The sequence below is a fragment of the Gobio gobio genome (assembly GCF_949357685.1).
Source record: "Gobio gobio genome assembly, chromosome: 15".
NCBI classification, from domain to species: Eukaryota; Metazoa; Chordata; class Actinopteri; order Cypriniformes; family Gobionidae; genus Gobio; species Gobio gobio.
This window is the reverse complement of record NC_137108.1, coordinates 9,676,184-9,798,079: the sequence shown is the minus strand read 5'-3', so window position 1 is coordinate 9,798,079 and position 121,896 is coordinate 9,676,184. Positions and strand designations below refer to the sequence as shown.

Genomic DNA, 121,896 nt, shown 5'->3' with positions numbered 1-121,896 from the left:
AGTTTTCTCAAATAAGGAAATGTATTCTTACTGAAAACGTAAAAACTGTTAATGACAGTTAAACTGTAAGCAGACCTACTGTAACTATCTGAGGTTGTTAATCGATAGTCTAAGTCTAAATCTAGTTGTTTGTTAAAGTCATCAATTTGCATTATTTCAGCATATTTTTTAAAGAAAATTTATATTTTTATTATACTTACATTTATTCTAATTACATTTTACTTATATTTTATTTATAATAGAATACTAATATTGATTATGTTATACTTATTTTTAACTCTTAATAATAATTTAAAAAAAAACTTTGGTCGCCTCTGATTTAGTTGTGTCCTCAGGTGATGCACCATACAGTTTAAAGGTGCTTGTGAAGGCATCAACAGGTAAATGTAGGCTACTTTCAATAAAAGGTCAAACATTTTAGGAAAACTTTAGCTGTGTTGCCATGTGTCATGAGAATAAGCAACTAAGCAGCTAACACTGTATAAAGCAAACGCAAAACCCATCAAATTTTTGACATAACGCACACCCAGCATACCCTGTTAAAAAGGTCACCGCTCACCACTAATATATCATTCTTATTCTTAATTCTTGACAGGATCCCTGAAAAAAAAAAAAAATTGTGGAATACTGAAATGTAATTATTTTATGTCTGATTATAATTGTTTTTCATTTACAGAAACTGGGAAAATCATATACCACATAGCAGCATGCTGAACACACTTTAACAACAGGATGGCAACACCCTGTTGTGGCAGGTTTTGTATGCACAATCATGCTCACAGTTTTTTTTTTGTGAATTTAAAATGTTGTTCTTTTTTATTATTATCACAAAGAAGAAAATAACACATCAAAACAAATGTCAATGTTGGTGTCTATTTTTGGTACAGTACTAATCTGACCATCATTAATTTGTGGCAGTAATTAAAGAGGTATCTTATAATTTACAAGTTCAGTATGGAGTACCGCAAGGCTCAGTCCTAGAACCATTGCGTTTCTTCTGTACATGCTACTCTTTGAAGATCATTAGGAGACATGGTGTTAGTTTTCACTGTTATGCTGATGATACTCAGCTCTATATTCCTTTGCGGCCTGATGAAACATACCAGTTTACAAAACTAACGGAATGCATAGTTGATATAAAACAAAATTATGACTAGTAATTTCCTACTACTAAATTCTGACGAAAACTCTGCATGTAATAACCCAGAAGACTATCTAACACTTGATGGCTGCTCTTTCAAGTCTTCGTCGTCAGTTAGGAGGGTGTGATCTTTGATACCAATCTTTCATTTGAAATACACATTTCTAACATTAGTAAAATCGCATTTTTCTGTATTACAAATATATCTAAATTACGACAAATGCTCTCAATGTAAAATGCAGAAAAGTTAATTCATGAATTTATTACCTCATGGCTAGATTGTATTGTAATGCCTTACTGGGTGGTTGCCCTGCATGTTTAATAAACAAACTCTAGCTGGTCCAAAATGCCGCTTACCAGAACCATGCAGGGAGTATGACCATATTAGCCCGGTTCTGTCAACATTGCATTGGCTTCCTATTAAACATCATACATTTAACATTTTACATGCATGCATTTTAAAATCTTGCTGGTTACATTAGTAAAAGCCCTGAATGGTTTAGCTCCTCAGTACTTGAGTGAGCTCCTAACACATTATAGTCCTTCACGTCCACTATGATCGCAATATTCTGGCCAGGTGATAACACTCACAATATCAAAATCGACTGTGGGCAGAAGATCCTTTTACTATTTAGTGCCCAAACTCTGGAACATTCTTCCTAGCATTGTACGGGAGGAAGTCACACTCTGTCAGTTTAAATCCAGATTAAAGACCCATCTCTTTAATCTGTCATACACATAACACACTTTCACATTTCAATAATTTCTAATCCTTTAAAGAATTGTAAGGCTGCATAAATTAGGTCAGTCAGAACCATGAACATTTCCTATAACATTAAATGTACTTATTACATTATAAGACTAGTCATAGTCTGTCTGTATCATTCTTATCCTGAGGTTACCGCAGACAGCCGGATCCGGTCTGTATCCAGACCAGATGGTGGACGTGCACCCAGAGACAACCACAAAAGCTCTGACTGTCTACTGATTTGAAATGAATGATAAATGTTTAGTATTGTCTTTTTAGAACTGCTTTACAGCAGAATTGAATTCTATGCATCAATGTTCATTATCATTATTTTTCTGTTCATCACTATAAAGTTGCTTTGACACAATCTGTATTGTATAAAGCGTTATAGAAAGGGGACTTGACTAGAGCTGTAAACAAAATCTCTCAGGAACCTCCTTTTGTGTGATATCAACTGAAGATCATAACTTGTTTAAACATATGGCTTTGATTTTCTAGCAATTTTAGAGTCCAAATTATTTTGTAAAATATACACTGATTATCTCTTCATCATTGGCACCTGTTAGTGGGTGGGATATATTAGGCAGCAAGTGAACATTTTGTCCTCGAAGTTGATGTGTTAGAAGCAGGAAAAATGGGCAAGTGTAAGGATTTGAGCAAGTTTGACAAGGGCCAAATTGTGATGGCTAGACGACTGGGTCAGAGCATCTCCAAAACTGCAGTTCTTGTGGGGTGTTCCCGGTCTGCAGTGGTCAGTATCTATCAAAAGTGGTCCAAGGAAGGAACAGTGGAGAACCGGCGACAGGGTCATGGGCGGCTAAGGCTCATTGATGCACGTGGGGAGCAAAGGCTGGCCCGTGTGGTCCGATCAAACACATGAGCTACTGTAGCTCTAATTGCTCAAGAAGTTAAAGGTGTCAGAATACACAGTGCATCGCAGTTCCCTTTCGAGGGAACTCGCACTGCATCGAGACGACACTTTGGGGATGCTCCCTTAGCATCAGCGAATCTGAAACCAGAATGCCAACTAGGCCAATCCGATTGGCGTGCGTGATGATGTAACCGTGACGGCATACCCGGAAGTATAAAAGGGGAGCTGGAACGTAATGTCGGCAGTTATCGCTCTTCAGCATAGCGCTCTGTGTCAAAACTGTCTGTCTATTTATTGTTGTACGTCAGTGAAAAAGTGTGTGAATGATGGAGTGTGAGAAAACTAGAGAGTTTAAGGAGTGTGTGCATCCTTGCCCTCGTTACATGTCGGCTCGGATACACACCTGCTGTGTGTGCACTGTCTGGGCGTTCAGCATGCTCGAGCGGCTCTCGAGGGAGCCGCTTGTGAGCATTGCGAGAAGCTGACGCTCAGGGTGCTCCGCTCTTGGCTGGCCGTGTTTGATGAGGCCGGCCAGCCTCGTGAGCCCCATGGTTCTGGACCCGCGGTCGCTGAGGCGGCTCGGCGTCGCAGATCATGGGGTTCACAGCGGGACTTGTCAGAGGGTTTCGGGACTGCTGCGGCACTTTCCCGATCCTCCTCTGACAGTTCCGAGGATCTTCCTCCCCATGTGGAAGCCCGCTCTGCGGCTTCTTCCCCCGGGGTGGGAGGTCCGGTGCTCGTTCTCTCCGGTTCTGAGGAGCCGGAGGAAATAGGCACCGAGGCGGGGGATGAAGCAGAAATTGTTTCAGCGCTTCATCCACCCGCCCAAGAGGAGTTGGTAGAGGTGTTGACCCGGGCTGTGGCCAAATTAAACATAAATTGGCCACAAGAGGCTCTGGAAATTCAGCCACCCAGCAGGCTGGATGACCGGTTCCTCTCGCACCGGGTTCAAACACCTGAGGTCTGAGGTGTGCAGATCTTGGAAAAAGCCCTATTCCTTGCGTGTTTCAAATCCTCCGGTGTTGGATTATTCCAATGTTCTGGGGGCACGCGAGGCGGGCTATGGGGCGATGCCTCGGGTGGAGGAGGCTCTCGCGAGCTACCTTTCACCCGACTCTGCATCGTCCCTTAAGGCTCCGGTTTTGCCCACTAAACCCTGTCGGGACACCTCATCATTGGTGGGCAAGGCTTATATGGCGGCTGGTCGGGCTGGTAGTTCCCTGCACACACTCTCCATTCTGCAGGCCTACCAGGCCGATCTCCTTAAAGAGTTAGACGAGGGAGATGGTCCCTCTCCGGAGGATATTCTGGCCCTAGCGGACAGCCTCAGCCGTCATCCAGCTCCTCGCACCGAAAGGTGCAAAAAGAGAGCGTCGCATCTAGAGCCCCTCCCCCGGGAGCCTGGCAACAGAGGCGACGCTCTCAGCAGCAGTCTTCCGCTCCTAAGGGCGATCTACGGAACGTCCTTCAGGCACGAAGGCTGCTGGGAAGAAGTCCTAGCTGCGGCAGGGCTTCTAAGAGCGGTCCCTCCCGCAGAGGAACAACCGAGGTTGTTTCCTCTGTGACGCTCTGGGGAAATGGATGTGGTAATCCCGCCGTCTATGACGCTTCGGGCCACATCGATTTCCCGCGAACACATGCTGCACCAGCCGCCTCTGGAAAGACCTGCGGCTGGGCAGCTCGCGCGTCCGCACACGGAGAACCGTTCCCAACTACTTCCTGCCGGTCAGCCGCTTCAGGGGGTTGGGGACGGGAACCATGTAACACCCGACGCCAGCCTCGAGAGGCTGGTTCCCTTAGTAGATTATCTCGGCGCATGGAAATGCCTTCCGAATATTTCTACATGGGTCCTGCTTACTGTAGAAAAGGGTTACAGACTGCAGTTCGGTCATCCTCCTCCAAAGTTCAGGGGTTTGTACTGGACTACAGTGGTGCCCGAGCGGGTTCGGGTAATGGAACTAGAAGTAAAAACCTTGTTAGCAAAGGAAGCCATAGAGCATGTTCCTCCGCTGGAAAGGGAGTCCGGGTTCTACAGCCGGTACTTTATAGTTCCCAAAAAGGATGGAGGGTTGCGTCCGATAATAGATCTGAGGTTTTTGAATCTGTCTCTGAGGAGCTTCAGATTCAAAATGCTCACCATTCCCATGATCGTGAGTCAGATCCAGTCCGAGGAAAGATCTGAAGGACGCATACTTCCACATCTCCATCCTCCAATGTCAGAGGAAGTATCTGAGGTTCGCTTTCGGGGGCGAAGCGCACCAATATCGAGTGCTTCCCTTCGGCCTAGCCCTCTCCCCACGCACCTTCACGAAGTGCATGGATGCAGCTCTGGCTCCAATGAGACTTCAGGGCATCCGTGTGCTGAATTATATCGACGACTGGCTCATACTGGCCCAGTCGTACGATATGGCGGTCCGGCATCGAGATGTCGTTCTGGCCCACATAAGGTGCTTGGGGCTGAGACTCAACACGAAAAAGAGCGTGTTGACGCCGTCCCAGAGGACAACGTTCCTCGGGGTCGTATGTGATTCGACGACGATGCGGGCACAATTGTCTCCCGCGCGAGTCGAGACCATACTGGTGATGGTCTCAGGAATAAGGCTAGGCCACAACATCACTGTGAGGCACTTTCAGAGGGTGCTGGGGCACATGGCAGCAGTGTCCAGCGTTGACATGAGACCCCTCCAGTGGTGGCTGAAAACCAAGGGGTTTTCCCCCAGAGGGAATCCCTTCCGTATGATCAGGGTAACGCGCAAATGCCTTCGTTCCCTAGTCATATGGAAGAAACCTTGGTTCCTGTACCAGGGGCCAGTGTTGGGAGCGTCTTGTTGCCGGAAATCCGTTTCAACAGACGCCTCCCTCACTGGTTGGGGCGCGGTAATTGGAAGGCCGCTTTGCGAGGGGCCCGTGGGAGGGCCGTCATTCCTCCTGGCACATAAATTGCCTGGAGATGATGGCGGTCTACAAAGCTCTCAGGAGCTTTTTCCCGGACCTCCGCGGCCAACATGTCCTGGTACGGACAGACAATATGTCTGTCGTAGCGTACATCAACCGCCAGGGGGGTTTGAGGTCGCGCCAGTCTGTAAAGTCAAAACCTCCTGTGGTCCCAAGGGAAACTGTTGTCCATCAGGGCAATGTATGTCCCGGGGGTCCAAAATTAGGGAGCAGACATCCTGTCGAGGCAGGGGCTGAGGCCCGGGGAGTGGCGACTCCACCCAGAGGTGGTGGAGGCCATATGCAAGAGGTTCGGCCCAGTGGAAGTGGATTTGTTTGCATCTCGAGAGACGTCCCACTGTCCACTGTGGTTTTCCCTCACGCGTCACACGATGCCATGGTTCAGACGTGGCCGAGGCTGCGTCTGTACGCATTTCCCCCGATTGCTCTGCTACCGGGAGTCCTGGAGAGGGTCCGGCGACAGGGGGTCAGTCTACTTCTGGTAGCACCCCGTTGGCCGACTTGAGTTTGGTTCTCGGATATCATAGCTCTGCTAGCAGGTCAGCCGTGGGAGATTCCTCTCAGGAGGGATCTCCTATCTCAGGCGGCGGGTACAATATTTTACCCCCGCCCGGAGATTTGGAACCTGTGGGTCTGGCCCCTGAGGGGGCCAGGTACCTAGAGGCTGGCCTAACGGCAGAGGTGATAGAGACCTTACTCAGTTCCAGGGCTCCGTCTACGAGGAGACTGTACAGCCTCAAGTGGAATGTATTTTCCACTTGGTGCAGGGAGCGTGAGGTGGACCCAGTTAACTGCCCAGTGGCTTCAGTGCTGGAGTTCCTCCAAGATCGCTTCGCTGCAGGGCTTACCCCGTCCACACTCAAGGTGTACGTGGCTGCCATTGCGGCTTTCCACACTCCTATGGGTGATGGGCCTCTGGGTAGGCACCATCTGGTTGTACAATTCCTCCGTGGGGCTCGGAGGATGAGGCCTGCGGCTCATTCCAGAGTTCCAACCTGGGACCTGGCAGTGGTTCTCGAAGGCTTGGCTGAGGCCCCCTTCGAGCCATTGGAGTCAGCCGAACCTAAGAACCTGACCCTTAAAGTGGCTTTTCTCTTCACCATTACCTCTCTTAGGAGAGTGGGAGATCTCCAGGCCTTGGCGGTATCGCCAACCTGCCTGGAGTTTGCCCCGGGAGGAGTAAAAGCCATCTTACACCCTAGGCCGGGCTACGTGCCTAAGGTGCCATCAAGGGTGGTCAGGTCTTTGGTTCTGCAGGCATTTCATCCTCCGCCTCACGTGACGGCGGAAGAGGGGAGACTTCACCTACTCTGCCCTGTTAGGGCGCTCAGAGTTTATTTGGCGAAGTCTGCACAGTGGAGGAGATCACAACAACTGTTGGTGTGTTTTGGCTCACCTAAGAAGGGATTGCCTGCGTCTACTCAGACAATCAGTAATTGGATTGTCCAGGCGATTACCATGGCCTACCAGGTGCGCAGTTTGCCTTCACCTGTGGCCGTGAGGGCTCATTCCACCAGAGGCATGGCCTCTTCGGTGGCCCTTCTTTCTGGGGTCCCCTTGCAGGATATCTGCGAGGCGGCCGGGTGGGCTACCCCACACACATTTATCAGGTTCTATAGCCTGGATCTCCCTACAACGCCTGGTGCTAGGGTGCTCCAGTCCTAGCTGTGCCCGGTCTCCGGCTTCACACTAGGGCAGGCGCTACCCTTCGGTGTGGCCTAGTTGGGATTCGTTCCCCAAAGTGTCGTCTCGATGCAGTGCGAGTTCCCTCGAAAGGGAACTGCTCGGGTTATGTATATAACCCTTGTTCCCTGAGAAGGGGAACGAGCACTGCATCCCGACGCCACACCTCGGCGCGCCTGGAGCGCATGCTTCAGAGCAATTACTGCCGACATTACGTTCCAGCTCCCCTTTTATACTTCCGGGTATGCCGTCACGGTTATGTCATCACGCACGCCATCGGATTGGCCTAGTTGGCATTCTGGTTTCAGATTCGCTGATGCTAAGGGAGCATCCCCAAAGTGTCGTCTCGATGCAGTGCTCGTTCCCCTTCTCAGGGAACAAGGGTTATATACATAACCCGAGCAGTTTGTTGCGTATGAGGCTGCATAATGCGCCCTGCCACAAAGCAAAAATGGTTCAGGAATGGTTTGAGGAGCACAATAACGAGTTTGAGGTGTTGACTTGGCCTCCAAATCAGATCTTAATCCAATCAAGAATCTGTTGGATGTGCTGAACAAACTAGTCCGATCCATGGAGGCCCCACCTCGCAACTTACAGGACTTAAAGGATATGCTGATAACATCTTGGTGCCAGATACCACAGCACACCTTCAGGGGTCTAGAGGAGTCCATGCCTTGACGTGTCAGGGCTGTTTTGGCAGCAAAAGGGGGACCAAAACATATTAGGTCATAATGTTATGCCTGATTTTGTATATATTTGGTTTTAAAATAAAAATGTTTAGCACATTACTTTTACAATAAATAACTTTTTTACACTCTCATTTTTTAAAGTGCTTCAGCAATAATTTACTGAGAGTCTTCTTTAAAAATATTTAAGTTCAGATGCTCTAAAATGGGTGACAGTGAACAGGTCAAGTTTATTAAAAGTGCACATTCTGATACACTTATTTCTATCCTGATTTGCATGTAACTTCCACCCCAGGAACTAGGGACTTTGGGGTGGTACTCGTGTGTTTCGTCTGCAGAGACCAGGGTCTAAATGAAGTTCTAGGTAAAAGTTTCCCACACAAAACGTCCCTGCTCGCAAGGTAGTACTTTTTCAAAGTTCAGGAACTTTTGGGGGTGGGACTTGGGCACTGAACATGCCAATTGATTGACTCCACGCAGCATTTTATTTCAACCCAAAAGTCTGTTGAGGTGCATACAGTAAGAGTTGTTTTTGTGCTTTTGTCACAGTTAAAATCCTCTAATTTCATTTAATTTCCTATACCGCTTCAGAAAGAAATGTAGTAGGCCTAGAACGTTGATCTGCAAGTCATGGGTATTTCATGCGGAGAACTCTCATGTTTGCAATTTGCATAATGATGCATTTAAAAGTTAATGACCAAACGTATCTTTACAAAAGTTCACAATGCTGTTGGAGATTAAATAAAAGGTGGATAACATTAAAAATATATATTTTCATCAGGTTAGATACAGGTTATTAATCACTCAAACCCCTTTATCTAAACCTTCTTAGCCTTACATGTCCGTGCATGTAGTTTTATAACACTTATTTTGTGTGTTCGCAGTTTTCAATCAAATCCTCGTCCAACCCGCAATGGGTTTTGGACAATATTAGACGTTAGAGCGTGCACTGATCTGCACTTTGGATCCAGAAAAAGTAGACCATTCGGGTATCTTTGGAATACTCATTTTAACATATTACGATTTGGGACACTAATTCTAGTATTAAATACTATTTAGGATAGATATGCGAATTGGGACTCACAAACTGTCATTGAATCATTCATTCAAATGGCTGATATATTCAGAAATTAATAAAGTAACTGTCTTTATGTATCAGTCATTGAATCACTGATTCACCCAATTCGTTAAAAATACACAACGGTTCTACTGTGACTCTGTTTAGAACTATTTTTGTTGGCAGAATAGAGCAAAAACATTCAATATTCACAATAATGTGTAAAATGTATTTTTTTTCCCATTATATTCCACTGGATAATGTATAAAATTGTGATGATCTTAAAAAGAGGACAAATGAGCTCAAGGCTGCACCAGTAGGCAGAATCGCACTGTTTGACCCAGGGGCGTCGGACTGGGGGTAAACCCAACACTGATTACCAGGGCCCCAAGGGGAGAGAGGGCCCTTGAAAAGTCTGGAATATATTTTAACATGGAACATGGGGGCCCATCAGGACTGCCTATGCATATTGACCTAAAATGCAAACCACATATACGCTTACTTAGAGAGAAAGTAGATCTCAGAGAACAGTTCATCCATGAGAATCAGATCCAAAAGTAGAAATGAACACACTTGCATGACAATCTCACAAACAACACAGCAGTACAGAGAGAGTGACATAGGAGGAAGTGAATGAGAAACAGAGAGCTGATTTACGGCTGGTCAGCTGTGGCAGTGTGATGTGCTCATATGGTTCTGCATGTGTTCTTGGTCCTGGTGAAGATGATCTCACCAACCTTTTTGAATCCATCATCAGACACGGACGATGCCATATTAGTTCAATCCTGTGGACGTGTTTCCAATGTGCATTCATTAGCATGGAACTAAACAACAACATATGGATTTAGAAGAGCATTCAAACAGTTCTGATATTTGAGTTTTTGCCATGCAGGGAAATATTCGGATCAGAAATTGGATCAGTATCCTTTGTCGGTAGAACAACATTTAATTTGTAACCTGAAGTTAAGGGTAAGGTCGACGGCTGAATAATGTTCTTATCAACCTGTCATTTCCCTGTGATTTTAGGGTTAGTTAGTGGTTAGGGTCAGGGTTAGTTCACCCAGACTCTCTGCTTCCCACCGTCCACTGCCATTCAGACACATATTGACACGCAAATGGACATCTTGGCAAGGACATTAAAGTTAACCCTAATGAAAACTCTCTCATCATTTGCTTTCTGGTTGGGAACCGAGAACCACAGCTTATTAAGAAAATAACACATCCATAATAAATTCCCTCGATGCACTACTATTCAGTAATCACTGTATTAATGAGCCGTTGTTCTCTACTAACTAGTATTATACTCTTTAAAAAAAAGTTAAGGTTACACTTTACAATAAGTTCTCATTTATTCACATTCGTTTATATGCATTAACTAACATGAACTAATAATGAGCAATGTATTTTACAGCGTTTATAAACCTTTAAAAAAGAAAAAAAAAAACCTTCATGGTCATGGTAGTTCACAGTGCATTAATGCTATACAATATTTTGATCTTAAAAATGTATTAGTAAATGCTGAGATAAAGTACAGGGTCCGGAATGACATCATCAAGTATATACTTTAAATGTTAAATGTCTGTGGAGGAGCTCTGACCTCTATGTGGTACCATTTGAAAGCTTAGAATGTCTACTTTCTGGAGATTTGTTTTACACAAAGTAACTGATTTACACTAAATTACTCTGGTACCATTTCTGCCTGGATTTGGTCAACCCAAATTGCAAAGCTTCCCATACCTACAGACAGTGGTCTCTAAATACAACATTTTGGTGTAATTTTACAGGAAACCCTTTGAAGTAACGTAAACCACTGCTAAAAGTGTTAAACATGTAAGTATATGTTGTCTAAACTGTAATAACCTTTTTTTTTTTTGTTATAAATTCATTTTTGAAAGTGTATATCTCAGGCCCTGTGTGTTCTAGCACCCTGTAGACAGTTTTGGTTGTTTCCAGCATGTCAGCAAACACTGGGAAAAAATATTTTGTGACACTAGGATATTGCATTTATACCACTGTATATGGGTATTGGGGGGGGGGGGGCACAGAAAGTCAGGACCTCGATTTAACATCTCATCCGAAGAACGGTACAATACAACATGATACAGAAAATATTCTGTCATTTCTGTAATCGTACAAAATTCTGTAAATTCTGTCATTGTATTATTACAGGGGCTATTACAGCTCAGACAACATATACTTACATGTTTATCACTTTTAGCAGTGGTTTATGTAACTTCAAATGGGCTTCCTGTACAATGACACCCAAATTGTGTATTTAGACCACTGTATGTGGGTATGGGAAGCTTTTCAATTTGGGTAGGCCAAATCCAGACTGAAATCCCCCAAAAGTGGTTAACTAATGTAGTTAACTAATGTTAACAAATAAAACCTTATTGTATAGTCAGTGTTATCCATTTTAGATAAAGGCAAGGCTTTCTAAAGCTCACATCAAAGTTTTTCTTGATAAAATGTCCTTCTTTTATGTTTTGCAATTCTGTTTGGTGGAAAAGCTAAAAAACAACTGGCACAAATCTTCTTCCTTTGTACATCTGTGATGGAGAGACGATCCATCATCGTATTTTACTATGTTTACAGTTCCATGTTTTTACTGTCCAATTAGTGAGCGATGTTGAACAAGGTTATTGTTAGCGCTGCTTGAGCATGGATAGACTCCAGCGTCAAATGCTTAAAGAGGGGACAGGGGAGTTAATTGGTACTTTTTTAGTAGACTGTTTTTCATTTTATTTTTATGAATAGCCTTGTTTTATGCATGCACTTTTAATTAACATCTTAGATCCCATACCCGGTTTTCCATTCCGGTTTTGGTTGTGGTGTCACAATCACAATGATTATGGTGACTATAATTCTGTCCTAAATGCTCCTCTTAGCATTACATCATCAGAGGCTTGCAGGAGCACCACATGGGCTGATAATATCCCAAAAAGGACTAGGATTTTTGGATATTTCCATCTTTGTGGCGGCATTTTGTCCACATAATGTAGAGTTTACATGAGCCACAGACACACACTTTTACACACAGAAAAACTGGACCCACTTTATATTAGGTGGCCTTAACTACTATGTAATAACATTTTAATTAATAATTTTATACATTGCACTTAATGTGTACATACATGTTTTTACATATACTTACATTAAAAAACATACCTGCATGTAATTACATCTGTAATTCATTTCTGTAGTTACATTTGTAATTACACTGTTGACACTTCCCTTACACCTAACCCTACCCTTAAACTTACCCATACCACCACACCTGTCCCTAACCCTACCCGTATCCCACCTCAATATCAGCAAAATTGTTTTGCAATACAATTTGAACACAGTAAGTACAAATTGTTTCACTGATAACTCAAGACATCTGCTGCCCTCATGTGACTGTCAGAGGAAACGCAGCATTGAAACTGGTCAGGTCAATCTCTAAAAGAACGAATTGAGTGTAAATACTAAAATATACCCTAAATACTGTTAAATATATAATCCCAATATAATAGCATTTAAAGCATTTGAATTCTTGAAGAAAACCTCAAAAAGATCCATTACTGCTCAATAGTTTTCCATCCATTCTAGTTTTCAATATCCAACTATAGTTTTTTTTTTTGTTCTTTGTTTTGTTGCCAAAAACAACATTTGTATTGACTGTATGTTATGCTATGTTTTTAACTGCATTTACATGCAGTACAAATTGTGTTAAACTCAAACTTAGGGGAAGGGGAGGACTGTTGTTGCATTAGGCTATAATTAATACCTAAGAAATTAAGAAATAATTGATATACAATTTTATTCACTTTTCCACAAAATCAAATGGTCAGATTATTTTCAGATGGCTCATTTTACACACTTATCATGGCCATTTACACCGACCCCGGAGCAAGATGAGCCAAACAAAATTACAATGAGCCAATAATTTTTTTTAAATATTAATAATAATCCTTAGGAAAACTGTGCACTTTTAGTGCTTGGGTCCTAATAAAAAAAATGGTAAAATTTGCTTAATTGCCACCCATTCTCCTCCAATACTGCCTACACTCTAAAAAATGCTGGGTTAAAAATAACCCAAGTTGGGTTGAAAATGGACTAACCCAGCAATTGCAAAACAACCCAATTGCTGGGTTAGTCTATTTTCAACCCAACTTGGGTTATTTTTAACCCATCATATTTTATTGTGTAGATCCCTGGTTTGAGTCCACGAGTCGCGATGCATCGATTTATTGTCCCAGCCCTATGACTCTAATAAGGAAAAAACCCTTTGGATAATGGACGGATGGATTATTCGACAATGAACATTTAATTCATAACCATTTTCTTTTCTTTTAATTTGTGCTTAATTTGTGCAGATGTTGTGGGCCATGACCTTCCAGATAAATGCATACACTAAATTTGCATCTACAGATATGATGATATGTGAAGATCTGTTGATCAAGACTCTCCGCGCAAGGTTTGCTGCAGTGTTCGGCAACCCAGTCTCAATTGAGAAGCTCTCTCGATCAGCTGACACTGGCCCAGCTCCAGTGTGCTTTTCGTCCACCACAGCCCTCAATTTCATATTCGGTGGAAAGCTTTCGCCTTTCCTCTAAAGTGTGGGACCTGGTCTACTTTGGATCCGGGGAGGAAGATGCGATGCGATGCTTGGTCAGAGGCCACCTTGGACGAGAACTCTCCCCCCGTGACCCCCCTGGATGAGGAACTCATGAATATCCTCCCTGAAGCGGTGGCTGAGATGGGCCTGGAATGGTCAGCCCCAGAACAGCCACTTGTGGATGGGTGGCTCCTATCTGCATGCAGGCTGCCAATCGGCTGCCCTACAGAGACTGCCGCCTGAGCTTAGCCAACCATTGCGCTCCCCTCATTCAATCTGAGCCCATGCCCGGGGAACCCACCTCCTCTCCGTGGTCGATGGGGCGGAAGAACGAGGGTATGCCTGGTTGCCTCCTGTCGAAAAGGACAACCTGTGTCCATCACATGGATGGAAATCCAATCCGTCCCTCCCCTCTAAGCCATGTCGCACTACAGCCCACATGGCGGAGAAAGCCATCATGGTGGCAGAAGATACTGCATCGGCCCTGCTCACCCTTACTGTCATGTTCAGTCCCTGAACTAGGAGGGCCCTGTCCTGGAGTCCTTTTGTAAGCTGTGTATGGTTGCGGACCTCGCCCTTCGTGCTGCTAAAAAGGTTGCCCAAGGAGTTGGGCGGAGCATGGTCAGTCTGGTGGTACAACCACTTCATCTTTGGCTCACCTTGACACTGACAAGTCGCTGCTGCTCGAAGCCCCCTTAAGATTCTGTTGGGGCCTTTTCGGAGTAGTTTGCAGAGGCCCAGCAGTCCAAGATGATGACGCACTTCTTGCCAAAGGATGCTGATGGCCCCCCTCAGGCATTATCCAGGTCATCCTCTGCGCAGCGGTCAGCCAGATACCCCAGCTGTCCCCCTGTTCAAAGCGTGGTGGCGTGTCACGAAAACATAGTTTCCCCGTGAAGCATGGTCCCCAACTGTCCGGGCGCCCAGCGGAATCTAAGCCGAGTTCCTAACGGCCAGAAGATGAAGAGGACAGTGTCGTTTGTTCTGCTGAACTGCCTCTAAAAGAGTTCAAGTTCTTTCACCAGCTCCCCTTCCGGTTGCGGTGGGAGAGTAAAAATGTTTGTGTGCTGTGTTGCCACATGTGAATGTTGTATACATAACTCAATATCAGAGCTCTTTTTCTCCTCAATTTCTATTGCACGGCATAAAGCAAAAAACGGTGTTTTGCAGAGCAGGAGCTCCATGCAGTTCAGTTTGAATGACAAGAAAGTTCCCGTGCTCCAAGCCATGAACCAGTCTCCCGCCCAGTGTATGTTGAACAGCACGTTGCTGTAAGCTGCCAACAGCCCCTCCCACGACAACAGTCTTCGCTCAACCCCTGTCAGACTACCTGAGTGCATGGGTGGCGCTACCAGAAATGTCAGACTGTTCTCAATACAATAGGGAATGGCTACACACTTAGCACGCAGACCGCCCTGTTTCAACAGTGTGATCACGTCAGAGGTGTCAGAGCAAAGCATTCCTTTGCTTCGAGCAGAAATTCAAACTCTTCTTGCCAAAAAGGCAGTAGAGGTGATATCACAGATGCAACAAGAGTGCGGTCTGTACAGCCATAATTTCCTCATTCCCAAAAAGAAGGGCGGCCTAAGTCCAATTTTGGATCTAAGTCCGCTAAATTGAGTGTTGGCAAAGCGGTCTTTCAAAGGGATCACTTTAAAATGACACAAGAGAGCATATCCAACCCAGGGCCTGGATTTGAAAGACGCATACTTTCACATTAAGATAGCCCCCCTGCTAGCATGTGGAAAGCATGTAGCAGATAGGCAAGCTCTCTCTGTTAATAGTGCTTGTATGGAGTTCGGGACGAATTATGGTGAGGTTCTAGTCGCAGTTATACACCCAAAATGCTCTCAACTCCTCAGCACAGGTTATAACACTTCAGGTATTTGATTCTCCCGACCCAGCCCTGGAGGGAGAATTGCGTGAACGCCTGTTGCTTATGTGGATAGAACTAGCTCCTTACGCTTGTCGGAGCAGTTTCGTCTGACAAAGAAAGTCCATCTGGTGTCAACGCAAAGGCTTTTTTCATTGGATAATGAAAGCCAACTGCTTAGCTTATGCTTCTCAGGAGGCAGACTGCCCTATAAGTGTTTGCGCCCACTCAATTAGGAGTTTGGCTTCATCATGGGCTTGATCAAAGAGTATGTCTATTTAGGACGGTTTAGGATGAAATACTATTCTATAACCTCGAAATCCCTTCTTTTGCGCTACATGTTTTGTCTGAGCTGCCATTGGATGGCGGAGAGACTTGTCACCACACCCCTCTTCAGCGAGTAGTTTTTGACTTACAGCGAGTATGTTTTTGTAAGTGTCTCCACCTGCGTTTCATGTGAGGGTCGAGTGAGCTCTTTTGCTGCATTTCTCTTTATGTGCTTAAGAAAAAAGCATTCACCTCGTGGCTCACTTGATGTATAATAACAGGGGTCCAGCCAATGTTCCCTCTAATTTCTTTTCTCGCTGAGCAAAACTTTTCTCTATTGGGCGGATATTTTGGTCACCTGAGCAAAAACATTCTTTACCTGTACAGTAAAGCGTACGTAAAAAAAGTGGTTTCATCATGCAGTTATAACTTTTACCATTAATGTGCCATTTCTATTTTATTTAACCACTGATGTAACTTAGTGATATATTCTAATAAATAAACAGTTGTTTCATAAGTCACTAAATTAAGCACATTTTACAGTACTGTTAACTGTAGTCTTCTTTACCTAGAAATACTATTAAAATCTCCCCCAGGACAGTTCAATTATTTATAATAATATAATATAATATGAAAAAAATTAAGCACTTACACTGAGATGGTTCTTAATTTGTTTTTGACAGGCAGCATTAAACCATCTATATTAAATGTTTGTTTATTGCTTATGAATTTCCAAGATTTTCTATATCTGGGGTTTTCAAACGTTTTAATGGCAATGATCCCTAAACAATCCCCTTGTGAGATCAATTATTTTTTAGGCTTAAAATATAATATAATTATAATCCTATAATATAATATAAAAACTAATGGAAGTATTAAACTGATATATCAGTTTAAATTAAAAAAAAAACTAAATGAAGTATTGAAATAGATCTAATAGCTAAATATGTTCAAGAGAACATGTGAACTCTTTTATAGTTATCTAAACATCCCTGAAACCCAAACCACACACACATCTATTTAAACTGATGTGTGTTACTTTGGTGTTTAGAGTTGTGGTGGGTGTGTCCGCCATCTGTTATTTCCACCTCTTAATCAAGCCACTCTTCTTTAAAACATGATGAGGTTTTATTTCACATGTCTTTGCGTTTCACGTTGCCTCTCATATTGAGCTATTTGGACGCAAACACAACTCACTGCTGCTCACACGTGACATCATTGTCTTTCTATTAAAAGAACACGCTGACTTTTTGGGACTTTAGCTCATTCACCGTATCCCCCAGAGTTAGAAAAGTCCATACATACCATTCTCATCTCCGTGCGTGCCATAACTCTGTCCGACGCACCCACCGCTAGCCTAGCTTAGCACAAAGACTGGAGGTAAACGGCTCCAGCTAGCCTACTGCTCAATAAGTGATAAAATAACGGTAACATTTTCCTATTTACATATTGTGATGTGTATAGTTACATCATGTACTAATGCTGCGTTCCAGGCAGGTTTTTGAGCCCGTAAGTTACAACTTCAAACCACCATTCACGACTTTATAGCATTCCAGGCAAAGTCACGCCAAACTGCCTGAGCCCAAGGAATTGTGTGGTAGCTAGATGTAAACAAAGAATGGCGGACCCTTTGGGGTGTATGCTCATTTACAATAATTTCCATCGCCAAAGGTGCTTACCTTGCTTATTTGAGGGAAACTGAGGAAAAAATGGCGCATATGGCAAGAAAAGCTGTTATACCTTTTATTTTACGTTATTTGTATATTTGTTTCATAAACACTGCATCCGTAGGGGGCTGCCATTGTTGTTTCGTGGGCTATGTGACGTCATATCTCGTAACTGGGAGTACATCAATCTAGTACGAGTTCACGGGTGGGAAGTCACGGGTTTGACTGCCGTTCCAGTGCACTTTCACGGGTAGAAGGTTGGAAAAACACAGGTTACGGGTTGCCTGGAACGTGGCATAAGACCGACCGAATAATCAAGGAACTTTGCTGCCGTCCCATGGGTGCAGCGGCGCAATGATATTACACAGCGCCTGAAAATAGTCCACAGCATGCTTTCTGTGTAAGCAGGTTGTCATGTTGGTTATGTTGATGGAAGTTAGCCTATTTTCAGGCGATGTGTAATATCATTGCGCCGCTGCACCCATGGTACGGCAGCAAAGTTCCTTGATTATTACGCAGGAATGAGAGAATAGTTCATATCGGTCTATAAAATTGCAACTTTTCATTTTCCGTTGGTCTTAGTACACGATGTAACTATACACATCACAACATGTAAATAGGAAAATGTTGGCGTTATTTTGTCACTTTATTGAGCAGTAGGCTAGCTGGAGCCGTTTACCTCCAGTCTTTGTGCTAAGCTAGGCTAGCGGTGGGTGCGTTAGACAGAGCTATGGCACGCACAGAGATGAGAATGGTATGTATGGACTTATCTAACTCTGGGGGATACGGTGAATGAGGTAATGTCCCAAAAAGTCAGCGTGTTCCTTTAAACCTGTAAACCGCATTCACCTGTTCTAACACGATAGCGATACTTTCTCTATAGCGGTTGAACAGAGCACTGCAATTATTTCTCGTTTAAACTACAATCAAATGGATTTCTCCACACATTTTGCGTCTGTGTCTGTCGTCTCCGCGGCATCACAGGTGCGCGGCCGCTCACGCGCGCAGCTTAGACATTGCATAAGCTGCAGTGTAAAAACGTTCAAAGTGTTAGTTGTATGCTATCGCTCAGTCGAAATATCAGGGCCTTCCCATGCTTGAGCGCCATTGGCTATTGCAGGTGCAATAGCGTGATTTAATCAGGCTTCAGCATTTTGGAGAAAGGAGTTTCTCCAACGCGTTAGCTATCAACGCAATGTTTCATACCCTCCTTTTGGGGAACCATAGTTACGCGAGTAAACCAAGACGTTTTTCGGAACACTGTCAATAGCTGGATTCTGCAATACCAGAGAATGCCGCAGTTCATGTGCTATCGTGAATTTCATAATTCCCACTTTAGAAGTCGTGTTTACGAGCTTGTTGAATTCATGTGCTTTGTCGTCGGAATGAACAGGAATCACGGTGGACACCAGGTTATTCTTGCCTATTTATTGGGAAAATCTTATTAAAACCAACATCATATGTAGTGTCCCATGCACTAAATAAACATTCCAGATTTCTGCCGATTCTGTAATTTCAGTCAAATGCAGGCTATTTTCGCTGTGTACCAAACATACGCTTCAAATGATTACTCGTACATGTAAATATGCACTACATTAATGACAAGACAAGACAACCTAGCTGTTTTGGGCGGGAAACAACTAATAAAACCACACCTGCCACAGCAGTAGTTCTCCCCACCATCTCGGGAATTGGGGTATCAAAATTATTTACAAACTTCCCAGTGGTAAACACATCAGAGGGCGTTCATGTGCCTCCGAAAGCTTCAACTCTCGTCAGTGGAAGTCAATGAAGTCGCGTCGTCCATATTTTTTTACGGTCCATGGTCTAGACTCTAAACCCACATAAATTATTCAATTTATAATTTTCTCCCCACCTTATTTTGAACATAAGAGCATTCACTGCCATTTTAAACTTGAATGTTTCCAGTTATTTCACCGTGCAGAAACAGTTCATTATGCTGCTTGATGTGTAAAACTGGAATTTGTAATAATGTTTTTTTTATAGCAATCATAAACACTAGTTTGCGCAAATAGGTTTACTGTTTAATGCACTTTGTTAAGTTGTATACCAGACGAGAAGCACGCAAAGTGCTAATGAGATGGAAGTAGCGCACATACCTGTACAAAGAAAAAGGCTTACTTCCGTTTTTGAAAAATCCTTTTTGTCTTTCCCAGAAAACAGAATTTAAAACCAGAATATAGGGGCTGATATACTGATGCAAATTAGGTTAAATATTTCAAGAGGGTTACCAGCTGTTGTTTAGGGCTAACCCTAAACAACAGCTGGTAACCCTCTTGAAATATTTAACCTCATTCGGGCCCTAACAGGGAATGTTCTCAGAACTTAGGCGAACGTTCTGGCAGTTATGATGTAACATTAATAGTTCGTTAGCACAAACACGGTTATACGTTGTTCATGGAACATTTAAAAGAATAATTCCCATAATGTTTGCAAAACTATAAAACTGGATGTTTTCAATGGCATCCACTGTAAAAAGCAAAGCAGATCATTTATCATTTTCCACAGCTCGATCATGTTGTCATGTTCAAGTTTTTTGTCTACTGAAATTTCTTGGAAAGGTATGTTTGCATTGTTCCATCAGCAGAATAATCCAAAAACACATTAACCTCCTGGTTGCCACTGTCCACGTACGAGGATATTATATTTTTAGTGTATTTCTCTGACACATGTCACAGTTTCTAACTCTGGATGTCCAGTAAAGAGCACATTCAGGGCTTTTCGGAGAAACCATTTGTTTTGAGATTTCACCAGGACAACAACTTCTCCTTGGTCTTTAAAAATGACCGAATGATCAAATAGAACTCCTATGGAAAATGATAATATTTTGTAATTAGCATTTCAATCTGACTAATTTTCAAATTGTTTGTTTCAAATCATAATAAGTGTTATGGGGTTTCTAATCAAAATATGACTTTCTGTTACAAAAAGGGGCATTGATTTCATACATAGAGGACTTAAATCATGTTAATCAGGCATTTTAGGAGACACAACAAGTGCATATAGGGAAAGAAATTACATATCAATGTTTCTATAACATATTAGATATTATTATGAAAATGTTGCCAACTATTACTCCCATTACACTTCTTTTTATCATTACATGTTGCTTCAAGAACACATTAATATGCAAATTAGAGACAGTAGATACATTGCATTGAATGGGAAAAAACATGTAAGGCTATTTTACCCAAAGTAAAACAGTATATCAATTAATTCCGTTATATCTTTCATAACATAGTTGAAAATCATTTTTCTACAAAGTTTGGTTTAAAAAAAAATCCTGAAACCTAAAAATTTATTGGTGAATGAAAAGAAATTCCATTGTTTTTGCATATACATTTCATGTCATTTTATTTGTTAAACAACCCATCCTGGTGTAGGCTACACTTACGAGGACATAGCATAATATATGAATATAATTTTTCAAAAAAAGAAACAAGAACATTTATGCTCTAAACAATGTAATGACATGAAAGGAAAAAAAAAATCCTGGGTCTTAGGTGAAATAGCCTACAACCCAGTCTGAAGAGATGTGTCTCCCTGAATAAGGTCATCAAAAGCATGATCCTGCTGTCTGCTGGTAGTTTGTCAATGTCTTTTACTGTCTATGGTCAACTTGCAGTGGCGCCCTCTGCTGGTACAGCGTGATTAAATCCTCCATGCGTCACTGCTTGCACTGGCAGTGAAGGGAAGATGGCGGCTGGACCCGGAGCGGCCAGCAGTGGTCACAGCGGTGGCCGCGGTTCGTCTGCCGCTTTAGAGTCATCGCTGGACCGGCGATTTCAAGGAGTCAGCAACACGATGGAGTCCATCCAGGGATTGTCCTCGTGGTGCATCGAGAATAAGAAACACCACAGCCTCGTCGTGCGCTGCTGGATGAAGTGGCTGAAGAAATGTGAGTTGCTAATGTTGCTAATGAACGCACACACGTACACAACTAACGGATCTGAATGCAAACCTCGTCCCGACGACAATGCGTTTTGTGTTTCGATGCACAGCGTTTGAGACATGTCAGAGTTTGACGTGAACGCGCTGGTGTGTCTCGCGTGCACACACTGAGATGATTGTTGATTTCGCACTAAAGCTCAGTGCAGCATCGCTCTGCAGGCCTGGGCATTTAAAACAGAAAGTTTGACACACTTCAGCAGATTATAAGAGAGTTTAAAAGCATTGTGCATGAACAGATGTGCTGCAAACTCAACAGAGTAACAGATGCGTGAGCCCCACATAGATAAACAAGAGCTGGTCAGTGTGTGGACTTCAGATGTGGGTTGGGTTTGAAATTTGAATGTATTGTGAAGGGAGTGTGGAGATGTCTTGTGTTAGTGGTCAATGTCAGGTGCCTTGTCGTATCAACTTCCCTTGCGATTCTTCCCACTGTTATTGCTTGTCATTGACCTAGCTGAAGGTTGCAACCTTTCTCAACTAACAAGAGGTCATTTCTGATATACATTATTATTAGCATACACAAATTACTATCTGCACATTTAAACATTTGCACTATTACACTTAATAGGGTATATTATGACTGAATATCTTTTTCACACATTTTGGTTCATGTTAACTTATAAGTAGGCTACACCTTTGCCCATTGTTAGATCCTTAGTTCTAATGTGTTACACCACTTTATTTCAATATTAAAGAGGGGGTCTAATGCTAATTCATGCATTCTGACTTCTTTTCACTGTTAAAGAGTTGGATTCTCATGCTAAACATTGCAGAAATCAACAATGTCACTAAAGAAGTGTGTTTCTGGTTGTGAGGGAAAGATAACCCAGCGTTAAGGAAACAGTGGATGCAGTTTGTAATGGAGTTCTGAAAGTGTGTTTGTTTGTTCCCGGTCATGAGTCGAAACCGCCGGCGGTGAGTGAAGCTGCATCAAATGTCTGCTTTGTAAACAACACGAACGTATAGTGAATCGAAAGTTATCCAGGGATAATGCCATGATGTTGTGTGTGTGTGTGTGTGTGTGTGTGTGTGTGTGTGTGTGTGTGTGTGTGTTAGAGCTGCAACTAACGATTATTTTTTCTGTCGACTAATCTAACGATTATTTTTTTCGATTAGTCGACTAATCTAACGATTATTTTTCCAGATTAATCTTATTATTCTTTTTTACTGATTATTGTATTTCAAAGAGGGTAGTGAATTTGTATATTATTTTAACATGAAATCAATGAATGATGACAATATTAATTGTATTTCAGGAAGGGTAGTGTACATAGTGTGCCATTTTATAATGAAATATATGAACAAAAGAAGCTTTTTAAACATAATATATAATGATACTATTCATCATAAAATGTATACAGAGTAGGCCTAATTAGGAAAAGTTGTTTACTATAGTAGTTGAGTATGATTTACTTATTGATTTGTGTCAATAGTAAACGAAAATGCACTTGTATTTATCTGCAAAAGGTTCACATACAGGAGCTTTCAGCATAGTGTTAATGTATAACTAGTCGTCTATTTTGAAGATACATGTGCATAAACAACGACTAAAGCTGCCAGAAGTTTTTGCCCAAACTTCAAAGACACATTTAAATTATTAAAGCTAGAGGCATATCTTAACTTTAATGTTACTTTAATCATGTAAACTACCTATATACAACAAGTTATTATGCATATGTGTTTGGGACAGAGCGGAACCAGGTCGCATTTACAGCAGATATATGCAGCCCATAATAAATAAAAGCACGAGACGTACTGGGGTCGGAGAAGAACCCAGGAAAATGTGACCGTCTGTTGCAATACACGCGCCACGGTTCAGCTGCGCGAGAGAACACTGGCAGCAGGGTTGCCAGGTTTACACAACAAAACCCACCCATTCGTTACTCAAAACTAGCCCAAAACAAGCCCAATCGCGTTTCGGGGAGGTTCTCTGGTAAACATCGCGTTCGGGGGGTTAAATATGTGTGTTTTTTTGCTTCAACCCGCGGACATAAGACACAGCCCGCGGCAACAGTGTAGAAGTAGCCCAATTCCGCGGAAAAAAGCGGACTTGGCAACACTGACTGCAGTGTGAAAGCTCCCGCTCTCCACGCACACAGCTTCTGCTCTGCCACTGCGTGCAGTGTGAAACCGGCGTTACAGAGCGAACAAAGCACAGTTTTATTCGGCTTCTGTTTAAAGTACTCCCACACTTTTGAATGTCGCGGTCTGGCTTTATATGATAAATGATCATTTTCACTATGCCCGGGAGCAGAAGCTGCCATTATTCTAGATCTTCTTTTTCATTCTAGAACGTAAATAATGTGCCGCCGACGCGTCGACGCATTTCACGCACGTCGACGTATTTTCGTAGTCGACGTCATCGACGACGTCGACGCGTCGTTGCAGCCCTAGTGTGTGTGTGTATATGTGTGTGTGCGTGCTCGTGTCTCTTTAGCGCCGCCAACTTCACGCCTCCACGAGTTTGGCTGTTTTCAGAAAGAATTGGTACAGCGTATCTGTCTTTTATGAATATGATCAAGCTAAAGGGAGCTTTCACACCTGCCTCATTTAGTTCGGTTGAATTGTACTAGAGTTCGTTTTCCCTTTTGGTGCGGTTCGTTTGGTCTGGTGTGAAAGCAGCAATCGCACTCGGGTGCGGACCAAAAGCGGACCAAACAAGTGTACTGAGACCTCCTTGAAGAGCGAACGATTTTGCATAGCCTTTCAAACGAACTCTGGAGCGGTTTGTTTGTGGTGAGAACGTGATCCGACCTCGAACTGACCCAACTGCAAAAAGTACTGATCATTTTTGGACTAAACCAGTTGCCGTAGTCAGCTGCCCTGTGCATTATGTGATGAGGAAGTGTTTGTTGACAGCTTGCACTTTAGCATGGCAGCTCGTGGACAAACTTGGAGTAGTAAGGAGGTGCGGAGCCTCATAGAAATTTGGTCTGGTGACCATATTAGGTCCCTAATAGATTATGGCCAGGGACAAAACCAGCCCGCGCAGTCGCAGTTTAGGAAATACGCCATGGACAATGAGTGATGTGGATGTTGTCATGTGACTGCATTTTGGTTCGTTTCAACTGGTTCAGACCAAAGCAATCACTGTGGTGTGAAAAGGAACCAAAAAAGCTGAAAAATGCTACAATGTATAATTGTTTGCCCTTGGTTCGGACCAAATGAACCGAACTAGAGATGTGAAAGCACCCAAAGACTCTTCGGAGATATTAAGGATGCAATACTACTCTATAGGTAGGCCTACTCAATATTAACATGAGATTGGCAGAAACTGTGTGTGTTATGTACCCTTTAAAATTAATTGGTATATGTAGAAAATTCACATAACCCAAGATTTAAAGATCTTTAAAATTGTAATGTTAATGTATAGACTTCATGCACCAGAGAAACAAGCATGCAGCTATCTTCTGTTTTTTGCGGTAGCTATTTATTTCTTTGGCATTGTTATCAAACAGTAATCATTGTAGAGTTATTATGAGCATTGTAATGTTTAAAGTGGATGCCATAACAAATGTAAGTAGACCGGGAAGATTTTAAAACAAGCGGTTCATTCATGAATCAGTTCAATCTTCCATTCATGCTGTGGAAATACAAACCTGAAGACAACAAGCACAGTGCTGAAAAGGGGTGGGGCTACATAAGGTCTACACCAAAGTCTATTTAAGGCAAGTCATTTCACTCGGCGGCCATCTTTGAAACGCCTCTCAGGCATCTATTTCATCATTCCAGTAAAGCTCCTATCTTTTAAGTTATGGGTAGGGATGGGTCGCAATTTTCGAATATTCGATTAGTTATTTAATTATAGAATATCGAATAGTATGTGCGATTATCGTCCAAAAAAAAATCCCCATTTGGTGCTGATGTGGTGCTGACGCGTTCATGTAACCAGAGGGAGGCGCTGCCGATAACGCACCTAAAAGCTGCCAGTCAGCTCTCAGGGTGTTTTATACTGGACACGTTTGCTGCGGTCCGAGTCTGATTGTTCCCTCCGCCTCCGCAGTGTTGGTCTGGTTTCACACTCAACTTGAACCCTGGTGCGTTTGCGTTCATCTTACGTCATCACAAACGTGCACGGGCATGATAGAAAACAGAACGCGGGTCAATATATTGGGCTTTTTTCAATTAATTTGGTGCTGTTATGTGCAGCTGAGTAAACAACACTTGGGTTTACCGTATGTGTCGCTTGAAGGCGTCTTTGCTGCTTGCAAACAGACTCTTTTGAGGAGACGTGAATTGCCATTCATTTGCTGCCCTGATTGCACTCTATGCGCGAATACACTGCAGGCTCGCTCTCGGGATCGTATCTCCGGTAAATCATCAACACTATCATCTCTTACGTGTATGTTATTGAACTAATGACATTGTAATCGGCTAAAACACATTGCGCTGGTTACTTTCTTCCAGAACAAGTGCGCACCCGAGTGTTGTTTGCACATTCACGTGAAACGTGGCACAGCTCCGAGAGCAACCGAACTCCGGTTGTGTGTTCTCGGGTTCGGTACCTCAGTGCACACCAAGCTCTGTAGGTAAGCTTTCCCATTAGCAGTTTTTCATGCTAACCGTGCCCCATTCCAAACTAAAATGGCAGAGTAAAAATGCCCTGAGACAACAGAAGAATAACACATCGTCTCACGCGCACGCTGTAGACTTGTGGCATTTATCAGGTAACTTGGGGCGATGTCACATTACAGTCATATATTTCAGCATGTTACAATAAATATATGGCTTGAGTTGATATAGCCTATTCCCTAATGAATTAAACAGTTTGTTATCATACAGATTGAGAGTGTGAATGGTCTCTCTCCCTCTCTCTCTCTCTGTTTATGTGTGTAGCCTTTACACGCGTGCATGCGGGGGAGGAGTTGCGATTTTCGAATAAAAATCGAATAATTCCCAGCGATCTTCGAATATAATTTTTGCTTGAACTGCCCATCCCTAGTTATGGGTAGGGTTAGGTTTAGTGGTAGGGATAGGTTTATGCCTTTGTTTTTGGACCGGTATTTTCAAGGATCAACAAAATTACATTGACTGTCTTTGAATATCTAAAGTCTTTATACCCAATGTTATCATGGGTTAGTGATTGGGTGCTAATATAGTTAAAAATGTATAGTTATTATCGTTCTTGGAATGAATGGACCTTTATGCTGAAATTAACTTTCATGTGCATCTGATCGACAGATAAACTGCACACTTATGTTGTTAATGTTGTGGTTGTTGTTGTGTTTCAATCATTGTTTAACAGCATTAAGTTAAAGATGGCAAACTTGATCATTTAACTGAACTGTGCGCATGCATTTTAGACGCTTACATTGGGTATTTCTTTGCAACTTTCTTGAATAAGTGTCAGTTTTCTAGTTACTGCATCACTGTTCTAGGATGCTGGTAATATGTGGTCACATTAGTGACTTTTTTGGCGAAACTTTATGGGCGAAAAAGGTCCATTGTGTGCATGAAATTCCACTCTTCCACTTTCAAAAAAAGCATTTTTTTGGTTGATCACATGCAAGTTTGCGAGACCAACTTAAACATGGGTGCAATCTGCATGGGGAACTTTGAGTAAAGAGGACATTGAGTGCTTTAAAGGATTAGTTCACTTCAAAATGAAAATTTCCTGATATTTTACTCACCCCCATCTCATCCAAGATGTTCATGTATTTCTTTCTTCAGTCGAAAAAAAAGTTTTTTGAGGAAAACATTCCAGGATTTTTCTCCACATCATAGACTTCCATGGCAACCAAAATGTTGAAGTTCCAAATCAATGCAGTTTCAAAGGAAGGGCTTCAGAGGCTCTGCACGATCCCATACAAGGAATAGGGTCTTATCTAGCAAAACCATCGGCCATTAAAAAAAAGTATATACTTTTTAACCTAAATTGCTCATCTTGCGCTGCTGTGCGATGTGCCAGTTACGTAATCACATTGGAAAGGTCACGCTAGACGTAGGCAGAAGTACCGCCCCCGTGTTTACAAAGTGCACATGCGAAGACTAATACAAACATCCTTTTGCAAAAAAAAGGTAAAACAATTATCCTTGTCTGTGATCGCGCAGAGCCTCTGAAGCCCTTTGAAACTGCATTGATTTGGACCTTCAACATTTTGGTTGCCATGGAAGTCTATGATGTGGAGAAAAATCCTGGAATGTTTTCCTCAAAAAACGTAATTTCTTTTCGACTGAAGAAAGAAATACATGAACATCTTGGATGAGATGGGGGTGAGTAAAATATCAGGAAATTTTCATTTTGACGTGAACTAATCCTTTAAAGGAAATGTTATTTGAGGACATGATTAAATTATGCAGAATGTGTGTATTTCCATTAGTTCCACTGATTATGGTTCTAAAGCTGAACTGACTTTTGAATATGTTGTTTAAGCTTGATTTCAAACTATGCTGCGCTATGTTCAGTTGCCCACTATGTCATATTCATGTCATTTTCACTGCGCTGTATGTGAAATTAGTGTTACCTTGTCTTTATTTTTAAAAATATGATTCCAGTGTGCATAAATTTACCAGACTGACTGAGTGCCTTGTTAGTTAGTTTACTTTCTTTTTATTCATATTTTTATATTAAAAAATTTTATTAGCCCGATATTATTGACTGGTTATTTGAGACGGTTTCTTTATCAAAGACATTTATGCATCATAATCTAGCAGTTCTTTTTTGTAGTCATATGTTCATGTTTTCATAGACATGACATGTTTGTATTTGTCAACATTAATATTCGTAACAGTCTTAGAATAGTTTCATATCTCCTTGACGGTGATGCCCCACCCCCTGCACAAGCCCCATGAGTACTTGTACTTGTTTTTGACACCTATAGAGGATCGAAATGAGAAATTGACAGAAATTCCCATTCCTAGTAACAACTAGTGACGTGAGAAAGCAAACTGTATCTTCATGCAGCCGACAGAAATATAAACAAATCAGAAAAGCATTGATTTCAATACATATTTTGTTATTTTTATTAGATAATCGTCAAGTGTTCTTAAAAGGCAGACTGTTTGGATTTATGTGAAATAGTAACACTTTAAAATAATATTCCATTTGTAACATTAACTAAAGTTAATAAATACTGGGTACAATTGTATTGATCAAATATTAATACATGCTGTAAAATGTATATTGAATAATGTGTATAGTTCATGTAAGCTAGCTAAATAAGCTAATACATACTTGTTAACAAATGGGACTTGCAGTCTGTTACCTATGACATTTACATACATGTTTCTAGGCTATAGCTAAAGAAACATTTATTCATAATTTTTTTTAAATGTTTAAATTACTTTCTATAGAATATGTTCTGTTAGAACTTCTCATTTCATATTTACACATGTAATTTAACCATTTTCGTGGTTCAGTACTGTTTTTTTTATTTTCTTGTAATAAAGTTCAGCACTGTTTTACTTAGTGTTATGTTGTTTTTTAGTTTTTTTTATCCAGTATGCATTTAAAAAAATATTGGTCGATTAATCGTTTATCAGCAAGTGTGGTCCAACCTAGTTATCGGTATCGGTAAAATCCACTATTGGTCAAAATACAAAATATCAGTTTAAATATATAGGGTTTTTCCTGGGTCAAAAATGTTCTTCGGTGGTGGCTGACCGACATGGTCATCCACACATACACAGTAAAAAGTACCCTACCCACGTGATCTGCAAGCGCAATACTGACAATACATTTAAAATAAATTCAAAGAAACAGTTTGTAATTTTTGCTTATCTTATTTCGATACCTTGATTTTTGTTTCTTTTGTTCCTCATTTTTACACTATTTTCAAATAATTGTTTTGGTATATAACCATATCAATATTAAAAAATAGTATTAAAAAAAAATAACAAATAGCCTAATTTTCTGCCATATACAATTTCATAAAATTATCAGCTAGCTAATAACAACTTTGTTCTGGTTTCACCTCACTCCATTCTAAACTGAATGATTTTAGGCTATTTATTTACTACACATTGTCAACAGAAATAAGCTGAAAGACTGTGGATAATTCAAGCTAATTCTTACTATCCACTCTTGCTAAATTGGGTGAGCACACTTGTGTTCTCATTTCAGATGTTCTGAGTAAATGATTAAACTGATTCGTGAGTTCAGTGTTGGACAGTTCAGTTGTTCTAACCAGTCGTTAAAATGATTCGATTCAAAGGAGTCATTAGGTCGCGAATCGGACACTAGCAGACGCGTTGTGTGTGAATCCCGTCTGTTAGAACATCGCGAAAGATTTGTCAACACAGAAAACACTTAATAACTGGATAGGATTTGTTTCCCGTTTATTGAAAGTATGGTTTATGTCAGCTGGTCGGTGAAGAGTTAGCGTTTTTTGAGCGCAATTCACATCCAGCGGTAGTTCAAGGAAAAAAATGTCCGAATCCACCACGTGCAACATGGATTCGGTCTTCCGACCTTTTGATTAACGTGATATGTGAAATATTAGAATGCTAAAACGGTGCTTATTTTGAAGACCGAGAGCGTGTGCGCGGGATAGGGCTCTCCGCTCGTTCTCTCTGTCATCAGTTAACATGCGCCGATCACAAGCACAGTAGATCTACATCACTCATAAATCACAATAACTGATCAAATAAGGCTTTGGCGGGGCAAAAATTTGTTTTGGCGGCCGCCAAAAAATTTTCAATGTAGGAAAAACCCTGTATATATATATATATATATATATATATATATATACACATATATATATATATACACATATATATATATATATATATATATATATATATATATATATATATATATATATATATATATATATATATATATATATATATATATATATATATATATATATATATATATATATATATATATATATATATATATATATATATATATATATACACATATATATATATACACATATATATATATACACATATATATATATACACATATATATATATACACATATACACATATACACATATACATTACACACACATATACACATACATATACAGTCAAAAGTTTGTCAACTATTTTAAATGTTTTTGAAAAAAAGTCTCTAATGCTCATCAAGCCTGCATTCATTTGATCAAAAATACAGAAAAAACTGTAATATTGTGAAATATTACAATTTAAAATAATATTTTTCTCTTTTAATATACTTTAAAATAGAATGTATTTCTGTGATACAAAGCTGAATTTTCATCAGCCATTACTCCAGTCTTCAGTGTCACATGAAGTTTTTTTTTTGGAGCTAAATTCTCCTGGGCTGTGGCCTTCCAGGAACTAAGTTTGAGACCACTGCTTTAAGATCTTGCCATCGGTCATCAAAAAACCAATACCCCAAACCCTAAACCTTCCCCATTTCCATCAAATTAAAGTTTACTTTAGAGTTTCAAAATTGGAATACTTTGAAAACCTAAACAAACAGGATGACTTGCGATAAAATAAATTTAATTAAACCAATGTCAGAATATTCGGGTTGTGTGACGCTCTCAATTCTCAAAAAGACTACAGGCTACATTTGACTAAATCTGGCTGAAAGTGCCCCTATTATGGATTTTTGAAAATTACCTTTCATGTAGTTTGTAACATAGCTCTAGTCTAAGTGAATGAAAACATCCTGCAAAGTTTTAAATCTGAAAGTGCACCGTATATAAAGTTATTGTCTCTCAAAAGTAAGAGTCAACTCTTAGTCAATTAAATGAATAGTTTTTTAAACCAATCCCAAGCCGCTTCGTTGTGATGTAAAGACGAAACATTAGCATATTGTCCGTCCACTTATTGCGTGCGCAGACACCATGGAAAACTTGAACCCCCTCAAACACTTCAGCGGATACTGGATGGCATCATGTCAAGAAGACTCTGAGCTCTACAATGTGTTTATTGTGTTTCATATTGTGTAGGTCTCTGGCTAACCGGCTAACTCACGTTATTACTGTCTTACTGAAATACTACTGTAAATTAGGGCTGCAACTAACGATTATTTTAATAATCGATTAATCTGTCGATTATTTCTTCGATTAATCGGATAAAAAACATTAATTTCCAATCCTTTATTCAAAAACAGAACTGACAAGGGTCCTTGACCGATTAGATTGAAACGCATCTATTCCAAACTGGATGAAGGGTCCTCAATATTTTGGCCCTTACAAGACATATCATAAAATTATATATTTTTAATTATAATTATATTATTAAGGTCTACTGTACTGTAGAGATGTCAGTTAAAGGGTTAAGTTATGTTTTAGGTGGGATATTATGAAAGCAAAAAGCACTAAAGACCAAAAACCTTGATTTATTAACCTGTTAACACAGTATACCCCATTTCCCCATTATATGTACTTACAAGGCATTTGCCCACCGGCAACTATAGTTGCCGCTTGGACTTTTGACTAAGTGTACAAAAAACTATAGATCTGTTGTAAGAATTGTTTTGTTTGGATGATTCTAGAGACCTTTACGATTATGTAGATATATATATATATATATATATATGTCAATAAAAAATACTTATTAGTAACATGAAAATAACCTTTGTTTGGGAGGGTTTGCCTTCATTATGCTTCCTGGAAGTAGAGGTAGGAAGTTGGCAGTCTCATGTGACAGGAAGGAAGTTAATACCTTTTTTTTTCTCTTGAAATCCTTTATTTGGTTGTTTTCTTGCATGTCATTGAGATTAAAAACATGGATACTATCTAGAAAATGACTTACAAAAGGAAAATGACAACTATACACTGCGGCAACTATAGTTGCCGGTGGGCTTAAATGGGTTAACGTTCCCCTGCTGTGGAATTCCCTTCCTCCTCATCAAGGACTCCAAGATGTTTTCGTTTTAGGTGCTGAATCACCACCGTGGTGCTCTCATGCCATGTTGCGTCACTTTTGCTGCAATTAACACACTTTTTCGATTTATTAATGGCGCTTTTCGACTGGTACGCTCGGCTCGGTTTGCTTTTCCGCTGCGTGGTATGACGGGTACAGCACGGCTCGCCCGCTTCCACTCTGCTTTGCGCTCAACCGTGCTTTTTTATACTCAAACATCTCCGCGTCTCATTGACGGGCATAATAGTCGCGCGACACAACGAATCGATAATGAAATTCGTTGCCAACTAATTTAATAATCGATTTTTATCGAATCGTTGTTGCAGCCCTACTGTAAATCAGCTGTGGGCTGCAGTATTACCTAAAACTGTGTTTATTAATGCAGGTTGTCTGTGATTCTTACTGCTTTGAGTAAAGATAAAGGATGGAGCAAGATTTGTTTAGCAAACTTTAATGTTACATCAGTCATTCATGTTAGTTCTCGGCTAACCTATGTGCTGTTATTGATACAGTTCCCGCATATGCACCGCAATAAATTAAAAACACACACGGGTTTGTTGTAGTGATGCGCGGGTCGTCTCATAACCCGCGGGCCCCGCGGGTAACCTGCAGGTCGGGTTGGGGCGGGTTAAGAAATCTTCACTTATTTGCGGGGCGGGTTGGGGCGGGTCATTAAAAACAAAATAAAAAAATCTATGTATGTTGCCTGCAATTCCCTATAGCCTATATAAAATATTTGGGAGTATCTATTTTCATATTTTATTAGGTTTTTTTGATAAGGTTACAATATGAAAGCCGTAGCAACGTAACTTGCATGATGTCCCCAAGCCTTTGGCATCACGCGGCACGTCATGACAGCTGCGCGCCGAGCAGCTCCCACCACCGGCAGCCACGACAACAAAAACGGAGAGATAAAAGTGAAGATGGAAGACGAGGTGCTGGAGTCTAGCCGAAATAGATTAAACCCTGGTACAGTGGACGCCATTCTTTTTTTGCACAGCGAATCTAAACACGCTATGAACATTTCTGTGTGCTAAATAAAACAAAAGTTTAGTGGTTATGTAGCGTAGGCTATAAACTGCCTATACAAATCTGAAATAAAAAATGGTTAAGCCTTCAAGATCCAAACGCTACTTTGGTGAAAATTAAAGGTTGAAAATCTTTATCATTATCTTGTTATTAATATGACCTGATTTATGATTAATGGTCGCGGATGCGGGGCGGGGCGGGGCGGGTTTTAAAATTGATACACTGGTGCGGTGCGGGCTGGGGCGGGCCAAATAATTTCATAAAAGCAGGACCCGCGGGTTTGAAAAAAAGCCGACCCGCGCATCACTAGTTTGTTGATGGACGCGCACTTGTAGGGCTGTAACGATTTGACCAAAAATAAAAACCTTGATTTATTTAACATTTTACCTCGATTGCGATTAATAAACGATTATTTAGCTTTTTTTTTTTTTTTGGCTTTCCATTTTTTGCCCTCATGAGGTTTTTGAGTAAGTTCCTGATAAGGTTTTTACAGTAAATATTTTCTACTATTAAAGGTAGAATTTTTTTTTCAAATGAAAGTGCATTTCTTTGTGATTTTTACAATACTTGAAGGAAACGGATTTCTGCTTGTTGTACATCAGATAAATTAACACAGTAGTAGACCTACATTACATTTATTTGAATGCATTATTGAGTGATTGTGTGTGTGAATAACTCATACCGTCTCTATTCATTATGAAGCTGTGGTTTGTACTTACTTCAAAGGTATTAAAATATATGCCTATTACTTTACTTTAGTCACAGGACAGCGTTGACACTGCGTTTCTGCGCTGCTCTCTGCGTGCGATCTTCACGTGATGTGCGAGCTTCTGTCTGAGTGTTCGTTTGTCACAATATATCAGGCATTAGTTCAACACAATACACATCTGATGGTCTAAAATCGCTTTAATGTTGAAACTGGCAGGACTTAAAACACATACAAATGATAAAGCTTTGTAAGGACGCAGGTGAAAGAGGTCTACCTTCAGGGCACGCGCCATAGACCGTAAAAAAATATGGACGACCCAACTTCATTGACTTCCGCTGACCATAGTTGAAGCTTTCGTAGGCCCGCTCACGGCGCTGACATCTTGGGACTGAGTCTGCGCAGTAGCGATCTCGGGACCGGAGTTGTGCAGTAGAGAGCAGGAAGTAGAGGCACGATTATCAAAAGTCCGCCCACACTCTCACAGATGCAGAACAATTCATTATGTTGGTGTGAAATAAACAGTTATGGAAATGTAGAAATGAAAGCTAAAGCTCCAATCTCCTCCCAAAAATCCCGAAATAGTCTGTTAGTGCCTCAGTGACAACTTCACTCAGAGAAGCTGTCAATCTCAGCTGTCAATCATGAGGTCACACCCCCGTTTTTATAGCATCACATAACTCACTTAAACTAAACTTATTTAAAAAACGAACACTTGAAATGAAATCATCGTAATAAAAACTGCCTAAAATGACAGAAACTATCTTTAGGAAACAATTATTCTAAGTGTAATTGAATTGTTTAGTGTGTCTCGCGTAGGGATGGGCGATATGGACTTAAAAATGTATCCCGATATTTTCTAGCATTTATTGCGATAACGATATCAATGACGATAAATGTAGTATCATTCCCCATGTTTTTGGATACAAGTGAGAGCTGCATGCATTCTTGAGAGTCTCAGAAAATCAAACAATGATCTAAAGTAAAACGTACATGTCATCAAATAGGCTCCTATAATACATAAAATATTTATTTATATTTTATAATTTATATTTATATTTTATTTTTATTTTTATGTAAAATTCCACACCAGTCTTTTCAGAAATGGAAAAGTTGCAGATATAATTTCTTCTGTAAAAGTGCAGGTAATGTTTAAATAGTGCAACTGTGCTGAAAAACATCACACAATATAAACAATAATAATTCAAATCAATGACAAGTTTTACATGTAAACCGATTCTGTATATATTCATACACTCATGGTGCAAACAGTGGTAAAAATAGCAGAAACAGCAAAAGTAATTATCCCAAAAATGTCTTCAGATTACAAAAAAGTTGAAAATAATGATTTAATGATAGAACTTCAGTAATTTGAGTTGATAAGATAATACCACGAATTCTTCTACTAATAAAAATAAACTGCACTAAGGAATAATGAGCTTCTGGGTTCATGAATATTAATCAGGTTGTCAGCGCTCATTCAAACTGATTTGCTGAAATCAAAACAAGCACAGTAATAGGTGCACGCCAGCCAATGAGATTACCCGTTTGTGCATTTGTTTCTTCCTGTTCATGAAAGGCTGAATAATTCCAAATAAACGCCATTATTTTGCAAGAAAATACAACAAAGGATATTGTTTACATGTAGCACATCAATTCTGTGTGGTATAAGACTCTCTCGCTCTCTCTTTGAGTGTGTGTGAAACACTGAGCGCTCTCAGTCGCGAGCCTCACACTAGTGTTTACTGTGCGTCAAATACACTGCACATTCATTGAGTTAAACAGAAATAGTATGTTTTACCGATCGATTTAGACAGAGCAAATCTCTTAAGCGCTCAGTCCAAGTGCTCAGCGAGTGAAAATATTCAGATTGCCCTCAGGTAGCCCCTCGTTTAGCTATGAACTCTTCCGCAGCTTCCGCCATAGTTGTTTTCGCTCTGTACGTGAGATGCGGATTCAGAGCCGCTTAGGGCACCGAGTGCTGCGGGGGGCACCACAAGAAAAATCTCGCTTCAACCCCCGTTCAGCTATACAAAGTGACGAACGCAGCCACCGCGGCCATCATAAAGTAATAACGCTTAGGGCATCAACACGGCCAGCGGCGGCACTGTGCGGATGGGTCGCGCCATCAACTAGGCTTTATCGTTATTATCGCGGGAAGACAAATTCTTATCGTGGGGAGAATTTTTACCGGTATATCGCAAACGATAAGATATCGCCCATCCCTAGTCTCACGTTCATTCTAATCAGTGTTGGGCACGTTACTTTAAAAAAGTAATTAGTTATAGTTACTAGTTACTTCTTACAAATAGTAACTGAGTTAGTAACTGAGTTACGTCATTATAAAAGTAACTAATTACCAAGGAAAGTAACTACTGTGTTACTTTTTTTTTTTCAAATGTTCAAATATGTCAAATAACTTGGATGCCCCCAATTTTAAATATGTTAAATGAATGAATTGGACAATAAATAGAATAAATTGCTATTATAAAACATTGTACATTAAATGTACACTATTGTAATGTTGCTGTGTGGACAATGTAAGACACCTATCAAATTCAATATATTATTGTAAATATTATCAGTAGTATCACTACTATAGTTTAAATATTGTGTAAATAGTATCAGTACTTCTTTACTACTCCTCCGGTAGTGGAGCTCACGTTATCACCTGGGTTTTTAGCCACTAATGTTGTGGCTGTGATGACGTGAGGCTTCATTAGATTAGAAAAATAATTACTTGCCACCGACTTGGATAGACTCTTTCTTCCTGGGCATAATCTGCACGTTACATAAACATTCTTACCTTTCACCTCAACGAGGGAAAAGTAGCGCTAATACTTCCAGTTAGCGAAAACTACCTTTGAAGTCGTTGGACTGCCACCGCTGACTGTGCATATGCGTGTGCGTCATAGGTGTGTGTGTGTGTGTGTGAACTCAACCTATCAACCTCAACCTTGTCTCCCACCCACCAATCATCATCAGTTATGTGTAGCACCCAACCCACCCCCCAACACGCATGGCTGGCGTGCGCGCGCACACACACACACACACACACACACACACACACACACACGCGCATGTTGCAGGTCCAACTGACAGAGAGCCTGTTGGGATGAAAAACGCTTCAGTGAGCTCAATTATAGTAACGCCGCATTTTTTTTTCTCAGTAACGCTAACGGCGTTGTAACGGAAGAAACAGTAATTCGTTTGATTACTCGATACTGAAAAAAGTAATTCCGTTAGTAACGCTGTTTATCTATAACGCCGTTATTCCCAACACTGATTCTAATACATGGAGAGGTGGAGTTTATGAGCTGTACTGGGACCAGCCACGGGGGGGCGATCGAGGCGCGGAAGCTTCAGTTTCTGACAGGAGCGCTGCAGGCTTGGCACGCGCGCGTTGTCAGAGACGCGACGCGACGTGACGTGACGTGACGCGACACGGCTCTGTGTCACAGAAAAAAGCTCATGAGCACTGAATGGATAAGGTTTCCATATTGTTGTTTTTGAATAGTGCACAATCGCTTTAAATGTTCAAACTGGCAAGAATTTAATCGCATTTACTTGACAGACTTTATGAGGACGAAAGTGAAAGCGATCTGGCTTCGGGGCTTGCGTGCGCCGTGTGTGTGTGTGTGTGTGTGTGTGGCAGCGCGTAGGCTATAAGAACGCCAATGAACTGACCTGTATAAACTGTGTAAAACATGCAGTTACTATGGTGATTCTGGGCATCTATAAACAAAGATAACTGCTCCTGCATCTCTCTGTGTGCCTGCAAACTGCACTTGATGTGACTGACGGGGCGGAGTCAGATGACTAACCGAAATAACGGGAAAAATACGTCGCTTAGAGGTTCTGAATTTCAGTTCCGATTATTTTTTCGATTAATTGTACATCCCTATGCACTTGTTAATGGTGATGGTGAGGAATTACAGTTGAAACATCTCATAATGTAGCTCAAACTGAGTAGCATCACTGAGAAACGTCCTGCTTAAGGTCCGGATTGAATAACTAGTTCTTCCGATGTTTCGTCATCGATTTGAGCTCGCGGTGGGACTGGTCTAAAAATCAACGTCATCGTTATTGCTGAGCTTTAGGAAGCTTCCGGACTGAGCTGGAGTTCAGTTATGGTAATGGGCGTTTAGCTTCCGAAATGGGCCATCTGACCAATCAGAGCAGAGGAAAGGAGGGAGTTAGAGCGATTCATCCATCGAGTCGTTTGAGAATCATTGAACACTGTGGTGATGTGTAATGTATATTAGGAGAAAATTAAACCTTTGATCTTTGACGCATGTAAACCTGTTGTTAGAGACTTCCAAAACTAAATTAGGAAACTTTAAAATGGCATAATAGGGGCATTTTAATGTGTTTTGTGCAGTGAATTCTTGATTTAAAAAAAACAAACATTACATTTCAATGTTTGTTTTAAAGAAATGTGTTGACTTTTGTATGTTCATGTTAGCTGATGTAAACAAATAAGTTTATTGTAAAGTTTCCAAATTAACAACTTAATTAAAGGGTTACAAGCAGAAACCTGCCTAAAACTTCTCCGCTGTCTGAACAATTGCCTGATGGTTACTCTTGTATCAACTCTCCTCAGCCGTTTGGTCGACGTGGTTGGGTGTTGGGGGATTACTGTCTATCTACAAAAATAATTTTCAATGTTAGATACTTCTGGTTGAGCCATTTCAAGTTTTGAACTTCAACTTTTTCAAATTGCTGCTGTGTACCCTGTTACAGTCGATTTAATGTATCGGCCCCTGAAACCAAATAGACATTGTCCAGGATTTTTCTGATCTTTTGAGTAAAATGTCTACAAAATATGAAAGCTTTTTACTTTTGGGTGATTGGGTGTTTTTTTTGGGTGATGTGTTCACATTTGCCATGGTAAGGACACACAGTTAAAGGAATTTTTCATCTTGATTGACATGTTTAACCCATTTTATAAAATAATTTTTATGCAATGGTTTAAATGCCTACCCATAAAATGGGACACATGTTAGATTTGGTCTTGCCTCATAATCGGCAAATTGATAATGCAAAAGTTTTTTGGGACAAATTTTTCTGTCCCCATGCTTATTTTTAAGACTGCCATCCAACCTGTACTTTAGCAAAACTGCTAAATGTATTTTTTAAAGAAAGAAAGAACCATTGTATGTAGTTTTGAGAACATTTATTGTGCAAAACTGTAATTATACAACATAATGTTGCAGATAAATAAAATAAAAGTACGCTAGCTGCAGAGACTTTTAACAAAGAAAAAGCAGAAATTTAAAGAAATGTCCGTTACGCGCATATCTATATAATGGCAATGAATGATGACCAGGCTAAAACTTTACAAAAAATATACAAAAGTATCACATAATGATACAGGGAGACTCGCGGCATATATGGAAAGTGTTCAGGAGACATAAGGTTTTGCAAGAAAGAAACCGTATCATTCAGTCAAAATACTGAGCTTGGCTGTTACTTCCTGTGAGTGTGCGTGCAAGCCATCAGAATTTTTTTTTTATTTCTGCTTGAATGTCCTTGGTTCTTAAATGCCACCCAAGATGCAGAGAACAGGAAAAACTGGTGTCTTTTAAGTTAAAGGGTTAGTTCACCCAAAAATGAAAATTCTGTCATTAAAGTCCCTGTAAAGGCAATTCTGAGATTTGTTTCTAAACACATTATAAATGTTAGAAATGTATTGCTGAAACACATTACAAAGACTGTGAACTATGAAGTACTTAATTCAGAAGTTAGACCGTTAAACAGTTTTTCACCGTTGGTGTGTTCAGGATTTTCTGGGCGGGGCTAAAACGGTGGCTCGATGACACACTGGAGCCACCGAGCCTGGCTCCTCCCCTAACATGATCATAACTAGAGCACATTCGCATCAGTTCGATCGCGAGTTACTGTTAGTACTGTTAGTTACTATAATCAACAACTTACATAACAGCTTACAAAACAAAAACGATGAAGAGGTGGATTAATTTTGTGAACAGCAACCTTGATGGAGAGCTGAGGATCATCACCGACACCTGCCTCTTCAGTGACTTTACACCGGATCATTTTACAAACTTTCACCTGAGACAACTGGGATTCACTGATAATCCGCTGCAGAACCGACTATCCCCCGCCCAGGCCTTCATCCTCCCGTCCCGCCGACATCTGGTGCGTCGTGATCATACACGCTCGTGATCAGTGAGTGTTGTCTTGTGTGCTACTGCCGCTTTCCCGCGAGTGGGCGTGGTTTCGGCGCCGACAGCGAACACACCCCCAGCGTTTGAGAGCAGAGAATGCTGCTCATTTTTTCAGGTTTTTCATAAGCTATTTTATGTACTTCCCGGATTTTTTTATGATTCAAATTTGGCTGGGTGGTTAATAACACATTTATCTGTGGTGTGAGGAACTCAGAACACATGTTTAGTTTTGACTTTACAGGGACTTTAATTACTTCCCCTCATGTCGTTTGACACCCGTAAGACCTCCGTTCATCTTCTGAACAGAAATGAAGATATTTTAGTTGAAATCTGATGGCTCTGAAAGGCCTCCATTGGCAAAATGCACGGTTCACTCTCAAGACCCTTAAAAGGTACTAAAGACGTTGTTACAAAGTCCATCTCACTACAGTCCATATTCAACCCAACTTGGGTTATTTTTAACCCAGCATTTTTTAGAGTGTAACCATTAAATTACTAGGTTGTAAATAGTTTTAAAATTAAGTATAGTACAGTCAGTGTGAACTTTATTATGCTGCTTGCTTGTTGATACTGTGTGCAATAGTGTAATTATTTTATTTATGCTTAAATATTTATTTTCAGAATTTATTTTCACCACTGAACTCTTTTTTTTCTTGTTCTAAACACCTGTTTTTACTATTTGTTAAATATAGTTTTTTTTAGTTCAATAAATGTTCCTTTTTTAAAATTTAAATTTTAAATTATCATCATGATCATTGTGTCATTTTTATGATGTAAATTGAGGGAGCAAAAGCAGTATCGGCTCCAAATATCGGCTCAAGAAAATCGGCAGCCCGTATCGGTCATCGGCTAAGGCTGGTGAAAAAAAATAGGTATCGGCATCTGCACTAAAAAATCCATATCGGTCGATCCCTAGTCGGGTGTGTGTGTCTGTGTGTGTGCGTGCGCGCTCGCGCATCTGCGCCCGAATATAGCTTGCTGCTGCTCATCGGACGGCTTAAATCCGAATTATAATGGAAATAATGGATGTTGCACCGGTCTTTTCACCAGCTCCTCCGTTTCTCTTTCAGCTATGTTTACTCAAGATGATGAATACGATGATGCGTTGTAGCCAGTTGCAGCTCATGGCTCTAAATTTCACGGGTAGATCAACATGCATTATCGCGGAAAAAAACATGCAAAATCTCTATCGTAGGCCAATTTTGTATTGTTTGTATTGCATATCATATTATATCGCCCATTACTACATCAGTGTGATTTAAAACCAGCCTAAAATGACAGAAAACACCTTTTATTTGAAGTGTAATTCTTCTGTATTTGAAGATTGTTTAGTTAGTTTATGTCCCATTAGAATACATGGAGAGGGCGGGCTTTATGACCTATACTGCTTTTAGTCACAGTTTTCAGTTTTCAGGACTCATGTTGCAGGTTTGGGTTTCGCACTGACTCAACTTGATTCTTTCAAACCCTGGTGCATTTGCGTTCATCTTACGTCATCACAAACATTAACGCCGCATGATTGAAGACAGAACCGGTCAATATATTGTGTTTTTTTATTTTTATTAATTTGGTGCAGTTATGCGCAGCTGAGTAAACAACACTTGGGTTTACTGTATGTTCATGAAGGCAGCTTTATGCTGCTTGCAAACTGAATCTTTAGAGAAGACATCCTTTCCAACCACACAGTATCATTATTTCTGTTTTACAATGATTCAAATTATACTGGGATAAAAGATTATAGTTCGGATATAAACACTGATTTCTATGGTAGATATTCAAATAGAGCAAATTCCCTTTTGAAAGGAACTTGAGGGATTTGTTCAAAAACGCTGATTCATTCAGTAACTAAACAAGGGAAGTCTTTTGAGTGATTCATTGAATATTTAATTCAAACATTAATTCTAATTAAACAACACAGGAATTAAAATTCTGTAAGGACCTCTAGTTAATTACATGTCATTTTATTTAATTGTCTGTTCAGAATAGTGGGAGATTCGTAACCTCTATTTGAAATAAATCATGATTCTCAATTTATCCAGAATCATGCAGAATCGATTCTGATTGGCTTTTGTTTTTATCATTCATCAACTGTCATTTTAAAATGTATTGCAACAATATTGTTCACGCAGTGTCATTATCATTATAATTGTGGAGTGGACTATGCTATTCTTTTCAATTTAGAACCATTTTTAAAACATTTTTTATTATCGTTCGTTATCGTCCTTGGTGTGAACGAGCCTTTACTCTTGGTATTTTCATTAAATAAGACTGAAGACCTTCCAGTGCATTTGTGGCGCTGCACATAGCTCCGTTTGAGAGTAATGCATTGTGGGATTCTGAATTCATGCAGTGTACCCTGGTTGTATTTTGGGCATGTTTCTGTTGAAACCATTTTCTGTCCACAATTGTTTGAGTCATATCTGTTTATTTGAGTGAAATCCGCTTGTCTTTTAAAGTGTGTTGATTTTAGCACTGGGTAGGTGGTATAGTTTGACAGGGTTGTAGAGGTCGACCGATTCATCGGTTTTGCTGATTAATCGGCACCGATAGTTGATTGGTGGAACAATCGGTTATCTGCAAAAATCCTCACCGATAGTTTTCCCGTGTTGCGTCCGTTGCTGGAGCGGCTGAGACGTGCTGTCATTACACAGTACACGAGCATTGAGAAGGGTCTGTTGGCATGAAATGGCACGAGAGCGACCTCTAGAGGTGAAAAAAAACCTCACGTGTGTTGTTTACATTACCACGTGAGGCTGCGCGCTGAACGGAGAGAGCACGCTGCACAGAGAGCGCTGACACTTCAGATGTTTAAAACACGACAGCGAAACGGTATGAATACAGAGCACTACAGTACTTGTTGCCAAATCATGATAAAGTAATCAATTTCTTGACAAGATGATATAACAGCAGTGTGTATGTTTGTCGACGAGGCTGAGAAGACGCTAACATTAGCAGTACCTCAAGCAGTTAAAACAATGTGATAAAAACACGCGCAAGTCAGACCTAAATGTTGCATATATAAAATTAGTGATGTGAGAAAGCAAACTGTATCATCATGCTGCCGACAGAAACATAAACAAAGCAGATGCGCATTCGTTTTTTATTAGATAATCTCCTTCTAAAAGCAGACTGGATGTGTATGAAATGGTGACACTATAACAATATTTCATTTGTAACATTAAGGTTAATAAATGCTGTGGAAGTATTGTTCATCGTTAGTATGTTAATTTCAACAATTAAATTGTTTGAATTTGTATCTGTTAACCTTGGTTAATGCACAATGAACTAACATGAATGATCATGGTACAGTTGTATTGCTCATATTAATACATGCTGTAAAAATGTATGCATAATGCTTAGTTCATGTAAGCTATACATCCTTGTTGCATAGGGACTTGCATAGTGTTACCTATGAAATTTATGCATGTTTCTAGATTATAGGTAAAGAAACAAATTTGACCTGTAATATTTTAATATTTAAATTATTTTCTGAAGAATTTGTTCTGTTTGAACTTCTCATTTTAATATTCATATTAGGGCTGCAGCTATCAATTATTTTTGTAATCGATTAATCTATCACTTAATCGATCGATTAATCGGATACATTTGTTCCTGTGTTTTTAAACAACCAAAACAAATAATGCATAACGAAAATGAAGAGGAAAAGCAATTTAATTTATTAATATGCACAACAGGAATGCTGTAATCTAGCCCTGACATCAAAGTAAATATCTTTTATGTAGATTTCTACACCTGCAGCATTTACCATTAGGCTACAAACAAATAATATATCATATGTGGTGAGCTTATTTGCTATGGTTACCTAGCAACCTGTGTGTGTGTGTGTGTGTGTGTGTGTGTGTGTGTGTGTGTGTGTGTGTGTGTGTGTGTGTGTGTGTGTGTGTGTGTGTGTGTGTGTGTGTGTGTGTGTGTGTGTGTGTGTGTGTGTGTGTGTGTGTGTGTGTGTGTGTGTGTGTGTGTGTGTGTGTGTGTGTGTGTGTGTGTGTGTGTGTGTGTGTGCGCATACATTCATTTTTAATAGAACGCTGCATTTGGCTTGCATCACTTGCATAGCGGTGTATTTTAGGTGAAGCATCCGTTCGAAAAATCGCGTCACAACATCACGTCCCGGTGTATACAGTGAACGCAAGCTGAAATTATTGTTGCGTGGCTACATAACAGTTTAAGCATATGTGATGCATTGCCACGATTGGTCTGACTGGCGCGAGAGAGAGGAGGGTGCATGCGTGTGTGTGTGTTACTGATTTTCTACTATCAGTTCTGCGCTGCTCTCCGCGCGCGATCTTCACGCGAAAAGAGGTCCGCCTTCAGGGCGCGCGCTCGTTGTCAAAGACGCGACACGGCTCGGCTCTCCATGTCACAGAAAAAAGCTGAGCACTGAACGGATAAGTTTTCCGTATTGTTGTTTTTGAATAGTGCACAACCGCTTCAATGTTCAAACTGGCAAGGCTTTAAAAGCATTTACTTGACAAACTTTATGAGGATGAAAGTGAAAGCGATCTGGCTTCGGGGCTTGCGCGCGCCGCGTGTGTGTGTGTGTGTGGCAGTTATAAGAACGGTAATCAACTTACATAAACTGTGTAAAACATGCAGTTACTATAGTGATTCTGGGCATCTAGAATCTAAACTAAATTCAAAATGTATCACGCGCTATGGTGTGCTTCCTGAACATTGAACAGCGGTCCGTGTGAATCAGATAACCGCGCGTATAGTGCGTGTCATAGGAATTTAACGAGGCTTCGAGGCAGAATTTTTGCCTCAAGGAATTTTTGTAATCGAGTTAATCGAGTAACTCGATGAATCGTTTCAGCCCTAATTCATATTTATATGTTTTTAATTTAGCACATTTTCAAAGTTCAGCTCTGTTTTAATTATGTTTTTTTATCCAGTATCCATTTTAAAAACTATCGGTCGATTAATCGGTTATCGGCAAGTGCGGTCCAACCTAGTTATCGGTATCTACAGTGTTGTGTTGTGCCTGTCTCTCATCTGTATTTTTCCAGGCAGAAACCCATAACCTTCAGCCATAGACAAGGTCCATTTAGGTGTGCCTGAAGCCCAAAGTATACCCTACTTTTTACACATACACTAGAGTCAGTGTACAGTGCACATGATGCGAATTTCATCATCATAGTACTTTTCTCACAGGATGATTTTTCTAACCGCACATACTCTGTAAGGCTGTGCGATTATGTAGCTCAATACAATGATACAGATCCAAAGGCTCATTCATTATGTGGCTCCCTATGTGGTTATTTTGTCCTCTCAGGTGTGAATCACAGCATTATTTATTATTGTTCACGCCTCTTCGCATATGGGCTTTGTAAACAAATAAAAATATTTTGAATCAATATATTGTTTTATGTGAATGAGTAGGCACAATGATCCCCAGATCAGTTTTAAGCAAAAACTCTAGGCAACAACATCCATTAGTCAAAAGTCTTGTGGACACATATTTACTGTGCATATTGTGGCCTTAATTTTGTGTGACTTTTTTGTTTTTTCAATAACCCTGCATAAACGTTATTCTCTCAAAAATACCAGCATGTACATGTTGCTTTATGGTAGCCCAGTTTGTGCTGAATACAGTGTAATTACACTTTTGCCAATTAATATGTTTATAAGTAGTGTTAGACCGATATATAATTTTACAGTCAGTTTTATGACTGTAAGTCATTCTCTTAAAATACTATTGAAGTTAGAAGCGTGTATACCAATGTTTTAACTTTAGAGATGGTCCTTAAATTCGCTAATCTCGAACGTCAAACCAACTCTATGCCAGTCATATCAGATGCGCTGTGGTTCTGCTGTGTTTGTTTGAAACTATTTTCGCTGCTGAAATAGAACTAAATAGTCAACCACTGTATGATGAATGAATCTCCTGCGTACATTGCATGTTTTGAGTGCAGATTTCAGTGAGTGAGAGCGCGCTTTGAACAAAACTCGGGCTAATCTGAACGCCTCTGATTATTAGAAACGTGTAGTTGGTTATAATGAGCAACGCGATTATAACAGATGGCTTTTGAGAAGACTATATTAAGTTCAACCGCCAAAGTGGCTAGTGTGAGTGGTAGTAATACCAGACGTAGTTTTGGTATTGACTCTTGAGGTCAAAGTCCACTTGCCTTGCGTTTGCAGATTTGACGCGTTTCCCCAATTACATACTTTCTTCTGGCATGTTCTGCAGACAGGGTGACCATCTTTGATTAAGTTTACCTCAGGACTTTTGTAAAAGCCAAAATATGACCACACCTCAGATTTGCTCCTTTTAGAAGGCTGAACAATCCCCCGAGTGCTGTCACTGCCTTCTAGGGCTGGGTAAAAAAATATAGATTTCTCGATTTTATCGATTCTCACTTTTACAAAACAATATCGATTCTTAAATCCCAAAAATCGATTAATCTATTTATTTATTTTTTTACGAAATTCAAAAACATAAATACCGTTTTTGCCGCTGTGGCGTGAGATCGCTGTGGCGTGAGATCGTTCTGCCGCGGCTCAGCTCAAGAGAACCAGCAGCGCAGAGCAAACATGAACGGATCTTCTCTTCCGCTTTATTACCAGTAACAGCGCGAAATAAACACGAATGAGCTTCTGAAAGTGTGTTAAAAGATACAGGACAACTTAGCGAAATCTGTATCATGTCACATAGAATCGCTCAATCAGTGTTTCAACCGCAGAAAGATGTACTGTAAGTAAAACGGCTTACAAGTCAATGTCACGTAACATCATTACCTCAGAAAAACCATATCCAGTGTCCATAAACTCGTTAGTCAGCTGGAAATATTAACTCGAGAGGAGCATTTTGTTAATTATATGCACCACATTACATAGGATATTCATTGTCAATGTTCTTCAATATTTAATAAATCTGGCAAGTTTTTATGACAGCCACCCTTTAAATGTTTATATTTCAAAAAAACTAATTGGACTAGAATTATGATTATATAATTGTAAAGTTAATATTATAACTTTATTATTATATAAAAAAAACATAATTTAGTGTCATTTAAGTGTTTGTATACAAATCAGTTAATTTTTACCTTCAATATTAGTAGGCTAATGTAGTATCAACTGACTGCCATAGTTTACAACATTAGTTCAGAAATTAGTTTTCCTTGAGAAAATTTTCCATGTATTATACCTGATACATATCCAAAATAATCGATATTGAATTGAATCGAAAATCTAATCTAATCAAAAGCTTGTGAATTGAAATCGAATCGAATTGTGAAATTTGTGTCAATACCCAGCCCTACTGCCTTCTGCCATTTTTTCTCATTCAGAAAACAACGTTGCGCGCTGCGCCTGCATCAGACTGACTGGACAGGATTTAACGCGAGTTTTCAAAATCGTGATAATCGCGTGCGATTTTAATGATAATAAATTTTTAAATTATATTACTAACCGTCAGTGCATTTTAGGGCTGCAACAACGAATCGATAAAAATCGATTATTAAAAGAGTTGGCAACGAATTTCATTATCGATTCGTTGTGTCGCGTGACTATTATGCCCGTCAATAAGACGCAGAGATGGTTGAGTATAAAAAAAAGTACGGTTGAGCGCAAAGCAGAGTGGAAGCGGGCGAGCCGTGCTATACCCGTCGTACCACGCAGCGGAAAAGCAAACCGAGCCGAGCGTACCAGTCAAAAAGCGCCATTATTAAATCGAAAAGGTATGTTAATTGCAGCAAAAGCGACGCGACATGGCATGGGAGCACCACGGTGGTGATTCAGCACCTAAAACGAAAACATATTGGAGTCCTTGATGAGGAGGAAGGGAGTTCAACAGCAGGGGAACGTCAATGCTGCCTTCACGTTCTCTCGGAATTATCGTAAATACGAGTTTCCTAGGTAAACATTGCACATGTACGCCCTCACATTTTGAAACTTGAATGCAATGCGCTCGTAATCACGACTTCAGAAGTCGGAATCATCAAATTTCCGATAGCACGTGAAGGCAGCAAGTGTCACACTGGCATAAAGTTGGTTTTGACGTTGGACCCGTTGGACGTTCGATATTCGCAAATTTAGGGAGCGTCTCTAAAGTTACATACGACATTGGTATACACGTTTCTAACTTCAATAGCATTTGAACAGAATGACTTACAGTATCCAAACCAACTGTTAAGTGTTCATCTAAGTGTCAGCTATGATGCACACTAGTGCTGGGCGGTATACCGGTTCATACCGAATACCGGTATTTATTTATTTTATGATATGAATTTTGATGATACCGCAATACCGGTATATGTCGCTTAAACAACGTTCGGAACGTGGCGCAGCGCGTCATTGTTTGAGAGGGGACCCATTTCATTGATGCACTGTAGTAAGAGCAGCAGTCAGAGCACCGTATCCTCTCATTCATTATTCCTCATGTTATCACTTTATTTGAAGGAGTGAATGAAAACGTGCGTGAAGCCGGACAGCAATGTGTGTACTTCGGCTGTACACTCGTTATTGCGGTGCAATGGGATAGAATGAGTGCACTCAATAACGTCCACTAGGGTTTCGGACACCACTACAAAGCGCTGTCCCATCAAATAATGCCCTATTTGAGGTTATGGGGGCGATTTCGGATTCAACCCTTGATTACAGTAAACAATTCAAACTACACGCGGCGCGCGAGAGAGAAGGCGGTTTCTGCGCGGAGCGCCGTGATGAGATTAACTGCGTTCTCCACATGGATCATATAGCACAGATCTAGACCGGAGCGATCGCGTTTACATTTTTTATGGACATATTTCATATACTATAGTGCTCTAGGCATGAACCAGAAGCGTGTATGCGCGCATATTTCATCACGTCTTATTAAAATGAAATGTATGCACTGATTACACTGATACAACCGCCTATGTCTGATCACGAATGCGCTGACACGATGGATTATACTGCTACACAGAAGATAATGATGTAAATGAATAAATAAACTCACAATTCGAAGAAGAATTGGCCAAAAAGTAACTGCTTTATTCTTTCTGTGTTAAACTGATGTGTGTCATTCGTTCAGAGAGTGCTCTTAAATGTATTGCAAATATCCGCGTTTCTCCCTTGTTTTGGCAGTTTGTTGTTATATAAGGTTAGATTTTTAAAATTCTTAAGGTGCCCTCAACTCAACTTTTAATATTCAGGTGTCTGTAAGTATGACTCTGAGCGTGTTGCAGGTCTGTGTATTGGTTGTTCTGTAGTATGTGTTTTATTGGTTGTTGTCTCTGCACAGCATCATTTTGTGGGGCTTTGTAAACCTGTATTAACTCTAGTGTGGAGTTTTTCTACAATATTCACTCGTCATGACAGTAAAACAGGGCATTCTAGTCAATCTCCTGCAGTATTTCCTCCCTCAATCAGTAGAAAATGTGATTAACACCCGGTCATGCATAGGGGAAAAAAATACCGTCATATACCGTGAAACCGATATAGTTTAGAAAAATACCGTGATATACATTTTTGGTCATACCGCCCAGCACTAATGCACACCTTTAATATTTTTGATAATTATTCATATAAACGGTCAAATCATGTCTTAATATTGATGCTTTTCACTACTGTACTGTACCATATACAAAATGTGCCTTATTTTAAAGCTCAATAGCATTTGAACGGAATGACTTACAGTATCCAAACCAACTGTAAAGTGTTCATCTAAGTGTCAGCTATGATGCACACCTTTAACATTTTTGATAATTATTCATATAAACGGTCAAATCATGTCTTAATATTGATGCTTTTCACTACTAAAAAAGATTCATAGATTTATTGTAGCAACCTGTGCACTTTCTGAAGATTTTTTGCACTGTGAATTTGCACTGTCAGTTCTGTTTTTGAATAAAGGATTGGAAATTAATGTTTTTTATCCGATTCATCGAAGAAATAATCGACAGATTAATCGATTATTAAAATAATCGTTAGTTGCAGCCCTAGTGCATTTTACTGTGGTTAATCGTGAAACCGGTAATCGTTCCATCCCTAGTAAGATGCCAAGCCCCGGTCTAGAGACCTGCACTCCCGCATAGACATGTGCCGGTATACGGTTATACGATATATCACAATAATGAACATGCACAATATTATCGTGGGCACTTCAAAATACCGTGAATAATTATTTATTACGAAATATTCAGATTTTTAAAATGCATTTTAAGAATACTTTACCCATCAACCGTTAAAAATGAACAACACGTCAAAGAGGAACTGATGTAAACAGACCCAATGTGCATGAGCCGAGCACATGGTGGAACAAGTGAAGCTGAATGAAAACCGATTCACTCTCTGACAGCAGAGGGCGCTGATAGAGGGGAGCCGTTTCTCTGGAAATCCTCATAAACAAAGCAGACTTGCGCTGCCATTCAGATTTCAGTATTCGCTACGGTGCTCATCACATCACCAAATACTTAATACTTAAAGACTTAAGGCAATTTATTTTCAAACTTAAACATTTTATATTTTAATCTGGACTAAATGACATGCCCTAGATCAGGGGTGTCCAACCCTGGTCCTGGAGAGCTACAACCCTGCAGATTTTAGCTCCAACCTCAATCAAACCCACCTGGACCAGCTAATCATGCACTGTGTCTCATTTCATTTAATTTTGAAGGCTGCATCCTCTGGAGGACACATCCTGTGAAGGATGCAGTATACGGAGTGTCCTAAATCAGAATTAAACGAGACGTCCTCCGTAGGACACACAGGCAGGAAGTATCACGTTGCTATGCCAACACGTTCACAGTGGAGTTGCGCTCTCACACCAGTTATATGAATGAAAATTATTTATAACTTGAAAATGACTATGAAATGTTTCTTGCCTTTACAGCAAAGTACTGTTCTTAACGTTTAAAAATCACTAAACACTTGTAATCCTGTTTACCACAACTATCTATTTGAGGTAATACAGCTTAAAAACAAAAACAAGCTTGAAACTACTTAAGTTTAAAGACCACATCTTCACTTGCATGTATATCTGGCGGCGGCGCCATTTTTTCAAATAATTTTTAAAAAACATGACGGTTGGTAATGGCGACGCAAAGAATTTTGGGTTATCTGCAGCAGCGAAGGATACACCCCATGCACACTCCAAATTTCTGAAAAGAAGGGCGCATTTGAAGGTCGCATTCGGAGTGTCCTACTTACTTTTCTGAAATGAGACAGCCTTGATGACGCTGCAGCCTTCAAATGCGACCTCTGGAGGACGCAACCTTTCGAAATGAGACGCAGCTATGGTGTTCAGGGTGCTAGATAATTACAGACAGGTGTGTTGGAGCAGGGTTGGAACTGAAATCTGCAGGACGGTAGCTCTCCAGGAGCAGGGTATATGTGTGTGTGTGTATATATATATATATAGATGAGCGTGATAAAAAGGTCATGCTCCATATAGGCGACACAAGCCGAGTAATAATTTGGGTGCATAAATTGGGTCCTAAATTTTGTGCTGGTGCACCTAAATAAAAAAGTAGACAAGGCAAAAAGTTATTCTGGAGCCCTGTGGTGTTGCATTGGGATCCCCATATCTATGTGGTCGAACCATAAAGGTCCCTGCAAATGAAGATTTCAAAATAAAAGTTTAAGAACCAGATTCTGAAATTATATTTGGATATCTTTAATACTTTTAGAGTTACAGGGACTTTGGAAAAATAATATTTATGGCTCTCAGACACAGGATATTCTATGCAATTGTGGTAATAGAAATAAATGATACATTTATATTTTCAACATTTATTTGTTCAGATTATTTGATGTTCAGATGTGAATGTTTGTCAGCTTGTCATACGGCGCATGCACCAAAAACCTACACATACATGTCAAATGGAGAATCGAAAGACTGTGTAAAAAAAGGTTGGAGTCTTGAGTATTCATTTTATTTGGATACATGTGAATGCCATTTACAACCTCATCTACAAGTTATATCGATAACTTTAGAATTTTGATGGATATAGTAGAATTCGTGTTGCCATTGGATTGGTTTGATAGCATTGCTGACACTGATGTTATCTAGGAGTGCTCAGACGTGACCGCGATGATGCATCATTTTTGGGTTGCTGATAAAAGGAGTTCATGTTGACAGCGTTGTGACATGAATATAATGGAGTATATTGATAGTGAAATTCATAGAGATTTAGATGTTTTTAGGCATGTCACCTGAAAAAAAAATCCAATATGTCCATAGAATTGTGTTTAAGTAGATTAAAGCAGTGGCCAGTAACACACCTACTATATACACTCTTAAAAATAAAGGTTCTTAAATGTTTCTTTGGTGGGGTGTATGGTTCCATGAAGAACCTTTAATATCCAAAGAACCTTTCCATTACACAAATGGTTCTTTGTAGGGCAGAAAGGGTTTAGACTATAAAAAGGTTAGAGAGAAATGGTTCTTTAAAGAACCTTTCACAAAACGGTTCTTCAGAGAACCAAAAATGGTTCTTCTATGGCATCACCATGAAAACCCCTATTTGGTTCTTCCTTGCACCTTTATTTTTAAGGGTGTATGAGCTCATCATTTGTACTGTTCATTGGGGTATGTGACTAATGGCAATAAAAATAACCAGAATAATGAAATTTACAAAACGGGAGTAAAGAGGTTTGCTTGTGACATGTAAACATGTCTATCTTTAATTATTGGACAAAAATCACATTATTGGTGCACATGTAAACATAGTCAATGTTGGAATACTTTGTGTTTAGTTGCCTGGGTTGTAGCACATCGGTTTACTGGTGTTCACTCACTCGACGGTAGGCGAAAGTTTAAATGAAGTCATCAAAAAAAACAATGGCTGTGAACTAGTGTGACCCCACAACTAGAGTACCTGCTCCAAAGACAGTGAGACAATTTTAAGAGAGGACATTTTTAGGAATCCGCTTACAAAATAATGTAAAATAGAATGTCTTTGACTCATTAGTCTCAGATGACTTCACCCTTCACAACTAACTGTTTGTCCTTTATCATAAAGTGTCAGACTTTTCTAATCAAGAGCGTTAGGCTCAGCTTTTCACACCCACTAAATAACATGGGCTTCTCCAGTGCCCAACTCTCATGACAGAGCTAGAACACTGACTTCCTTGTAATGTTTAACTTTAGTTTCTTCCCATGATGGTTGATGTCAAATGCTACTTTGTGTTTTAAAGACCCCAACATACTCAGCTTTTTCTTTCTTTGCTTGGGAGTAAAAAGAAGTTTGAGATCCAGTCAAGTCATGTTTATTTATACGAGTCAAAATCTGTTAAGGGGTAATTAAATGTGACAAATCATTGTAAAAATAAATATATATTTTATTGGGAAATGAAACATTTTGTCAAACTTTGATAATTGCCATAATCTTTTAAACAACTGAGAAGATGGTGATCAAACTACATTTTATAAAAGTCACCTGTGTCAAGTTCCCGAATCTATGCTTATGAGAGTCAGTTATGTATTACGTACATTACTGACAGACATCATGTTGAAGCCGCTCAGGCTGACATTTTTCACCCTCTTCTTCCTCTGCTTCTCTTAATAAAGGCCTTCTGAAGCGAAGGTATATGTTTGTGTTAGGGATGTCAATTTACACAAATTTCCATGATCGATCGTCGTATAAATTAACGATCAATTAATCGATTAATCGTTAGTCTTAACACTGCATATGCGTCTACAGCAGTGGCTTATAGCCGACTGCATGACAGAGTGTGCAAACACTGACAAAACGCCATGTTCCTCACCAAATCAATGAGAAGGGTTTTTAATCTAAATAACGGGCTACAGGATTGTAAAATGAATTGATGTGATTGATCATTTAGTTAAATTACTTATTTAATAATCAAATATGAGTAATACAAGTCAACGTGTCACCAACTCCACCTTAGATGCATGCTCTTCAGAATGTGTGGACGCGCTCTTCCTGAAACAACGCGCTGAAAACGCCAACTAGACCCATTAAATTCACAACGATGCATTACAATATTGTTCTCTTTATAATGATGTGTAACATGACAGTCCCAATCATAGTCATTATAATTTTAGTATAAGTGCATTGCTGTTGGAGCTGCATGCACTGACGCTGATCACCGGCACGCTTCACTACTGCATTAATTTTTAACCAGATGCATCCTATATGAGATTAAAAAAAATCAGCTATAGATAGGCCCTCAATTTGCGTGAATGACGCAAATTGTACGCGAATTGAGCGTCTTGCGCGAATTGATACAGGCTGAAAGCTGCTGTTATTTTCTGTTTTTGCAATGTATTTGCTGTTAATAATAGCCTATTACTGGTGTTATTTATTACTATTAGTTTTTTGGAATATTTAGCATTTTTCTTATTTTTTATTTTGAGTATATAGGATATATTTTGGATGCGTTTGTACAATATTTGTCTTCATATTTCATGCATATTTTCTGCAAAGATATTCAACAAATAACAAGTCATTTGATTTACATTTACTCCATGTTGATCACTTAGAACTTTTTTTTAACCAGATGGTTAATAAAGAGAATGTTACCCGAATCATAATGTAGTTATGTTTTTTGAAGTTGACTAGTAAAAAATGAATCGGTCAATCATTCTGAAAGGGCTGGACGATAAAAAACGCTATAATAACGCTATGTATCGCGACAGACACGTAATCGATATCAATAAAAAAATTTGTTCGATGAAACATTCAATATTTTTTTTCTTTTTCTTTGTTGGAAGAAACCAGAGGTTACGAAGCAAGTTTTGTTGCATGAACAAAGGCAATCGCTCTCTGGTAACCAAGCAACTTAGGGAGTGACAGGCTAACAGCCAATCATGAAACTTTATCTGTTTGGTTGCGCCATATCATTGTCTCGTGTTGGATTAATTCTTCAGTAAACAGAACCGGCCTGGAGTGATAAGTGGAAAATGAGTGCCGCAGCGAGCGAGGAAATTGATGATAAAACAGGAAAACAAGTCAGCTCGCCAGTATGGCAGTTTTTTGGATTTTATAAGTCTGACCGTAGTCAGACCAATGTCGTCTGCAAAATATGCAAGACCTTTTGTCCCCACCAAGACTGGTAATACCACAAACTTGTTTTACCAGCCTCGTAATACCACAAACTTGTTTTACCAGCCTCGTTTATACTTTCATCTGGCTCCGCAGCGCGAGCCTCTGCTGACAGCGCGCGCCTCGTTCGTTTGGGGACGTGGTTATACTCAACGCTCTCGCCGTTGTGCTATCCTTGACTTTGGCTGAATCCGAAATTGTCCCCTAAACCCTCAATCACTATTCCCTACTTTAATCCACTAATACAGTTCACTTGAAGGAGTGAATGAAAATAAGTGAGCGAATTCGGACAGCCGCTGTGTGTACATCGGCTGTACACTTGTTATTGCGGTGCAAAGTGGGATAGAATGAGTGCACTCAATAACGTCCACTATGGTTTGACACCACTACAAATGGCTGTCCCCTCAAATAGTGCCCTATTTAAGGGTATAGGGGGCGATATCAGATTCAGCCTTTGAAACTACATGGAGAGGTAATGTTACTCTGCATCAGTGCCTTATGACAAAACATCTAAACGGTAACAGTTAAAAATAAATAACGGAGGCACTGAACCTTAATATTAAGAGATAATTGTTAAGTGTTCATTGATTTTAGACTTGTGTTTATATTTTAATTATTTGAGCGTTTTCCATGGTTGTGTTGTCATTTCTGCCTTTATAACTGAGGGGATTACAATCAGAGGAAGGTTACGTTTAAAATAAAAAAAAATTAAATGTAAAATATTTTTCTCCTGGTCCTTATTTAAAATGGGTCATACAAAATATCAATAATTATCGATATCGACCAATATGAAAGCCATATCGCCCATCCCTACCTCAAACACTGTAGTTGAGCCCTTGAAAACTTTGGTTCATGTTGTCGACATGTTTAGAAGATGTTGTTTTCTTTGCTGTGAAAGCAAATCCACATAATGCCATAATGGTCTGGTATTTGGCACTATCCATGATTACTTCTATCTTGACTACTGTCCTTTAGCCCAGACTAGAGGTCTACTGCCTGATGGGTCCCGATGTACTCGCAGGTTTAAAATACACATAAGGAAGCTTTTATAATAATAACGTTTCTACTCGTTTTTTTTTTTTAAATGGTGACTGCCATAAAAACATGAAGAATTTATTCAATCACACATTAAAAGGTTAGTTCACCCAAAAATGAAAATTCTGTCATTAATTACTTACCCTCATGTCGTTCGACACCCGTAAGACCTCCGTTCATATTCAGAACACAAAATGAAGATCACACTCTCAAGACTCATAAAAGCTACTAAAGACGTCGTTACAAAGTCCATCTCACTACAGTGGTTCTACAATAACTTTATGAAGCGACGAGAATAGTTTTTGTGCGCAAAAAAAAACTAAATAACGACTTATATAGTGATGACCGATTTCAAAACACAGCCTCATGAAGCTTCGATTCTTCGAAGAGTCGATTCAGCGGTTTGGATTGCCAAAGTCACGTATTTCAGCAGTTTGGCGGCTTGACACGCAATCCGAATCATGATTCGACTCGCTGAAGATAATTTCTATTCATTTTATACATTTGGTTAGTTTTGCTTTGGTTTCACATTGCAATTATGCGAGCGCACTAAAGAACTTTACATGACATATTTGCATCCTGTCGTCAACATCTATGTGGGCTGCATCTTGACATTGATTGGTTTGTAAACGGACGTGCGTCTGATGTCAGCGTGTTGTCAATTTGGCGGGTAACTTGTCAAGAATGAATGAACAGTGCGCATTGCTTGACTATTTCTTTTAGTTTTGAATTGTTTTGTTTAAAAGTGGACATTTCAAGCTTTCTATACACACATTTCTCATGTCTGTGAGGCAAGTAGCTGCTGAGTTTATTTATGAGACATGTTCAAGAGCGATGCAAGTGAACGCTCTGGCGCCTCCATGTCACGATTGTTGTCTGCTATAGCCTATGTGCTTCGTATTTATTAAATCCAGGCAATTGGCTGATGAACCATTGATTAAAATTAAGATACAATTTATACAAAACGAAATTCACTTAAAAGAAAGGCTTTTTACAAAACAAAGCTTAATGAAGTGGTCAAAATCATTTCTGACCTTCTGTCTTCTGACCTATTGCGCATCTTTACACTTTTCATAATCAATATAGCCTAGATGAAATTTAAAAATAACATCATATTTAAACATAAACTGGAACTTTCTGTAAATGGTCTGAAAGTCCGAACCATACAGAAAATGCTTTCACACTAGAAACGAACCCAAATTTTGTTAATTATAATGACAGTTAATGAAGAACTCACTATTTGTATATAGCAATATTTTAATATATAGCAACAATTTTAAAAACAAGGCTCTTTTTTCATCCACACACACAAGTAGCAGAACACCTCAGTTCTTTTGCAAAATGAAACCCTTCGTTCAATATTTTACAATAGTTTAACACAACCCAGTTTTGACACCGTCTGGCACACACATGGTTCGTACAATCTGATTCTGTTTGATTCATTTACACACTGCTGTTCTCAATCTTAAACACTTCAAAATTTCTACTTTTCTAATGATATAATGTGGGTTTGATTTTTTTCCAGAAATATTGTTAAAGTATATAAATATATTGACCAAACAGTACACCAAGACCAGTACTGCATATTGATGAAAATATTTATTCTCTCCACATTGTAAAATCATTCGATTCATTCATGCATTCTCAAAGTTTTTATTTTTTATTTTTTTTATATCTGCTGAGGTTGGGCTGAACTCTCTGTCCAGCCTCTCTCGATGTCAACACATGGGTACTCAATACTTATGGTCAACCAAGGTTGCGCAAATCGCATCTGATAAATTTGGTCCCTGACTCTGTCCACATTCTACTCCAGGTCTACCCCTTCCCCTCTCCCCCTCTCTACCCCTCTCTTCCTCTCTTCCCTTCTCTACCCCCATCTTTCCCTCTCTTCCCCTCTTCCCTTCTCTACCACTCTTCCTCCACGGGCTCCCCCTCTCATCCTCACTCTTCGACAACTACGACGTTGCCTTCCATTTTTGCTGAAGACTGGTGAACTTACATGTTGCCTTTTTTTAGTGCTTAATCCTGATTGGTGTGTCTACAATTAAGCACCAGTGTGTGTGCACACCTTAACCAATTGGTTCATGGGTTTGTTCATTTGAAAGCCATTGCTTTGAAATTGCAAGGAAATTACATCATGATACATTTCTGTGTCAAATGCATGTGTTTAGTGTTTTACAAATCACTGTGTGTAATGTTTTGCAAAAAGTGTGCTTACAGTTGTGCAAATCTAGGCTAGTGTTTTGATAATTGTGGCAAAGTTTTAATTTTAGTGAGTAAGCAATTGAAAAAAACTGTAACAATGTAGAGACCACAATATATAAACTGTGAATAAACTAAAAAAACGAATAGTTTGCAAATATTTGTAAGTACTTTATTGCACTTATTATAAAGTGTTGCTGAAATTTGTATTGATTTCTTACATATAATCCAGAGGTTGGGGACTAAAGTCACATGACTTGACTTGAGTCTCAAATTTAAGGACTTGAGACTTGTTTGACTAAATTAACAAAGAACAGGTTAGCTCAAGTCATTTTCTTAGAGTTAATTTGACTAAATCTAGAGACAATAGTGGTCAAAACAGTGTGCTTTATACACAATTATGTTTTCAATTATAGCTTAAGGCTGTCACTAGATTAAAATGATAATTAATGTCATGTTTTGTAATTTACGTGATGTAAATTCGCTGAGATTTGCCAGTTTCTTTCTAAGTGCTTTAATGCCAAATACGTTGCTCTTTCTAATGACGAAAAATAATATACAAAACTGTTAAACTGAGTTAAAGTGTTTTATCAATGTTTCTCTTAATGTAAAGAGATTAGTGGGGCAAAATGCCACCAGAGTTAATATAATGCACCCAAAATGCAATGAAAAAATTTAGTTTTTTATATTTATGACATGTTTTACATCATTTGTAAATGTCATTTATACAACAGTTCAGTAAACAAAAAGTTAATAATGTGATAAGTGACATTTTAGACATGATATTGACAATATTCTGTTTTTTCTCTATTTCTCCAACAACAATAGCTCAAAACAAGCCACAGCATACGCAATCTGTGGCAAGCAGTTTCGTTACTGTGGTGTTTAGTCACTAAACAATCTGGGGTTTTAAACAAATTGGTTCAGTGATTCAGTGGCCCGGTCACATGCTTCGTTCCAGAATGAATCTGCCGTTTTGAACGAATCAGTTGATGAATGCTTTTGTGAAGACAGTGATTTGCTGCCACCTACTGGTTTTAATTTCATAATTAAAAGTAGGCAATAATTTATTATTTTTCCCCCATCTCATTTGTACTATATTCAAAATTCAATATTTAAATTAATCTCATAACATTATGTATGCTGTTGTAATTGCAGTGTAAATACATTCACCTCTAAGATTATGTATACATAAAAAAAATGTCCTTGGAAATCAATTTAAAGGGTCAAATATTGGCCCTTAATGGAAAATTGTATTTCTCTCACTTCCCTGTAAGTGATATTCCATTAAAAAAAAAAATTAAACAAAGTTAACTTTTAACTTTAACTTTATTAACTTTATTAACTTTAACTTTTAAGTTAACATTTACTATGAACCAATATGATTAAAGGTCCCATGGCATGGCATTTTTCTATTATTTTATAATGTTTTCCTGAGGTGTACTTATATTGTTAGTATGACTTTTACATAATAAAATGTCATAATTTAGAAATAAAAGGCATTTTTTCTATACTGCTGTTTGCCCTGTGGCTGAATGCCCTGCTTCAAGAGGCGTGTCTGCTGTGAGACTTCAGTAAAAACGCCCACTGTTGTGATTGGCTGACATCTTTGCATTTTAAATGAGCAGAGGGGGCGTGGTTTAACGAGGTCTACGAGGCACGAGCAGGCACGAGCTGCTGCCAGAGAGACGGATGGACCTGAGTTCACTTCTCATCAGTTCTCAGCATGTCTGAACTGTTGTAGTTACAGCATATACTTCAGGTTATTAGTCTATTTCTAGTCGGAGGGACTGTCACTCATGTCAGAAAGTTAGTAACTTTAGTAAATTATGGATCAGCGCTGACTCGAGACGCGAACCGTTTAGAACGATTCAGTCCGATTTGGTGAACTGATTCGGTTCACTAAAAAGAACTGGTTCAAAAGAAAGATCGTTCGCGAACCGGACATCACTAATGTACCAGAGATGGAGCTCAGCGATTGCTAACAAAGTTATTTATAGTAACTACTGAGTTATGAGAGCGCTGTCAGTCAGCGTGAGTTTATTGTGTTTGTATTTGAGAGTTCTGAATAAACACGAGTCCCAGTCACACCGAGTCCGTCTTCATCATTATTACCAACTTTGGAACACATGCAAAGTACCATTACAGCTGTCGAGATGAACAAATTACGAGTAAGTGTTGATTATAGCATTATTTTTTAAATAAAATAAAAGCGTCAGTGACGCGCGTTGAGTACACAGCGCAAACAAAGACACAACAGCAGTAATCGAATGTAATCCAGTTTATTGTGGGGCTAGGCTGGCTAGCCCGAATATGCTCACGCTTACCCCCCTTCTGCTTAATCTCACGCCGCGTTTGGTGCCTCCGCTGTGGGCCAGATGCAGTACTGGGGGTCGGGGATGTTGAAGGCCAACGGCCAGTGCAGCCCGAGCTTCGGCGTGTGTCAGGTTTATCTCTAAAGATGTTACTCTGCCGATGTTGAGCAGAAACTCATGACTGTATGCACATTTTAGAACAGATAGACGCGACGAGGACGTACAAAAACACTGACTCACAAGATAGAAGACACGAAAACACCGCTCTGTCGGGAGAGAGAGAAGCCGCATTGTGTGCACGAATAATAAATAATTAGCTACACATCAGAAATCACTGATCACAGATCAGAAGGAACTGAAAAAAGACTTCTGTTTTCATTTGTACATCCAAACACTGAGAAACTGCCAGCGTTCACTCGTTCACAAGCAATGATCTGGGTGTGCCAGATTCTCTGGGTGGAGGAAAGGGAGGTAACCGTTCCTGCTTGGACGTCAAACCAGGAGACTTCAGGATTGGCTCGTCTGGCCTGTCATTTTCTCAGCAAGGCAGAGAAAGACAGCCAGAACTCGGTTTTACACCGATCAACATTTCTATCCACTTGGGGACAATATTCAGGCTAGGGGAACTCATATTAATGTTGAAAAACCTCATAAAATGAAAATTTCATGCCATGGGACCTTTAATGCATCACACTTGTGAATTTACCTTCAACTGTTTTATCTTCAAAAAAATTCGTATAATCTTGCTTGTGACTTGAACACGTGTGACTTGCACCCACCTCTGATATGCTCATCCTTTATCTTTCTATTATGTTAGTTGCATTCTAATAACAAATCTTTTCCCCATTTCCCTTTTGTTCTTTCTGCAGCGGATGCCAACCACAGGCTAAATCTCTTCTACCTTGCTAATGATGTCATTCAGAACTGCAAAAGGAAGAACGCCATCATTTACCGAACCGCCTTCGCTGATGTGCTGCCAGATGCCGCCCTGCTGGTCAAGTTAGTAAATCTTGTGTGTGTGTAAATAAGTGTAATTAGTACAGAAGTGCATTCTGTGCTCACTCTCTGTGTGCTTGTAGGGACGCTAAAGTGTGCAAGTCAGTGGACAGGATCTTCAGTATTTGGCAGGAGAGGAACGTTTATTCTGAGGAGCTGATCTCTGCGCTGAAAGCTAATCTGCAGAAGAGAGAGAAAGACAAAGAGAAAGAGAAAGAAAAAGAGAGAGAGAAAGAAAAAGAGAAAGACAAGGAAAAGGAAAAGGAGAAAGTGAAAGAGCAACCCCCTCCTCCTGGTAAGTTTTTGAGCTATATGCGTCAAGTTTCAATGGTGGACTTTAGTCTAGTGCAGAGGTTTTTAAACTTCTTAATGCCAGAGACCCTAAATATAATGATCCTCTTGAAGGGGACCCTCTTTCTAAAAAGAATAAAGACAACTTCATGTTTGTATGCAATTAGGGCAATAGATTTCAATAGACATTTTTAAACACACATTTATTGTGAAATTTAGCATACATCATTAACCTTGTTTAACATTTTGTTCATTTTGTCATCATTTGCTATATCCATCAGATTGAAGAGTAATTTTCACAAAACTATATTTTCTGCGAGCTTTTTTTAAGGTAAATTTAGATGTCTTTCCAAAAAAGGATATAAGGAGTCCATATAATTCATACATTTATGTAAAGCACCCATGAAAAAACATTACAGAAAAAAAACCTTTTCAGAATTCACATTGTATGTACACATTATATGTACAGTGCAGCAGCCTTGTTTACATTTTAAACAAGTAAAGTTGCGATACAGGACAGGACCACGTGGAAATGCCGAAAAAGACCCTAAACCAACCGCCTTGACCTGACTGCATATGCCTACTACAGTGTACGGATCCATTCAGAATTACTAAACACAGCAACATACACGTGACAAATCAAATCAAATCAAAACAAATTATCCTGAGTGTGTGTGGAAAAAACGGGAATGTACTGAAATGTCTTTGTGCATAAATACAATGTGCGATCTGTGTGTTGAGAGAGCACATGCACAGTTTGTTTGCGCATCAATATATATACAACGCATGGATGTCACCGCTATCGTCTTTACCTTGATTACAATTAGCATCATCAAAACTTTACTAGCAAGACACTGGTTTGCTTTATCCAGCCAAGAAACGTAGTTTTGGTCATTGTACTAAAGCCATAGCAAACTACTGAAATTACCTTCAGTAATTGACATTATTTAAATTTATTTGAAATGGAAAGTAATTTAAGAAATGTATTTACTGCAATATTCCCAAACACTGGGTTTGTTGTGGCCGAATATAAATGAAGAGTGCATGCATTAACAAATAGCTATCCAATAAATCACAATCCAAAGTGTTAAAAGCAACAATAAGCATAAAGCAATAATTTGACCGTGTTTTTTTTCTCCCCCTCTTTCCGCAGCCCCAGTCAACCCCAAAACTGCTCTGAAGTCTAAAATTGTTGCAGAGTTTGTTGTGAGTCATGATCTGTCTATAGGTTTAGTGGTTTTCCTGCCTCTTTAATTAGTTTAATTATTAAACACAAAAATAATGTATTTTTCTCTTTGTCAGCCGCATGATTTTGTGGAGCAGTTAATGTCATACAAGCACTCACTGGCTGAGAGTGATTTGAGAGAGAAGCAGTTAGCTGCACTCAGAGTGGACGTCTGCAGCACTGAGGCCCTCAAAAGGTTAAAAGGTAATTACATACTTCCCAAGAACTGCACTATATAACTGTGGGAAAAATAAGCTTTTCAAAATCTCTCTCTCCTTATATCCACAGATAAAGCAGGAGGGAATAAGTTCTCAAAGGACTTTGAGGAGGGAAGTACAAAGCTGCAGGAATTTGTGACATTCCTGGAGGACCAGATGAAGGCAGGACCCCCTCTGCTGGAGGCACTGGGAAACGCAGACATTTTTTACGAGATGCAGTACAAAGAGGTCAAAATTGTTGCCAATGTGAGTCAACAACTCAACTAAAATGTGTTAACATTCCTGTGAACACGCTTGCTTTGGCAAACACCACTTATTAAAAATGTAATGAGCACTCTGAGGTTAGACTTCTGTTCATCAACCAAGCGGGCAATGCCTGATGCCAGTGTCAAAATGCCAAAAATTGGCCTATTAATGTATCATCAATCAATTTATATAATGTATCCTCATACTGTGCTTCTCTCAAACCCCTCACCATTTCTTGTAGGCTTATAAAGCTTTTGCCAATCGCGTGTGTAGCCTGAAGCGTAAGCTGGACGCTCTGAAGGCCACACTGCCCAGTCTGGAGGACTCTCCCATCCCGTCCCCTTCTGAGGACGCCCCTTCCCCCACTGGCTCAGAGTCACCCTTCCATGGCTTGAATTCCAGGAGGAACACGGGCACTGGGGATGGAAATGGTGGGAGAGGATTGGAGCAACAGAAGGACAACAGAGATATTGAGGACATGGACATGTCTGAGGAAGAGGAAACAACAGCAAATTCTGGAATCGTTGGTGAGAGAGACGAGCTGAGGGGAACAAAGTTATGTTAGCATGCTATGTAACATCACAAATGTAATGTTTGACTGACATAGTTGTCCTTTGTCCTCTAGTTGATGAGAGGAAAGAAAAGTCAAGTCTTCCATCTGTGTCCAAGATGACAAATGCCTCCGCAACAAAAAGCTCCCAGATCACTGCTTCTAAACCATCCCAGATTTTAGCAAATCCCACAAAGACGGTGTCTGTGTCATCAACCAATCAAACACCTCCTGCAAACACGTCACCCATTACCACCACGCCTGTACCAGCCCCTGTCGTTACCCCCTCACCCCTGCCGGTGAACTTGGCCAATGTGGATCTGGGGAAGATCAGCTCCATTCTGAGCTCTCTCTCTAATGCAATGAAAACCACTGGTGAGTTTTCCTTTTGCAGAACGGGCTCCAGAAGTAAAAATAGAACTGAAAGAGTTTGAGAAGACTTTGTTCATTATAGCTCCTTTCATGACACAATTTTTTTCTTTCTCAACACCCAGGTGTCAGTCCTGTGTCCCGTCCTTCCCCTGGCACGCCTACCACACCATCTAGCCATGCCTCCTCGTCCAAAGCCCCTCCTTTAACCCCTGGCAGCATTCCCTCATCCAATCCTCTGGCCAACATCCTGTCCAAAGTAGATTTCTCCCCCGAGAGTATCCTGAATGTTCTCACCAAAACACAGACTCACAGCCCCAACCTGCAGGGTAGGACACATTACACCATTGATTTCTAATCAGTTTGTCAGCGGAAGATGGGGGGAGTGTTTGGGAAACCTGTTTGAACTACTAATTATTATTAAATCTCTGTCTTGCAGGTTTGTCATCTCTCCTTTCATCAGCTCGTTCAGGCACTCTCACCACTCCAGACCCTGGTCCATCTTCGTCTGCCTCTACATCCTCTTCAGCTGTCACCAAAGCGGCAGCGACCTCCACCACCCCAACAACACCGAAGACCCTAAAGCCCACAGGCAACAGTTTTAAGCAAGAGTCTGATCAAGAGAAAGGGAAAGAGTGGGATAAGGTGAAGGAGAGGGAAAGAGAGAAAGAAAGGGAACGAGAAAAGAAAGAGAAAGAGGCAGAAAGTGAGAGCGAGGCTGTGGCATTGCCCAGCTTGGAGTCTAAGATCAACAGTTTCCTTCAGGGGAATCCTGGTTTCAGCGCTCTCGGACTTGGCTTGGATGACGTGTGCAGCAGTAGCCCTCTCCTAGTTGGTGGGGACAACCTGGACGGGACCCCTGTCCGAGATGAAAGCGGTAGCACGCCCACTCAAGACGAAATCATGGACTCACCCCATGTCCTCAATGACCCCCAGAGTGCAGGTCTGTCTGGAGGGCATAACCTTTCTCCTACAGCCTATCACAGTGACCCCTGGGATGCAGTGATCACTCCACGAGAGGCTATGGGAGAAAATGAGCGGAAAGACAGGGATTACCGCACCCCACCACCCCCAAGGCTTGCTGCCTTTAGCCCAAGTGCGACTAAATCGGTCAAGGCTATGACCAAAACCAATGATGAAGAAGGGCTGAAGAGAAAAGGAGTGGGTTTGAACGTTCCATCAGCAGCCATGCTGCAGGATCAGAGAATAAAATCAAAGAAGGACGGAGAGGGAGGGAAAAGTGCAGCCTCCCGCAAGTCAAGTGGAGGATCTGAAGATGGAATGAAAGACAAGGAGAGGAAAGCTTCGGCCGACAATGGAGACCACTACCATCGCATTGAGACTCTTGTTTCTTCATCCTCCAATGAGGAAGCGGCAATCGAAACCCTCGATTACGGCAACCGCATTCAGACGGTGGAAAGCATCCGCTTGGTTGGAAGAGGCCCAAGAAGAGGAAGTAGTGCTGGTTCTAGAGTGGGTGGGGCCTGGTATGAAGAGGAGGAGTTTATGGAATCCCCGCCTCCACATCGCTCTCGTAATCACGGCCATGAGAATTCTGAAGAATTAGGATTGGTCCCTTCTCTTCCTCCTCCTCTTCCTGCTCATCCTCCGCCCCCTTTGCAGTACCCACCTCCACCCTACGTAAATGAGGACCATACACGACCTTCTCATGGCATTCCTCAGCACCATCCTCCCCCTCTATTTTTTCCCTCTTCTATGCCTCGTGTCCCACCACCACTTCCACCCATCCCTCAAACCCCACCCCCTCCTAGAGACCTCCTTTCCACCACCTCCACTGTTATGGTTGGTGGTGTCCTTGTACCCATAGACCGAGTCCTACCCTACCCACCTGTTAACCTCCGTTCCGATGGGACGGGACTTGGAGGTAGCGGTGGTGGTGCCCCTCCAAGAGGCGGCAAACCCCAACTCCCTTCCTTGTTAGGTGAACCCCCACGGCCAGGCACGGTGAAAGAGCAGTTTGCCTTGCGCCACGCCCCACCTCTTCATCGCCCAGGCACCCCTGGAGTTCCCCCACCCCTCCTGGGCAGAATTCGAGAGGGCCCCAGTCCCACACCACCATCACCCTCTACCCCAACCACACCTCCATCCCCAGCAGGTGAACCTCGTCCTCACTTGTCCATCCCCAACCGCCTACCCTTCAACACCCCAAATAAGAGGCCCCGCCGCTCTTCCTCCCCTCTGTCCCTTCTCCACTTACCAAACCAGCATCATACACTCCATTCTCCACAGTTTCCCAGAGGTTCCCTGCCCCCCTCCCTTAACCGTGAACCCCTTCTGCCTGGAACAAAACGTCCCTCTGCCAATTTCGGCAGTGGGCCTTTCAACCCACCCAAAAGACCGTTCTTGCCCCCTCGATATTAGCATCTTAGAATGAGTACTAAAGGCTCTGCACAACCTGAAATGGGCAGTGTAGCAAGCTAGCATCACCTGTGAATCGCAGCGTGAGACTTATACTGCATGTAAATACACGTGCACCGGCACGCCCTGCCCCAGAGCAGCCATGTTACAGCACTACTCTTCTTGGAAGAGAAGTTTTCTGATACCCTAGGAATGAACTAGGAAGAGGAGAATATGGAGATCCAGAAACATCCATATGAAGGAATGCAAAAGGTGGTTATCCTGTTCAGTTTGTGTAATGTAAGAGTGTGCTTGTGGAGAGTGTATGAGTGTGTATTATGGATGACTAGTGGATACGCTGACTATCTCTTTCCTTCAGTAACTGTTCCTTCACTTTCCCACCCTATAACACTTGTTTTTCCATTGTTTCTCATGTAAAATACTTGTTTCTGCTGTTTACAGGTTACAGATGTACCGTTTTCTGTCTGTTAACCTCTGTTACTCTCTCACTTCGAGCATAGAGCCAGTGGATTTCAACTTTGCTTTATTTCAGAGTGATTAAATTATTGTCATTGACATAATGCTTGGCAACCATGATTGCTTGTAGTGATCTTTAAGCTTCATAAAGCTAAAATACAGCCACTTTATCAACCTTCACCCAAGATGTGAAGATTTTGGCTCACACTACATACAGTATAAGCTAACCAAGTGTTCAAGGCATAACTACTTTGTAGTTTTTGAGTGCTTTTCAAGAGTTCCCTTGCATTTTTTTTTCTTTTTCTCCCCCCTTCAGTTTCAATAGATCTTACATGTATTCTGATTAATAAAAGCATTGTGATGAGAAATATTATTGCAAGGAAGGAGACTTTTCTTTACAGGTGGTCTCATACTTTGTTCAAGAACAAATGTACCTGGATTATTTTCTGCCATTTTATTTTTACTTAACAGCGATCCTGTAAGTCTTATAACGTAATGGTGTCCAACATGTTTTCAGAAATGTGCAGAGCTAAAATACACAGCTCTGAACATTAGGTTCAAATGAAAGTTGATGAAATAATTAGTTGGGTCAATTTCCCATTGTATCTGGAAATGTCATCTTTTAAGTCGATCCTTTGTCTCCAGAATTTAGGCTTGACAATTAGTTTAACCCTTTATTATGTACACATGATTGAAATCTGTGTCTCTCTATCTGTGTGTTCAATACGAGTCACACTTCCAGGCATTGCATTTTCAAAATGTCACATGCATTGTTCATAAAACTAAAGGAAATGGTACATTGTTTGACAACAACGTTGATACACTGCTTTCCAACAAAATGATGTTTGACAACTTAAAATGTGAAATATAACCTGTACATTGTTGGAGTTTTCATGCATTGTGTAAGAAACATAATAGTTGTAATCTTTCTTTTAAGTGCTGGAAAGTTGAATATTCGAGGGACATGTTTTGGTGTCTTCTTTTGGACAACATTTGCATTCATTGTCGAGTGTTTTCCACGAGGAGCATTTCAGAAAGCCTATGGAGTTATTTTAAAATATGTGTAATGTTGCACATCAGAAGGTTATATACAAACAGAATAGAATTTATGATGGATCTGCCTGCTGCTTAAATGTAATGAGTCTTCAGTTGTGGCAGAAATGCGAGTCGCTCCTTCACTTAGAGCCACATCTATACGTTTTGTACCAGCTGCACCACAGGTTTACTGCTCAATCCTTTCGAAGCCTAAAATTTGGATCCATTCATTCATGTCAAAGGTACAGATAGCGGTCTGAGTGGACTAGTTAATTAAACTGATGTACAATACAGTTATCATGAAACAATGGCAAAACCTTGGAGTGCATCATTGTTTTGCAACAATCTTTAAACGCCCCTCACAAAGGACGCCATTATGACTCGTCCCATGATTTAAATCAGTTTTGTTTGTAATACAATTTGTTTTATTGGTAATTGCAGAATTGAGTTTTGTCGCCTTACAGTAATGATACTGATGACTGATGGTAAGCTGTGTTAAGACACTGAACAAACGGCACATTTAAACAACTGTTAATACCCCCAAGTTCTACTTTTTATGTATTTTATTTATTTATTTATTATTATTTTTTTGCATTTATATTCATGACACTTACACTTCCAGAGATTTGGGACTACTAATATCTTCACACCATTACTTGAACAACATATTGTGGTTGTTATTATGGATTCTTATCTAAAGGGAATGTGTCAGACACAAAAACAACATCTGCACACATATATCCAACTAACCATTGATCTAGATGTGAAGTATGAATTGTAGCAGATCCCTATTTCTCACATTGGCAACCGTACTGGTCACTGATATTGTGTGTGTGCAACCCAACATTGTCACAGTATGATGATAATCAGTGATTCATTGATGGCATTCTTCATATCTGAAACGTTGTGCACTTGTAAACTTGTTGAATTTGGTTTAGTTTTGTATAAACTTGGCCATCATTTTGCAGTAATGGGTGACTTGTTTTCCCTTTCATGTTACCCTCCTCAGTGACCAATAGATCATGCAAATAAACACTCACAGTACCTTGACGTTTATACTGTATATTTGCCCTGAACTTCAGTAGTTGAAAACTAATGGTGAGGGAGTAGGGTTTAATTTACTGCAATCAGGCAGGTTTGCACATTTACTTATTTAAAACTAAGTTGGAGCTCTGTCTGAAACGTATAATGATCTTTAACTGTTAAATATGGGCAGATTATTTAAATTTTGCAGTAATCTGCGTGGCTTTTTTTTTTTTACTTGCCTGTAAATTTGTAGTAACAAGTCTGATTGCGTAACTATAGTTAATGCTTATAAACGCTGTGAAAACAATGTCCTTACAAGTGCTCCCTTAGAAGACAGATGTACTCACTAGTAAGTAGTGTGTATAAATGAGTGTTTATATCTTGTGATTTTTGCATTTCGTCACTAGGATCCTGTAGAAATAACAGGGTGTTTTGAGTGCATTTATACCCCGTATAAAGACACCAGTTCAGGCTATTGGAGGCAGAAGTGATGGAGCATTAACTTGAGCTTGTTTCTCTGAATATATTGTCTTGCTTTGGTTCGAAATAATTGTAGTGTTCCGTTCATAAACGTTCATTGTCTTTTCGGTCCTCCGTAAAATCCGTTTATTTGAATGTGGTTTGTTTATATGTAGGAGAATCCGTCAGTGATTGTGTTTACTTGCGCACTGAGTGGACGCTCATGACGCACTTCTGACTTCGCTTCTCATTGGCTGTTTCTCACACAGAGCCCGCCCTCATGCGATTGCTCTCGGCGAATCGGGTTTCTTGCTCTGTGACGTTGTAGTAGTTCCTGCAAAATGGCGGCCCACTGAGAGAGGGCAACATTTGATGTTTGTAGGAGAAATTATGGAGTCGTAGCTTGGAGTTTTGGGTGTAAAATGCCCGTAGCCGTGTTCTCGAGGTGGACCGTCTGTCAGGCGGCAGTGAGAGCAGCGTCCCGGAGCACCAGATACTACGGGAAGGTGTGCGGGATTCTGTGTAGTGTGCGACTGATGAGGATCTGGCAGACATGTCATATTGTGACACATTATTCTGTTTGAGCATAACTGAGTTAGAATAGCATGCATGTGTGTTTATGTATGAAATGACTGGATTCAGACACTTTTTAAATGTGAAATGTTTATTTATTCACATTAACATTAATGTAACACTACTAATATGAAAAGTTCTATATTTATATAAAGATTACTGTAACATAAATAGCAGTAGTACAGTGGGCACCAAAAGTTTGAGACCACACTAAAATTGCTTTATTTATTTAATAAATATATATTAGGAAAAAACTTCATAGAAATGTTATGATGAAAAAGGATAAATAAAAGATTCTGCTATGTCATAAACAAAGCTAACATTGACCATGTGACCTTTTTGCACGGACTGTCAGATGTTCTTCAGTTGAAGCTCAAGATGCTTTTTAGATCATAAATCATGCTGGAGAACATGATCATCAAGTTTAGTTCATCTAGCTCCAGTCATTAATGTAAAATATACACCCAATACCGAGATATTAATATGTATTACACCTTTCATTCAAATTGTAATGCTCATAGGTCATTTATAATGGGGGAAAATGCACATTTTCGTCAGTGGTCTCACTATGTATTGTTATATATAGGGGCCTCACTGTCTGCTGTTATACATGTTATGTAATTAATTTATATATGGTTAGTCTGATATAATATAATTATGTCCTTGATGCCAAGTAATCCACTCTTCTGACCTTTTCATGCAGATTTTTTTTCTTCCAGTGGTTACTTCTGATATAAAACCTTCCCCATAATGTCATTTAATGGAAGTCTGTTGTTTTTGCACAGTGACTGATGTGTCATCTATGTATCCCAGACTCACACACCCCTCCTCTCTGTTTCAGCTGCAGCCGTCTGCCAGTCAGGCCGAGCGCTTGCGGATTTTCGAATCTCTACGCGATCGGCAGGTGACAGGAGCTGCATCGGGACAAGACCTGACCATTCGATTGGCTGATGGAAGAACAGTGAAAGGTTCCGCTGGTGTGACCGCACCATTACAGATCGCCCAGAATGAACGGTAAATATAAAAAACTTCTTGACTTGCAATAAAAAGGTGCTTAAGATCAGCAGTTCTCAACCTATTTTACTCAAAGCCACCCCAACCCCAGAGTCCAACGTTATTTTCACACCCCCCAAATCCCCATATGTTAATATAACTGTAAATTTAGTACTTTCTCCATTTCTGCTACCATATGGAGTTTGGGTTCCATGCCACTGTCGCCTTTGGCTTGCATAGTTGGGGACACTTAATATTCAGCAATATTATTGATTTGACTGCACTGACACTATTGGATGAGAACTGAACTGAGCTGGATGATGACATCGCTGTTTTCTCCAGAGCTGCTTTATAGATGAATTGAACTCATTCCATAATTGAACTTTATACAGTTATTGAACTGAACTAAAAAAAAAAAAAACACTGAACTGATTTTAACTGAATAATGACTGTTTACAATTGTCTTTTTAGACCTGCTTTACAGCAGAATTGAATTCAGTTTGCATTAATTAATCATTATTTTCCTTTTTTATTACTGCAAAGCTGCTTTATCTGTATTGTATAAAGTGTCAATAACCCCCAAAAAAAGTATGTGTGTAAGGAAATATTGTTCCAGAATCATTATTAAAATCGAAATCACAATATTGATCAAAGAATCATGATAGTATTTTTTTGTCTATATCGCACAACCCTAGTCTGGTTCCCTACATTTGGGGGACCAAATTTCTCCACAAGGAAAGTAAAACCTGAAATTTGTGTGGGGGGCGAAATCAGTCAGTCCCCATGAGGGACACGGCTTATAAATCATACTAAATTATATTTTAAAAATGTACAAAAGCGGAATGTTTTCTGTAAGGTTTGGTTTAGTGCTCTGGTTAGGGGATAGGATGTAAAGTTTGTACAGCATACAAATGATTGTCTATGGAGACTGCTCATAAAACACAGAAACCCAACGCGTGTGTGTGTTTACAGTTTTAAAGGTGCAGTGGTGAGCAGAGTAAATGGGGATTTATGGGATTTAAGTCGCCCTCTTGTGGAGGACTGTGAACTGCAGCTGCTGGGTTTCGACTCACTGGAGGGGAAACAGGTACAGGCTTTTGTGTATTCAAGAGGTTTGTTTTAAATGATGAAACTCGCAAAAAACTGTCCGAAACAACATGTTTGTGTAATATTTCACTTTAAAATCAAAAGGAAAACAATATATATTGATTTTGAATTGTGGTGTTTATTTTGCAAACAGAAATTGAGAAAAAAAATAAACAAACACGAACAATAATTATTCAGGGTCAAAGAACAAAACAAAAAAGAATTATGATTTCTTTGTATTATGTATGTATAGTTTAATTTTTATAAATGTATAAATATTATTTGTATAATAATCAATTAAATTCTTTATGTAATAATAATATATTAATTTGAATAATTTTAAGTCACAATAAAACTTTTTTTAAATTAATTATATATATATATAATTATATTATAGTGTCTTTCGTACGTCACTAACTCGGTTAGCTTGATATGATTGTTGACGATTTGGCGTGATCTTGGATTGTTTGGTTCTTCGACGCTCATCCTGGACTTGCTGTCATAGCAACAGGTCCGTCAGCTTAAACCTGTTCGGGAGCAACTTATTTCATGTGAACAGGATTAGATTGCATCTTTTTAAGCGGCGTTGATAGAAAAAATTTGTCCCAACCTCTGCTACTCAATTACCTTACTGAACCAGGAGCAATAATAATATAAATAATAAATTAATAATTTTAAATATTAACAATAATAATAATATTAAAATGCATTTGAAAATAATAATATAATGTTGTGTATAATACTATAGACACAGCCACTTGATTGAGAGATTTATTTGTGATGGAATAATTACTTTTTAATGGAGGTTTACATACATGTTGTACAGTTAATCTGAGCCGTGCATTATTTTGAGTGATGATGGATATTATGGGATGGCTTGATGCAGTGCAGGAGAAGCAGAAAACTTGATCTTGACCCTTAAGAAACTTTAATTAATGCTGTCACATAAAAAATCTGCTTCAAATTGAATTAAATATTAAATGAATTGCAATTACAACATTGAAATAAAAATGTAAAGGGTGTACAAATACTATAAAATCGTGAATATACAAATAATTGGGAATCATGTTTAAAATAAACAATGCACTGTTCATTATCTATTATAACTTTTATGTTGGTTTGGCTGTTTCCTTATACACATCCAGAAATTCATCTTTTTTTTTTATTCGTCAAGTTTTTTGCAAGGTGGCTTTTTTAATTATATGATGTCATTATGTTGCTGTCTTGCCGCCATCCAATCGCTGCATTCCTGATCATGGTTTCGAGTATAGATGCATCTGCCCTCTTCAGGAAACACAAGAACACGCGGTAATCTCAGACAATTTAATCCAGATATTTTAATCTAGTCCCCAAATTCGTTTGAAGAACCAAATTAGCCAGAGATTATCACGATTAAAAGATCTGGGATCTGTCAAATCATCTCCGATGTATTAAGCGACGTACAAAAGAACAGACCCCTGCACAAGTTTTGATGTGATTGACCATAAAGCTGTTGATGGCAGTGTTTGTTCTCTGCTGTAGGTGGTGTGGCGCACAGGAGCGTGTGTGTTAGGTAGTGTGCTGGAGAATCACTTCAGTGCTCTTGTGTGTCGAGAGGGAGTGTCTGACACGGGCCTGTACTGCGATTATCAGCTACAAAACAAGTAAACACTGTCTGCTCTATTTACAGCACCTGATATACACTCACCTAAAGGATTATTAGGAACACCTGTTCAATTTCTCATTAATGCAATTATCTAATCAACCAATCACATGGCAGTTGCTTCAATGCATTTAGGGTTGGGGTCCTGGTCAAGACAATCTCCTGAACTCCAAACTGAATGTCAGAATGGGAAAGAAAGGTGATTTAAACAATTTTGAGCGTGGCATGGTTGTTGGTGCCAGACGGGCTTGTCTGAGTATTTCACAATCTGCTCAGTTACTGGGATTTTCACGCACAACCATTTCTAGGGTTTACAAAGAATGGTGTGAAAAGTGAAAAACATCCAGTATGCGGCAGTCCTGTGGAAGAAAATGCCTTGTTGATGCTAGAGGTCAGAGGAGAATGGGCCGTCTGATTCAAGCTGATAGAAGAGCAACTTTGACTGAAATAGCCACTCGTTACAACCGAGGTATGCAGCAAAGCATTTGTGAAGCCACAACACACACAACCTTGAGGCGGATGGGCTACAACAGCAGAAGACCCCACCGGGTACCACTCATCTCCACTACAAATAGGAAAAAGAGGCTACAATTTGCACGAGCTCACCAAAATTGGACAGTTGAAGACTGGAAAAATGTTGCCTGGTCTGATGAGTCTCGATTTCTGTTGAGACATTCAGATGGTAGAGTCAGAATTTGGCGTAAAAAGAATGAGAACATGGATCCATCATGCCTTGTTATCACTGTGCAGGCTGGTGGTGGTGGTGTAATGGTGTGGGGGATGTTTTCTTGGCACACTTTAGGCCCCTTAGTGCCAATTGGGCATCGTTTAAATGCCACGGCCTACCTGAGCATTGTTTCTGACCATGTCCATCCCTTTATGACCACCATGTACCCATCCTCTGATGGCTACTTCCAGCAGGATAATGCACCATGTCACAAAGCTCCAATCATTTCAAATTGGTTTCTTGAACATGACAATGAGTTCACTGTACTAAAATGGCCCCCACAGTCACCAGATCTCAACCCAAAAGAGCATCTTTGGGATGTGGTGGAACGGGAGCTTCGTGCCCTGGATGTGCATCCCACAAATCTCCATCAACTGCAAGATGCTATCCTATCAATATGGGCCAACATTTCTAAAGAATGCTTTCAGCACCTTGTTGAATCAATGCCACGTAGAATTAAGGCAGTTCTGAAGGCGAAAGGGAGTCAACCACAGTATTAGTATGGTGTTCCTAATAATCCTTTAGGTGAGTGTATTCCAGTAGTCTAGTGTACTATACTTGTTGTTTATTTTAAGTGCATTTAACCAAAACTTCAAATTGAAATATAACTAAATTGTAGTGCTGTGTGTTTCATTATCTGTGTTTGTCGTAGCTCTCTCTCTCTGTTGGAGGTGGAGCAGAGGTGTAAGCAGATAGCAGCTGGGAAGATGCGCATCATCAGGCTTGAGATCACTGTACAGGAACTGAAAGAGCTCTTCCAGGTCAGCATCCCCTCTTGAGCTTTACAGTGTTCTTGTGCCCATGGTTTGACGTTTTTGTCATTTTAGTTTTCCTTAAAAGGTTTATTCACCCAAAAATGAAAAGTTTCCCATAATTTACGCACCCTTTGTAACCATTCTAGTTGTATATGACTTTCTTCCAACATAATCGGGGTTATATAAAAAAAAAAGCTTCTAAGCTTTAGAATGGGAGTGAATGGGAAAAAAAATCTTTGATGCACAAAAATGTCCATCATAAAAGTAATCCACATGGCTCCAGGGTGTTAATAAAAGGCCTTTTGAAGCAAAGTGATACATTTTTGTAAGAATATCCAATTAAAACTTTATAAACTGTATTGACTGGCTTCCTGCAACAGCCGTACGCGAGTCGAGTTCTGGCGGAAGAGTGACCTCTGACCTGACACATGATGTACGACGTAGGATGTAGGAGTAGCATAAGCTCAGGTGAGAGCAGACGCCTCTTGCGGTTTGAACAAATAGGGCTGGGCAACAAACTCAAGCTCCTCTGACATTTCTCAGACAAATTCTCATTTTAGACTTCTGATTCGTGACCTTTGTTTTGCTCTATCCTCTGCGCTATTTATTTATAGTTTATAAAGTTATAAATATGGATGTTTTTCTTACAAAACTACATCACTTTGCTTCAGAAGGCCTTCTTAACCCCCTGGAGCCGTATGGATTACTTTTATGATGAATAGATGTGCTTTTTTTGGTACCATTTATAAAGGATATTTTTTTTATTATAACTCTGATTGTGTTTGGCTGAAAGAAGAAAGTCATGTATGCCTAGGATGGCTTGAGGGTGAGTAAATCATGGGATAATTTTCCTTTTTGGGTGAACTATCCCTTTAAGTTTACTCTTATGCTGCGTTCACACCGAACGCAAATAGAGCGTCAGGCGCGAGTGATTTCCATGTTAAGTCAATGGAAAGGCGCGATTCCGCCTCATTCGCGTGTCCAGTTTGTGCGAATTGGACGCAAATTGAGCGTCTTGCACAATACGCGCGTTATGCACGAGTGGTGCTTTTTGTGCATTCACGCGTTTGAAGCAAATTCGTGTCTGACGTCCGAGTTAAAAAAATTAAACTTTGGCGTCAATTCGCACCGCATTAACCAATCAGGAGCCTGCTTGCTGCTGTCACGTGGTAAAGTGACGTGATGAGAAACCCTGCATAATTTAAAAATACTGCTATTGTGTCACAAAATGTAGTTTTAAGACTTTTTCCTATTTAAAAAAAATAATCTCGTGTTTTTGGAGTTGTGAGATCCAGGCGATCACCGGGCGCTCAGCGCTCATTAACCCCAGCAAGAGCAGCCTTTCCTTAGCCTGTCCTTCTGATGTCTGCCGCTGGCTCTGATATCCTGTATTGGTTCGTCTTGTGTGGATCTAACGGGCGATCTTTGGTGTCATTAATCTATAATTTGTTGTCTGCCAAATCGTTTTGACTGAGGGCAAAGAGAAGTTTCATAACTTAATTTTTTTAGGATATTTAAATATACATGCAGTGAAGATAAAGGAGGAGTTGCCTGGACCACATTTGTGTGGCTATTAATGTTTAATATATATTTTTAATGAAAATGAAAAGAGGCAGAGTGGTGTTTTATGACATTTCTCCTGGAGCGCCTTAACATGCGTCTATTTCGATTCAAACGCTCAATTTATACATATAGAATGGATGCAAAATGTTCAAGCGTCCAACTAGACGCGGTAGACACGATTTTGACGCTCTATTCGCGTTTGATGTGAACGCAGCATTACTCATTTAGATAAGGAATGGAAAATTTTTGACAATCTCACTGGGCCTCCATTCATTAAACTTTTGTAAATATATGAGTAAATTCAGAGTAATTTGCTTGTAAAACAGGCCTTCCCAAAAACTCTCCTGTGGATACACTTCGTAAACAACAGATGTTAAGGCTGGCCCACACTGAAAGAGTTTTAAAATCTTATCAGATTTTTAAAACGGTGTGCGTTTGTCCAACTTTTGATTCAACGTGTGGAATATTTACGGTTTGAGATCGGTGTGGCCGTGACGTTCTTCTGAGCAGATTCAAATCTGATTCATCAGGTGGTGTGTGTATACTTGTGAGGGCCAAATGTCCTGATTTATATAGTCATGTCACCTTTATATAGTGCTTTATACAATACAGATTGTTTCAAAGCAGCTTTACAGTGATAACAGGAAAAGGATGCAGTTCAGCTGAAGTCAGTTCAGTGTTGATTCAGTTCCGTTGTAAAGATCATTAATTATTTAATTAGGTAATTTCATCTATGAAGCTGTTTTTCAAAAAAATGATATAATCTTCCAGCTCAGTAAAGTTCACATACAACAGTGTTAGTACAGTCAGATCAATAATATTGTGAAATAGTATTATAACTGACTAGTTTACTAGTCCTCACTAGTCATTATGTCTATGGAATGTCTTCATAAAACATGAAAATCCAATGTGTTTGTGTAGGATGATGCTGTCAGACTGCAGCTGGCTGAAGAGCAGATAATGGGAAACACAGTCGGCGTCTACAGGTCTGAAGTCGCTCTCACTGTCCTGCTGGAGAAGATTGTGTGTGTTTGGAGTCTGATGTCTGTGTCTCTCTGTCAGGTGTGGAGACAGTCTGGGTGTGTGTCCAGGTGTTCTTCTGCCACACACAGGCTTCTTGAAGGCATTTAAGATGCTCCAGGTAACTCCTCTGTGTGTGTGTTTGACTGAATGTGTTTGTTGTGATGTTGCTGCTTGAATGGCTTTTTTGTTGTCATAGTGTTTACATTGTTGTTGCATGGTTAACTTCCTGTTTATTGCATTAATATCTTTGGCTCTTCTTGTTTCACAGTCTCCCTTCCCTATTCACAGGCTGTCGTTCTCTCTTTTGGGTCATGACATGGCTCTTAGTTCAGTTTTATTTATGGATCATTTTGTTTTTCATCCACATTTCTGGGTTTGTTTAAATGAGAGTTTGATGTTGATGCATTTGTACATTTAATGTGATTAACTTTTACGTCATGCTTTTGATAAGCAATGGCCTTCTTCATGGAGTTTGTAAACTAGAATGAAGAATCTTTATGCAGCTTCTATTTATATGACGTTGTTGAGACCACAAATGTCACACTGCAAAATGGACAAAAAATACCATAAATGTTTAAAAATACACTCACTTTTTTGAAAGTCTCTTCTACTCAACAAGGCTGCATTTATTTGATCAAAATACAATTTAAACAGTCATTTTGTGAAATATTATTTTACATTCAAAATAACTGATTTCTATTGTAATGTATTTTAAAATGTAATTAATTCCTGGGATGCAAAGCTGAATTTTCAGCCTCATTACTCCAATCTTCAGTGTAGAGTTAATTTCGTTAACGAAATCTAGGATGATAAAATGTTCGTTGGCGTCCTTTTTTTCCATTACTAAGACGAGGTGACCACTGTGACGATATAAAGTCTTTTTTGCTGTTATTTAATATAAAAACCTTAATGTAATTTGGAATTATTGGATTATTGATTTTTTTTTTATTGATATTGAATGTCGCTGTTTTAATTTTTGAGAGAAGTTTCTTCTTTCTACGTCCCACGTCTACGTCTGTATGATAAATAGCCTAAAATAAATCAGGAAACTAGATGGGGTAAAATAAACCATGCATATGAGTTGACATTCTCTTGATTTGTGCTTAGAGGTGAAAGTGCAATAATTGTAGTTAAGACAGGATTATTAAATTAGGACATTTAAGTAGATTTTATAAGCGTGTCCTTGAAAAAGAAAAACATTACTGGTGTGTGTCTTGAGATAAAACAATGTGACATTATTTTAAGATATGTCATTGCAAGTTGCTTTCAGTTAAAACGGCTAAAACATGCATCTTAGTCTGGGACTATCTTAAGCCTTGTCTGTGAAAGGTTACTCGACTAAAACTTGACCAAACAAAAACAGGACAAGGTTGACTAAATATGAAAACAAAACAAGAAAAAGTACATTTGACACAGGATTAAATTAAGAAATGGCTGACAAAATGAGCACTATTCAGTGCCAAATGATCTTTTAGAAATCATTCTAATTTGATGATTTTCTGCTCAAGAAACTTTTCTGATAATTATCAGTGTTGAAAACAGTTGTGCTGCTGAATATTTTTGTGGAAACTGTGATCCAAATCTTTCAGGATTCTTTTGATGAGTAGAATGTTCAACAGAACAGCGTTTGAACTGTTTTGTAACATTTATAAATACTTGTTTTTATTATGAAATCTATTATAAAATGTTACATTTTTTAATAGTAGTCAGTGTTTCCTACAGATTAGAAACCAATTTGTGGTGTCTGGTGGGTGGGCGGGGATTTGGATGGTGGGTTGGGGTATTCGGGGGGCATATGGTGATTGGCACAAATATCGAACCATTGCATTACAAATGTAAATTATTATTTTTCCAGCCACCAAATGACTCTAATTTGCCTCTTTGCATTGGAATTATCTATTTTAACCTTAATTACTACACTAATTGTAATATAAAATATTTGAAGTGGTCCTTAATGGACCAAAATTATTGCACAAATAGTAGGTCTATTTAGTAGCAAAAGATATCCTCAAAAATATTATTAAACTAAAATATAGAAAATGTATTTAATTAAAAAATTGTTAAGGTGTATGGTTACATTTGACCACCAATGAGTATAAGTGTGACCTATTAGTAAGGAATACCTGAGGGCTAAATACAATAACATTAATGTTAACAATGTTGCATCTCCATCACTCTCCATTATAAAACGATCTTGTAAATATGGTTGACGTAATAATCAATGCAAACTATGCTGTACTGATTACCATAAATTGCTGCAAATACTTGTATAGTGAAGCTGTTGTCTATCCGCTTAAGCCATTCAAATGCATTGACACAGAGCTGGTTTGTTTGGAACTATTGAGAGCTCCGTGAACCGCGCGCCGCCGGGAGATGAGATCATGTCGCAACTCAACTTTTCAACGCCTCTGGCTTAACTGTTATGCCACATTAGCGCCAAAACGCTATTTATTGTTTGAATTTCGTATTAAAACTTTAAAAATTTTAATAGCTTAGACTTTATTTCATATTAAAAGCAGGTTTGGCAATTTGGCGTGAGATTTACTTGGGCAGAGTGAGAGCGTGAGACAGAGCCTGAAAACGTGTGCCTCGTGCCAAATGCGTGAGAGTTGGCAACCCTGCTTACGGTCGAATGGAACGCACCATGTGTGTGTGAGAGAGAGAGAGAGACACACACGTGTGAATGACAGAGACGGAGGGAGAGCAGGGAAAGGAAATGCAGCTGAACGAATACGCTGCGTGTTTTAAATATGTGGCGGATGGTGTTAATTCTGTGGCGCACCCCCACAAATTAGTCTATGTGTGGGAAACACTGGTAGTCCAAAGTAGAGACCTGCGTGGGATGGATTTTTCAGTCCCGCTCCCGCAGCATTCGGTCCCACTTTAGTTATCCGTATGTAATATGTTACCTTCTCCTGCTCCCGAACGCAACAGTCATGTTTTGTCCCGCTCCCGCCCACAAAAAAGTATGACTAGATTTTTGTTTTCAGTACGTCCATAAAACAGTTTCAAGTAATTTAACATAAAAGCAAGCGCATGCATGGTTTTGCGTGGCATAATGCGTGCAAAGTGCGCTCACTTTATAATCCCTAAAAAGCTATCATCTCAGTTTGTGATCTCAATGAAGCTGACTGCACAATTCATTTTCCATAATGTCTACACTTTCTTTGTTATAATCAGGATTTGCCAGCATGCAGAATTCAGCACTGAACAAAAACTAAATGTATCTGATTGGCCATTGCGTTTTTGAAATCAACACAAATGTCCGTGATTGGCTACATTGCACAATGCAGCAAAAACATGTTAGAAACAGAAACTCTGCCTATACATGCACCTGTAAATTGTTTTTATTTTGTTTTAGTTGTTCTTGTTGCTTTTTTGCAATAGATGAATAACAATTTATTATATTTTTAGATATATTTTTTATTCTCCCGCAACCTGCACACACACAAGTACCTTTGGTCTCTAGTCCAAAGTTTTTTAATAGTAGTGCAAGTATTCTTATGAAGTCTTATGAAATAGTCTCTTCATCTACTGAAGCTCAGATTGTGTCCACATCACATTCAGAAATATGCCTTTAAACTCCTAATTGTCTTCCTCATAACACTTATTTTACGCTGTATCTGTCTTTCTCTCAGGTGTCTCCTGTAACTCTGTCCGGTTCAACAGAGGCTTCAGGTATCCTCAGGATGATTGGAGTCGCTTTTCCAGGAGAAAGAGAACGAGAGGAATGGGAGAGAGAACAAGAGGAGGCCAGAAAGAGAGACCACAGGAGAATCGGGAAGGTGAGTGTTGTTTGTGGTGTCACTACAGTAGTAACTCAGCTGGTTAGATGCACCTCTGATTGATTCCTTATACTGATATATAGAGGCTCACAACAGCTTCATTAGCATGATTATGTGGAGTCAAATTAGTCTTGATTTATAAACAGTTAGGGCGGGGTTGAAAATATGTATTTCTCGATTTTAATCAGTTCTCATTTTGATGAACTTATAGCGATTCTTAAACCTCAAGAATCTATCTTTTATGCCGGGTTTAGACTACACAATATCGGCACGATCCGTTTGACATAGGGTAAATGACAATGGGTGTCGGGATGCAAGAATCGATCATTTAATCTCTTATAGTGTGTCATAGTGGACGACAACCGATGTGTCTGTAATGCTTTAGAAAGGAAAGGCTAGCATGTTTAATTTTTTACGGTCCTCCACGATTGGTTCTGTCACGTGCTGTTGACCAATAATAGCACAAAAGCTCTTCCGTACACAACGAAATTGAGACTATCGTATTGTTGCTACTAGGTGGAATAGACCCTTCGCAGAGACCCGCCCCCCTTGGTTACTTTTGCTATGTCTTACGCCACGCATCATGTTCTCAGGCAGTAAAAAATACATCACGGAGCAAAGAGGACACTGAAAACATGCTGACCGGCAAGACAGACAGAGCAGGTTACTTTTGGTATGAAAAAAAGTCTCAGCTTACAAATTGTGTCATTTGTAAGAAATTCAAATAATAAAAAAACGTTTTGTGACTCTTTAATGTTTAATATGTAGTGCCTCAGTTCAAGGGGCACACGAATCGATCATCTCTTCCTCTTTACTACTAGTTATAGCATGAAATAAACATAAGGTATTTTGTTTCAACCATGGAAAGACGTCAACACACACCTTTTTTCAAGTTAGTCCACAACGTTAATCTACTAAAGCCGAAAGAATACTTCGTTTTTTTTTACTCGTACACGAGTGTATGCGCACAGTCAAATGCACAGCCTTGCAAAGTAAACTTCTTTTGACTTGTACATGTACACAGGAGTTCGGCGCAAGCAGCGTTTTACAAAGTATGCGTGGTTACAAAATCTGGCGGTGCGCGTTCAAAATGCACACTGTACGCTGACCCAAGCGTACGCATAAAAAGTGAAGTGTACTTTGGCCTTAACTCTATTGTCTGGTTTTTTTTTTGGACAAAATGGTTATGATTGGTATTATTAATATTATTCATAAATTCTTTGGTCACACTTTAGTTTAGAGTCCAATTCTCACTATTAACTATTAATCATGACTTTTGCCTTGATAAAACTCCTTATTTACTGCTTATTAATAGTTAGTAAGGTAGTTGTTAAGTTTAGGTATTGGGTAGGATTAAGGGATGTAGAATGCGGTCATGCAGAATAAGTCATTAATATGTGCTTTATAAAGTACTAATAAACAGCCAATATCCTAATAATATGCATGCTAATAAGCAACTATATGATAGTGAGAATTGAACCCTAAAATAAAGTGTTACCATATTTTTCTTTGCCTGTTCTTCAGTATGTAATATATGGTTTAATAAATCTCATGAAGTTTCTATGAAAGCCACCGCTTAAATTTTAGTCTAAATTAAAAAATAAATTAGAAACACAATTATTTCATTGAAAAGTTATTATTATAACCATATTATTATTAAAAACTGTCTTTTGTGCAATTTAAATGTTTGTATACAAATTAGTTGTTAATTTTAACCTTCAATATTATGGTAATGGAATAACTGACAGGGTTCCCTGTTTACAGCATTAATTGAGGTTTTATATTTCCTTTAAAAAAAAATTATCATGTACTGTACCCGATTATATATCCTAATGAATTTGGAATTACAAGCTTGCAAATCTAATTGTGTGTCAATGCCCAGCCCTAATAAAAACAATGTTTTTGCTTATTTTATCTTAAGGCTTTGTGTATGTATTAATTGTTGAATATGTATTCTGTATTGAATCTGTATTGTTGAAATGTCAAGCCAAGACTTCTAAATAGAGCATTTCTACAATGTCATCAGAACCTGAAAGCCTTTGCTTTTGTATGATGCTTTATTCATGTCGCTAGGTGTCAGAATAAGCCCAAGATGGGTTCCATACCGGCCAGAGCAACTTAATCTTGAACAATGTTTTGTTTATTTGTAAGATGTTTCCAGCTGGCACTGATGTTGTTCTGTTTTTGACCTGTCACAGGCGCAGGAGTTGTTCTTCTTTCATGATGTCAGCCCTGGCAGCTGTTTCTTCATGCCTAAAGGAGCTCATATATACAATACGCTCACTGACTTTATAAAGGTACAAACTCGGCACGGTTACACCCTTGCACTCTGCAAATGCTTGCAACATCCATTTCTCACATTCAGCAATAGCATATCATGGTGTATTACTCTTTAAGAGAATAAGCACACATATGATGTACATTATTGAGTGATGTGCCGCTAGCACTACAGTTTGTCCTACTCATTGTAGGGCAGTTGAAGTGAGCATAAGTGTACAGGGAGTGCAGAATTATTAGGCACGTTGGTTTTCTGATCATATTTTTTTTCCAGGCACATTTGACCAATTCCAAACCACAGTAATCCTAATAACTACTATTGATTTAGTATTTAATAATGTATAAGTGATATATAATTGTTCATGAAGGCTGGAAATGAAAATCACCTTATATTCAGGTGTGCAGAATTATTAGGCATGTTTTCTTTTACAGATAAATTGAGCCAAAAAAAGAGATTTAACTCAGACTGAAAAGTCAAAAAGAATTAAATGCCCATGAGAAGGATGCAATACTAATGCAATACTAGACATTGCAGTTAAGGCATGACCATTGGACAGTGAAATGCTCGTTGGGTCAGCAGGATCTGACAAAAACAGGTGATGATGAAAAGACACCTGTTAACTGCAAAAGAATTAAGGTGAAGAATTAAGGGTGAAACCATCAGGAACCCTTTAGTCTCCAGCGCCACCATTTTCCAAAGCTCCAACCTACCTGGAGTCTCCAGAAGTGCAAGGTGTCAGGATCTCAGAGACTTCAGTTAGGTAAAGAATCCTAAAAAATGACCCCCACTAAATAAGAATCACAAGCTGAAGTGTTGTAAAATACATGAAGAAGGTTTTTTTATAGGCTTTATGGACAGATAGGTTGAGAGTGACTCTTGAAGGACCAGCACCACATCCTCTAGTACCACTGTTTGAAGAATTCATCTTCCAGAATCTGGCAGTACGTTTTGGGAGTTCATTTTTAGTCCATCTCTGCAAAACGGACTTCAGGATGGACTAAAATGAACGCCCAAAACGTACTGCCAGATTCTGGAAGATGAATTCTTCAAACAGTGGTACTAGAGGATGTGGTGCTGGTCCTTCAAGAGTCATTCTCAACCTATAAAACCTATAAAGCCTATAAAAAAACCTTCTTCATGTATTTTACAACACTTCAGCTTATGATTCTTATTTAGTGGGGGTCATTTTTTAGGATTCTTTACCTAACTGAAGTCTCTGAGATCCTGACACCTTGCACTTCTGGAGACTCCAGGTAGGTTGCAGCTTTGGAAAATGGTGGCGCTGGAGACTAAAGGGTTCCTGATGGTTTCACCCTTAATTCTTCACCTTAATTCTTAATTCTTTTGCAGTTAACAGGTGTCTTTTCTTCACCACCTGTTTTTGTCTGACCCTGCTGACCCAACGAGCATTTCACTGTCCAATGGTCATGCCTTAACTGCAATGTCTAGTATTGCATTAGTATTGCATCCTTCTCATGGGCATTTAATACTTTTTGACTTTTCAGTCTGAGTTAAATCTCTTTTTTGGCTCAATTTATCTGTAAAAGAAAACATGCCTAATAATTCTGCACACCTGAATATAAGGTGATTTTCATTTCCAGCCTTCATGAACAATTATATATCACTTATACATTATTAAATACTAAATCAATAGTAGTTATTAGGATTACTGTGGTTTGGAATTGGTCAAATGTGCCTGGAAAAAAAATATGATCAGAAAATCAACGTGCCTAATAATTCTGCACTCCCTGTATAATATACTATTATTTCATGTCAGGCTTTACAGGGTTAAAACCTTTGATTTCCAAGGCTTCAGAGCTTCTGCATACATATGCATGCATATTATTACAAAGATTTAAAAAAAAAAAATTATTAGATATTTACTTCATGTTTTGCCTCCTTCGGAGAGTCCTTCAAAGCCTCAAAAAATCGGGACTGTGCTCCTCATGGCATATGTAATGCTAATGTAACTACTTCCTCTTCCTGTCAGAGTGAGTACAGGAGGCGGGGCTTCAGTGAAGTCGTGACTCCAACCCTGTACAGCACGTCTCTGTGGGAGCGATCAGGTCACTGGGAGCATTACAGTGAGAACATGTTCACGGTGACCTGTGAGCCGCACACCTTCGCTCTCAAACCCATGAACTGCCCCGCTCACTGGTGAGTCTGACACTTTAGTTTTTGGCATCTAAACTATTCATATCGTTCATGAATTTTCATAATTTATTGAAAAAACATCCAAGAATTTAAACATTTCGAAAACGTTCAAATGTTTTTGAACATGGTATGAATAGGCTTTTACTTATTTAATTTACTCATAAACTACAGGTCAAAAGATTTTTTTTATTAAAGAAATTAACATTTTAACTCAGCAAGGATTGATCAAAAGAAATAGAGAACACTAGGGATGCCACAATTATCAATATAATATTGAACCGTTCGGTACGGCATTCACGGTTCAATATGCGCTTGTGAATGGCTTTGCTTTGAATCGGTTTTGCATTTAATTAATTATTTTTTATTTCTCTCTAAATGGGCTCTGTTTGAGTGTGCCTGTTATGTGGGTGGGGTGTGCAATATCATGATTTTTGATTGTGGATGATTAAAATGTCACAATCTGCTTTTGGAAAAAATATCTTAATGCTACTGTACACATTTTATCATTTGCCTCCATCCCAATATACTGAACAACACAACATACATTCACATCACACGTTAGTGGTAGAGTTATACTCACGGAACACTATAGTTATTCACAATCACAAAAGTTCATTATTTGCATGCGTTTTAAAGCCTTGCCGGTTAAACATTTCATTTGCGTGCTTATGCACTATTTTAACATGCGCTTTTCTGAGCGTGCGCACTAAAAGCCTGTCAAACACGCCATTACTTGACTAAGTAGTCTTACTGCGCTAATACTGTCAAATACACACAACATAAACGGCATCGGTTATGTCTAAAATGAAAGTAAAAAGGGGTGTGTGTCTGTATATTAGATGCGTGCAGGTCTTGAATTGACAGCAGTGCAGCCTAGTGAACATGCTGCCGCTTGTCCTTAAATTGTCATTTTTGACTCACTCTAATGTTGTTCCAAACCTGTATTCATTTCTTCTGTTGAACACAGACAGTTGAATACCAGACACTTGATGGTAGCCATTAACTTCCTATTATTATTTCCTACAATAGGGACCAGCAACTGTTTGGTTTCCAACATTCTTCAAAATTTATGTTATGTCTAATGGAAGAAAGAACTTTATTCAGGTGTAAAACAACTTGAGCGTGAGTAATCAATGACAGAATTTTCATTTTTGAGTCAGAACCGAAAACCGTGCTTAAAAAACCAAGGTATGTATTGAACCGTGGACTAACTATATTGTTGCATCCATAGAAAACGCACATAGAAAAGTTTTTTTTTTATTGAAATATTTCACAATATTACTGTTTTTACTGTATTTTTGATCAACTATATAAAAATAAATAGAGAACGTTTTATATTGAAATTTCACAATATTATGTTTTTTTTTTTATCCAATAAATAAAAATAAAAACGTTTTTTTTTTTTATTACAATAATATTTGACAAGACTTACAATAAAAAAAATCTTGCCACCTCTACTTTTGAACAGTAGTGTATATAAGAATATATGTAATTTTAATTGACATAAATTATTTCAAATCATAAGAAAGATGTATTATTTTCTCATGAATTGAATCAAGAATCCTCCACCCGTTCAGTCCAGTAACTGTGTCCTTTGTGCAGTGTGATGTACGAGCAGAGGGTGCGTTCTTGGCGTGAGCTTCCCATCCGCTGGGCAGATTTTGGAGCGCTGCACCGTAATGAACACTCAGGGGCGCTGGGGGGTTTAACCAGAGTCCGACGCTTCTGCCAGGACGACGCGCACATCTTCTGCACGCCAGAACAGGTACCATTTCAAAAAGCATCAATAATATCAAACAGTGATGGCAGAATAAAAGGGTACCAGACAGGGGCGTAGCAACCATTATAAGAGGACATGTGTCTCTCCACTTAGGAATTTCCAAGTTTCTCCCCAATGTTTTGAGATATTCAATGTATTTTAAGGAGTTTAGTTTTTTTATCAAAATGAAAAAAAGATTTAGTTGCCTGCCTGTAGAGGACTTTTAGACCAAGCAGAAGCATCTGTCAAGCAGATTCAGCAGTGAACTGCACAATAGCACAAGATGTGACCGTGTATTCATGTGCACACGCCATGCTTAAATGACGTCACTGTCGGACGACTTCTGTCACTTGAGAGTTCCTGTAACTACCTGGTGTGAAAGCCTCTATTGAATTTAACTTTGATGAAAAGTCTGAGAGGAATATACTACAGTCTTTACAATGGCAATCACTGTATGAAGCTCCTAGATCACGTAATTTTCACAACTTATAAAAGTGTTTCATGGTGTTTTTATGTCATGTCGTGAGCTTTATTTATATAGCGCTTTATACAATACAGGTTGTCTCAAAGCAGCTTAACAGTGATAACAGGAAAATTATTCAATTATGCAAACAAGAGTTCATTTCGGCTGTATAGCAGCTCTAAAAAGAAAATGGTGTCATTGTTCAGCTGAAGTCAGTTTAGTGTTGATTCTGTTCAGTTATAAAGATCATCAATTTAGTCCATTTCATCTATAAAGCAGTTCTGCAGAAAAAAAGTGATGTCATCGTTCATTTCAGTTCTCATCCAACAGCGTCAGTACAGTCAGATCAATAATAGTGTTGAATATTAAGGGCCCTATCATACACCCGGCGCAATGTTTTTTGCTAGTTTCGTCCTGATGCAGTTATCATTTTCACATCCTGCGCCACGTTGTTTAAATAGCAAATGCACTCGTGCCCATCTGTTCGCCCATGGGCGTGCTGGTCTGAAAACGAGGTGTGTTCAGGCGCATTGTTGGCGTGTTGTGATTTTGAGGAACTGAAAACGACTGCTCCATTGACCAACTAAAACCTGGTCTTAAAGGATTAGTTCACTTTTAAATAAACTTTTGCTGATAATTTCACTCACCCCCATGTCATCCAAGATGTCCATGTCTTTCTTTCTGCAGTCGAAAAGAAATTAAGCTTTTGGATGAAAACATTACAGGGTTCTTCTCCATATAATGGACTTCAATGGGCTCCAAACGGTTCAAGGTCCAAATGACAGTTTCAGTGCAGCTTCAAGATTAAACGATACCAAACGGTGAATAAGGGTCTTATCTAGCGGTCTTATCTTGGAAGCTGCACTGAAACTGTCATTTGGACCTTGAACCGTTTGGAGCCCATTGAAGTCCATTATATGGAGAAAAACCCTGTTTTCATCCAAAACCTTAATATCTTTTCGACTGCAGAAAGAAAGACATGGACATCTTGGATGACATGGGGGTGAGTAAACTATCAGCAAAAGTTTATTTAAAAGTGAACAATTTAAGTCAATAGTGCATTATTTTTTGTGTTATTTAAAGGGCGCGTTAGTAATATGCGCACACAAACGTGCCAAATATAAAAAATAAACGGATTACAAATGTAAAAGATGATTATTGTGTACATAAAGATAAAAATGCCTACATGTCAAAATGGATAGTCATTGCATGCATCAGAATTACCTATTTGCAGTAATGACGAATGAAAGTGGCAAATTATTTAACCAATCATGGCAATACACACATAACTGACTTGTCAGTTGAGGGTGTCCATATTCCGCCATGTAAATAGCAAATCTGCCAAAATCCGTGCAACTGGCTTTTAAAGGGAATGGGAGATGAGACTCTGATTGGTTTATTGCACGTTCCGCCCAAAACACACCCATGACACATTAAGAGACTAGGTACAACCCTTTTAGACCATGCGCCTGTCGTGCTGACCGTGTTTTCCATCATTACACTAGCAAAAGTGGATTCGGACACCTTAAGTGCACCTGCGCCATGCGCTTCAGACCATGCCCTTAGATTGTTAAAATAGGGCCCGATGTATCCCAACTAAACAAGCCAGAGGCAACAGTGGCAAGGAACCCAAACTCCATCAGGTGACAGAATAGAGAAAAAAAAACTTGGGAGAAACCAGGCTCAGTCAAGGGGGCAACGAACGAACACCGTTAGATTATGATTGAGGGTGCTTTCACACTGTGCGCATCCGGGTTCGATGATGTGAACGTGGTCTTCCGACCTCGGGTTCGCTGCTGATGTGATCCAATTTTACTAAATCGCGGAGGTGAACCACTATTCATGACGTATGATTTGATAAAAATGTGTGTTTGTGTGCGTTTCACTCATTTTCCTGGCTAGCGTGACTGATGTACTGCAAGCAGAGAGCTGTAGATTTCATTTCTGCTCGCCTTCAGCGTTCTTTAGAGCATCGCAGTACATTCGCGGCAGATAGACGCAAGTGCCATTACGTACTGAAGCTTTGGAAACAAAACCAATGGATAAAAAAAAAGATATAAAAGTGAGGTGAGCAACGCTATGCATTTTGCCACCTTCACGCTCGCTGTCGTTACTAAGCAACCGGGTGAACAGCAGCTGCTTTGACGCAAACGCACCCCGGTTCGGACCCAAATAATATAATATGAACTAGGGATGAAACGGTATGGAAATTTAACATCACGATTATAGTGACCCAAATTATCACGGTTATCAATATTATCACGGTTTTGTTCAAACGAGATGAAAGTGTTCAAAAAGAACAGATGCACACACTTAAAACATTTCAACAAGTTTTATATTTGAAATTCAACAAACAACAAATAACTAAAGCAGCTCTATGCACTTTTTTAAGCTAGATTCTGTGGGATTTCCTTCCTTAATGGCCGTCATCAATAGCAACGCATAACACATAAATAATAATAATTTGTCAAAAATATAATCTCTAATATTATCACTGTAAATATATTCCCAAGCAATATTCTCATCAGTGTTCTATCAGACACATTTAAATCTAGCATATTTTATGTTAGAGCCCAAACAGTATCCTAGTGAAATAATGCATATCCATATTTCCATATGATTTGACAGTTTATTTTATTAAATATCAAAATGTGTGCATCATACCTGACACCTAGATGATCACTTTACAGTCTTTTTATGACTGTCATTCTCTTCAAATGCTATTGAAGTTTGAAACGTGTAACGTTACCAATGTTTTATGTAACTTTACAGACGGTCCCTAAATTCGCCAGCGTTATGCAAGTCATATCAGATGCGCTGTGGTTCTGCTGTGTTTTTTTTAAACCATTTTCGCTGCTGAAATAGAACAAAAACAGTCAACGACTGTATGATGAGTGAATCTCTTGCGTACATCGCTCGTTTATCTCTGCTTTGAGTGCAGATTTCAACGAGTGAGCGCGGCGCGCGCTCTGAACAAAACTCCGCTAATCTGAACGCTATGGAGTCAAAATAGGGCCACATATATCTGCAAAATAACACAATGTTTTGCAAACAAAAAATATGTTTTGCAAAAAAAAAAAATAATTTTGCAAAAAAAATAGAATATTGAGAAAAAAATGCTTTTTTGCAAGTAAAAAAATAGTAATTGCAAAAGAAAAGTTACCACTGAGAGAAAAAATAAAGTTTAGCAAAGTAAAACTTGCAGCATTGACTTTGCAACACCTTTGCGCCGCTCCTTTAAATCCGCGTTTCCGTCATCCGTGCCTCTGCGGCGCAAGCTTTCCTTTGCGCTTCATATTTCTTTGCGCCTCGCTTTGTGTCCCTGATTTGACGTGGGGGAGGGGTCAAGAGGTTGGGGTGTGTACATGGGTGTGTACAAGGGACGAAGGCGCGTCCTTCTCGTTACGTCATCAGCGCGAGCCCCAGACCGTATGGATCTCGAGACCTCTGTGTGTCATTCTGCTGCATATCATCTAGCTGTCTTTGAACACAAGAATATATTGGGCATGATTAATTGCATACATTTTTTTAATCATGTGTTTTTTTTTAATTAATGAGTTAAATTGACAACTCTACTTGTAACACTTTACCCCAACACTGATGATGTGTCAGACAGATTCAAGAAATGATTCCTGATGTAGTTTGGTTAGTTAACATAGCTGAGAGCTGCATGCATGCAACATGGGTATTTATAACCCTTACACCAGAATGCTAGACATCGATGGATCATCCTCTGCATAGAAAGTGAATGAGATTGGGCAAATTAATTGAGACAGCGAGAGATCAGCACAGTTGCTCAGCCTCAAGGGCGAGTGGCCAAATTTAAGTCAGATTGTATTGATTGACGTAACGAGAAGGACGCCTTCGTCCCTTGTACACACCCATGTACACACCCCAACCTCTTGACCCCTCCCCCACGTCAAATCAGGGACACAAAGCGAGGCGCAAAGAAAAATCAAGCGCAAAGGAAAGCTTGCGCCGCAGAGGCACGGATGACGGAAACGCGGATTTAAAGGAGCGGCGCAAAGGTGTTGCAAAGTCAGTGCTGCAGTGCTAAACTTTATTTTTTCTCTCAGTGGTAACTTTTCTTTTGCAATTATTATTTTTTTACTTGTAAAAAAGCATTTTTTTCTCAATATTCTATTTTGTTTTTTGCAAAATTATTTTTTTTTTTTGCAAAACTTTTTTTTTTTGCAAAACATATTTTTTGTTTGCAAAACATTGTGTTATTTTGCAGATATATGTGGCCCTATTTTGACTCCATAGAACGCCTCTGATTTTGAGACATTGCATTCATAAACTCAATAGAATTACGTGTAAGTGCTTATAATGCGCAACGCGATTATAACAGATGGCTTTTGAGAAGACTATTATAAGTTCAACAGCCAGAGTGACTAGTGTGCAGCCGAAATAACGTTACACTCGTAAATGGCGGTCGTTAATGTCAAGCCCTGATTATTATCCCTTAAATGTCACCCTAGTCTTGTCTGAATTTGTTCGTTCGCTTCACGTTATTATTTGCCAGACGTAGGTTTGGTATTGAGGTCAAAGTCCAATTGCCTTGCGTTCGTAGTTTTGAAGTGTTCCTCTATTACAGCGACTTTCTTCTGGCATGTTCTGCAGACAAGGTGACCATCTTAGATTAAGTTTCCCTCAGGACTTTTGTAAAAGCCAAAATATGGTCAAGCACGCCTCAGATTTGGTCCTTTTAGAAGGCTGAACAATCCCCCGAGTGCTGTCACTGCTTTCTGCCATTTTTTCTCATTCAGAAACAGCGGTGCGCCAGACTGACGCTGACTGGACAAGATTTACCGCGAGTTTTCACAACCGTGATAATCACACGCGGTTTTAATGATAATAAAATTGAATACGATATTACTAACCGTCACAAAATTTTATCGTGGTTTATTGTGAAACCGGTAATCGTTTCATCCCTAATATGAACACAGTCTGGTTCGGTCCAGGCAATCGAGCCAAGTGTGAAAGCACCCTCAAGCTGCATCACAAGTCAGAAATCAGATTGTGGATCAATAGCATTCAAATATTTCATCCAGGTACTTTTGCTTGATGATCAGATTCATCATGCCAGTATGGAGACAAAGCTGAAATGTAGACATAGGTCTACTGAATGTTGTTTTTTCATCAATCTGAACAATCGGTATGTTGTCAAACGCAGCTGCGTTTTCATTCCTGTCAAAAATGAATTATGGTGCTACCCTGATTAAGGTCTATAATTGGTTTCCTTATGGTTGGAGTTATTCTATTTAGCTCAATTTAATTACCGCATTGTACCGCATTTTTTTTATTTAAATGAGTTTAAACATAATGAATGCTTCAAATCACAAAATGATCACCAGTGTGACCTGATATAAATGATCTTCTATATAAAAGCTGCGGGTCTTTTGCCAGTAGCAAAACCTTCATTGACCTTCCTTGTAACCTATCTGTATTTCTGAAAGTAAAGAATGTCATTTTCAAACAAAAGCACATTATTCGTCATATAACAGTGTTTTTATGTCAGTATGTTTGTGCAGCTCTTGCTTTGGTCTTCTGAGTGAAGGAATGCGTCTCGCTCGTTTTTGTTTGGACTGACGTATGATTTATCTTTCATAATGTCAGTGTTTATACTGTCTCTCATGCACGCCCTACAGTTGTTTATTCGCTGCTGCTTCTCTGTTCTCTCTTCAGCTGGAGGGGGAGATCACGGCATGTTTGGACTTTGTGAGGAGCGTATATCGCGTCTTCGGTTTCTCCTTTCACTGTCTCCTCTCCACACGACCCACGCCCTGTCTGGGAGAGCCCGCCCTCTGGGACAGTGCTGAACAGGTACGCCTGTCAATCAATCACTCCCTCACCTGTTGGTCCCCGCCCACCACAGTATGTGACAGTGTTATTTTAGTATTATTCATATACTATTATTATATTTAGTATTCATATTTAGTATTCACTATTATAGTACTTCTTAATATTTGAATGAGCTTATTTTCACTTTTCAATTTTGTGATGTGCTTTTGCTTTTTTTTTCTGTTTTGCTTTAATTTATTAGTACTTCAACCTTTTTTATTTCTGTTAGTTGCCAAGGCAACATTCCTAATTTAAATTAATCTCATTTTATATTTCATTTTATTATTATGTTTACTTTTAATTTAAGTAATTTTGTCATGTGCTTTTATCATTTTTATTAGATTTTTTTATATATATTTCTATTTAGTGTTTTTATTTTTCATTTTTAGTAATATTAGTACTTCAGCTTAATCATTTATTTATGTTAGTTGCCAAGGCAACATTTCTAATTTAAAATAATCAAATATCTCTATTTTATTTTATTTTAATTTATTTTATATATATAAATATTTATGTTTAGGATTAATTTATCATTTTGTTTTTTATAATATTTAATAAAAAACTATTTTATTTCTGTTATTTGCCTAGGCATCATTTCTAATTTAAAAGAATCTAATATTTCTATTTCATTTTATTAACTTTTGCACTTTTTATTTAAAATTTTAGTAATTTTGTGCTTTTGTCATTTTCATTTTTTTTTTATCTATTTCTGTTTAGCATTATTTTAATTTTATTTCAGTTTTAGTAATATTAATGCTTCAGCTTAATCATATTTATTTCTTTTCTAATTCTGTTCTAATTTGAAATCTAATATTTTATGAGCTTTTGTCTTTTTTTTTATCTGATTTTTTTTTTAATATTCCTGTTTAGCATTCATTTATTATTGTATTTTAGTTTTTGTAATTTGAGTTCATGCCCGTTTCTAATTAAAAATAATGTAATATTTAATTTCAACTAGAGATGCACCGAATCCAAATTTTTGGGGTTCGGCCGAATACCGAATCCACTGGTTAAGATTCGGCCGAATCCGAAACCGAATACCGAATCCTTCTCCCATCCTCAGTCCATTATCACAGTAAACACAATAACGAAGTAAACAACATCCACAGCAGTGTAGGGATGCTATTGACCATTTAACCGTTAACCGAAAGTAAGAACCTTGACCGATTAATAATATCAGTTAAACGGTTTAAATGTTTTTAACGCTTTTTTGTTTGTTTGTTTTTTGATGCATGGTTAAGAAAAATATGCTGTATAGCGTTATTTGTTCACTCACGGAGCGCGTCGACATGTACGTGCAACCACAAACCAGATATATCTCGCAAAATGAAGCAACGGAAAGCTTACTGTGTGGGACCATTTCGACAGAAAAATACAGCAGTAGTACAAGCTCCTGACTGGTGGAAAGCAAATGAACAGCGCTTCTCGAGGCTGGCCGCTCTAGCGATCTCTGTATTCCCGGGACATCAGTGCCATCTGAAGCCTTGTTTAAGGCTTTTAATAGTGTGGTTTTGGTCAAGTTTACTAAAGTAAACATTGTTGCGTATGTTCTTCTCGCGGCTGTTTCCTGATGGTTTATAGAACAATTACCCTGTGCCGTCCTCTGTCGTTTCAAAGAACAACACAACGGAGAGCGCAGGAGGCGCGCGCTGCGGAGACAGAAGGATTGAGGTTGTTTTCCGCCGCGGGTTTAACTGTCAACAGGCTGCGCTCCAGACTAACCCACATCACTGGACATGTTGCTTAAAAAACAAACAAAAAACATACAAGATGTGGATTGAGGTAGCCTTCTATTTTTATTTGACAAAAAACGATTCCGGTTCTTCAAAGCTTACGGATTCAGTGTATTTTCGTTTTGTCATCTTAATTTGGTAATTATTTTAGTGAAAAATATTTAGTGTAGGTCTATGTATTTTATTATTTTTATTTATATTTTATCTGGTCTATATGCGGCTGTTTGCACGGTAAAATAAAATACATTTTGGCTCCTGTCTGTATTCCTTCATGCACAACTCGTATTCTCTCGGATGTTTCATACGCACATTTTTTTTAACAGCGGCTGTTGTTTAGGGTCCTTGTCATCACGAGACAAATCGCCATTGCAAATTGAACATGTAGCTCCACTTGAATCGCCTTCTTTTGACTTAAAGGGTTAGTTCACCCAAAAATGAAAATTCTGTCATTAATTACTTATAAAGCATCATGAAGCTTCGAAGCGTTATGAATCAGTGAGTCGAATCATGATTCGGATCGCGTGTCAAACTGCTGAAATTTGGCGATCCAAACTGCTGAATTGACTCACTGATTCATAACGCTTCGAAGCTTCATGAGGCCGTGTTTTGAAATCGTCATCACTATATAAGTCGTTATTTAGGGTTTTTTTGCGCACAAAAACTATTCTCACCGATTCATAAAGTTATTGTAGAACCACTGTAGTGAGATGGACTTTGTAACGACGCCTTTAGTACCTTTTAAGGGTCTTGAGAGTGAACCGTGCATTGTGCCAATGGAGGCCTTTCAGAGCCATCAGATTTCAACTAAAATATCTTCATTTGTGTTCCGAAGACGAACGGAGGTCTGACGGGTGTCGAACGACATGAGGGGAAGTAATTAATGACAGAATTTTCATTTTTGGGTGAACTAACCCTTTAAAGTAGCATACTGCCACGTTTTCTGTTCATGAGTTCCATTTTCACTTTCAACGGCGGCATCATTACGTTCGACCAGCGGGGGCACGCATAGTGCCTAGGGTTCGGGTTCGGTGGGAAAAAATTCTGAGGTTCGGCAGAAACCGAACCCCGTCAAAAAGCCCAATATTCGGCCGAATCCGAATCCTGGATTCGGTGCATCCCTAATTTCAACATTAAATTTACTTTTTCATTTGAAGTTTTAGTATTTTTATGTGCTTTTCTCACTTTTATATAGATTTGTATTTGGCATTAATTTATCTTTGTATTTTTTTTATTTTTTTAGCTTTAGTAATTTTTGTACTTCAACTTAATCATACTTACTAAGTAAAATCATGCCAGTTTCTAATTTAAAATCATCTAATATTTAGATATCATTGAAATCTTTAGTAGTTTTAGTTAACAACACTGGTGCGTGATGGAGAAGGCTGTTTGTGTTCCTGCATCTGGTGTCAGGATTATAAGAGCCTGTCTGCACATGTACCGACATATGCGGTGAGACAATATAGGAAACATGTGGAGTAAGTGTAGGGCAGGTCCAAACAGACGGGTTACGTGACAGGGATTCATTAATGTTGATCAGGGTCACAGTGTGGAATGAGGCGAGTAGGTCATGAGTGTCAGAGGAGGGAAACATACAGCCAATGGGTAAAGAGAATCAGTGATCCAATCAGAAAAGAGTATACCGTATATAAGGATGTCAGTGTTAAGAGCACTGCACCAGGCCTTTGCTTTAAAAGGATGAAAGTGGTTTCCTGGCAGGGTTGTCTGTTTTTTTGTTAAACTGTAATATCTATCCTAGCGCTCTCTTCCTCAAACTAATGTGTTTTCAGCTCTGCATGTTTTTGGATTATTGAATTAAATGTTTACAGAAGATTCTTTTATTAGTGCTTCCTGAGCCAATTTGTACACTGACACATTCCAGATTTCCCTCTGAAACGTCTCTCTCTTGTATTTGTCCCGGAGCAGCAGTTGGAGAGCAGTCTCAAGCAGTTTGAGGAGCACTGGGAGTTAAACCCCGGAGACGGGGCGTTTTATGGACCTAAGGTGAGGCCGGCAGAAAGAGAGACACTGCCGGACACGGCATGAAAAAAAAAAAAATTAACTAGTGAAGCAAAATGGTGAAAAAGATATTCGCTTTCCCTCATAAATGTTTAACCTTGATGTTGATCAACAAAACGCATTATGCATCAGTTACCCGTATACACAAAAAAATCTTACTGACCCTAAAATTAAAGGTCCCGTTCTTCGTGTTTTTTTTAAGCTTTGATTGTGTTTACAGTGTGCAATATAACATGTGTTCATGTTTTGCGTGTAAAAAAACACAGTATTTTTCACACAATGTACTTATCTGTGTACCGCTGTTTTCACTGTCCTAAAAACGGCTGGTGATTTCCTCTTTCTATGAAGTCCCTCCTTCAGAAATACGTAACGAGTTCTGATTGTGCAAGCGCTTACCGTGTTGTAATTCGACCGCAGCTTAGCGCACGTGCCAGCAGTTCCTGTGTTGTGATTCGACAGCAGTTTAGCGCACGTTGGAAAGGTCACGCCTCTTAACGGAGAGATGTATGCGTTCAATAATCTCTACAGCGTCCCTGGGAAAGCCAAACAAAGGTGATTTGACTCCTGGATGAAAATAACAGCGTCTCGATGACATGGCGATAAACACACTCAACGCAACAGTTCCTTTTCTCCACATGACCGTCCGCTTCTCCACGTGGGACAGCAACAAGACCGCGCCCCCTTTTTCGCATTTCTTTGTGGGCGGAGGTCAGTCTGTTCTACTGCTCTACTGACGTAATTAAAGAAGGAAGTACCAGGATGTAGTCCAAGCCAGCCGTTCGCTGTAGGCTTTGAAAGGGAACTTCTGTTAAATAAAATATCTCGCTTGGCATTGAACTTTGAGCTTTATAATTTTACAGGTATTATTTATGCTCTAACAGCAACATTACACACTAACTAAAGTTTGAACAATGGGATCATGCGGAATGGGACCTTTAATGTTTTTGAGTTATTTTTTGCTTAGCAATGCTGTATTTATTTGATCAAATACAGTAAAAACAGTAAAATAACTGTTTTCTATGTGAAATATATTTTAAAAAATGATTTATTCCTGTGATCAAAGCTGCATTTTCAGCATCATTACTCCAGTCTTCAGTGTCACATGATCCTTCAGAAATCATTCTAATATGATGATTTGCTGCTCTAGACACATTTCTGATATTATCAATGTTTAAAAAAAGTTGTGCTGCGCAATATTTTTTGGAAAACCATGATAAAAAAAAAGGTCATGATTCTTTGATGAATAGAAAGCTCAAAAGGACAGCATTTATTTGAAATATGAATATGTTATAACATTATCATCAATTTTGATCAGTTTAATGTATCCTTGTTGAATTAAAGTAATAATTTCTTAACATAGCAAAAATCACAATTTTGAAAGGCGGTGTACATGGAGTCACAGTAGACCAATATCACCTATGACATTTAGTTGCGCAGAACTGAGTTTTTTTCAGAGTTTTCTTGGCTGGAGGGTTGATGTTTCTAAACACACATCAGATTCATTCACTCAGCTATTTTATTTATTTTTATATATATGTATATGTTCTAGGCTTCAGTCACGTTTAGTTTCTACAGAGCTTTTCTGAGCAGTAACGCTTGTAGCTCAGTAGCTCATCCCTTGTTAGTTGGCTACAGAGACATTTGGTGTTCAACTGGCATTTCATTTGGTTCTTTTACACTGTGTTCAGATCGACATCCAGATACGGGACGCCCTCGGCCGACAACACCAGTGTGCCACAATTCAGCTGGACTTCCAGCTGCCCATCAGATTTAACCTGCAGTATGTTGGGTAAGATCTCTCCTGACAGATACTGTCACATATAGATGTTTAGGTCGCTTTTTACCCCAAATCAGAATACAATATGAGAAAATGTGAAAATATATTTTGCTTGAAGAAAATGAAGCCTGTTTTAAGACCAGTAAGATTGTCTGCAATGTGATTGTGAAGCACAATTAAGCACATTTCCCCCACAATTCTTATTATGTGCATTGTGGCATTTTATTTAAATTTATATTTTAATAGTAATTTGTTACCTTTATTGTTTGTTTTTAAATGTATAAATAGTTTTTATCAATGTATATTTTAGTTTTAGTTTGCTATTTTTTTGTCAAATTAATTTTTTATTTAAATGTTTTAGTAAATTTGTTTTTATCATTTTTATTAGTTGTTTTTAAATGTCTATATAGTTTATTAATCTATATTTTAGTGTGTCAGGTTAAATTTTAATTTTAACGTTTTAGTAATTTTGTTTTTATCATTTTATTAGATATTGTTTTTTTGAATGTCTATATAGTTTTTATTAATTTATTTCAGTTTTGTTTTGCTATTTTAGTCCCTAAAGTTTTTTTTTTATATAAAATATAATTTTCTTATTTTTTAAAATGTCTATATAGTTTTTATTAATATTTATTTTAGTTTTAGTTTGCTATTTTAGTGTATCAAGTTCGTTTTTCATTTTTACGTTTTAGTAATTTTGTTGTTTCTATCATTAATTTAATTTTTTTATTATTTTATGTCTATAGTTTTTACAAATTTTTCAGTTTTAATTTGGTTAACTAGCTGAAATAAGTTTGTTAGGCAACTCTTTGTTTTCTAGTTTCATGTTACTATAGTAAACTATAAATGATGCATAATTACAAGCAATTAACCTTAAACTAAACCCTTAACCTATAGTAAGTACATGTAGTTAATATATATTACTCCGCACTTTTGGGTTACTTCACCCAAAAATGAAAATTCTGTCATTAATTCCACACCCTCGTGTTGTTCCCAATCCGTAAGACCTTCGTTCATCTTCAGAACACAAATGAAGATATTTTTGATGAAATCTTAGAGCTCTCGGACCTCTCCATAGATAGCAATTTAATTAACACTTTCAAGGCCCAGAAAGGAAATAGACATCGTTAAAATAGTCCATGTGACTGTGGATCAACCTTAATTGTATGAAGCGACGAGAATACTTTTTGTGCAAAAAACAAACTAAAATAATTACTTTATTCAACAATTTCGTCTAGCCTGTGTCCATGTTTTGTGTGCTTTGCGTTAATTGCATTATATGAGTCGCATTTAAGTCACAGCATGTTTCAGATGATAAAAAATGTGGCTTATATTCTGAGAAATACGGTAAATCAAAGGCAGTTTAATAAATAATGTCTGGATGTCACGTTAATTGTTATACTTATATTGGGGAGAACAAGGTGTTTAGCATATTCTATTTCAGTGTCTGTAAATTAATGTGATTTCTGTGTGTTTCAGGGCTGATGGACAGATGTACAGGCCGATCATGATACACAGGGCAGTGCTGGGGTCCTTGGAGAGGATGATCGCTATCCTGGCCGAAAACTTTGGAGGAAAATGGTGGGTGTGCATGTTTTTGTGAGTTCAACAATGTTTGGAATTGGTTCTCATTTTTCTTTCTTTCTCAGGCCTTTCTGGCTGTCTCCAGCACAGGTGATGGTTGTGCCAGTAGGGGGCGACAGTGAGACATATGGGCGAGAGGTCAGAAGAAACAACTATCTGGACAAACTTCATTTATATATGAACACTTTATGGATAGTTAAGGGTGTTTGATGCATTGTCCTGTGGTTTTAAGGTGGTCTGCAGACTGAGGGAAGCTGGATTCATGGCTGACATTGATGATGATCGTGGCAACACCTTAAATAAGAAAATCCGCTCCGCGCAGCTCGCACAGTACAATTATATATTCGGTAAGGATTCATTGGGATGTTGCCATATTTCAACACATTCATACATTCATGTCACCTTTATTTCTATAGCGCTTTATACAACACCAATGATTTCAAAGCAGCTTCATAGTAATAAACAGGAAAATAACAGTCAATGATGTAAACGCTCTAAAAAGACTATTCAACTTTCCCTTGAGCTTTTGATATATAAAAGGTCATGGTAATATAAGAATATCCTGTAATTTTCTGAGCTTTTATAGACACCAGGCCCAGCAAAAGACCACCTCAACAGAAGAAGAACAACGCCTGATTCTGTAGCCCCGCCCACCTTATAATGCCTGACATGACATAGGCCTACATAGAGCTAAACCGGATCGAACTTCTAAGCAATAATCATTCAGCATAAGCTTCATTCGGATTCCAATATTATGAATGCATGGATGAACTTTATTTTTAATGAATATCCAGCTCACTTGGGGAAGACATTGCGCGTTTGTTCCTTCATTTCACCACGGATTCGTTTGTAAACGAGAGACTGGATTTGCAGACAGATAATATGAATGAATGAAGCAACACGTGACAGTATTGCATTGTTACAGATCGTTTGATATTGATTATGTGGACGTGTCTAACTGAACATAACTTGGCACGCTGTCAAAGGCTGAAGTATCCTTTATTTGTGGTGGTGTTGGTTCATTGCGATTTGAAATCAGACTCGGACATTTATGGGCCAGGGCTCGCAAAACCCAATGTCCCGGGGCTATGTGTTTTCCAGATGGGCTACCAAAACGTAAGCCCTGCCTGCCGACGGGCTATCTTAAATAGTGAAATAACATTCCTTTCTTGATGTGCGTTGTTCACTCTCTTGACTTGATATTTGAAGGAAAAATACAATCGCGGAAGTTTTGAACATGCTGATTTTTCTGACGTGCATGTGTGTGTGTACGGTTCGCGCTTCTATCCACCGATCGGGCGGGCCAAGTAATAAAAAAATAACATTCCAATTAATTGCGGGTGAATGAGAGATAAATCATTGTGTTTGTTTGATAAAGATATTTAGCGAGCCCTGTGGGCAATTGATTCCGGTTGTCTTTTTCCCACACGCTTTCAAACATGTACTGACGGGGGAGCTGAAGCTCATTAAATATGCACATCTTATCCAATCCTAGCCGTGGGTGTTTACTTCCAAGTCTTCAGTGCGGCACGCCCATAAAAACCGAGCGTTCCAGGAGAGAGGCTCAAAACCAGGGCAGAAAATAGCCTATTACTTATTCATTATGATGCTTTTGAATGTAAAAACCACACAAACGTCATAAGTTCACCTCAGACAACAGTATAAAAAAATTAAAAAGCCAGTTAATGCCCCCTTTAATTCTGTGTTGATTCAATTCAGTTCAATAACAGTGTTGATATTGCAAACGTTCATTAATTATAAAGCAGCTCTGCAGACAATATTGTCACCCTTCAGCTCAATTCAGTTCAACTTTTGTTCTCATCCGGTAGTGTCAGTGCATTTAAATCCATAATATTATTGAATGTCTTTTTTTTTTTTTTTTTCTCATATGATTTCTGCAGTTCTATATAGTGCAGAACATGCTTCGGCTTCAAGTGTTTAATGGTTTAATAGTTCCCGTCCTGGAAACACATGTCTAAAGAATGAGTGTTCTGGGGCCTATTAAGAAAAGGTCAGATAAACCAAACCTTGCTCTGTTTGTAATGCAGTGGTCGGAGAGAAAGAGCGTGAAAGCGGGACCGTTAGCGTGCGGACGAGAGGAGGGAAGCAACTCGGGCAGAAGTCACTGGAGGATGTGATGAGGTCACTGACTGAACTCGGACAGAGACGCAGCAGTCAGGAGGAGCTTTAACGTGAGCAAGAGATACGACAGAACCAGAGCTCTGGTGTCTAACAGACCAGATGCTGGGACATTCTATTAGATTCACCAGAGACACACATTCATTTCACCAGTGGATCTCTGAGCCCGCAAATGTTGTTAATGTTGTTGTTTTTTTATTTATAATAAGATAATAAATTACTTTTAATACTCAGTTACTCAGTTTTTTTATTAAGATTTGTGTTGTGTAGGACATTCTTCATTTAGTCATGTGCATAAATCAGGGATTTTCAAACTGGTCTGGGGTTTGTGGAAAATTTGAATAGATATTTTTTTTTTTTTTTTAAATGCTTTGATCTAATATTTATTGTGAAAAATGATTTAATAATTATAGTAAACTTAATGTATTTTGGCTTTAGTATAGGGATGCACGGATGCCATTTTTTAAGGACCGAGTACGAGTACCATTATTTTTATTGGTGATGTGGCAGTTTTCCAAGCACAACACAGTGAGACTAATGAATGTAGGACAGCTGCTTTATTATTACTCGAATGAAAAACATATTGCTTATGTGCTTATCACAAACTTAAAGCACAGATTTCAGTGTCCAATAAGCTTCAAAGGCAGGGCCGGCCCGGCCCGTGGCGGAATAGGCAAATGCCAGGGGTGCCACTCTGATTATTAATGACGGATGGCCGAATTGTAGTGTCAAAGAAGACACAAGCCCTCTGATGCAGGGAAGATAAGGGATAAAGACAGAGGTAAAGGGATGTAGGCTAATGAATGAACAGTTTATCAAATTGCATAGTTGTTAAATACTAATGTTCGCTAATTAATTCCAGTTATTTTTACCTTAAACTTTATGCAAGCTGCTGTTCTGGGTTCTCCAGAGGCCACAGCCAGTGTGATTTAAAAAAAAAAAAAAAAACATATCTGTGTTTTAAATGCATGTAATATCTCTTTTTTTTAATAGCCTAATGTTTTTACTCTACAGTTGTGCTGTTTTAAGGGGACGTACGACAGTTTTAAAATGTATTTGCCGAAATTAGTAATTATATTTATATACAGGTTTATTTAAAGGTGAACTATGTAGGATTTTTGCAGTAAAATATCCAGAAACCACTAGGCCAGTGTTATATATTTTGTTCAGTTGAGTACTTAGAATATCCCAAATGTTTTCAACTATTTGTAAATCGTGAGAAATTTGCCATTTTAACCACGGAACCGGGACGTGTGAGCTATGCGTTTGAGGGAGTCGCCTGTCGATTGCGTCATATCTGCGTCACCCTCGGTCTCCGGTTTTATTCAGTGAAACACTTTACTCTCACTGCAGTGTGAACAAGTGTCACAGCAGCCGCCAAGAGAACATCATAACTTCCTTTTCAACACACTCAGATATATCTAATACGATAAACAGAGTTGCGTTACCTCAAACTCATAACTGGAAGTGGCGCCGGCGACCGTGTCATAATAAAAGTCCCGCCAGCGACTATGCCATAATAACAGTCCCGCTCTTCAATCGCTCCTGCGGCCTTGCTCAGCTCCACAACACTCGGCTCTGCTTCACTACAGTAACGTTAATAATTGCATCCATGAACATGATTTCTGCCCGAGTCCTATCCTGACTGTTTCCCACCGGCTGTGAGGTGAAGACCACATGTCCCGAGATTCTGCGCTTAAACGTGCCGTCATCAAACTACGCCTTTGTTTTGAACAGGCGACCTCTAGTGGACGGAAAAGTTACATAGTGTAGCTTTAAAATAACTTTATGTAAAATTCACATTAAATATCTAAATGTCTTAGTTTAATTAATGGTGAAAACAGGAATGTGCATAGTTTAGTGGAAGATTGCTGCCATCTACTGGAAAACAAACACTTTTGCTAGTTCTCAATGAATAGTTTCTGCATGAATGCTGAATGCAGTTACTCTTGCTATTTGTGTTTAGGGTGTATTGTGGCATAGGTGCTATTTTTGTATAGTTTAACTATCATCAGCCTTAATAAATTAAATTAGAAAAACATATCATGAACATAAAGACAGGGCAAAATGGACTGGACATCATATAAAACAACAATAAATAAAAAATCATGCATTAAAAAAATACAACAGTACCAGTGTTTCCACAACTTAGACTGATAACATGTAGTGTTAAACCTTGATACAAGGGGCACCAAGTAAAATCTTGCCTAGGGCAGCAAATTGGTCAGGGCCATAGACTGTAAAAAAAAATATGGACGTAGTGTCCGTGACGTCACCCATAGGATTCTGAAGAGCGGTTTTGAAGCGTAAAGTAGGGTCGAGCTGGCCGTTGCCATCTTGGCAGCTGGAGCTGAGGAGACGTGATGACTAACAGACAGCAGACAAAAGGCAATCCACCTTACGCCCTTAATTATGCAGAACTTTAAGGCTTTATATAATGTAAACAAATTAGTTATAAAAAAATTCACCCCACTCACAGTTGTCATGAAGGGCAAAATTAGCCGTATAGACCAAAACCATAATTTGTACCAGGCTGTAAACATGTTTTTTTTCTGCTGTAAAGTTGGGCATTTTAACATGGGGCTCAATGAGATTCTGCTCCCTTCTGGACCCTGTCCCTAGCAGCCAGTTGATGAATTGCAGTTTAAGTCACTTCCGTATTGGCTTCCAGTAGGCTTGCTACGATAGTCGGTGTTGCCGGTGTTACCGGTGTCCAGACTCAACACCGGTTACATCACTTGCCCACCGTGGCACCGCCCACCGTCTTTTTGATTTTTTTATAGTAATAAAATAATTTAGTTCAGTTAGAGAACAGACAATACAAATAAAAACTAAAAACTTAATAAAGCAGGATCCGACCGTGAGTCTCGGCAGCGGCAGGAGTCATTCATCAGATTTAAGAGTGATGAGCTGACTGAGATGATCGCGGAAGATTTGGTTTCAAAGCGAAACGTAAAAGCGCCTATTTAAGGGAGTTTGTCATTTGTTTTGTTTTTCATTAAAAATAATAGGCTAATGAATCCACAATTCAAGCAACCCGCAGCCGAATTGGCGCTAATTCAAAACCGAAAGTTAAATGTGCGCGGCCGCACAGAGCGCGCATTGTTTACTGTCGCCTGGCTCCGCAGTGCAACCCTCCGCGCTACGCTGACTGCGCGCATTTATTTTTGCCGCGCGCACCCTCGCACTTGTGCGGGCGCGTCGAGTAACAAGCTTTACGGACGAACTGTTATTCATTCATGGCGTGCATCTCAATCATAGACTGATCAATGCTTGATCAGTGCCCTGACTACTGAACTAGGGAACTGATTGAGACGCACCCATGGCCTCACAGAGCGCGCATTTACAGACGAGCTGTCATTCACGGAGTGTGCGCACTGGTGCGTTTTCAGTTCAGAGCGGTCGTGTGCATGTTACTTTCGGTTAGATAGAATTAGTGATTTAAAAGCCTCTGCCGGTGATACCAGTATTACCGGTGTTGTCACACATCAATTAACCGGTGGGAAAATTTCCTCACCGTCACATCCCTAGCTTCCAGAGAAACTGGGGAAGGTTGCCACTTGCTCAGGGCCGGCCCTGTTCAAAGTAGGGGTGCACCGATCCGATATTAGGATCGGATATCGGCCGCGATACTGACAAAATAGCTGGATCGGGGATCGGAAAAATGAACAGATCCACAAGCCGATCCAGGTGTTTTTTTCCGTCGCAGCAGAACCGACGTCATTCGTCAGCTTCACGTGTGTCGCATGCTAGAAGAGACTCGGCTGTGTGGAGGAGATATTTCACGCTTGCCACGCGAACTAGTTCGCAATGTCTGCAAAGTAACTTAAATGTTTCGAGGGGAGGTGGTATTACTGCAAAGTCAGGGTTTTTCTTGCATTGAACATTTTTTGACGGCCGCCAAAGCCTAATTTGATGAGTTATTGTGATTTACGAGCGATGTAGAACAGATGCTGCGCTTGTGACTGAGTGACAGAGAGAACGATCAGAGAATTCCTCCCCCGCGCACACTCTCTGGGTCTTCAAAATAATCAGCGTTAGCTCTCTCATATTTCACATATTAATCCAAATCAAAAGGTCGGAAGACCGAAACCATGTTGCACGTGACACATTCGGACAAATTTGTCCTTGAAATATCGCTGGTTGTGAATTGCGCTCAAAAAACATTGCCTCTTCTCTTACCAGCTGACATAAAGCATACTTTCAATAAACGGGAGACAAATTTTATTCAGTTATGAAGTGTTTTCTTTGTGTTGACATCTTTCGCGATGTTCTTACAGACGGGATTCACACACAACGTGTCTGCTAATGTCCGATTCGTGACCTGATGACTCATTTGAACCGAATCATTTTAACGACTGGTTAGAACAACTGATCTGTCCAACACTGAACTCATGAATCAGTTTATTAATTTACTCAGAACGCATCTGAAATGAGAACACAAGTGCTTACCCAATTAAGCAAGAGTGGGTAGTAAGAATTATTTTTAATTATCGACAGTATTTCAGCTTATTTCTGTTGACAATGTGTAGTAAAATAAATAGGCCTAGCCTACAATCATTTAGACAGGAGTGAGGTGAAACTAGAACAAAGTTGTTATTAGCTAGCTGATCATTTTTATTAAATTGCATATGGCAGAAAATTAAGACTATTTGTTAATTTGTAATGCTACTTTTTAATATTGATATGATTACATACCAAAACAATGATCTGTAGTGTAAAAAATGTTTGGTAACTGTCAGATTACTATTGTATGTTTGACTGTTTTTTGTTTCCACTGCTACATTTTATTTATTTAAAGAAGTTTGATTACATTCTATTTTAGATTTGAAAGCACAATTGTTTTTTAAATAAATAAGAATTCAACACCTTACATTCATCTGTTATTTTGTCTTAGTTATGTTTAGTTAGTAAAGTCTGGTGCCTTTAGTCTCTTCAAGGAAGGTATAAGGTGGAAGATATACAGTTTATTATTAATTCAACAATATATCGGATCGGTATCGGGTATCGACAGATACACAAAGCCCAGGCATCGGTATCGGTATCGGGACTGAAAAAGTCGGATCGGTGCACCCCTAGTTCAAAGGGCATATTACCATTGTCATAAATAAAAATAAAAAAACATAGTCTTTTTTAATCTTCCTTTCAAAAAGTGCTAAACAAATATTACAGAACAAATGTTTATAACAACAATGGGAACCAATGTAAACAACCAAAAGTGTTCAGTGAAATATAACCGTGTTGGCGAGTGTTTCTACTGTCTGCTAGCGGCAAATTCTCATTTTTGTGTTTTAATTTTAGATGTTTTATCAGGTTACTTGTATTATATGTACTGGGTTTCGTACCTCCTCTTGATATTAATGCAGAACACAGCTGTCATAAATTTTGAAGTATTTCCACAGCCCTGAGGCTGACATTGTGTCTGTGCACGGAAAATTCTGTCAGTTACGCCACGTGAGGCATCGGTCTTTAGTATCGGGGGTATTTTTACGAGTGTGAGTATAAGTACATGAACTTGGTATCGGGCGAGATACCGATACTGGTATCGGTGCATCCCTACTTTAGTATATTAATAACAACAAAATGCAAACTCATCAGTACAAATGAGTCTAAAAGGGCACCTATAATGCCCCTTTTTACAAGATGTAATATTAGTCTCAGGTGTCCCCAGAGCGTGTCTGTGAAGTTTCAGATCAAAATTCCTAACAGATCACTTAATATGCCATTTTGAAAATTACAATTTTTGGGTTTGAGAAAAAATAGCAGTTTTCTGTGTGTCTCCTTTAAATGCAAATGAGCTGCTGCTCCCCACCACAGAGGGCGGAGCCTTCACGTGAACGCGAATGAAAACTGAAACATGATATCTGTTTGTTTTGATTATCATCTCTATCGCGGACATGCTCATGTGACATTGCAGTTCTTCATCATCATGAAATATTATGATCTGCATGTGTTTTAAAGCCTTATCACTCTCAATTTAAGCACACACACTCAACGCATGTGCACAGAGAGCTGTGAGTAGGCTATTAAACTAGTCTAAACTTGTTCTCTTTCATGTGTTATTGCGATTAAACTGTCAAATACACACAAGGTTATGTCAGAAACGCACAAAGTTCACAGTTGGTTATGTCTGTGCATGTATGCAGCAAGTACAGAAACCCTGTGTGTGTATTAGGTCTGTGTACTAAAGTGAAAGCAGTGTAATATACAGAACCTACTGCTACATCTGCTGTTAATATGAATCAAACAACAGAAGAACAACAGAAAATTACTCACTGCTCTTGACTGAATGAACTGAATGCTTTATTAAGAACACATTTCTTACTTGAAAGCTGCTGTTAAATTCTTTGGTGAGGAGATAAACATGGCGGACTGTGTATAGCTCTCTGAGGGCGGGGTCTATGCTAATACGGCAGTGTCCATCAACACTCGTGGGCGGGGCCTGTGAAATGTAACGTCACATTCTCCAGAATCTGCAAACAGCTTGTTCTGAGACACTGCTTATGATTTATTGGGATTAAAAAAAAGGAGTGGGTGGATTTTTACCATTATAGGGTGGTTGTGTACACACACTGCCAACACACATTTATGTTCAAACACAATAGGTGCCCTTTAAATTATATAGCTGCATTTATATTTTCTTTATTATAATAAACAAACTATTCTAGTTATTTGTGCATTAACTAACAAATGGCTTAGCATCGTATTGTTAGAATTAGATTTGAACATTTTAGGAAGAAAGCACTTTTTGCCCATGCAGAAACCACTGCCTCGTTGCTATGTTGGTTGCTAAGGTGTTACTCGGGTATTCTGGATCGTTGACTAAGGTTGAATAAAACACCATTAATAGTCTTCATTATAGTTATTATTAATGTCATGTTATTACATCTTAAAACCAGCGCCATGACAGGTATAGACTTACCGTGTTTTCAATGGCATCCGCTGTATAAAGCTCCTAGATCACTTGTAATTTTCCACAGCTCATATTGTCTGGGCTTTTTTGTCTACTGAAATTTCTTGTAAATTTCTTGTATTTTTGCAGTGTTTCGTCTGCAGAACAATACAAAAACACATTAAATGAAGAGATGTCTATCCCTCACAGCCTCGCTTTCATTCCCGTTACAAATCAGAGATGGCAGCTGGGAATGAGGTCTATACAGTAGTATTTAGGTACATAAATGTAATCATTAAAATGTGTTATACATATAGATTCATCTTTTTTTAAGCTGTTTTGTTGATTAACATTAATGACACTTTAAGATCAAATGCACGGATCCAGTGTACTGATACACACCCCGTAATATTTCTGTTTGCCTTCACTTAAGACATAAACCGCTGTGTTTATAGTTGCCGAACCGGGTATTTTGATAGCATTTTGTGTTTTTGTGTCCGTTCAAGCACAAGGAGACAACAAAGAGGAATCAATTCTGTGTTTGCACCCTTTCTGAAATGTTGATCTGTGTGAGTGTGTGCGGCTGTACGCACAGATAATAGCTCATGAGCTTCAATAGCTTCATGAACTCAGATTCATTCAAAACTCTAGTTCCGTCACTGCAGCCATAACAATGTTTTCATACGGTTTTCCATTTGTGTTCATGTATAAATAGCACCTGCATCATCAGTGTATGAAAAGGACTGATGTGTTTCGAGCAGAAAGAGAGTTTGACTAAAATAGGAGTAATTCATAGAAAGGGGTGTGTTGATGATGAAACAGGATAAAGCAGCACAGGTCAGGGACGGCTGAGACCCGCTTGTGTTTTTGCCTTATTAGAAGAAAGGCGTCAGAATGGAGGGGACGTGACTCACGTGGGCGGAGGTCATGGCTGAAACATACACACGCCCCAAAAATATGTATACCGGATCTACAAAGGGCACCAAAAAAGACTTTCCAGACATTTTATCTGATGCACGAATGAAAGAGTGTGACATGCTGGTGTGTGTGCGCAGGGGGTCATGGGACTTTGGCTCCAGGCAGACTGAAACCAAGCAAGAGAGAGAAAGACATGCAAAAATGTGAAAAGGGTGAGAGGCTCATGAGCTTGGTTCTGCTTGAGAACTTTTAACAGCATTTAAAGTTCCACTGGACCTGAGAGAAGACATACACTCCTGCTCAAAAGTTTGGGGTCGGTAGGATTTGTTAATGTTTTTGAAAGAAATGCACATCAAGACTGCATTGTTTTATTGTATTTTCAATCAAATAAATCTAAAATGTTTTCTATGTGAATATATTTGTGAATATAGAAATCATTCTAATGTGCTGATTTGCTGCTCAAGAAACATTATTATGACGAAAACAAATGTTGAAAACCGTTGTGGTGCTTCATATGTGTGTGGAAACTGATACATTTGTTAGGATTCCTTGATGAATAGAAAGTTCATCAGCATTTAAAGGGGTGATGAACTGAGAAATCAACTTTCCCTTGAGCTTTTGATACATAAAAGGTCATGGTAATATAAGAATATCCTGTAAGTTTCAGAGCTGAAAACGTCCTTGTTAGTCAAAGAAAAGCTTTTATTGACACCAGGCTCAGAAAACGAGAGCTCTCAGAATATGCGGATCTCTTACGTAACAGGACCTAGACGCCGCCTCTACAGATAAATATGTTTCTGTAGCCCCGCCCACCGACTCGTGAGCTAAGGATCGTCCCTGCATAAGCTTCCTTCTGAACACACGTGAGTAGGCTAAAACATGTTTTTTTTTATTTGTGTTAGTTTTGCAAATCTATTGATTACATACCAGCACACTGTCACAGGGTGAAGAAGTTCACTCATGATCGGACTTGTAACGTTGAGCCAGTGTGTCCATGCGTGCGTGCATTTGTGTGTGTGTGTTTGTGTGTGATTTAATCATTGTGTTTGTTGATATTTTGCGAGTGCTCTGAGCATTTCCCCCAAACGATTCCTGGGACTGACGGTAGCCGAGGCTCATTAAATATGCAAATCTTATCCAATCCTGAAAGTGGGTGTTTACTTCCAAGTGTTCAGTGCAGCACGCTCATCAAATCCGATCGTTTCTTCAGAGGGCCTCAAAACCATGGCAGAAAATAGCCTATTACTTATTCATTATGATGTTTTTGAATATAAAAACCCACACAAACGTCATAAGTTGACCTCAGACAACAGTATAAAAACATTTAAAAAGCCAGTTCATGACACCTTTAAAAACTGTCCAAAGTTACACACAGAAGTTTGATACTTATTGGGTGAACTAACCCTTTAAAGGGTTAAAAAACAAACCCAAAAAAACCTAAATAACGACTTATATAGTGATGACCGATTTCAAAACACAGCATCATGAAGCTTCGAAGCATTATGAATCAGCGAGTCGATTCAGCAGTTTGGCGGTTTGACACGCGATCCGAATCATGATTCGACTCACTGATTCATAACGCTTCGAAGCTTCATGATGCTGTGTTTTGAAATCGGTCATCACTTTATAAGTCGTTATTTATGGGGGGGTTTTGTGCACAAAAACTATTCTCGTCGTTTTATAAAGTTACTGTAGTGAGATGGACTTTGTAACGACGTCTTTAGTACCTTTTAAGGGTCTTGAGAGTGTAAAGTGCATTGTGCCAATGGAGGCCTTTCAGAGCCATCAGATTTCAACTAAAATATCTTCATTTGTGTTCTGAAGATGAACGGAGGTCTGACGGGTGTCCAACGACATGAGGGGAAGACATTTTTGGGTGAACTAACCCTTTAAGCAACAATGCAAAATCACCTTTCTTGCATACAAATGTCTAATTTCTTTCAAATAATTGTGTTCCTGTCTGAGTCTGAGACAAAAAATAAACGGAGTAATTTTATAAAACTACATCATGCTAAAGATGGCATATCTTCCACTGTTGCCCCGCGCCCAAACACTGCTAGACAAGGTCATTCTTCGCAGAAGTTATTTTAGTCCTGCAGTGAGTGCATATAGCTCTGTGTGCACGAGCCGGCCTCTGTGTGATATGAGTACACACTGAGGGTTGCTAATAGTGTCAGGGCTTCATATAGACGTGTAAAACCCTCCATTAGAGGAAAACGCTGTGACATTGACATGAACAGAGGGAAACGGGAGGCCTTCCTGCGTTGTTCCGAGAAGGTCCGTCTATCAGTGGGTAGACGTAAAGCAGGAATGATTGAGGGACATGCTAAAAATAATCCATCCCGCTCTGTCCCCTCCCTCTGATGAAAATAAACCTGCATGGTTCACGGCCACTGAAACAAAAACAGGAGGTAATTTCCTAATTTGTCATTCGCGATTCAATGTGACTTACACTTACAACAAGTTCCACCCTCCTACAGTGACCTTACGATAAGTGTCCCGATGAAGGGCACAATGAACATGGATCATACCTCGGTTTGAACCTACATCCTTTTGGTTAGCAGCCCAGAGCTTTAACCTCTAGATTACACTCTGAGATCAGTAGGACGTGTTCTTGGATCAACATCCTTTCATTGGATTAATAGTTTAGAGTTAAAGGCCTTTTAGTATAATTGCAAAAACGTACACCTTCAGGACGTGGTTCACGTGCATAAAAGTAAGGATAACTTTTATATTGTTAGTAATATTTCAAAATGAACACTTACTGAAGCAACTTACATGATTATCCAAACAAAAATCATGTTAAAATGTGATCAAATAAAATCCATTAGGCTTTTGAGAAATGTCTATTTGTTCATCTCTCAGTCATCATTGTATTGCATTGCATTATATGTTTTGAAACTACAGAGCTTTGATCATTACATTTTTACATTTTACATTTATGCATTTGGCAGACGCTTTTATCCAAAGCGACTTACATTGCATTCAAGGTACACATTTTATATTTTGTTAGTTCTTGCTTTCCCTGGGAATCGAACCCATGACTTTTGCTTTGCTAGCGCCATGCTCTACTGTTTGAGCTCAAGGAAAGATCATAAAACATAAAACTAAGAATTTAAATGAATTCTAAGTGGCTTAGAAATGAATAGAAGCAATCAAACCAACAATATGCAATGAGTTTAGCCTCTTAACTGTCCCCGTCTGGCTGGTGGGACACCTGGCACTCTTTTTTTGATTGCTTTTTTTCGTATCATATATTTGAGTAATTATCATAAACTCAAAATTCATCCTGTGAAAACCGTTTCGAAATTGGACATTGCGTTGCCATGGAAATGGTACTTTAATTTCTTCTAGCGGCCTCGTCCCCTAGTGGGCGGTGTCATGTTTCATATTACAACATTTATTTTAACTACTTTATAATCAAAATCTTTTCTAATATTGACAAAACACATATCGTCGGAAAGGTTTGAGTCTCTTGGTGACCGGTTTGTGATGGAAGTGACTTTTGGACAGAAATTTACAGGAAAATGCATAAAAAAACAATCAATGGAATTTCGATGACACTCGGTGGCTATTTGTGGTATAGCGCCTAAACAAAATCTCATGGGAGCTTCAATTTTTGTGATATCAACTTCAAATTTGGAACACAACTTGGTTAGACATATGGTTTTGATTTTATAGTAATTTTAGATTAAAACATTTTTGTAAAATATATATTTTATATAAAATAAAAAATATTTAGGACAGTATTTTTTATTTGCAGTAAATTTAAACTTCCATAACTTTTTCATACTTTCATATTTCACTCTGCCGAGTGTCTGCTTTAAAACAAGACCAAACTTAGGTCTATATTCCAAAGCATTCTTGAATTACAGCCCTTTAAGTTTGGATAGTGCATTTTCATGTGTATTCTCCAAAAGGGGGGTGACCGTTTTAAACTTTTTTAAAATAGATATTTATAATATAAGTGTTAAAGGGGTTATGAACTGAGAAACCACATTTTCCTTGAGCTTTTGACATAACAAGAGGTCATCATACTATAAGAATATCCTGTAAGTTTCAGAACTGAAAACTTTCTTGTTAGTCCAATAAAAGCTTTTATTGACACCAGGCCCAGCAAATGATAGGTTTTTCAAAGTGGGGATCTATGACGTCAAAGGAAGGCAAGCACCGCCTCTGCAGAAGAATATAGGTGTGTTTGACATCGGCTGTGGCTGGATGCAACTGATCGGAGAGAGTAGCCCAGGCGGGGAGGAGCTGCAAACGGAGACGTGAAGTCGGACACTTTCTGCTTCCCGTAGTGACGCTCGCGCTGTGTTTGCATACTTCACTATCACAGATCATTCAATACTTTATGTACTGCTTAATACAGTGTCTGTTTGTACAAGAAATGTACCAGTTTGTACAAGTGTCTGTTTTTATTTTGATAAACATGACAATATAACATCGCAACTACATGAAAAGAGGTTTTACTGTTATTAAAAATTGATTTGTGAGCATTAGAGGAACTGAAGGTTTTAGAATAAACACGAAACACACGTGATCGCTGTCATGCAGTGAATCCGACCAATCGTGTAACAGCTGTGTCGTCATTATCATCAGTCACAACTCTAACTGTGCGTCAGTGTTAATTTTGACAGCAAATTTTGATTTAGTTTTAGTCATAGTCTTTTGACTAAAATGCCATTTAGTTTTAGTCATATTTTAGTCACCTGAATTCTTTTTAGTTTTAGTCTAGTTTTAGTCGACTAAATATCATAAGAAATATCATAAGATTTTAGTCGACTAAATCTACAGTAGATTTAGTCGACTAAAATCTAATGAGTTTAGTTAAATTGTAATTCATTAAGCATTTAAGTATTACATAACCGACTGTCACTTGAACTGACATTTTGACATAATTTTGTTTTTGACATTAAAAATCCACGAAAGAGCTCAATTCACTTTTTTGTTTGTTTTTTAAAAACATCTATATAGTTTTTATAACTTTGTATTTCTGTTTTAGTTAGTAGGCCATATCAGGTTAAGCTAAAGCTTCAAATAAGTTTGTTTATTTTTTTATTTCAGTTAGCATTTATTTAATTTCAAGTAATGAAGATTTTTTAAAATGGTTTTAGTGAACTATTATAACCCTGATATTTTATTGAATATGTGTCAAATACTGGTCTTTCCTCCTGACTATGAATTAAATGGGAATGAAATTAAATACAGTTTATTGTGTAACCAAAAACGAATATATAATGCGTGACTTTTAATGATAAACAAGCTGGAAATACACCCGGACTCTTATTTTGAAATGTCTGCGCCTCTGTTGCAGTGGCACTGGCAGCTGCTCATTCAAGTTCAGATGAGGAGATAAAATATGGGTTGTTAAAGCCGTCTAAAACATATTACTATATAAACATCGTAAAGTAAACATTGTCATTATTCATCAGCATTAGTTCATAAACAATTGCCTGGCATAAATGAGTGTTATTCATTGATTGTGAGCCGCTCTGGAGCGCTGGATTGGGGATGCGTGAGCCTGTAGATCAGCACGTTCAAATCACATGTGCACATCTGTGACACAGGACATCAGTTCTGACTGGATCTCTTCCCTAATCGTCGCTCCCTAACATTTTCGTCTCGTTTTTATTTGTTGACGAAAATGACAGTTAATTTTCGTTATAGTTTTTGTCATCCAACACTAGTTTTTATTTAGTTATCGTCTCGTTTTCGTCAGTGAAAAAAGGTCGTTGACGAAAATTATTCGTCAACGAAATTAACACTGCTGTGCGTTCACACCGCCGGCGGCGAAAGCGTCAAAGTGGCTGGAAGTCATTCATTTTCAATGAGAGCCGGCAGCTCTGGCAAGAGCAGTGTGGCACATCTTGGGCGTTTGGGAGTCAGGAGAATTGAAAACAGGTCAACTTTAAGGTAATGAGCTATGACGCAGTTCAGCGGCAACCAATCGTAATGTAGAAGTGCTCCGCTTGAGAGGATTCCAGAAAACGCAGTCCTGTAAACTATGGTTTCCGACCACATTAGTTCCCAAGCAAAATGGAGGAGAGGTTAAATACAACCCCAAATCAGAAAAAGTTGGGACAGTATGGAAAACGCAAATAAAAAAAAAAAAGTGATTTCTAAATGTACTTTGACTTGTATTGCATTGCAGACAATATGGACAAAAAATATTTCATGTTTTGTCTGGTCAACTTCATGTCATTTGTAAATATGCATCCTTTCCTGTCATTCAGACCTGCAACACATTTAAAAAAAAGTTGGTAAAAAGTAAAGCATTTACCACTTTGTAATGTTGCCATTCTTTTTCACAACACTTAAAAGACGTTTAGGGACTGAAGACACCAAGTGATGAAGTGTTTCAGGTGTAATTTTGTCCCATTCTTCCTGCAAACAAGTCTTAAGGTGGGCAACAGTACGGGGTCTTCGTTGTCGCATTTTGCGCTTCAAAATGCGCCTACACATTCTCTATTGGAGACAGGTCGGGACTGCAGGCAGGCCAGTCAAGTACCCGTACCCTCTTCCTCTGCAGCCAGGACTTTGTAATGTGTGCAGAATGTGGTTTTGCATTTTCTTGTTGAAATATGCATGGACGTCCCTGGAAAAGATGTCTTCTTGAAGGCAGCATATTATGCTCCAAAATCTCTATGTACTTTTCAACATTAATGGTGCCTTCACAGAAGTGCAAGTTACCTTTGCCAAGGACACTGACACAACCCCATACCATGACAGACCCTGGCTTTTGGACTTGTTGCTGGTAACAGTCTGGATGATCCTTTTCTTCTTTGGTCCAGAGCACACGGCGTAAATTCCTCCCAAAAAATACCTCAAATACTGATTCATCTGACCACAGTACACATTTCCACTGTGTGATGGTCCATCCCAGATGCCTCCGAGCCCAGAGAAGTCGACGGCGCTTCTGGACACTGATAACATAGGGCTTCCTTTTGGCACAGTACAGTTTTAACTGGCATTTGTGGATGTAACTATGTATTGTGGTACTTGACAAAGGTTTGCCAAAGTAGTCCTGAACCCATGTGGTGATATCGCTTATAGATGAATGACGATTCTTGATGCAGTTCCGCCTGAGGGATCGGAGATCACGGTTGTTCAGCTTAGGCTTGCGCCCTTGTCCTTTACGCACTGAAATTCCTCCAGATTCCTTGAATCTTTTAATTATGTTATGCACTGTTGAATGTGAAATATCCAAATCTATTCCTATCTTTCTTTAAGGAACATTGTTTTTAAACATTTCAATAATTTTCTCATGTATTTGTTGGCAAACTGGCGATCCTCGGCTCGTCTTTGCTCCTAAAGGATTAGACCTTTCTTGGATGCTGCTTTTGTACCAAATCATAATTACAACCACCTGTTGACATCACTTGTTTCAAGTCACATCATTATTTAACCATTTTAACTCATTACTACCCCTAAATTGCTCCTGTCCCAACTTTTTTTGAAATGTGTTGCAGGTCTGAATGACAGGAAAGGATGCATATTTACAAATGACATGAAATTGACCAGACAAAACATTAAATATTTTGTTTTCATATTGTCTGCAATGAAATACAAGTCAAAGTAAATTTAGAAATCACTTCTTCTTTTCTTTTTTTGCGTTTTCCATACTGTCCCAATTTTTTCTGATTTGGGGTTGTATAAATAAGTAATTTTTACAGACAAGTGATGTTTCCTTAACTCCTCCAGGGTCAATTTTATTTAAGTAATTTTAAAAGATCACTCTTTCACTAAAAAAAATGTCATGTCAATCAGCACAGACTACTATTCCTTACAATCACACATGCGCAGGTTGTGTATACTTCTCAATGACGGGCACTAATCTACAGAAATCTGCTGAGTTTTCTGCTGAGTTTTCTGCAGAATTCTGCACGCGCAGATTCCGTGTGGGCCTGGTCATCAGCATAGCAGTGATAGGAAAAACCATGTTTCTGAATGACGGATCTTAGTGATGATGTGTAAATGGAGAAGAGAAGTGGTCCTAGCACTGAGCCCTGAGGAACCCCAGTAGCTAGATGTTGGGACTTGGACACCTCAACTCTTCACATCACCCTGAAGGACCTACCTGAGAGGTAAGACTTGAACGATTGGAGTGCTAATATTATTGGTGTGTTGACTGATATTTATATGTAAGTAGTCTGATACACTGTTATAAAGATCTTATTGGTTTGCATTACAAGCTATACGAATTTCATCATACTTTTTGGTCATATAAATATCATCTTCACCAAATTTAGAGGCTCAGTTTGGGCCTCTAAATAAAATGTATGTTTTTTTTTTTTTTCTCAAAAATGAGCTCCATATTCTCACTTCATATATGAGCCATAAAATGTATGAGCCTGATGTATCAAATATGATACAAATCAAAAAGTATCTAGTCTGAATGCCCAATATACTGTTCCATTTTTTAAAAATGAGATTTTTCTGACTATTATTTTATATGTCTGGCTTTACAGGGCTAGGGGTACATATGGTACAAAGTTATCCCTTTACTACACCAGTCACAAACTGTTGTGCACCTAAAAGTATGATATTTCCAACTTTTGTTTCTAAGAGTGAAGAGACCAACCACAGATGTGTTTATTGTGCAGTTTAGGGGCAGGTTAACTAAAGTAGTTGATACCACAATAAGAGGCCAACCTAGAAGACAAAAGCAGTGTCTGTCTGTAGAACGCCAGTAAAGATGTAAAAAGTGTAAATGGGTGTACACTTGAGAATTGTAGAAAACAGAAATTCATTACTGATCATTTTACATACAGCAGATCTGATTCTGGACATGTACTGCATATACCTTAAACCAAAATGAGTACCTTTCAAAGATCTGATGATACAAATGAGGATTAAAGCGATAGTAAGTGTTCCTAAAAATCTCTCCTAACCAGACCCAGGATGCACTCCCTGACTCCCAGCCAACCAGATGACAGCACTGCTAGCGCTAGCCAGTACAGAATGCATCAGAGAGTCAGTGATTGGTCACTTGGCATAAGACAGGAACTGGCCATCTAACAAAAAGCCCATTCATACCAAGAGCGATAACTATAGCCATAACTATATTAGAGCCCACATCAACATGCGATATTGCTATGTTTACTATAAGCATGTGCTGCAGTTTTGTCCTCTGTTGCTTTAAATAATTGAGCTCTTTAAAGCACAGTGGATTCTGATTGGCTGACTGTTTGTTAAACTATATCTATACTGTTATAGCTTTTGTCCTTGGTGACACTTCTTTGATTTGCCAGTGGCATCAAGTGTAGCTCCAATCCTAGTCAAACACACCTGAGCCAGCTAGTCAAGAACTTCAGGATCACTGGATCTGAAACTTCCAGGCAGGTGTGTTGGGGCAAGTTGGAGCTAAACTCCGTAGGATATTGACCCAAGATTGGACACCCCTGGAATAGGCTATGGACCAGATTTCATGCTTACTGCTCCACAACTCGGTAGACTGTTTTCTTAGCCTTGGGCCCAATAAAGTTCATTCATGATGATTTAGAGGAAAGAGAGATAAACAGTAATAAAGAGACCAGGCAGGAATCAGCTTAATCACTTGGCTTGTAAGTGCCAGTCAACTCAGCATCCTCTCTTGCCCAGAACTGGATCTGAAACTGGATCTGAAACTTCCAGGCAGGTGTGTTGGAGCTAAACTCAGTAGAATATTGACCCAAGATTGGACACCCCTGGAATAGGCTGTGAACCAGATTTCATGCTTACTGTATAGTGTGACATCTTTGAAGCCTTTCTAGACTGGCTTATGACCCAAAAAAACAACTAGTGTTTTTAGAGAGAGGTGAAAACATGTGGTATATTTATCTGGAATGACATGTGTTTGGGTAACATCCCCAAACTCCACAACTCGATAGACTGTTTTCTCAGCCATGGGCTCAATTAAGTTCATTCATGATGATGTAGTAGAGGAAGGAGAGATAAACAGTAATAAAGAGACCAGGCAGGAATCAGCTTAATCGCTTGGCTTGTAAGTGCCAGTCAACTCAACATCCTCTCTTGCCCAGAACTTTCCATGTGAACCCCATTCAGAGCCTTCTCAGAGTCCCTGTCATTTTCAGGATATGTTTGCAGGACAATTACAGCTCTTGCCCGGACGGCGTTGATGCTGACCCCGTGGTGGGCCGTAATGCAT

General features: G+C 39.2%; 2 protein-coding genes across 3 annotated transcripts; both read left to right on the top strand.

The window, feature by feature from the left end:
* Positions 1 to 21,247: 21,247 nt before the first annotated feature.
* rprd2b (regulation of nuclear pre-mRNA domain containing 2b) lies at positions 21,248 to 67,318 on the top strand. Its single transcript, XM_079837962.1, has 10 exons — positions 21,248 to 21,467; positions 61,662 to 61,791; positions 61,872 to 62,083; positions 63,233 to 63,285; positions 63,382 to 63,508; positions 63,593 to 63,768; positions 64,010 to 64,295; positions 64,394 to 64,693; positions 64,813 to 65,016; positions 65,127 to 67,318. Exons 1-10 carry the CDS (start codon positions 21,266 to 21,268, stop codon positions 67,067 to 67,069), a joined length of 3,633 nt encoding a protein of 1,210 aa, XP_079694088.1. The 5' UTR covers positions 21,248 to 21,265; the 3' UTR covers positions 67,070 to 67,318.
* On the top strand, positions 65,362 to 104,170 carry tars2 (threonyl-tRNA synthetase 2, mitochondrial). Of its 2 annotated transcripts, none has more exons than XM_079837970.1 (18): positions 65,362 to 67,318; positions 71,457 to 71,629; positions 72,581 to 72,695; positions 74,216 to 74,337; positions 75,716 to 75,824; positions 78,303 to 78,367; positions 78,444 to 78,522; positions 82,043 to 82,189; positions 84,388 to 84,486; positions 86,458 to 86,624; positions 88,224 to 88,386; positions 94,532 to 94,669; positions 98,344 to 98,421; positions 100,125 to 100,225; positions 101,693 to 101,794; positions 101,863 to 101,935; positions 102,030 to 102,144; positions 103,846 to 104,170. In XM_079837970.1, the coding sequence occupies exons 1-18, from the start codon at positions 67,280 to 67,282 to the stop codon at positions 103,986 to 103,988; spliced, it is 2,028 nt and encodes a 675-aa protein (XP_079694096.1). In that variant the 5' UTR covers positions 65,362 to 67,279; the 3' UTR covers positions 103,989 to 104,170. The 2 variants fall into 2 exon arrangements, with proteins under 2 accessions (XP_079694096.1, XP_079694095.1); XM_079837969.1 differs by lacking the exon at positions 65,362 to 67,318 and adding an exon at positions 70,359 to 70,548.
* Positions 104,171 to 121,896: the final 17,726 nt, after the last annotated feature.

Bases quoted from the DNA above. Each gene is read 5' to 3' on its own strand.
- tars2 (XM_079837969.1), top strand. From the start codon at position 70,465: ATGCCCGTAGCCGTGTTCTCGAGGTGGACCGTCTGTCAGGCGGCAGTG. The intron at 78,368-78,443 runs GTCTGAAGTCGC...TCTCTCTGTCAG, and splicing joins AACACAGTCGGCGTCTACAG to GTGTGGAGACAGTCTGGGTG. The intron at 94,670-98,343 runs GTACGCCTGTCA...GTCCCGGAGCAG, and splicing joins TCTGGGACAGTGCTGAACAG to CAGTTGGAGAGCAGTCTCAA.
- rprd2b (XM_079837962.1), top strand. From the start codon at position 21,266: ATGGCGGCTGGACCCGGAGCGGCCAGCAGTGGTCACAGCGGTGGCCGC. The intron at 64,296-64,393 runs GTGAGAGAGACG...TTTGTCCTCTAG, and splicing joins AGCAAATTCTGGAATCGTTG to TTGATGAGAGGAAAGAAAAG. The intron at 64,694-64,812 runs GTGAGTTTTCCT...CTCAACACCCAG, and splicing joins TAATGCAATGAAAACCACTG to GTGTCAGTCCTGTGTCCCGT.